Source organism: Phocoena sinus, chromosome 12 (genome assembly GCF_008692025.1).
Source record: "Phocoena sinus isolate mPhoSin1 chromosome 12, mPhoSin1.pri, whole genome shotgun sequence".
In the NCBI taxonomy this organism is placed as follows: domain Eukaryota; kingdom Metazoa; phylum Chordata; class Mammalia; order Artiodactyla; family Phocoenidae; genus Phocoena; species Phocoena sinus.
Genome location: NC_045774.1, coordinates 46,869,139 through 47,013,317, shown reverse-complemented (window position 1 = coordinate 47,013,317; position 144,179 = coordinate 46,869,139). Strand labels below are relative to the sequence as shown.

At 36.5% G+C, this 144,179-nt stretch overlaps 1 long non-coding RNA gene across 1 annotated transcript; it reads right to left on the bottom strand.

Annotated features, from left to right (window-relative positions):
- Nucleotides 1–43,013: 43,013 nt before the first annotated feature.
- LOC116763760 lies at nucleotides 43,014–118,955 on the bottom strand. The gene is made up of 5 exons (XR_004352614.1): nucleotides 118,873–118,955; nucleotides 115,377–115,498; nucleotides 81,142–81,205; nucleotides 78,597–78,615; nucleotides 43,014–43,100 (listed from the first exon to the last, which is right to left on the bottom strand). It is a non-coding gene; the product is annotated as an uncharacterized LOC116763760 (long non-coding RNA).
- Between the last annotated feature and the right edge of the window lie 25,224 nt (nucleotides 118,956–144,179).

The window sequence follows — 144,179 nt, the reverse complement described above, 5'->3', positions numbered from 1 at the left end:
CCAGAATTATGAAAAAGTAAATCTGTTGTTTAAGCAGCCCAGTGTGTGGTGTTCTGTCGCAGCAGCCCCTGAAAACTCATATAGAGGGTAATGGTGTGAGCCTATCTTTCAGGGGAAGGTGAAAGTTGGAAAGGACAGAGTGGGTTTCATTTTCTTTCCATTAGGCATCAGATGCTTGATAAGTTAAACTCTGCTCTTTAAAATATCAAGATGTGGGGCTTCCCTGGTGGCGCAGTGGTTGAGAGTCCGCCTGCCGATGCAGGGGACGCGGGTTCGTGCTCCGCTCCGGGAAGATCCCACATGCCACCGAGCGGCTGGGCCTGTGAGCCATGGCCGCTGAGCCTGCGCGTCCGGAGCCTGTGCTCCCCAATGGGAGAAGCCACAACAGTGAGAGGCCCGCGTACAGCAAAAAAAAAAAAAAAAAAAAAAATATCAAGATGTTTTTCAAAGTTCTCATGGAAAAGATTAATATTATTTATTTCTGCCCATAATTTTTACTCACTTTAGAGAATAGGTTTTTTAGCAGTCTAGCATTTGCCTTTGACTATCCAAATAGGATTTAAAGAGTGTTAACAAAAAGATAGCAAAAGATTACTCATTACAGAGTGAGCCAAAATAAATAAATAAATAAAGTAGGGCGAGCGGGATGGGGGACAAAAAAGTGTGCAGCGAGCAGATTGAGTCAGCTCCTGTTTCTGTTGCAAGGGTTCAGGTTCATGGGCAAGGGCAGCCAGAGCCTCTAGTGATTCCCAGAGGTCCTGTGGCTGCTTAGGGGTGGCCAAGGTCCAGGGTGTGACTCACAGGCTATGTCTTGCTGATTAGCACTTTTTCACTTGGATTTGTAATCCAAAAAGTACTTGCCAATTGACATTTTTGAGCTAGGGAGATACCAGAGGTTGCTCTCTGAACTGTGTTTTTTTTTTGTTTTGTTTTTTTTAATCATTCCCTAAATTTGAGTTTGCTTTGCTTCTTGTTTTTCTATGTAAGCTATAAGCTCCGTCTTAAAAAAAAAAATAAATAAACAACAGTAATCTCTACCATTAGAATTTTACCCAAAATCCTACTACATAATACCCCTGTGGATAGGACAGAAATGGGATTAGGGGTTCTATCAATAATAAGATAATACCTATATAATATACCCTAAGAGTGATGTAAGGGTGCCCAGTTTAAATTGTATTCTAACTGACCTGACACTAAATAATACCTTTTTTGATCACATAAAGCAGGGATTTTATATTTTATATGTATATTTAAGTCCTTCTACCCTAAATATCTTTTGGTAAATCCAAATATAATTGTCTTTCTAAATGTTATTATTATTACTTAGCTCTTAATATTTACAGGATTGAGCCACTCAGTAAAATGTTATTACTTTTGTCTCAAAGGAGAACAACACATTTTAATTTTATCCACCAAATGGAATTTGATCTCTTGAGACTGTGTCCTATGTTGGAAGTTGCATTCGAATTAAATTCCCCTGAACTTAGGCACTGAGTCACATTTGGCCCAGTATCACTGATCTTTACTGAGCAAGAACACAACACACAGCATTACAGACAACACAGAGGGAGGAACTCATTACCTCTAATTGGAGGTTTCCACAATTGATGTTACCTAAATTCTCCCTAAATTCTGAAATTACTTCTCTACTCAAACCTTCTGTCATTTTATCCATGGTGTTCCTGTATCCCTGCTGGAATAGATTCACCGTATCAGCAGAAACATTGCACTTTTGATGATGTTAGTCTAAGCACATCCGGCATCTGCACATATATTAGAGCATATTCACAAGTGCAAATTAGAGCACGTTTCTACCTTCAGAGTGGTCAATACTGGCACACTGACAGTGTCCAATCCCAGACTAACACTTGCAGACCTTTAATTTCCTGCCTAAACAACTGTACATTTATTGAATGTTTCTGTGATCTTTTTAAAGCTACTGAGCCATTTAAGAAATGTTTTCCATGTTGTATTCTCTGCTTTCTCTTGTCCACTAGACTTCTAAAAATGTCTGAATTCTTGCTCTTAATATTTCCTGCAATAAGATCCACAAAGAGGGCTTCCCTGGTGGCGCAGGGGTTGAGAGTCCGCCTGCCGATGCAGGGGACACGGGTTCGTGCCCCGGTCCAGGAAGATCCCACATGCCGCGGAGCGGCTGGGCCCGTGAGCCATGGAAGCCGAGCCTGCGCATCCCGAGCCTGTGTTTCACAACAGGAGAGGCCACAGCAATGAGAGGCCCGCGTACCGCAAAAAAAAAAAAAAAAAAGATCCACAGAGGTATTCAACATAAGTCTACCATCTACTCTACTACCCTGTGTTTATTAAAATATATTATCTCCTCTTACAACAAAAAAATCTTCCCAAGAAACTAACAGCTAAAAAAAGCAAGGCTAAAACATTAGTCACCTCAGGAGAAGTCAGAATGCTATGACATTCTAAATCATTGCTGTTGTTGGCCTTTCTGATTTGCCACCTGATGGTAAGAATTGACAACTGGTCTCCACATATGATTGACAAGTCCCTAGTGGGTAAATTTCCAAGAGGTATTGGGCATTCTGTCTCTTAGGAAGCAGATATTTGATTACTCTTTGAGGAAACTCAGACGTCCTCATAGAGAAACAGTGCTGTGGCTGAAGTATGGGGTAAACTTTCTCTGAAATTGTCTGTCCTGAAAAATTAACTGTTGCAAAGAGAACATGTGGGGTTTTTTAAGTCCTTTTTTGCGTTTCTTAAACTAGAAATCATTTTTTTCAGGTTTCCTCCTAAAATTCTTTGGCTGTTCAGGAAGGGCTTGACATTGTAGAACTCACCACAGATTGCAGATGACAGCATCCTCCTGGCTTCTCTCTTGCCTGACACACTTATGTTAAATGCCCATATGCATACATCAGAAGATATGCCCTTACCAGATTAGAGATGTACTTTGGAAAGCATAGAAGATCTCAATTTTACCAGCTGAAAACTCTGACTTGTTTTTAACTATAGAGAAGAAATATCATCTGAATCCATACAAATGCAGTGACTTTTGTATTTCTGACAGGACTTAAGCCTCCTTGCTATGGTATTAACTGGGATACTGTGGCAACCATAAACTACTAACCATAACTCTCTCTGAAAACAGCTGCCATGGAGCTGTAGAATATTTTCCTTAGACTTCAAAGCATTGACATTTCAAGGAAAACTCAGCATCCTTGTCACAGTAGAGGTTATTCAACTAAGATGTCTTAACAAACTATTTGCATGCATGAGAACTTCTATAAATGTGAATAAATGTATTATTGTAAATGACTCATACTTTGAAAAATGATGTAATTTTTATTGAGATATGGTTGATGTAAAAAATGATATAATTTTATATGACTTATATTACATACCAAAGACTATGGTAACTATAAAGGGCCAGTCCCTTATACGAAATATTTAAAAATTTATGATATAAAACTAATTGGCCTTGATCATATCTGCTGGATCACTCAGCCAGAAGTAGAAATGAAAGAATACCAGCCTTGAAATCAGAATCCCTGGAATATGGTGCTGGTTCTGATTTACCAACAGTGTCATTTTAAGCAGATACAATTGGTAAACTGCTCTTTAGGATGGATGGGTTTCCATTGTGGATGCTAGTGCTCCAAATCAAAAACTCTCCTCATTCAGCTTCTTGGGAAGAAGGGCAGCCTACTGATCTATGCTGCTGGAGCTACAGACAAAGCTCTGAGTGAAATTCAGTGGATGTCTCTTAAAGGGACAATTCAGAAAAAATATAAATGTCTAATTAATATTCACAGAGATATGTGAAATGATATTGCATGCATGCAACAAAAACTGAAGTTCAGTAAAAATCCATGAGGTCAGGAGTTCTTAGAATTAAAAAGTGTGACAGTTGACATAAAACTTTCAAAGGGCTAGAAAACTGAGAAGATAACTCAGACGTAGTTAAATAGAGGGGAACATGGTTAAAAATTTAAGAGACATCGAGCATCATATAGGAGGTGCAGTATTCAACAAATGGGGAATTCAGGGAAAAAAGAGATAATTGAAAATCGAAAAGGAATAGGTGAATAATTAGCAGAACTGAAGAAAGAGTCTTCAGACTCATGTTACTAAGTATCAGTAGGATGAGGGAAGACATGCATTCTCATAAAATTCCACTAAGTATAAGAAGAAGATTTTAAAGTTTCTGGTTGGAAAAAAACCCCCAGATCATCTGCAAAGAAGTGTCAGAAGAGCATAAGACTTCTCATTAGCAATGGCTTGATGAAAGAAGAAAATGAAAATGAAAAGCAATGTCTTAAACTTCAAAGGGAAAGATATTTTGAACCTTAAATTATATACCCAGCTAAACTACACAATCAAGCATAATGGCCAGATAAAAGTATTTTCAGACACATAAGTACTCAGAAAATTTATGTGATATGCGCTGTTCCTGGAACTGTTGCAGAGGTCATATTCAGGCAAAATACAGGTTTAAGAAAGAAGGAGTAGAGCAAACACTAAAGTTTAGTGAAAGAAACTCTTAGGATGACAGTTGGTCACTAGGTCTAGAACAGCTTGTCCACACTGAGATAAAATCTGTTAATGTTTTTATGCAGATCGATTTATCTTTTAACCTGTGTTCAATTTAGGCATCAGGTCTATATCTAATATCTAAAACTATAAACAGAAATAAATCTACTTCAGGTCCATATTCAGAACTGTGTATAGTAAGAACACCAACACACATTTTACTTTAAACATAAAGCCCAGGTGAAATTTTTAGGAGAAACTCTTACAGGCATGTTTATAGAGTTACCCCCAGATGTTCTGAATATTTTATAATCTCCTCATTAAGTAATTTACTCAACTGTCATCTGCATGTTGAAAATTAGAACAAATTGTTAATTGGGTGTTTATTTGTTGTAATTGCTGTAGTTAAAAATTATGCATACTGGTGGACTATGCATTCCACCTCTAATGACTTATCATAAGGAAGTAGGTGAACAAATGTACAAAAATTAATTTAAATAATTTTTATTATTATAGTCAATGTATTCATTCAACAAATACTTGAGGCACTGGGCATCTATCACTTACAAACAGTAAAAGAAAGAAAGGAAAAAGCCTAAATTTGTAAAAGATAATTAAATTCATACATTGAGGTAATATTTAGTAATTAAGACTGATGATAGTATAGAAATATATTTAATAAAAATGAGAAGTCCCCTAATACGTGTTTAAAGGACAAAATCAAGTTACAAGATGTTATATGGTATTTTTATTTAGATAGATAATAGATTGGTTGATATTAGATAACATAAAAGACCCCAAATAGCCAAAACAAGCTTGAGAAAGAACAAAGCTGGAGGAATCATGCTCCTCGACTTCAGACTATACTACAAAGCTACAGTAATCAAAACAGTATGGTACTGGCATAAAAACAGACACATAGATCAATGGAACAGGATAGAAAGTCCAGAAATAAACCCACACATTAACAGCAATTAATCTATGACAAAGGAGGCAAGAAACGTCAGGGCTCTGGATTAGACCCCAAGAAAGACTCTGCAAAAAGACCAGCCTGGATCTCCTTTTGTCAATATGATCCAGGCTTATTTCCAAAGATTTGCAATAACTCTAAGTGCACTGGATCACTGTATTCAAGTATGACAGATTATGGGGATGAAAGAAGGTACTAGATTGTCTACCTCTGAAAAGGATCACCAACAATGGATTCTGAATCAAAATAGCCTGGAAAGACCTGGCTGTGAAAATTATCCTGCAGTCAAGGCACTTTCTGATATATTTAGCACACTGCCTGGAATATGGTAGGCATTCAGAAAATGTTTCTAGACTGATTTAAAAACTGATTTGGGTGACTCCTTTTGATTGTCAAAGCAGTAAACAGTATTATTTAACAATGGAGAGAGAAAGGAATGGGAACAAGAAGAAAGAGCAATCGGCTTAGAAAAGATGTTTGTTTTCACCATACTTAACTGAACTCTTCAGTTATCAGATGGTCTAGTGGCTCTTAGGAATGAAGGATACAAGTTTGGACAGGTCTCTAAAATCAAAAGCGTGGTGTTCAGGGCCCCTGCTTGCCCAGGCAACTACACTAACAATGAAAGATCAGAAAGAGAAATTAAAAAAAAAAATCCCATTTACCATCACATCAAAAAGAATAAAATACCTAGGAATAAACCTAACTAAGAAGGCAAAAGAGCTGTACCCAGAAACTATAAGATACTGATGAAAGAAACCAAAGATGACACAAACAGATGGAGAGATATACCATGTTCTTGGATTGGAAGAATCAATATTGTCAAAATGACTATACTACCCAAAGTAATCTACAGATTCAATGCAATCCCTATCAAATTACCAGTAGTACTTTTTCCCAGAATTAGAACAAAAAATTTTACAATTTGTATGGAAACACTAAAGATCCCAAATAGCCAAAACAATCTTAAGAAAGAAAATTAACCTGGAGGAATCAGGCTCCCTGGCTTCAGACTACACTACAAAGCTACAGTAATCAAAAGAGTATGGTGCTGGCACAAAAAGAGACACACAGATCAGTGAAACAGGATAGAAAGCCCAGAGATAAGCCTATGTACTTATGGTCACATAACTATGATGAAGGAGGCAAGAATATACAATGGAGAAAAGTCTCTTCAATAAGTGGTGCTGGGAAAACTGGACAGCTACATGTAAAAGAATGAAATTATAACATTCTCTAACACCATACACAAAAATAAACACAAAATGGATTAAAGACCTAAATCTAAGACTGGATACTATAAAATTCCTAGAGGAAAACACAGGTGGAATACTCTTTGACATAAATCACAGCAATATATTTTTGGATCTATCCCCCAACACAAAGTAAACAAAAGCAAAAATTAAAAAATGGGACCTAGTTATACTTCAAAGCTTTTGCATAGCAAAGGAAACCATAAACAAAATGAAAAGACAATGCACAGAATGGGAGAAAATAGTTTCAAATGAAGTGACTGACAAGGGACTAATCTCCAAAATCTACAAACAGCACATGCAGCTTAATGCCAAAAAAACAAACAACCCAATCAAAAAATGGGTGGAAGATCTAAATAGACATTTCTCCAAGGAAGACATACAGATGTCCAAGAGGCACATGAAAAGATGCTCATATCACTAATTATTAAATAAATGCAAATCAAAACTACAATGAGGTATTACCCAATACCAGTCAGAAAGGCCATCATCAAAAAATCTACAAACAGTAAATGCTGGAGAGGGCGTGGAGAAAAGGGAACCCTCCTGTACTTTGGTGGAGCCACTATGGAGAACAGTATGGAGGTTCCAAGAAAACCTAAAAATAGAGCTACCAAATGATCTAGCATTCCCACTTCCAGGCATATATCTGGAGAAAAGCATAATTCAAAAAAATACATGTACCCCAATGTTCACTGCAGCACTATTTACAACAGCCAGGACATGGAAGCAACCTAAATGCCCATCGACAGAGGAATGGATAAAGAAGATATGGTACATATATACAATGGAATATTACTCAACCATAAAAAAAGAATGAAATAATGCCATTTGTAGCAACATAGATGGACCTAGAGATTTTCATACTGAGTGAAGTAAGTCAGAGAGACAAAGACAAATATCATATGATATTGCTTATATGGGGAATCTAAAAAACGGTACAAATGAAACCTGTTTATGAAACACAGAGTTACAGATGTAGAAAATAAACTTATGGTTACCAAAGGGGAAGTGGGGGAGGGATAAATTGGGAGTTAGGTATTGACATATACACACTACTATATATAAAATAGATAACTAATAAGAACCTACTGTGTAGCACAGGGAACTCTACTTCGTACTCTGTAATGGCCTATATGGGAATAGAATCTAAAACAGTGAATATATGTATATGTATAACTGATTCACTTTGCTCTACAGCAGAAACTAACACAACCTTGTAAATCAACTATACTCCAATAAAAATTAATTAAAAAGAAAAACGGAGAGAGAAAGGAATGGGAACAAGTAGATGGAAAGAAAGATCAGCTTAGAAAAGATGTTTGCTTTCACGATACTTAACTGAACTCTTCAGTTATCAGATGGTCTAGTGACTCTTAGGAATGAAGGACACAAATTTGGACAGGTCTTCAAAATCAACAGGTTGTGTTCAGTGCCCCATCTTGCCCAGGCAATTTGGCAGTTGGCCTGGAATCTGAGCACCTTCAAAGGCAGCTGCACTGAAAAGTGTCAGTGATCTCATACACAGAGTCAACTGGTTAGCATTAGACCTGGGTTGCATTCACAAACCAAAGGTAAGTTTCATAGAAATCCCCATTGAAAATGCTCAGAAGCATTTTTTAAAATTAATTCATTTTATTTATTTAGTTTTAGCTGCGTTGGGGTCTTCGTTGCTGTGTGCGGGCTTTCTCTAGTTGCAGTGAGCAAGGGCTACTCTTCGTTGGGGTGCACAGGCTTCTCTCTTTGCAGTGGCTTCTCTTATTGCAGAGCATGGGCTCTAGGCATGTGGGCTTCCGTAGTTGTGGCTCGTGGCTCAGTAGTTGTGGCGCAGGGGCTTAGTTGCTCTGCAGCATGTGGTATCTTCCCGGGCCAGGGCTCGAACCCGTGTCCCCTGCATTGGCAGGTGGGTTCTTTACCACTGCGCCACCAGGGAAGTCCTCAGAAGCATTTTTAAAGCAAAGAAGAACTGAGTATTATAATGAAAGCATCTACTAAATGGAGTAGGCTTTAAAAAAGGAAAGGTTGAATTATAGATCATAAGTGAATTTTACTACTGGCTCTGCTCTCAGCCCCCTTTAATACTTTGATTGAGACCATTGACTTGGGGTGCCTCAGTTTCCTCATCACTACAGTGAAGTGGTTGGTTAGATTAAGTTATCTTTCAGGGTTTTTTCCACTTCCAATGTGTGATAAATCCTAAAAATTCTAAAAATGTTTCTAATAGACTGACTTTTCCTGGGGAGTAAAAATAGTCGCTAGTGGCCCTACAGATGTGCAGTACAAAATTACTGAGTCTTTTTATGTTAAATGATCTAGCCTGGACCCATCAGAAAATACTTTTAAAATAGACCTCTCTAATGTTGAGAAAGACTTGAAGACGTTTCTGTTTTTCTTTATTAATTTTAATGAACTTTTTCTCAAACACTCAATTCATCACACTGATTATATTATGATTACTAATCTAAAAGATAGCATGGGGTTCTAATACTTGTCTCAATTTCTCTTTCTTTCCATATCACTCATTGAGTTTTCTGGCCAGGCTGTTTAATAGGTTGGCAACAATGTAATTAAATTAAAAATGATTTTCCTGCCTTTTCAAAAATAAATATTTAAAGCAGTTAAAAGGAAGTAGCAATTAATTAAGCAGTAAGAGAGAAGAAAAAGATGAATAAAACCCCAATCATATGTATGCCAATTTTGCTCATAAAATGGAAATGAAGAAAGCATAATTTTTGGTCTAAATGTTGTCACTTAAATTTATTATTCATTAATGGGCATTTTTGAAAAGTCATCTGTAATTCTACCATTGTAGAAAATAGTTGGAGCTATTTGATGGGCACCTTATAGTTATCTCTGACTTATATGATAAGCAATGAAGAAATATAATGTACTTCTAGTCATGTAAATCCTATTGTAAAAGAAATTCCCAAGAAATAATTTTAGAATGAAAATTGCCACAGAAAGACTCGGGAATAACTAACAACTGAGTAATTAACAACTAACAACATAAAATGAGGCAGCATATGATAATTATGATCCATCTCTCTTTTTAATCCATTATATATATTTCAACATAGTTTAAAGAATGTTATTAAAATAAAATCCATGTGCTTATCACGTACATCAAGGAAATGTTAGTATTTTGCATATTTGCTTCAGCTTACTTCCTCCCTCTCCCTCACAAGTACACTTGAAGGTTTCTATATTCATCACCCCAATTTCATTTTCCCTCCCCAGAGATAAGATCTCTGAAGTGGCTGTTTAATCTTTCTATCAAAGTCTTTATTCTTTAACTACATGGTATGCATATATAAAACATGAAGCAGATTTGTGTATTTAATACTTTATAAATCATTCCATATATGTATCATTTTGCAAGTTATTTCCCTCAAAATGATTTATGCACATAAATGCATTTAGCATTAATCCATTCATTATGATTGCTATATAGTAATAACTTAAGTATACTACAATATATCATTTACGTATCCTATGTATTAGTTATAACAAAGTATCACAACAGGGTGGCTTAAACCAGTGGTCCCCAACCTTTTTGGCACCAGGGACCAGTTTCGTGGAAGACAATTTTTCCATGGAGCGGGGGTAGGGAGGATGGTTCAGATGGTAATGCGAGCGATGGGGAGGGGCAGATGAAGCTTCACTCACTTGCCCACCACTCACATCCTGCTGTGCAGTCTGGTTCCCTGGCTTAAACAACAGACATTTATTTTCTCACAGCTCTGGAGGCTAGACATCTGAGATCAAGGTGTCAGCAAAGTTGGTTTCTTTGGAAGTCTCTTTCATTGACTTATTTACAGCTATCTTTTCCCTGTGTCTTCCCTCTGTAACTCTCTGTGTTCAAATTTCCTTTTCTCATAAGGACCAGTCATTTTGGATTAGAGTCCCCTCAAATGACCTCATTTTAATGTAATTATTTCTTTAAAGACACTCTTTCCAAATACAGTCATATTCTGAGGTCCTGGGAGTTAGGACTTTGACATATAATTTTGAGGAGATACAATTTAGTCCATAACACCATATTAATTAATATTTATATTCTTTCCAAAGTTTTGCTGCAATAAAATCCTTGTAAAGGTGTCCTTATGGTTGAGGATTTCTTTAGAGTACATATCTAGAAGTGGGATTATTGTTCATAGTTTAGGCTTATCTCTTTACTAATTTTTACAAAATATCTCCAGTGTAGTCATGCCAAATTTTTTTCCCAACAGTAATGCATAAAAATTCCTGTTACTCCACATTTTCACCAAAATCCAGTATTGTCAGGCTTTTAATGTTTTGCTCAGTTAATACATGGGAAGTGACAACATTTTAATTTTCATTTATTTGCTTACTAGAGAATTTAAGAATTTTTATGCATATACTTATTGTCCTTTGGGTTTCCATATCTCTGATTTTCCTCTTGATATCCTTTTTTCTTGTTGATTTATTTGTTTTTTTCCTTATTAATTTGGAAGTCTTGATGAACTATTTTTATACTGTTATTTTTGTTTGCAAATATTTTCTTCCAGTTGATAGCTAATATTCTTATATAGCAATTTTATTTAGAAATAATTTAGAGATAAAGATGATTTTATATAGTACTTTTCAAAATTTTATCTTTGGGAGCCTTCTGATTCACAAACACTCCAATATAATTGATGTAGTTCTGCTTTTACATGATGAAGTAAGATTCTATTGGACCCAACCATACTGTAGATAACAACTATGAACACAGTAGTAACTTTAAAAAACTATAGAAGCAGTGGACAGTGAGAAAAATAAGAGAGAGATTTTTGGAGTGAATACTTGAAAGAAGTTATGGCATAGGTAAATTATCCATTTATATGGCTTTTAGGGAAGAACAAAGGTAGCTCTATAAGGGGCAGTTAAAACTCAAAAGAGACACCAGCAGTTTCTCTGAAAAACCAGAGGACAGTATTCAGGGCTACTACAGCTTACATGAAGTAAGGAAGGAATTTTGGAGAGAAGAAACAGAGAGAGGGGAAGATCCAGTTTCTGTGTAAGAATCTGTCAAATATTTGTCTTACCTCTGAAACACACATGCAAAAAAACACACACAAGCCAGATAAGGGAATAAAAGAACTAAATTGAGATTTAAACTGCTGCCAGGAAACAGAAGCTGAAGTTTGAGTCTAATCAAGTTAATTGCCTGCTCTTACAAAAACAAAAACAGAAGCACTCTTCAGAGGAATAAAACAAAATCCAGAGGCTCCGCAACACAGCATTCATGATTTCTCAACAAATGAAGTACCAGGAAAATGTGACAAATTCTCATGGAAAAGAAAAGAGAAATAGAAAAGAACAATAGAAAAAGATAAATAGAAAAGAATTTTGAGACAACACAGTGAAATTAGCAAAGATTTAAAAGCAGGTATTAAAAAAATAAAAACAGCTATTTTAACTATAGTCAGGGACACAAAGACAAATATGTTTATAACGAATAAAGATGGAGGAAACCTCAAAATATAAATGGAAATTTTTAAAATGAAAAATTTATAACTGAAAATACAATATATAAAATAAAATATCAACCGGGTGTGCTTCATAGCATAAGAAAGATTACAAAAGAAAAATTAATTCCCTTGAAGATAGATCATAAAAATTATCCACCTGAGTGAGAAAAAGTGATTGAAAAAATGCAAAGTTTCAGGGATGTATGGGACAATTATAAATGGTTTAGTACATATTTAATTGGAATCTCAGCAAGAAAGAAGGAGAAAGGGGTAAAGATGATTTTTGAAAATGGCCAAAAATTTCCAGAACTACAAACTAATAGGTCTAGAAATTCAAGAAGTTCAAAAAATTCCAAATGGGATAAATAAAAATAAAAACACACCTGAGCATGTCACCATAAAACTGCTAAAAATCAATGGTAAAGATTAAATTTTAAAAGGCAGCCAAAGAAAAATGACACATTATATACAGTGGAAAGTGATGGCTAGTGTCTTATCAAAAACTATGAACTCAGAAGAACATAGAACATCTTTAAAATGCTGAAGGGGAAAAAGAAATCTACCAACTCAGAATATTTTGCTATTCCACCAAAGCTATCCCTCAAGAATGAAGGCTACACAAAGGCATTTTTATGTAAAAGAAAACTAAGAGGGAACTCATGCTTCCAGGAAAATAAAGTAGGTATACTTTTCCCTGTTCCTCCTACTAGGTACAACTGGAAACTCTGGACATGATATAATTAATTAATTAATTAATTAGTTGGACCCAGAAAGCTAGAGAGAAAAAGGCAGACTTGCTGGGAACCTTGCCTCATATATCCTAGACATGCAGCTGGAAACATCAAGTGAAGTAGACCTAAAAAAGCCCCAATAAAAGGCTGCTCCCTTTATCTAAAGGACAAGAAAGGAGACAACCTAACAAGATGGAATTTTTAGACGACAACCTCTCTACTCGGCCAAACAGCACAGAAAAAACTGGGGCCTCAGGACCAACCACATCAGAAAAGGTCAAAAAGAGAAGGTAGACGTTCAGTTTCTCCAGGCTGTAAAGAGTTGCTCTGCCTTCCCCATCTCCTTGTACTGTCTCAGAGAATGCCAAGAACTCTGCTCATCTCAGCAGTCACTTTCCACTTGGATCTTCCCTTCTCAATCCTTGGAAGCTTTGGTTTTGGCAAGTATTTTGAAGGGGAAAAGACATACCATTTATGAGACTCAAGTCTCTGTGCTTTCCTTGACTCTGGGATTTACCTTTTTGGTAGCTCTTGAGCGCAGTATTTGTTTCTACAACTGCTAAAAGCTCCAGATTGTTACCTTCCTAGAGAGAAAGAAGTGGTGATTGCTCCTGTGAATTTTCCTTCTCTTAGGGATGTTGACCCTTCACATCATGGCTGTTTTGTTTGCTAATGTCTGCAACCACATGGGATACTTGCATCCTTGTTTTTGTTGTTTTTTATCCAGCTTTTATAGGTTTTCTTGGCTAGTGGGATGGTTTGATAGAAGCCACTCTGTTACTGTTAAAAACAGAAGTCCTAGAGCCAATATAATAAAGAGCCAATACAATAAAGAGTCCTAGAGCAACACAATAAAGAAAGAATTATAGGAAGCTGATTTACAAAAATTTATATGAAAGAGATCAAGGGGTTTTACTTGACCAAAAACAATATAGCCAAAATGTTTACACGGTATCAATATAAGTATGTGTCCAAGTTCGGAAAGGTAAAATACCTGATAGGCTCAAAGGCTGAAAAACTAAGTTTTCAAACCTCTAAGATGGGAAGAGACTAATGAAATCATAAAATAGAAGAAATATCTGAGTGCATGCAGTGTGTTTGGCCAGGGTGGGAGTAATTACAGATAGGGGTTAGGAGTGGGATTAAAGAAAGCTTTAAGGGTTTGAAGGTTGTAACAGGGAAGGTGTAGAAATGATTGGAGTTGATCGAGGCATCTAGAAGATTCAGGAAGTCATATTTTGCATAAATTGAAAAATGAAACTTCTATCCCTTAGAGATATACAGCAAAGCCCTGGGCTCTTCCAGAAAGCATCCTTACTTAAATATTCAAGCTTATATTATTTGACCACAGGCACCATGTTACAGAGGATATCTTTTCATTAGGAGGTGAGTTGCATTAAAATAGAAAAAGAACAAAGATAGTGAATTTTTAAAATTGAGAATGGGTTATATGGCTAGTGCTTTGTAAGCACTTTAAATAGAATATGTATTTAATTCTTATTGTAACAGAGAGGAACAAACCTGACTCCATATTGTGCTAAACTTTGTGCTCTCTTCCTGTCCTTTGTCATGCTGGCTCTGCACCTCTGTAAAAGAATGGTGCCTCTAGCTTGAAATATACATGATAGCCCATTCTCAAGGTTCTACCTCCCAGGCATGACCATTAAAGGTATAAAAAAAGTTGCAGAAAATAACAGCTGTCTTGTTGGAGTTTTATAGGAGCATTGTGACCAGACCTGCATGGACAGTTACAAGACCAAAGGATTCCTGCACCAAGAAGTTTGCAATAACAAGCCATAACCCCCTCTTCCCTTTTAGTACAAAATAGGCCTGAATTCTAATTCAGGTAAGATGGTTCTTTGGGACACTAGTCCACCATCTTCTTGGTCTGCTGGCTTTCCAAATAAGGTTGCTATTCCTTGCTCTGGCACCTCATCCCTTAATTTATTGGCCTGTCATGTGGTGAGCAGTACAAGTTTGGACTCAGTAACATTATGAGTATATGGACTAAATGCCGATATTATTCTCACTTTACAAATGAGAAAACTGAGGCATAGAAGATAAATAACTGGCCTAAGGCCAAACAGCTAACAAGGGACTGAACGGGACTTAAACCCAGACAACTTGTCTCCAAAGACCACACTCTTAGGCATCACCTATACTGTCAAAGTTAAGATTTTTTTTCTTACAAGGTTTTAAGTCGTCCTAAAATAGGTGGGGATATATATATCTACAAACATACGAACAATGTACATTTTATTCATTTACCCTTAGAATTATGTTGCAAATAACATAGGTAATATAGCCTTAGATTCCAGATTATTTGTTATGAGCTTTATATAATGAATCAGTATAAGAATCAAGGACTATGCTCTGTTAGAGTTTATTTTCTAAATTATACATATGGCAACATATACAATACTATAGTATTGTATATAGTATAGATATATAAAATTTATGTGTGTGTGTGTGTGTGTGTGTGTGTGTAAAATAAATGCATGTAGCCATTTTGTATCTTAGTGTAACCTTACATAAATATCACAGTAGTGGACTTGATAGAACTTTGAAATGTCATTTAATATCACTTTAATACCTACTTTGACTATACTGGCAAATTTAGTCAAATAATTTTTAAAAGTATACTTTCAGAACTTGCCTGGCAAAAGATTCTAAGGTCACTTTTGGTATCCAAGTTATCATTTTTATAACCTTTTTTCAGGGTGTGCTCTCTTATTTACAACTGGAATCCTTGAGTAGAAACCAAAGCTGGGTTCCTCTACTGCTATTCCAAATGGAGGCAGATTTCATCCATTTCATGCTGGCCAGTTAACAAAAATGGATCATTTCCTAATGTCATTTTGTTATAACCTTCTATGTTCAATACTTCAGGTGTTGAAGAATCAAACCTTAGTTTTGCCTCTCATGATTAATGTGAGGATCCACATAAAAACTATTTTAACCAAAAGTAAGCATTAGACTTACTATTTTCTAAAGGTTATCAAAATAAGAAGTGCTATCCTACCTCATGCAGTTATGACAGCTGACCCCCCTAATTAACTCTGTAACTACACTTCAAATTTTCTCATAGCACCTTTTGACACCAGCATTTCAACATTTGCTTTAAAGCCTATTTTTCTCTTTTATTTTTCTCTTTTATTTTTAAAGTCTTCAAAGGAGTCTGGTGTTTCAGAAAACTGTCAAAAATATGTTGAAACGTATTTAAAAGAATGCATTTTTTTCGTAGATTGACATAGTTTGCACACATGATTATGTTTTTCAGGTTTTCAGCTATATATAAAGAAGGAAAAGGGTTACATGTGGGGGAAATACCATGGTTGTCACAGGGCAAAGGGGACTCTCCAGTGTCTTTGACTTTTCTCCAGGAGAAATTAAGAGAAGAATTTATCAAATGTTAATGTTAAGAACTCAGAAACTGGAATGTTTGTCCAGAGCCCCAGGCCTCAGAGCAAATGTTCTTATGCTGTTGGGCTCATGGGGAAGACTTCAGCCAAAGTCAACAAGAGCAGAAACTCCATCTGACTGATGCCGTGGAAACAGCTGTAACCACTTAGCTGGAAAACCACCTCAGATTCCTCTCCCAGAAAACACTGATGACATGGGAGATGGGGAGCAGGAAAGCTCTGTCAGGGTCTCTCTTCAGCTGTGGTCAGAAAAAATATTTTCTTTCCCTGAAAACTGTAAATAGGTGGGTTCAGCCCCGGTCATAATAAACCACCAAAAAGAAAAAAAAAAAAAATCTTTTCCTAAATTAGCCCATGTCTCCTCCTTTCTTTGTATATTTATCAGTATTTGTTTTAAGTCATCTTTTATGTGGATTTTTTTTTTAAAGAACCATTTGATCTTAAGTTCATTTTCTAAATGAAATTGGATAGTATTCAGATTACCATCCGAGGCCAGTTTGGCTAGTGAATGTTTAATTCTAATAAGCTTTCAATTTGTGAAAATAGCCATAATTTTTTTGGTTGAGATTTTACTTTCCTCTCATTGTTCTGCCTGACAGCTTTCGTTAAATGTTTCTTAGGAGAAAAGAGAAAATGTTACATGAAGGAACAAACAGATTTTGACCCAATTTGGGAAGTGCAAATTTTGCCCTATGATCACAGCTTTAAAAACTATCATAGTATTCCAACAGAGAGGTAAGGGTAGAATGGAGAAAAAGCCTTAGAAATAGGGACAGTTCAGCCAAAACAGCATTATTCCACTTCCGAACATTCTCTATCTTGTAAAATGGCACAGAGCCCAGGTATGGAATGTTGATAGTGAGATATTGGACCAGACAAAGACAAGTGCTATGTATAAACATACATCGTCAAAAAATTGATTTGTCTACTTTTGTTCAGATAACTATTTGATTACTTAAACTTCATAACTTTATGATAAATTCATTTCTGGGTTCAATTGTCAATATATCACATGAATTACTAAAATATTCTAGAAACACTTTAAGTATTATTATTAAAGTGACTTGCATTATTGGGCACCCTACTTCCAAAGTAATGAGCACCATACTAAAACGATCCCTCAAAAGTGAGGTGAATTCCATTCACGTATACAACAAATATTTGCTGTGTGGTGGGTGCTCTTCTAGGCTGACAGTGTATCAGTAAACACAGCAGACTCCATGCCCTCATGAAGATTACATTCTAATAGGACTACAATATGCAATTGAAGAAGTAAATGTGTCACAGGTCAGGTTTTGATCAACTGCTATGGTGGGAACTAAAACAGGGAAAGGAAGAGTAGGGCACACTGAGGTTGGGAGTTACTATTTTATATAAGGGGACCAGGAATGGACTCTGAAAAAGTGACTTCTAAGGGAAGATGTGAAATAAGATGGAGAATCAAGCCGTGTGTCTATTGGCCAGAAAAATGTCCCCGACCGAGAGAAAAACAAGTGCAAAGCCTATGGAGTATAAAGATGTTTGGCTTATTTGAGAAAGTGCAGGTGGCCAGTTTAATTAGACAAGTAGGGATATTGGTAGGACAGTGTGGGAGTAGGGATAAGAGCACGGAGGGCCGTGCAGGCATCTGGCTTTTGCTCTGAGACAGGAAGTCATTCATTAGTGAACTTTGAGCAGAAGAGTGACCCAATTTGACAGAAGTTTCTATAGGATCCCTCGAGTCTCTGTGTAAATAATACAATACGGAGGCAAGGATAGAAGGAGAAGGATGATAGGGACTTGGAGCAGGGTCGTAGCAATGAAAAAACGTAAGAAGTGGTTTTATCTTAAACTACTGTGTCTTGAAGATATTTTGAAAGTAGAACCTGTAAGGTGTGCCAATGGTTTGGGTGCAGGATAAGAGAGAAAAAGAGGATTCAGGGTTGACTCCAAAAATTCTGACCTGAACAACTGGAAAACAATATGGAAGATTTTTGAGGAATTAAATTGTTTTGAAAATTACAAGGGATCCCTCAAATATCTCAAATGGATAAGAAACTGAAGATAAGAGAACTATATGCAGGTTGATTTTGGGGGGAGGCATAAAACTTACAGGTCTAAGGGAGAGAAATAACGTAGAAATAGGTAATGATTGGCACTGCATTAATTCAAGGTACTGAGCCAAGAAATGAGGAGAAATTGCTAGAAAAGGAACAGTGTGTCAGGAGCTTTCCCAAGAGTAGAACAGTAGATTTTCCAAAGCTAGGCTCTTCTAAAAGCCAGAAGTATTTACTCCAAGATGTGAAGACAACGGATAGGATTTGAAAGGTTTCAGCATAAGACATCTGATTATTAATCTCCCAATCAACAGTGGAATGTAGCTACACAGAGGCATGAAGGATAATACTGCGCTAGTGGTCAAGGGCTCTGGCAACAAGCAGGTGAAAATCCTGGCCCTGCCACTTATTATTTGCATGACCCTGGGCAAGATAGGTGACCTTTCTAAGCCTGAGTTCCTTCATCTTTAAAATGGCAGTTGGAGAAATAAATGAGGTAATGACTGTAAAATGCACAGCACAGTGTTGTCACAGAATAAATTCCAATAAACTTATCTGTATCATCACCAACTCTCAAGGATGCATCAGAGCAGGAGGGCGATTTCAGTGATCAGGGACCCAGTAGGCCAGACAGAGCAGAGAACACAAAAACCTCCTTTGACCAATATGGAAAAGAACAGCTGCTTCCCATATGGAAATAAGATGTTTGGAATTTTTTATGTTATTGCTTTTTAAAATAAGTCTACTGAGTTGTCACCCAAAAAGGCTAAAACACTTCTGATGTAAATGTCATGGTTTTTCACTTCTTGGATGAATTTGAGAGGAATGTGTGTTAAAAGAATTGCCCGAAAGCAATAAAAGTAGTTATAATTTTCTTATCAAAGTAGTTATGCAAGTATGAATTTTATGATTACAATTAAGTAGAAATATGAATGCAGACCAGAAGGTAAAATGAAAAATGGCAAGAATTGTAGAATTATAATTGTTTTCATTTGAGAAAGCTTTATTATGTCATATTTTGTATTATATATTTAATTACCTATTATTTTTAAGGATTTATAATTTATATATTATAATGCATATATACTTATATATGCAACCATATGTGCACAACAAAATGCCTGAGTGACTATATACCAAAATATTAAAAGCAGTTAGGCCTTGGTGGTTATGAATATTTTTCATTTAATTATATTTTCAAATTTTTCTATGTTTTTTTGTAATACAATTTTACCAAACAGCTGTGTTCAGAACTAGTCAGAATGAGATATATTCTTATGGATAATCTTATTCATAAATGTCAAAATTTTGAGCTCCCAATCAAACATCCACAGATGAAGTTTTATTTCTCAGAGTAAGAACATTTAGATTTCTGCTCTGAGATAGGGAATTTGCAAGGTGCTTGCTGGAAAAATACTGGTAAAGGCTACTAATTAACTAATTGGCTTTGTTAAATACCCATTCATTCATTTATTCATTTTAAATAGGAGTCAAAAGTGGTCCAAAATGCGTAAGTATATTAAGTAAGTTTCAATTAACTTATTAAATGTTGACCTGTTTGGTATGGTTTAAGTTATTCTTTTTGTTACTTCCTCTCAAATCCAGCAATCCCCCTCCTGGGCGTATATCTGGAGAAAACCATGGTTCAAAAGGATACATGCATCCCATTGTTTATTGCAGCACTGTTTACAATAGCCAAGACATGGAAGCAACCTAAATGTCCATCAACAGATGAATGGATAAAGAAGATGTGGTACATATATACAAGGAAATATTACTCAGCCATAGACAAAAACAAAATAACGTATTTTGCAGCAACGTGGATAGACCTAGAGACTGTCATACTGAGTGAAGTAAGTCAGAGAGAGAAAGACAAATATCATATGATATTGCTTATATGTGGAATCTAAAAAACATGATACAAATGAACTTATTTACAAAGCAGAAAGAGACTCACAGACTTAGAAAACAAACTTATGGTTACCAAAGGGGAAAGGTGGGGCTGAGGAATGAATTGGGAGTTTGGGACTGACATATACACACTATCATATTTAAAACAGATAACTAACAAGGACCTACTGTATAGCACAGGAAACTCTGCTCAATATTCTGTAATAACCGAAATAGGGGAAGAATTTGAAAAAGAATAGATACATGTATATTATAACTGAATCACTTTGCTATAAACCTGAAACTAACACATTGTTAACCAGCTATACTAAAATAAAAATTAAAAAAATAAGAAATTCACATTTTGAATGAAAAATAAATAAGAAAATCTCAACTCAGAAAATCTTCCTGGCTGGGGGCTTGAAGATGGCGGAAGAGTAAGACGCGGAGATAGCCTTCCTCCCCACGGATACACCAGAAATACATCCACACGTGGAACAACTCCTACAGAACTCCTACTGAAGGCTGGCAGAAGACCTCAGACCTCCCAAAAGGCAAGAAACTCCCCACGTAACTGGGTAGGGCAAAAGAAAAAACAGAGACAAAAGAATAAGGACGGCACCTGCATCAGTGGGAGGGAGCAGTGAAGGAGGAAATGTTCCACACACTAGGAAGCCCCTCCGCTGGCGGAGACTGCGGGAGGCGGAGGGGGGAGCTGCGGAACCGCGGAGTGGTGCACAGCGACGGGTGCGGAGGTCAAAGCGGGGAGATTCCCGCACAGAGGATCGGTGCCGACCGGCACTCACCAGCCTGAGAGGCTTGTCTGCTCACCCGCCGGGGCGGTCAGGGCTGCGAGCTGAGGCTTGGGTTTCGGTTTCGGACAGAGCACAGGGAGAGGACTGGGGTTGGCGGCTTGAACATAGCCTGAAGGGGTTAGTGCACCACGGCTAGCCGGCAGGCAGTCCGGGGAAAAGTCTGCACCCGCGGAAGAGGCAAGAGACTTTTTCTTCCCTCTTTGTTTCCTGGTGCTCGAGGAGAGCGGTTTAAGAGCGCTGCTTAAAGGAACTCCAGAGACGGGTACGAGCCGCGGCTAAAAGCGCGGACACCAGAGACGGGCGGGAGACGCTAAGGCTGCTGCTGCCGCCACCAACGGGCCTGTGTGCGAGCACAGGTCACAATCCACCCTCTTCCGTGGAGCCTTGTGCAGCCCGCCACTGCCAGGTTCCCGGGATCCAGGGACAACTTCCCCGGGAGAACGCACGGCGGGCCCCAGGCTGGAGCAACGTCACGCCGGACTCTGACGCCGCAGGCTCGCCCCGCACGCAGTGCCCCTCCCTCCCCGCCCCCACCCCCGGCCTGAGTGAGCCAGAGCCTCCAAATCAGCGGCTCCTTTAACCCCGTCCTGTCTGAGCAAAAGAACAGACGCCCTCCAGCGACCTACACGCAGAGGCAGGGCCAAATCCAAAGCTGAGCTCCTGTGAGCTGTGAGAACAAAGAAGAGAAAGGGAAATCTCTTCCAGCAGCCTCAGAAGCAGCGGATTAAAGCTCCACAATCAACTTGAAATACCCTGCATCTGTGGAATACCTGAATAGATAAGTAATGATCCCAAATTGAAGAGGTGGACTTTAGGAGCGAGATCTATGATTTTTTTCCCTTTTCCTCTTCTTGTGAATGTGTTCGTGTATGCTTCTGTGTGAGATCTTTTCTGTATAGTCTTGCTTCCACCATTTGCCCTAGGGCTCTATCTGTCCATGGTTTTTTTAAAAAACTTTTTTTCTTAATAATTAATTTTAATTGTAATAACTTTATTATACTTTACCTTCATTCTTTCTTTCTTTCCTTCCTTCCTTCCCTCCTTTAGATAACGAATCACCCCAAATTGAGGAGGTGGTCTCTGAGAGCAAGATTTATGATTTTTTCCCCCTTTACCTCTTTTTGTGAGGGTGTATGTGTATGCTTCTGTGTAAGATTTTCTCTGTATAGCTTTGCTTCCAACATTTGTCCTAAGGTTCTATCCGTCCCTTTTTTTTTCTAAATATTTTTTAATTCAATAACTATATCATACTTTATTTAATTTTTACTGTGTCTTCTTTCTTTCTGCCTTTATTCCTTCTTTCCCTCCTTCCTTCCTTCCTTCCTCCCTCCCTCCCTCCTTTCTTTCCTTCTTTGCTTCTTCCTTCCTTCCTTCCTTTCCTCCTTTCCTTCTTTCTTTCCTCCCTCATGTTTCTACTAATTTTCTCTACATTTTCTCCCTTTTATTCTGAGCCGTGTGGATGAAAGGCTCTTGGTGCTCCAGCCAGGAGTCAGGGCTCTGCCTCTGAGGTAGGAGAGCCAACTTCAGGTCACTGGTCAACAAGAGACCTCCCAGCTCCACATAACATTAAACGGCGGAAATCTCGCAGAGACCTCCATCTTAACAGCAGCACCCAGCTTCACTCAACGACCAGCAAGCCACAGTGCTGGACAACCTAGGCCAAACAACTAGCAAAACAGGAACACAACCCCACCCATTAGCAGAGAGGCAGCCTAAAATCATAATAAGGCCACAGACACCCCAAAACACACCACCAGACGTGAACCTGCCCACTAGAGAGACAAGATCCAGCCTCATCCACCACAACACAGGCACTAGTTCCCTCCACCAAGAAGCCTACACAACCCACTGAAACAACCTTAGCCACTGGAGACAGACATCAAAAATAACGGGAACTACGAACCTGCAGCCTGCAAAAAGGAGACCCCAAACACAGTAAGATAAGCAAAATGAGAAGACAGAAAAACACACAGCAGATGAAGGAGCAAGATAAAAACCCACCAGACTTAACAAATGAAGAGGAAATAGGCAGTCTACCTGAAAAAGAATTCAGGATAATGATAGTAAGGATGATCCGAAATCTTGGAAATAGAATGGACAAAATGCAAGAAACAGTTAACAAGGACCTAGAAGAAATAAAGATGAAACAAGCAACGATGAACAACGCAATAAATGAAATTTAAAATACTCTAGAAGGGATCAATAGCAGAATAACTGAGGCAGAAGAACGGATAAGTGACCTGGAAGATAAAGTAGTGGAAATAACTACTGCAGAGCAGAATAAAGAAAAAAGAATGAAAAGAACTGAGGACAGTCTCAGAGACCTCTGGGACAACATGAAACGCACCAACATTCGAATTATAGGGGTTCCAGAAGAAGAAGGGAAAAAGAAAGGGACTGAGAAAATATTTGAAGAGATTATAGTTGAAAACTTCCCTAATATGGGAAAGGAAATAGTTAATCAAGACCAGGAAGCACAGAGAGTCCCATACAGGATAAATACAAGGAGAAATACGCCAAGACACATATTAATCAAAGTGTCAAAAATTAAATACAAAGAAAGCATATTAAAAGCAGCAAGGGAAAAACAACAAATAACACACAAGGGAATCCCCATAAGGTTAACAGCTGATCTCTCAGCAGAAACCCTACAAGCCAGAAGGGAGTGGCAGGACATACTGAAAGTGATGAAGGAGAAAAACCTGCAACCAAGACTACTCTACCCAGCAAGGATCTCATTCAGATTTGATGGAGAAATTAAAACCTTTACAGACAAGCAAAAGCTGAGAGAGTTCAGCACCACCAAACCAGCTTTACAACAAATGCTAAAGGAACTTCTCTAGGCAGGAAACACAAGAGGAGGAAAAGACCTGTAATAATGAACCCAAAACAATTTGGAAAATGGGAATAGGAACATACATATCGATAATTACCTTAAATGTAAATGGACTAAATGCTCCCACCAAAAGACACAGATTGGCTGAATGGATACAAAAACAAGACCCTTATATATGCTGTCTACAAGAGACCCACTTCAGACCTAGAGACACATACAGACTGAAAGTAAGGGGATGGAAAAAGATATTCCATGCAAATGGAAACCAAAAGAAAGCTGGAGTAGCAATTCTCATATCAGACAAAATAGACTTTAAAATAAGGACTATTAAAAGAGACAAAGAAGGACACTACATAATGATCAAGGGATCGATCCAAAAAGAAGATATAACAATTGTAAATATTTATGCATCCAACATAGGAGCACCTCAATACATAAGGCAAATACTAACAGCCATAAAACGGGAGATCGACAGTAACACATTCATAGTAGGGGACTTTAACACCCCACTTTCACCCATGGACAGATCATCCAAAATGAAAATAAATAAGGAAACACAAGCTTTAAATGATACATTAAACAAGATGGACTTAATTGATATTTATAGGACACTCCATCCAAAAACAACAGAATACACATTTTTCTCAAGTCCTCATGGAACATTCTCCAGGATAGATCATATCTTGGGTCACAAATCAAGCCTTGGTAAATTTAAGAAAATTGAAATTGTATCAAGTATCTTTTCTGACCACAATGCCATGAGACTAGATATCAATTACAGGAAAAGATCTGTAAAAACTACAAACACATGGAGGCTAAACAATACACTACTTAATAATGAAGTGATCACTGAAGAAATCAAAGAGGAAATAAAACAATACCTAGAAACAAATGATAGTGGAGACACAACGACCCAAAACCTATGGGATGCAGCAAAAGCAGTTCTAAGGGAGAAGTTTATAGCAATACAAGCCCACCTTAAGAAGCAGGAAACATCTCGAATAAACAACCTAAACTTGCACCTCAAGCAATTAGAGAAAGAACAAAAAAACCCCAAAGCTAGCAGAAGGAAAGAAATCATAAAAATCAGATCAGAAATAAATGAAAAAGAAATGAAGGAAACAATAGCAAAGATCAATAAAACTAAAAGCTGGTTCTTTGAAAAGGTAAACAAAATAGATAAACCACTAGCCAGACTCATCAAGAAAAAAAGGGAGAAGACTCAAATCAATAGAATTAGAAATGAAAAAGGAGAAGTAACAACTGACACTGCAGAAATACAAAGGATCATGAGAGATTACTACAAGCAACTATATGCCAATAAAATGGACAACCTGGAAGAAATGGACAAATGCTTAGAAATGGGCAACCTTCTGTGAGTAACCCAGGAAGAAATAGAAAATATAAACAGACCAATCACAAGCACTGAAATTGAAACTGTGATTAAAAATCTCCCAACAAACAAAAGCCTAGGACCAGATGGCTTCACAGGTGAATTCTATCAAACGTTTAGAGAAGAGCTAACACCTGTCCTTCTCAAACGCTTCCAAAATATAGCAGAGGGAGGAACACTCCCAAATTCCTTCTACGAGGCCACCATCACCTTGATACCAAAACCAGACAAGGATGTCACAAAGAAAGAAAACTACAGGCCAATATCACTGATGAACATAGATGCAAAAATCCTCAACAAAATACTAGCAAACAGAATCCAACAGCACATTAAAAGGATCATACACCATGATCAAGTGGGGTTTACTCCATGAATGCAAGGATTCTTCAATATACGCAAATCTATCAATGTGATAAACCATATTAACAAATTGAAGGAGAAAAACCATGTGATTATCTCAATAGATGCAGAGAAAGCTTTTGACAAAATTCAACACCCATTTATGATAAAAACCCTGCAGAAAGTAGGCATAGAGGGAACTTTCCTCAACATAATAAAGGCCATATATGACAAGCCCACAGCAAACTTCATCCTCAATGGTGAAAAACTGAAAGCATTTCCACTGAGATCAGGAACAAGACAAGGCTGCCCACTCTCACCACTCTTATTCAACATAGTTTTGGAAGTTTTAGCCATTTAGCCACAGCAATCAGAGAAGAAAAGGAAATAAAAGGAATCCAAATCAGAAAAGAAGAAGTAAAGCTGTCACTGTTTGCAGAGACATGATACTATACATAGAGAATCCTAAAGATGCTACCAGATAACTACTAGAGCTAATCAATGAATTTGGTAAAGTAGCAGGATACAAAATTAATGCACAGAAATCTCTGGCATTCCTATATACTAATGATGAAAAACCTGAAAGTGAAATCAAGAAAACAGTCCCATTTACCACTGCAACAAAAAGAATAAAATATCTAGGAATAAACCTACCTAAGGAGACAAAAGATCTGTATGCAGAAAATTATAAGACCCTGATGAAAGAAATTAAAGATGATACAAATAGATGGAGAGATATACCATGCTCTTCGACTGGAAGAATCAACAATGTGAAAATGACTCTACTACCCAAAGCAATCTACAGATTCAATGCAATCCCTATCAAACTACCACTGGCATTTTTCACAGAACTAGAACAAAAAATTTCACAATTTGTATGGAAACACAAAAGACACCAAATAGCCAAAGCAATCTTGAGAACAAAAAAAGGAGCTGGAGGAATCAGGCTCCCTGACTTCAGACTATACTACAAAGCTACAGTAATCAAGACAGTATGGTACTGGCACAAAAACAGAAAGATAGATCAATGGAACAGGATAGAAAGCCCAGAGATAATCCCACGCACATCTGGACACCTTATCTTTGATAAAGGTGGCAGGAACATACAGTGGAGAAAGGACAGCCTCTTCAGTAAATGGTGCTGGGAAAACTGGACAGGTACATGTAAAAGTATGAGATTAGTTCACTCCCAAACACCATACACAAAAATAAGCTCAAAATGGATTAAAGACCTAAATGTAAGGCCAGACACTATAAAACTCTGAGAGGAAAACATAGGCAGAACACTCTATGACATAAATCACAGCAAGATCCTTTCTGACCCACCTCCTAGAGTAATGGAAATAAGAACAAAAATAAACAAATGGGACCTAATGAAACTTCAAAGCTTTTGCACAGCAAAGGAAACCATAAACAAGACCAAAAGACAACCCTCAGAATGGGAGAAAATATTTGCAAATGAAGCAACTGACAAAGGATTAATCTCCAAAATTTACAAGCAGCACATGCAGCTCAATAACAAAAAAACAAACAACCCCATCCAAAAATGGGCAGAAGACCTAAATAGACATTTCTCCAAAGAAGATATACAGACTGCCAACAAACACATGAAAGAATGCTCAACATCATTAATCATTAGAGAAATGCAAATCAAAACTACAACGCGATATCATCTCACACCAGTCAGAATGGCCATCATCAAAAAATCTAGAAACAATAAATGCTGGAGAGGGTGTGGAGAAAAGGGAACACTCTTGCACTGCTGGTGGGAATGTGAATTGGTACAGCCACTATGGAGAACAGTATGGAGGTTCCTTAAAAAACTACAAATAGAATTACCATATGACCCAGCAATCCCACTACTGGGCATATACCCTGAGAAAACCAAAATTCAAAAAGAGTCATGTACCAAAATGTTCATTACAGCTCTATTTACAATAGCCCAGAGATGGAAACAACCTAAGTGTACATCATCGGATGAATGGATAAAGAAGATGTGGCACATATATACGATGGAATATTACTCAGCCTTAAAAAGAACCGAAATTGAGCTATTTGTAATGAGATGGATAGACTTAGAGTCTGTCATACAGAGTGAAGTAAGTCAGAAAGAAAAAGACAAATACCGTATGCTAACACATATATATGGAATTTAAGAAAAAAAAATGTCATGAAGAACCTAGGGGTAAGACAGGAATAAAGGCGCAGACCTACTGGAGAACGGACTTGAGGATATGGGGAGGGGGAAGGGTGAGCTTTGACAGGGCGAGAGAGAGTCATGGACATATACACACTAACAAACGTAGTAAGGTAGATAGCTAGTGGGAAGCAGCCGCATGGCACAGGGGTATTAGCTCGGTTCTTTGTGACAGCCTGGAGGGGTGGGATAGGGAGAGTGGGAGGGAGGGAGACGCAAGAGGGAAGATATATGGGAACATATGTATATGTATAACTGATTCACTTTGTTATAAAGCAGAAACTAACACACTATTGTAAAGCAATTATACCCCAATAAAGATGTTAAAAAAAAAAAAAAAAGAAGAGTAAAAGGGAGGACTTGTTCTACCAAATGGTGAAACATAATATAAAGGCACAGTATTAAAACAAAACAAAAAAAAAAAAAAAAGAAAATCTTCCTTAGAAAATTAATTTAATGACTAAACATCAAATTATCTGATCAAGTCAATGATATTACTAATATTTCTGAATAATGTGAATAAGTTCCACTTGTTCCTATAAAACTTGCTCTTACTTCCATCCGTATACTAGCAAGTGATCTATCCAATTTCTTAGCACCATCCGGCAATTTTTAGGTAGGGACAATTAGCAGAAAGTATACAACTACTGTAGCGTATGGATCCCCTAAGCATTTCTTGAACCCATCTGCAAAGATGTTCTTTCCATGTAAACCACACAGGGCTCAGGTCCATATCAAATTTCAGATATTACTGACTGAACCTATTTATTATTTCTGCTAAATAAAACTACTTAGCCTTTAGCAACTGGCATCTGCTATAGATGTCCGTTAAAAAATGCATAAAAATTTTCTAGTGCTGCATTTTACTCAGATTGATTCCGCACATTACCTCTAGCTAGCATGAACATTTCTCATTTAATAATCTATAAGTTTCATGGAAATTTGTTGTTCCATTTATCTGAGAAATCATCATATAACCCTGAAAATCCTTAGGAATAAGATACTATCGAGTTTCTACACACAGGCCCTGAACATATTCAAGTGCTTTGTGGAAGCCAGTGAGCGTGACGTGAGATAACAAAAAGGCAGGGACCATTATGTCTAAGGAAAGTTTATCCTCATAAATTTTAGTGAGAGTCGTGGATGCTAATTAAGTCCAACTCTCAAGGCCAAGTATAGTTGGCCTTCATCAATCCACCTGATTCAGTACAGCTGTTTCCTAAGGAAAACTGGAGGCATGTAATTTGTTCTCACAGGATTTGAATTCTGACTTATTTATTTATGATAGATCTTTGGGTTTAGAGGTTACATAACCACATGTTTATAATACCATTAACTGACCACATAATTTATCTATTACTGACCATACAAATAATTTTTAGGGACTATTTCAGTAACAAAAATTTAAAAGACCTTTTAATGATATAAAATGTAAGTCCTCCAAATGCCTTAAATTGGATCATGAAGGAAATGACAAAAATCACATTATTTTGCATTTCTGGCTTTGGAGACAAGCCACACTTTGAGAACACTCAGGAAGAATTAGCGATGCTGATCCTGCCATGAACAACACAATCCAAAGAGCTCTTTCCTGAGATCTTTTAAAGTTTTTTTGCAAAGAGAAGGGGAGAACGGCGAAGAATACTGTTCAGGAGGGGACTTAGCTGAGACAGATGAGAAATCTACTTGAAAGAAAAGTGGGTCCTTCCGCTTTTTGAACCTAGAGTGGAAGTGATGGATAACGCAGGCTTATGGAGGGCCTTATCTGACAAAAAAGATGTTTTGGTTCCTGGATGATGTAAAGTTTCAATAGTAAAAGTAAGATTCCATTATTATTTAAAACTACTCTCTTTCCACGGTTGTAGTTGGATTAAAACCCTAAATGGAGGACTGGAATGCTAAATAGGGCATTTGGCTACTTAAAAAATCAGTAAAGAGGAACACAAGCATAGGTTTAAATAGATTTCCACATTCCAGCAAACTCTTTTTCTTTGCCATCCGGCTGTCCTCTGTGAAAAAAACAAAAATTTAGGATTGTTGACTCAGTGTTTGTAAAAAAAAAAAAAAAAAAGTAAAATAATAAAATTTAAAAGCATTTTTCCTCAAAGTTTAATAAAAAAATACTGTCTTTATAGCTGTCATCTGTAGAGGTTCCACATAAATTCCAATGCATACAATTCAATAGAGCTCAAAATCTATGAGACTTCTTTTCAGAATTGCATTCTGGATCCATTATAACCACAGAGAGAAACTCTTTCTGTTTTTCTTTATTCCTTTCTTCTTCCTTCCCTCCCTCCTCTCTCTCTCTCTTCCCCCACCCACCCCTTTCTCTTTCTCCTCCCTCTCTCCCTCCCTTCCTTCCTTCCTTCCTTCCTCCCCTGCTCTGCCATAACTCTACAATAATTTTTTTAACATCTTTATTGGAGTATAATTACTTTACAATGGTTTCTGCTGTATAACAAAGTGAATCAGCTATACATATACATATATCCCCATATCCCCTCCCTCTTGAGCCTCCGTCCCACACTATCCCACCCCTCTAGGTAGATACAAAGCACCGAGCTGATCTTCCTGTGCTATGTAGCTGTTTCCCACTAGCTATCTATTTAACATTTGGTAGTGTATATATATCCATACCACTCTCTCACTTCATCCCAGCTTCCCCTTCCCCTTCCCTGTGTCCTCAAGTCCATTCTCTATGTCTGCATCGTTATTCCTGTCCTGCCTCTAGGTTCTTCAGAACCAATTTTTTTTTTTTTTAGATTCCATATATATGTGTTAGCATATGGTATTTGTTTTTCTCTTTCTGATTACTTCACTCTGTATGACAGTCTCTAGGTCCTTCCACCTCACTACAGATAATTCAATTTCGTTTCTTTATATGCCTGAGTAATATTTCATTGTATATATGTGCCACATCTTCTTTATCCATTCATCTGTCAATGGACACCGAGGTTGCTTCCATGTCCTGGCTATTGTAAATAGAGCTGCAATGAACATTGTGGTACATGTCTCTTTTTGAATTATGGTTTTCTCAGGGTATGTGCCCAGTAGTGGGATCGCTGGGTCGTATGGTAGTTCTATTTGTAGTTTTCTAAGGAACCTCCATACTGTTCTTCATAGTGGCTGCATCAATTTACATTCTCACCAGCTGTACAAGAGGGTCACCTTTTCTCCACATCCTCGCCAGCATTGTTTGTAGATTTTTTGAAGATGGCCATTCTGACAGGTGTGAAGTGATACCTCATTGTACTTTTGATTTGCATTTCTCCAAGTATTAGTGATGCTGAGCATCCTTTCATGTGTTTGTTGGAAATCTGTATATCTTCTTTGGGAAAATGTCTATTTAGGTCTTCTGCCCATTTGTGGATTGGGTTGTTTGTTTTTTTCATATCGAGCTGCATGAGCTGCTTGTACAGTCTGGAGATTAATCCTTTGTCAGTTGCTTCATTTACAAATATTTTCTCCCATTCTGAGGGCTGTCTTTTCATCTTGTTTATGGTTTCCTTTGCTGTGCAAAAGCTTTGAAGTTTCATTAGGTCCCATTTGTTTATTTCTGCTTTTATTTCCATTTCTCTAGGAAGTGAGTCAAAAAGGATCTTGCTGTGATTTATGTCAGAGTGTTCTGCCTATGTTTTCCTCTCAGAGTTTTATAGTGTCTGGCCTTACATTTAGGTCTTTAATCCATTTTGAGTTTATTTTTGTGTATGGTGTTAGGGAGTGTTCTAATTTCATTCTTTTATATGTAGCCGTCCAGTTTTCCCAGCACCACTTTTTGAAGAGGCTGTCTTTTGTCCATTGTATATTCTTGCCTCCTTTGTCAAAAATAAGGTGACCCTATGTGCGTGGGTTTATCTCTGGGCTTTCTATCCTGTTCCATTGATCTTTCTGTTTTTGTGCCAGTACCATACTGTCTTGATTACTGTAACTTTGTAGTATAGTCTGAAATCAGGGAGCCTGATTCCTCCAGCTCTGTTTTTCTTTCTCAAGATTGCTTTGGCTATTTGGGGTCTTTTGTGTTTCCATACAAATTGTGAATTTTTTGTTATAGTTCTGTAAAAAATGCCATTGGTAGTTTGATAGGGATTTCACTGAATCTACAGATGGCTGTGGGTATTACAGTCATTTTCACAATGATGATTCTTCCAGTCGAAGAGCATGGTATATCTCTCCATCTGTTTGTATCATGTTTAATTTCTTTCATCAGTGTCTTATAGTTTTCAGCATACAGGTCTTTTGTCTCCTTAGGTAAGTTTATTCCTAGGTATTCTATTCTTTTTGTTGCAATGGTAAACGGGAGTGTTTCCTTAATTTCACTTTCAGATTTTTCATCATTTGTCTACAGGAATGCAACAGATTTCTGTTCATCAATTTTATATCCTGCTACTTTACCAAATTCATTGATTAGCTATAGTAGTTTTCTGGTAGCATCTTTGGGATTCTCTATGTAGAGTATCAGGTCATCTACAAACAGTGACAGTTTTACTTCTTCTTTTCCAATTTGGATTCCTTTTATTTCTTTTTCTTTTCTGATTACTGTGACTAAAACTTCAAAAACTATGTTCAATAACAGAGGTGAGAGTGGGCAACCTTGTCTTGTTCCTGATCTTAGTGGAAATGCTTTCAGTTTTTCACCATTGAGAATGATGCTGGCTGTGGGTTTGTCATATATGGCCTTTATTATGTTGAGGTAGGTTCCCTCTATGACTACTTTCTAGAGAGTTTTTATGATAAATGGGTGTTGAATTTTGTCAAAAGCATTTTCTGCATCTATTGAGATGATCATATGGTTTTTCTCCTTCAATTTGTTAATATGGTGTATCACATTGATTGATTTGTGTATATTGAAGAATCCTTGCATTCCTGGGATAAATCCCACTTGATCATGGTGTATGATCCTTTTAATGTGCTGCTGGATTGTGTTTGGTAGTATTTTGTTGAGGATTTTTGCAACTATGCTCATCAGTGATATTGGTCTGTAGTTTTCTTCTTCTGTGTCATCTTTGTCTGGTTTTGGTATCAGGGTGATGGTGGCTTCATAGAATGAGTTTGAGAGTGTTCCTCCCTCTGCTCTATTTTGGAAGAGTTTGAGAAGGATAGGTGCTAGCTCTTCTCTAAATGTTTGATAGAATTCACCTGTGAATCTAACTGGTCCTGGGATTTTGTTTGCTGGCAGAGTTTTAATCCCAGTTTCAATTTTAGCACTTCTGATTGGTCTGTTTATATTTTCTATTTCTTCCTGGGTTACTCACAGAAGGTTGCCCATTTCTAAGCATTTGTCCATTTCTTCCAGGTTGTCCATTTTATTGGCATATAGTTGCTTGTAGTAATCTCTCATGATCCTTTGTATTTCTGCAGTGTCAGTTGTTACTTCTCCTTTTTCATTTCTAATTCTGTTGATCTGAGTCTTCTCCCTTTTTTTCTTGATGAGCATGGCTAGCAGTTTATCAATATTGTTTATCTTCTCAAAGAACCAGCTTTTAGTTTTATTGATCTTAGCTATTGTTTCCTTCATTTCTTTTTCATTTATTTCTGATCTGATCTTTATGATTTCTTTCCTTCTGCTAACTTTGGGGGTTTTTTGTTCTTCTTTCTCTAATTGCTTTAGGTATAAGGTTAGGTTGTTTATTTGAGGTGTTTCTTGCTTCTTGAGGTAGGACTGTATTGCTATAAACTTCCATCTTAGAACTGCTTTTGCTGCATCCTGTAGGTTTTGGGTCATTGTGTTTTCATTCTCATTTGTTTCTAGGTATTTTTTGATTTCCTCTTTGATTTCTTCAGTGATATCTTGGTTATTTAGTATTGTTTAGCCTCCATGTTTTTGTATTTTTTATAGATATTTTCCTGTAATTGATATCTAGTCTCATAGCGCTGTGGTCAGAAAAGGTACTTGATATGATTTCAATTTTCTTAAATTTACCAAGGCTTGATTTGTGACCCAAGATATGATCTATCCTGGAGAATGTTCCAAGAGGACTTGAGAAGAAAGTGTATTCTATTATTTTTGGATGGAATGTGCTATAAATATTAAGTCCATCTAGTTTAATGTATCATTTAAAGCTTGTGTTTCCTTATTTATTTTCATTTTGGATGATCTGTCCATTGGTGAAAGTGGGGTGTTAAAGTCCCCTACTATGATTGTGTTACTGTTGATTTCCCCTTTTATGGCTGTTAGCATTTGCCTTATATATTGAGGTATACCTATGTTGGGTGTATAAATATTTACAATTGTTATATCTTCTTCTTGGATCCATCCCTTGATCATTATATAGTGTCCTTCTTTGTCTCTTGTAATAGTCTTTATTTTAAAGTCTATTTTGTCTGATATGAGAATTGCTACTCCAGCTTTCTTTTGATTTCCATTTGCATGGAATATCTTTTTCCATCCCCTCACTTTTAGTCTGTATGTGTCCCAGGTCTGAAGTGGGTCTCTTGTAGACAGCATATATATGGGTCTTGTTTCTGTATCCATTCAGGCAGTCTATTTCTTTTGGTTGGTGCATTTAATACATTTACATTTAAGTTAGTTATTGATATGTATGTTCCTATTAGCATTTTCTTAATTGTTTTTGTTTTGTTATTGTAGGTGTTTTCCTTCTCTTGTGTTTCCTGCCTGGAGAATTTCCGTTAGCATTTGTTTTAAAGCTGGTTTGGTGGTGCTGAATTCTCTTAGTCGCTGCTTGTTTGTAAAATTTTACATTTCGCCATTGAATCTGAATGAGATCCTTGCTGGGTAGAGTAATCTTGGTTGTAGGTTTTTCTCTTTCATCACTTTAAATATGTCCTGCCACTACCTTCTACAATATTCTTTCATACTTTTAATTAAATAAATTTTGGCTCCTTTTGAAAATTACCCCCTTTCGTTCAATGCATGACTGTTCACCACCAAGAAAATTAAAAAGAAGACAAAAAGCTGTGTTTCAGATACAAAAGGAAATTCCATAAGAGTAATGGAGACATCACTGGGGTTAATCACATCCTCATCAAGCTGTGACATCACTGAACGGAACAGAATTTATTTAGAGGTTTGTTAAAAAGTTGGTTCAATTACTTCATAGTACAGTCTCATAAATCTAGATATTAGGGACCTATTCTTTCTTTTGACTGATTATCTGATCAGTTTTGCCCACTATCCTTGTGGGCAAAAAGGAAATCAGACCAAATAACCCTCATACTTTGTATTTATGACAGTTGTCACAGCATATTTAGAAAGAGATTAAGAGAGAAAATGGAATTCTGTATAAAATAACCAGGAAGATTATTGTTAGATACCTAGTCAAGTCACATAGATGATTATGACTGGTAGGGACACAGTACTATAATCAAACTCTGCACTGTGGAGGCAGTGAGGCACAGTGGTGAGGAGCATTCTCTGTAGTCCCATGCAGTTTGCTTATTAGCTATATGATCTGAAACAAGTCCCTTACATTCTCTGTGCCTTAGTGTTCCCATCTATAAAGTGGGAATACTAAGACCTCATAGAGTTGTGAAGGCCTCATGAGATGATACATAGGAAGCACCCACAGCTGTGCTGGGCATTAATGTGTCCTCTACACACATTACCTATTGTATGATTGGTATTATATATGAATAGCTGGTTATGTTTCTTTAGTTCAAGGGCAGAGAGATGTAAGAAATACTAGAAATAGAAAGGAGTAGAAAAGTCATGTGGTAGAGAATCTTTCTGTGGTGATTTCAAGTAAAATATGTCATAAAGAACCAGTCTCAACCCTGGGTCTCACTTTGTTTCTTTTGTTTCTTAATTAGCAACTTGTAAATGAGAACAGATTTTTTTTTTAAAGAACTGAAACAAAAATGTAGAAACTGTATATTCATGCTGAATAACATACAGAGTAGCGTAGCAGCATTTCTGTGCCTTTCATTTAAGTATAAGAACACATTTTATGATTAAATCTTTTCTTTGGCAAATTCTAGTTAGTTCATAAAGATTCTAACTTAGCTTTTTGACATTCAGATATTTTAGTATTTGCGGGTCCAAATGATTTGATGAAGCTGGTACCTAAAAAGTCTAAAAAGCTTCATATGATGTCCTAAAGTAGAACTGTAATCCACATATTCAACAACGCTGATGATAGCTACCATTAACCAAGAGCCTATAGCATACAAGACACTGTTCTTTGCTCTTTACACAAAATATTTTATTTCGTCTTCTCAACAAACTTATGACCTGGGTACTATTTTTAACTTAGAAGGTAAGGAAGTTTTGGCACTGAGAAACTAAGGAATTGACCAAGATTACACGGATGTAAGTGACAGAGCAGGGATTTGAAACAGAGTGACATTCCCGAAGCATGCATTTCCCAGTCCTCCCCAAATAGTGTTCTACATACTATGCATACTTCTTCTCTGAGTGCCATGCTTGTTTAAGTTGACTAAGGGAAATCAAACAATCTAAGACAGTAGGCTGCTAGCCTTCGCTACTGATGGATTCCCTTCATTTATTGCAGCTCTGGCCAAGAAAGCTGCAGCAGAGGCATCAGTCATTATTATTGTAAAGATATTGATGCCTGGGGCAGAAGTAATTTCTTTTTGAAGTAAGAATCTTCCTTGCATATTCATTATACACATTTACACATTAGTCTCAGCATAACTCAAATAGGGACATTCCCCTGCTTGGTGGCCTTTCTTGTAGCTACCCAGGGATCTTTCCTAAATTGAAGGAAGGCCTCCATGCACCAGCTTTGGAATTGCCGTGGCTAATTGTCTAGGAGATTTTTGTATTCAAGCAAACACCAGGACTAACATCCTAAAACAGAACATCATAACCTTTGTTGGCTGGCTCCCCTGGAAATGATTAATGGAGACATGACTAAATACACTCATTGACTATAAAAGCAAATTAGGGGAAAAAATGGCCATTGGGCAGGGATACCAGTGAACCTCCAGGGCAACCTGCTTTATGACTTGCTAGGAAAGGGCATTGATGCCACTGCTCAAACATTCAAGGATGATTTAGAGAATCACCTCATGGCAGTTTTATCATGTTGTAAATGTAGTTTTATAAAGTACCCACAGAAGAATCTCTCTTTCATCCTTCTCAATGTGCTTTTAATATATGATTTGGTGCCTCCATTAACCCTTTTTGAGATGAGGACAAACAAATGACAGGCACATATATATACCTATTATATTTATTGAGATATATAATTATATTTCTGGCGACCTGTAAGAGATACAAGCATACAAGCATATTGCTAGACTCATAAGAGATACAAGCATACTGAAGAATGTTGCTAGAATGTTGCTAGATTATGTTGTTGCTACTACTTCTTCTAGCTGGAGCAATTTTCAAAATATAAAACAGATACAGAAACCATATGGATATATTTATATTGAATGCAGCCATTGGGTTTTGGTATAGAAGATTGGCATGTTTATTTTTTAAAGTTGAGAAATTAATGAAATAAAATGAAACCCTCCCCTTACAGTCAAAAGGAACACATTTCAAAAAGAAAACACATTGCTGCACATTACTTTTTATGACATTTTACTAATTTGGGTGTAGAAAATTTAATTTAGGACATGTTACTGTGGTTGATACAAGATTTAAGCTTAATTCTCTCATCTGTAAAGTTGAAATGATAATTGTGAAGAATAAATGAGAGGATATAAGTTAATATGTGGTAAAGTGTAAACAACTTAATAGATGCTGAATTCATGTTATTTATTGTGTTTCTGGATTAATATGACTCTTTCTAGAAAGGTGCTATCATTAATAAATTTTACTGAAATAAATGAACATCAGTGGGAGAAGAATTAATTGAGTCTCTCTCTAAATTATTAAGGACAAACATTTCAAATAGAAAAATGATTTAGAGACAACCTGGAAACAATTGGAATAATGTGGTCATCTGTATTGGAAAGGGTAAATAAATGGTCTAAAGGAGAAAGGAAAATATAATAAATGACAATAAGACTGGATTTCAATATATATAGCTTTTGTTATATTATGTTGGATTAGCTGATATAAGATAGGCTCACTCAATTTGTACAGCATAAATGCAGCAGAATAGCACACATATTAAATGACAAAATTAGGGCAAAAATATATCTTGACAGCCACTGTGGTGTGCTCAATCCAACAAGATAGAATTTAAGTGAATGGACTATAGACAGTGATTTTAAGCAAACTTGTTTTGAATGAACTCACTTTAAGTGAAATGTCCAGCTGGAATAAATATACCACCTTACATTTAAACTCACTGTTTGACATCATTAATAGTAGGACAGATCAATCTGGTATATCAGCTACAATGGGTTGGGCAAGAAATACAAAATAGCTTAAAAGGGAAAAACTGTCTTGCCTATCAATACATCCCAGAGTAGGATGGCTTTCAATCTGATTAATTCTGTGGTTGACTACCATGAAGAATCAATGTTCCTGCTGCATACGCACAAAATGAAATTCTACTCAGTAGTAAAAAAACAACAAGCTACTGTTTTATGTCATAACGTAGATGAACCTCACATACATTATGTGAAGTGAAAAAAGAGTCAGAAGCTATATACTGTATGATTCTGTTTATGTGACACTCTGAAAAGAAAAACTATGACAGGAAAAAAAAAAAATTAGTGGTTACCAAGGGCCAGGAGTGTAGGGACGTGACTGACTACAAAGTGTCTTGAGAGAACACTTTGGGATGATGAGACTATATCTTGACTGTGGTGTTGTTATATGAATATACACATTTGTTAAAATTCATAAGTTTTTATGCCTGTATTTTTACTGTATTTAAATTGTACCCCAATACATTTTAAAACCAGCAAAAAGAACTACTTTGTCATCTTGTGTGTGTCTGCCTGTCCTCTGGCTAATTTATCTCATGCTTGCAAGAAGGCTGCCATATTCTCAGGCATCACAGACAGGTAAGACAATATTCAGTGGAAGAGAAACTATTATTTTATATGGTCTCTTTTTACTTGTAGGAAAAAGTATTTTAAAAAAACAGTATTTCAGAAGCCTCTCTTCCTACCTTACAGACTTTCCAACACATCTCATGGACTAGACCTGGGTCACACATCCATTACTTAATTCTGGTAAGGAAAACTAATTATCATAATTGACATGGGTTCAGGATTTACCCATGAGTTTGGAATAGAGGAAACTTCCCTAAAGCTAGACACCTGAACACATTAGAAATTCACTTACTGTAAAATTTAAAGATAAACCATGGTTGTGGTGAACATATAGTAGTGTACAATTAACAGTGTCTGATCAATTGGCTAGCAACCTTGTGATTTTATGCAATGATAAACTTTGAAACAGGTCAACAGGAATGAGATAAGAACAAACCCAAACAAACAAAGAGACTAACCAACCAAAAAAGTCAAAAGCTAATACTTGGCTTTACTTGCATACTTACTTACATACTCTAATACTTACATCTATGAGTAGATATATCTTTCGGTAACTAGGAATATAACACCTCTCTATGTAATATTCTTGAGGAAAGTTTCTTGATGAAGGATAGATTTGGAAACTCTGCCATATGAGGAACTACTACAGGAAAGGAAATAGCATGTACAAGACACATTAGATTCAATTTTTATGTTGTCAAAGACTAGAGAAACAAACCATAAGCAGAAAGTACAGTACAATGTAAGGGAGAAATTTCAAATATTAGTGTTATCCTAAGATTTCTAATGGTGGTGAGTTATTCATCACTGAAAATATTCAAGGCTGACCTAAATGATGCCTGTAGGAGAATATTCTAGTATCAGATGGATAGTTGGATTGGACATTTTAAGATTCCTTGCAATACTGAGATGATGCTAAAATTTTTTCTTAAATATACAAGGAGTGTGTGTAACTGTGTATGTAATATACTTATATATATTGCATACGGCTGAAAAAGAATTTGCTGACTTAAAAACAAGAAGGGAATACATACTAAAATAAAAATGTATTATATGAGGTAGTAAGATTATGAATCATTTAAGGAAATCTGGATAAGTGAAAAATTTCAGCTCAGTGTAATACTGGGGAGTTCCTGATCTGAGTGGGCTCCATTCACAATGAAACTCCAACCAAACCAAACATCTTTGGAATGTACCTTTATGCTGACAACAGATCTCTGGGGCTATCCTGATCCATACCTCAGAATTTTGAAGTCCTCTCTATTTATGTATTTTTAGAAAATACAAAGTTCAGGGCACTCACTGAGATTGAGATTTTTATGAATGTTTATAGATTGTAGAAAAGCTTATCCATAAAAGGGAGAAAATAAAATGCTTGAGAACTATTTCCTCTGTGATTATGTATAGTGTTGATTCCTCACTGAAGTATTACTATTGCTATTATTACTATTCTTATTTCACCTAATGCAGTCTCTTATTTCTTTACGAGTTAGTGGAAGCTGGAAGGTCAAGATTAGAAATAATGATCTACCATTGACAGAGCCCAATGAAGAGCTTTCCATTTCATAAATTATTATTTTGCTAATCATGGAAAAATGATGCTAACTTGAAATAATTCAAATGTAGCAGATAAATTAAAGCAATTGCCTAGCTATCAACACTTAAGTAAAAACACAGTCTAACCTAAAGTCTACAGTATAAAGGATCACTTAATAACACAGGTGTGCCTGGGCTATTTTTAGCTGCCTACAAAACTCAAAGTTAAATAGCAAAGAACTTGTGTGTAAAGCTCTTTTTTTCCACAGTCTATTTTCATCTATTAACCTTTACCTCACATTAAGTGAATTTTGTTCTCAGGTTATTTAAGAGCTCCCCTTATCTTACATACAACTTTAGAAATGCATCCTGACTTGAGAGGGTTGCCGGGTGGATGTGTTGCGCCGGGAAAACAGAAAACAATAACAGCAAAACCTTAATTAGGGGAGACTGCTATAAGAACTCAAATGCAAGGAAAGGAACAATATTTGGAAAACAAAAAAGAAGGAGCATAATAATCTGGTTACATTTTCAGACATACACTCAATAACCAGATTCTATAAAGCTCTATGTTAGGTACTTTATGGTCACAGGATGATGTATAAAACCATTTCATTTTCTACCCCAGTGAGTTCAAGATTGTTATAAAGAGAAAAATAACCCTTATGGTATGGATTTTCTCTAACGTTAATGCTAAGTTAAATTATTTTCCACTGGTTGTGGAATTCTTACACTGTTCTTATAACATTTTCAGAAAGAGGTTACACTTTTTCTGGGAGTCTAAACAAGAATGAGCAGACAGACTCCAGTCACCAGCATTTCCTACCAGATGAAGGCCTACTTTGCTTCATTGGTCAGGTTAAAAGCGTGAGTTAGTTTGTTTCTAAAAAGAGAAAATTGGCTATTTATTCAGTCACTAAAACGGAGACTGAAGGCTTTTGTAACGCTTCCAGTGCAGGTGTATAGAACAGTTTTATGAAACTTAAATGATAAATGCTAGTCAATTTCAATAGCTTTATACACTCAGCCAATCTAATTTCTCACACCCCTCCCCCAACATCAACTAGCCTTTGTGTCTTCTTCACTCATGACATGCTTTTCACTTCTGTGCTTTTTGTCTATTCTGCTTCTCCAACCTGAAATTTTCTCTCCCTTCTCCTCAACATGTATTCAGACCCAGCTTAATCTTCACAGCCAAATAAAATCCTTGCCTCGTACATGGAGACATACTGCAGCAAACTGCACAGGTGTTTCTCTCTCGCTCTGTTCCTCATGCTTATCTGAGAGGAGTAGTGTTCAGTGCTACTGTTTTGTTTCCTCCAGCTCAATGGTTATCAACGCTGTCTTCACATTAGATTTGTTAGAGGTGCTTAAAAAAAAGTCATACTCGGGACCCACCCCCAGGAAAACAGAATCAGAATCTCTGAGGATAAAACGGGCATTGCTATTTTCAAAAATCTTTCCAGGTGATTTTGATGTGTACTGAAAATTGAGAAACCAGTTGTTTTAGAATAGGTTTAACCTAAAGCAGTTTGTGGCCCATAAAGGGCTGTAATTTAAGACATTGTTTTTCTGTTTATTTTTATGCCAAACGTGTGACACAGATCATGTACAACATATTTTGGATTCATAAATTCAGATGTCAAAGATCAATCAGGCCCTGAATGGTGAATTGGTTTTACTTCACACACTAGCTCCAATCAACTGATAGTTACTTCTTGCAAATCATGTTGAGAAGGCTTCTAAGCGCTCTCTGGGTTCTGCAGGAAAAGGTGTGACCATCCTAGCTTACTGGCCACATGGGTGGAGAAACAGGGAAGACTCAGCTTCATGCATATATTTTTTTATCCCTGACTAGAAGATATTCCTCATTACATGGAAGAATAAACTGAGGTCCGCGTGGATTAAACTTGCCCAAAGGAGCCCCGCATGTCTGGAAAAATTGAAGTCGAACTTAAGTCCAATCTCCAGCCTCCCCAACGAATGAAGTTTTAGAGTTCACCTGGCTTGATTATAAACTCCTTTGTGTTCTAGCCCATCCCTAGTTGCCCTATGCGCTCTGGTGTTCTTGGCACCTCAGTTCTCAGCACTTCTGGCCTCACAGCCTTTTTGTTTCCTCCACAGTGCATAGAACATCCACAAACAAAACTCATTTGGCCTGACCGATAAACAGTTCTTCTCTCTTGTGTTTATAGCTTTCAAGAATGCTACTGGCACAGAAAAAGCCCAACATTAAAAGATATCAGAGTGAAATGAAGGCTGTGCTTGGAATAATCTAAATCCAAGAAGGCTCCCCCATAAGAGTTCATCTTGGAGAACACTGGCTCCATCTACCAGCTCACAAGCTTTTCTCTCTCTCTCTCCCTCTTCACCCATGTGACACACTCAGGCATGCAAACACATGCCACAAGCCTTCGGAATTTCTATTTTCATTCTGCAGTCACAGTAACCAGGAGAAGTAACAGAAACTAACTCTTTACAAATCCAACCTATAATAGAAAAAAAGCCTATAAGAACTATCCAATTTATATGAATAGGAAAGCAAGTTTTTTTAAATCACTGTCTGGTTAAATATGAATTAGATTATATTAGTGGCTGCCCTCCACCCAACCCAACTCCTTCATTTTCAGTGTCCTTAATTTCAACTGCCTTTGATGGTACTGAACGGAAAAGTCCCCTTGTCGCCAGTGGTTAAGAGTTATTATTAACAAGATTACCAAGGAAAAACTTACATGTCTGGGCTTCTGCTCCTAAGCAATGTCCTTTGAGGGTGGTAAGATTGTTCAATTTAGCTTTCCAGTTCTGTTGTCTTCAGAAAAGTTTCCTGAAAAAAATAAGCCAACTGCTGTTCTCACTTTCTATAAATTATTGACAACAGAAATGCCAAATCATAGATGAGCTATTTTATAAGAACATATTTACATTTTTAAAGATAAAATAAAAATTCAAAACTCAAAGAACATTATTTCTCTAATTTTCTGTCCTGTCAGATATTGTGTGTTATCTTTGATATGACTTTGGCAGATAACAACTTCCCCTATGTGAAAACAACTGTCCTGTGAATTGTAAATGATGTCTAAGGATTATTTTCAAAACAAAAAGTGTCTGGATTAATAGTGTCTGGAATTTCTCCAAGTTTTAAATATCTCTAATAGTTTTCTGCCAGCCCAATTTAATAGAAAATACCTCAAAATTTTTTTAAATGAAAGAAATTTTAAAAAATCAGTAAGTCTGAATAATGCTTGAATGAGTGAAAGTAAATTGTACCATGACAATTCTGCATTTTTGCTGAAGGGGGGAATTTTCTGTTCCCATAACCACAAAATCTCTAATTCCACTAGCCAATTATAGAGTGTGAGGTAGTAACGCTCTAAAGGGGAAATGCCATTCCTCTGACCTCAGAACTAGAGGGAGTAGGTAATGGGCTGTATAAACAGCATAAAATAATAAGCATGCACAGTAAGGTAAGGTGAAATGGAAATAAAATGTAATCATAACAACTTTGATCTTCATGCTTTGAATTTACTGAGCTGTTTTCCTATGTGGTTGTCTGTGTATAGAGAATGGCTTAAACTTCTCACTGCAGACACTTACTCAAGTAAATGTTGCTTTCATCAAGCCAACTTCTCAAAGTAATGACCTATTTTGATGGGCTTTGGGAAAGTTTTCAAGTGGGTTTCTTCCATACCTAGGATAGCCAGTTTATCCTTTGAAGGATACACACACACAAACACACACACACCGTACATTAATTAATTAGTTAATTATTATTTTACCAAACAGCTGTTGATCTTACTAAGGGCAGAGGTAAAGCTTACTCAGTTTGGTATCCCCTTTTGTGAGAGTCAATCCAATGCTTGTATGTAAGAAAACAAATACTAGAGCCAGAATGGTTTTGCAACTTACTGACTATATAACAATATCTTTGAGTCTTAGTTTTCTCACCTATAATATGAAGAGAGCACAACCTACCTCACAGATTAAATAATATAATTAAATAATATAATGTCTATTATTATGTAATATATGCATACTGCTTGATTATTAGTAATTACAGAGTTGATCATTATCATTAACCATAATATATAATAGAGAAAAATGAGATAAAATATTTTAAATTAGCTGATGTATCATTTAGGGTCCTAACGGGAAATCAATAGTACACTCAAATTGGAATAATTTGAGAAGGGTTTATTTATCAAAACACTAAGAACAAAGGTATGGGAGGGCACAGGAGAACTACAAGAATAAAACAGAGACCTGGAGTGATCAAAAGAACAATAGGTTACTGAAGCCAGGGCAGGGCTGAGACCTGTGCTGTGTCTCCCCATTTCCCCTCATTTGTCTCCATTTCTCCATATAATGCACTGCATTTCATTTAGCATTTTTAAGCCACATAATTCCCCGTCCATTCTTTCCACGCCCTCCAATTAGCTCTTCTGGTAGACAACCTTCATTCTGATTACTGCTGCTTCAATTCTTCCCATATCTCAGACCAGAAACATTCTTTGCCTCTTCCTTTGTTCAACATGGAACAAGTGACCGTGATTCCTTGACTAGGACTTTTTCTGCAGAACTCAGCCACCACCCCTTATCACTCCTTGTCATTAGCAGAAATTGCACCCTTTCTGAAATCACAGTTTCTAATATTCCATTCTGACCATAAACTCCTGTTCATCCAGCTCTCTTGCTCAAGTGGTTAATTCCCTAGTTATTAAGTTATTGTTATCAGCCCTGTCCCCTGAATGTACATGAACAATCAATGAGGAGAAATTTATAAATGCACTTTAAAGTCAGCAAAAAAAAAAGTCTTTTTCTTGGAAATTTAGGAAATATAAATGAGCAAAGATAAACCACTATGAATGGTGGTTTCACTGAGTCATCTCGTGGACCTCTCCTAGACTTCCCATGAGTTTCTGTTCTGCATTTTCCAGGGCTTTGTTACAGTTTTTAATTTTTTTTTAATGTTTAAGGGAGTCAGCGTTACTTTCTTGGTTTCCAACCAAAAAAACTAACAGATTTACATCACCACTTTAACTCTTGGTTCACAAATTTCAAATGTATTGACTCCATCATTTTTCTCTTACCCATTAATCTCCTCCTCTCTTACACACCCTTCTTTTCCAACTTGGATTCCACAGTACATGTATAACCATCATCCAGTAAATATCCTCACTGCCTCCCAAATTTCCACTTCCTTTGATTATTTCCCTCATGCCTTGCAGGCACCTGGAGCTACTGTACCCTAAAAGCTCTGACGCAAGTATAGATAAGCCAGTTCTCTGTAGCACAGCTAAGTTAGGCCTAGAACTACAAAATAGATAGCTAAGTACTAAGGAGAAAAAAATGCCCAAAGGAATAAATACAAAGAATATTAAAAGTGCAAGGAGTCCAACTTATAAAATACAGGTGTCGAAGCCTGCTCTCTCTAGTTCCTTGTGGAGTGCACAAACTTTACGTTACCCCACTTCTTGCCAGAGCCGTTTCTGCTTGAACTCCAAAGGGCCGACACAGCTCACCACCTTAGTCTGGAACTCTCATTTCCCAGATCTATATTCTCAGGTACTAGTGCCCCTATCCTGAGCCTTCATATTTCAGAGAAGCCTGCTCTGATCCTCCTCCAGTTGTCTCTTTGTGTGGTGTTAGGCATCTGATGGCCCAAGGACACCCGCTCAACCAGTGGCTACAACCTCCTGCCACCATTTCTAAACCATACTCCAGGAACCAGGAACTCTGACATGAGTGCCCCATGCCCACATCCAGAGGCCCTGCAGGCCCTTTCCCTAGCTCCACCCTCTGAGGGCCAATCATACTCCAATGAGTACGTGCCTCTAGGCCCAAAGGGTGGCTACAGGGTAGCTGTTTACAGGGGTGTGGACAAAGCCTGGACATGCAGGCAGGGGTGTCCCATGCCTGTGCAGAAGGATCTCTTGTCGTATAGACAGACTGGGATGAATGAGAAGTAGGAAAAAATTTAATAAGAGCAGTTGAATTCTCTTTATCATTATCAGGTGTAAAATGAATATTTTAAATTAAAAATAAACAGTCATTAAATGTTAGAAATTATGGTAAAATAGAAAAGTTTAAACTTGAGTATAAAAAAATTTGGATATGACCTTTACTTATTAAGTCATATACCCACACTCTAAATTAAATGAGGTTTTGCCCCACTTTGTAGAGTCTGTATACAGAGTTTCATGTATGTAAGGAAGTGACCTACATTCTACTTGGATGGTTAGGAGAGTAGAAATCCACATACAGATGTTTGGATGTTTTCCAAGAAAAAATAAGCCATTTGACTTTCTTCTTAGTACTGAAGAAGGATGAGCACAAATATTAAAAGACAAAGATAAACAGCCCTTGCTGAATTGTCCAAGACTGATTCCATTTAGGTCAAGGTCATATGATATATCAGTGTGGTTTTAATTATATTGCTTTCTGCTTAGCATTATGGGTGTGTCCCATTCCAATTTCAATTATTTCACATAGTTTTCAACTGCCTTTATTACAGTAAGCCAGACTCTTCAGTATTAAATCAATCAGGACTCCACCTAATTTCACTGGGAATATTTTATAAGGATAAACTGGATTTATACCTAATATCTTGGAACGCAACAACAATCCGTGGATTGAAACATAGCTTTTGTATATAGAAGAAATGTCCTTTGTTTTGCCACATAATTGCTAAAAGAACTACTGCTAGGTAAGTCGGATATAGGAATTTACTTATTTAAATGACCAGAAGGTATTTTCATTACTTCATACAACTACAACAGCAAATAAAAATCCCCTGGTGAAAATAAACACTGCATGAAATAATCCTGCAAAATAATGTAGTTGACTCAAAAAACCCTTAACTATTCTGAAGATTCCGTATCATTATATATTTCTGAGAGTGTTACTTTTGTGCAAAATCTCATTAGACTTCTTCATAAAAGAAAACTTAAAATAACTAGAGTAAGGTAGAGACAGAGGCTAGTTTTAGAAAACTTGCAGCTTATCTTCAAGCTCTTGATTAAACTACAGATTTTTAAATAATCCTTATTTTAAAAATTTATTTAATTTGAAGTGATAATGCCATGTTAGTATATAAGTAAGGCACACTGCTTGGGGGGACTCCACTATCTCTACTCTCTAAGCTATCTGGAGATAGCACATAAAACATTAAATATGGCAGCCACACTTCAGTGGTTACTTATTGCCTCTCTACTGTTTTCGGTATTTGGGTATGTTTCTTATTCTTTTGACAAAACCAAGTCTCCAGAAGAGTAGTCTAATCTGTTATGGCAATGGAACTAAAATCTTCAGAATTTTGTACTCTCATTTTCATATTAGGTATGGGTATGCATATAAGTGGTAAGTTTGATAATTAAACATGATAAGTTTTCCATCATTATAAAAATTACCTGGAGAATGTATCAATTTTCCATTAGAAGAAAAGGCAACAAAGGATACCATTTGCCACGTTAACCTTTTTAAGTCTTTCTTCTCTAACACAAAACAGTATGGAGAAGAAATTAGGTTTTCACTGAACTTCAACACACACATCAAACCTTTAGTTTTTGGTGAACCATCATGTTATATAAAATCTCTAAGATTTAGGCTGATGGAAATAAATGGATCTTTATCAGAAATTTACAATCATATTGTTTAGACTCCATTCAGGGTATTTTTTGATGACTGAAAGAACTCTGACAGAAAGCATTGAATACATTTCCCCAGTGTTTACGTACTGTGACTAAAATAATGAGAGCGACTTTTTTGTTCTTGGATAGGATCCTGATTTTGAAAGAGATTAAACTGACCCAATTGTGGCTAACACTGTAGAGTATAAGAATTTTCAGAAATAAGCAACTTCAATACTCTTAAAAAGAAAAAGAGAACAAATGAAAAACAAAATGTGTTCCATCAAATAACATATTAAAAAGTTAGTTATCTGAATTTTATTATAAATGTATATAAATTATAAAATACATTGTTTATAATGCCAATGTTAATATTAGTAAAAAATTTATTGGGGGAAATAAATCGGGATTAAACCACAGGAAAGCAAAAATATTGAAGGATTCCTTGTAATTAAAAAACTCTAATGTATTCGTTGTCATTTGCTCTTCAAAATACTTAGAGAAATAGAGAGAATATCAAATACTGGTTCTAATTCAGACATATTGGCATAGGACAGAATGTACTATATATTTTTTATTATGGGAATGTATGTATATGTATAGCTGATTCACTTTGTTATACAGTAGAAACTAACACACCATTGTAAAGCAATTATACTCCAATAAAGATGTTAAAAAACAAAAACACTTTTACTTAGGTTATTTTACCTTGGCATTTGTTAGGACCAATGTACTTGGACCTCCAAATATCCAGTTGTTTGGAGCCATAAATAATCTACCTTACTTATCCATTCAGATACCCAGATATCATCTGGATATTTCATTGTAAAGATGGTCATTATCATGAAAATATCAGGTTGAATTGTCCTTCCATTCAACGTTTGCCCCAAGAAAGAGCAAAGATCCATCTCCATTGTCTACTAACTTGTTTCTTTACAATTGCATTGGTTTTTTACGTTTTCACTTCATTTAAACTTAGAATATGGATCAGATCTGTGCACATAGTTGTTAGTGACACTTTGCTAACAGCGGCAAGATAAAGTTGCCAGTGCCTTAACAAGAATATTTTATTAATTGTCTAGGCTGGACACCAGCCCGAGGTAAAACCAACAGGATAAATGGCCCATTGCCATTGTTTTCAAAAGAAGATTATAGTACTAATCTTCCCTTCTAACATTGGCTCAATTCCCACTCTTTAATTATCTGCAAGAGGCTGACACTATTATTTTTCTTAACTTTCTTGTTTTGAGGTTGCCTAATGGATTTCCTCCCTTATCCCTCTACTCACATCCCATTATTCCCACTATGTTATTGTATGTAATGTATACAAATTTTTAGTTTCTTTGCCTTATTTTCAGCTCCTTAATACCAAATTTTATGCTTAACTCATTTCTAGCTTCTTTTTTATTGTTCTATTCTCTCTATATCAGGAGTTCCACATACATCTACACACAGGCAAAGAGACAGAGAATTGGGAAGGAAAAGGGACATAAGTCAGAAATTTATATGTTTTTTAGTCAAGGACTTAGTTTTTTGCCAGGAAGTGTTCAGAGATTACAGAGAACATATTGAATTTTAAAGTTATCTTGATAACTTTATCAGCCAAAAGCAATGGAGTACAACACTATAATGATGGTACACTGAAGTAAGAAATTCTTCAAGAATGTATTTTCTTGAGACCTTTTGCATTACAACATGAATTCCACTGTATATTTTCCAGAAAATTTCAAGGGAAGCGTTTAGAAACCGTTGTCTTTTTGATCAAGCAATTTAAAGTGAATAGCTAATTTATGCTTTGGGTAGAAGCTGTGTTAGGCAGAAATCAGTTCTTATTAACTCTATGACAACTTATTCTGAACAATTTTGTATCAAGGCATGTCAACACGGCCATAAAAAATAGCATGCAATCAAATCTACATCAAGTATAAATGGGAATATAAACAAAATATTTTACCTAAATAAAAAATTCTACATAAAAATAACATTGTTCAATGATTGCCTGCATAGTTTAGTAATAGAGCTGTGCTTATGCTATAGAACTCTGTTAAGCACCCAAACTAAATAGATGGCATGATTTAAATGTCTGCATGGTGCCCATTTATTTTGAGACCATAACTGTAAACTGTAATTAATGTGACTGTTTTCTAATGGAGGGAAAAAAACTGATTTGTCTGCTCAAATATAAACCACAAAGAAGCCTTTTCAGTGTCCTGGTAAGACATAATAAAACATAGACCTATAACAAGATCTAAGTAAGACATTATTGTCAGTTTTTCAAAAGTAGGATAACAATCTTGCTAAAGATTAATCTGTGTCTGATGTACTTATCATAGAATATTTTTAAAAGAGGAACTAACTCTGACAACACATGGTCTTTAATCACTCAGGAAATAAATTCATTTTTGTGTAAAAAAGAACTCATGGTAGATAAGCTTCAATTTTTCTCATAACCAAGCATTTTAGGGAATGACCAGAATAGCATTTTATATTCTTTTAACATCCAATGAAGAGTCAATAATCGTAAGGGAGCAGAAATGTTAGTAATCAATTTAGTCATACTTTTGATACTAATGTGTCAGCTGCCAATGTGATGCCAGATATGTTTTATTAATAACCAAAGAAAAGGATTTTTTATAAACTTGCATGCATGCAATAAAAATGTGATTCTTGGGAAAATGTGATAATTTGGAACTTCATGAATAATATGTTTACTTGAAAATAATCAACTCTAAATTTATAAACCTAAATAATTGAGAATATTCATGAGAGCACCACTTAACACTGGTACACTTGGCTGAATACATCTTCATAAGTTAATAAGAATTAGTCCATTAGTCATTATTCTAAAATATTCCTCATTATTCATTAGTCAGAATTCACATATATAACTGACATAGTTACCTAAAATAATCTACATTCTGAGCATATAAAATAATCTTAGAAATTTCCTAAACCCTACTGAAATGACAATATTTTCTAAAGAAATTCATTTGGAAATAACTTTTTATAAATAATTATTTCTACTGTTGGTCTTCAGGCTTTTGTGGGATCTTAATATGGATTATTATGGTGTTGAACGATGTAATAAATATCCTTTGAAGGATTCTTCTAAAGTGTGTCTATCAGACTGTAGTTCTACTGAGAGTGTGACCTTCCCCAGAGATCACACTCTGGTATTTTAGGCCCAAAATTGTCCATAGTTTATGGCAGAACACACCAGAACACTAATTTAATGTCTGAAGAAGAGCCTGAGTGAATTTAAACATAATTTTCATTAAAGAAAAAATGGCCTTCTCTGAAGGCACCCTTTTGAACCACTTCTTTAGTAAAGTAGGATGGAAACTTAAAGAAAAAGATGGAGCTTTGACTGTGACATTTTTATGACAGATTATCAGCAGTCCTTCTCACACATCTAGGACCCCAAAGTGAACAAAATGTCACTTGAGAATCTAATGTTTAAAAGAAACAGGTTTACAATTTTCTGAACTCGGGGACTGTTTTAAAAAACTCTTCCAGAAGCAACAGAGCTTTTTTCTTTTTTTCCCCTATTTTCTAAGTTTAGCTGCTGCATCTTCACTTTGGTGATACTTACTAAAAAAAAAGAAAAGAAAAGAAAAAACTTTGAGGAAGCACTGAACGAGTCCAACTATAGTTTTTCAAGAAATATAAAAAGGTACTTTAACAAACGTCTCTGTATTTAAACCAAGAATTCTTTCTATAGATGCAAAAACTACAGTGTTCCCCAAACACAGTAAGTTAAGCAAAATGAGAAGACAGAGAAACACGCAGCATGAAGGAACAAGGTAAAAACCCACCAGACCAAACAAATGAAGAGGAAATAGGCAGTTTACTTGAAAAAGAATTCAGAGTTATGGTAGTAAGGATGATCCAAATCTTGGAAAGAGAATGGAGAAAATACAAGAACTGTTTAACAAGGAACTAGAAGAACTAAAGAGCAAACAAACAGTGATGAACAACACAATAAATGAAATTTAAAATTCTCTAAAAAAAATCAATAGCAGAATAACCGAGTGAGAAGAACGGATAAGTGATCTGGAAGATAAAATACTGGATATAACTACTGCAGAGCAGAATAAAGAAAAAAGATTGAAAAGAATTGAGGACAGTCTCAGAGACCTCTGGAACAATATTAAACAAACCAATATTTGAATTCTAGGGGTGCCAGAAAAAGAAGAGAGAAAGAAAGGGACTGAGAAAATATTTGAAGAGATTATACTTGAAAACTTCCCTAATATGGGAAAGGAAATAGTCAATCAAGTCCAGGAAATTCAGAGTACCCTACAGGATAAATCCAAGAAGAAACACTCCAAGACACATATTAATCAAACTATCAAAAATTAAATACAAAGAAAAAATATTCAAAGCAGCAAGGGAAAAACAACAAATAAGATATAAGGGAATCCCCATAAGGTTAACGGCTGATCTTTCAGCAGAAACTCTGCAAGCCAGAAGGGAGTCACAGGACATATTTAAAGTCATGAAAGAGAAAAACCTACAACCAAGATTACTCTACCCAGCAAGGATCTCATTCAAATTCGATGGAGAAATGAAAACCCTTACAGACAACAAAAGCTAAGAGAATTCAGCACCACCAAACCAGCTTTACAACAAATTCCAGAGGAACTGCTCTAGGCAGGAAACACAAGAGAAGGAAAAGATCTAAAATAACAAACCCAAAACACTTAATGGTAATAGGAACACACATATCGATAATTACCTTAAATGTAAACGGATTAAATGCTCCCACCAAAAGACATAATCTGGCTGATGGATACAAAAACAAGATCTGTGTATGTGCTGTCTACAAGAGACCCACTTCAGACCTAGGGACTCATACGGGCTGAAAGTGAGGGGAAGGAAAAAGATACTCCATGCAAATGGAAATCAAAAGAAAGCTGGAGTAGCAATTCTCATATCAGACAAAATAGACTTTAAAACAAAGACTATTACAAGAGACAAAGAAGGAAACTACATAATTATCAAGGGATCAATCCAAGCAGAAGATATAACAATTGTAAATATTTATGCACCCAACATAAGAGCACCTCAATACATAAGCCAAATGCTAACAGCCGTAAAAGGAGAAATTGACAGTAACACAATCAGAGTAGGGGACTTTAACACCCCACTTTCACCAATGGACAGATCATCCAAAATGAAAATAAGTAAGGAAACACAAGCTTTAAATGATACATTAAAAAAAGATGGACTTACTGATATTTATAGGACAATCCAACCAAAAACAACAGAATACACTTTCTTATCAAGTACTTGTACAACACTGTAGATCATATCTTGGGTCACATCAAGCCTTGGTAAATTCAAAAAAATTGAAATTGTATCAAGTATCTTTACTGACCACAACGTTATGAGACTAGATACCAATTACAGGAAAAAATCTGTAAAAATACAAAACACATGGAGGCTAAACAATAGAGCACTTAATAGCAAGAGATGACTGAAGAAATCAAAGAGGAAGTCAAAAAATACCTAGAAACAAATGACAATCAAAACACAACGACCCAAAACCTATGGGATGCAGCAAAAGCAGTTCTAAGAGGGAAGTTTATAGAAGTACAATCCTACCTCAAGTCTCAAATAAACAACCTAAATTACACCTAAAGCAAATAGAGAAAGAAGAACAAAAAAACCCCCAAATTTAGCAGCAGAAATCATAAAGATAATGAAAAAGAAATGAAGGAAACAATAGCAAAGATCAATAAAAGTAAAAGCTGATTCTTTGAGAAGATAAACAATATTGATAAACCACTAGCCACACTCATCAATAAAAAAAGGGAGAAGACTCAAATCAATAAAATTAGAAATGAAAAAAGAGAAGTAATAATTGACACTGCAAAAATACAAAGGATCATGAGAGATTACTACAGTAACTATATGCCAATAAAATGGACAACCTGGAAGAAATGGAGAAATTCTTAGAAATGCACAACCTTCCGAGACTAACCCAGGAAGAAATAGAAAATATAAATACACCAATCACAAGCACTGAAACTGAGACTGTAATACAAAATCTTTCAACAAACAAAGGCCCAGGACCAGATGGCTTCACAGGCAAATTCCATCAAACTTTTAGAGAAGAGCTAACACCTATCCTTCTCAAAATCTTCCAAAACATAGCAGAGGGAGGAACACTCCCAAACTCATTCTATGAAGCCACCATCACCCTGATACCAAAACCAGACAAAGATGTCACAAAGAAAGAAAACTACAGGCCAATATCACTGATGAACATAGATACAAAAATCTTCAACAAAATACTAGCAAACAGAATCCAATAGCACATTAAAAGGATCATACACCATGATCAAGTAGGGTTTATGCCAGGAGTGCAAGGATTCTTCAATATATGCAAATCAATCAATGTGATAAACCATATTAACAAACTGAAAGAAAAACCCATATGACCATCTCAGTAGATGCAAAAAAAGCTTTTGACAAAATTCAACACCCATTTATGATAAAAACCCTCCAGAAAATGGGCATAGAGGGAACTTACCTCAACATAATAAAGGCCATATATGACAAACCCACAGCCAACATCGTTCTCAATGGTGATAAACTGAAACCACTTCCTCTAAGATCAGGAACAAGACAAGGTTACCCATTCTCACCACTATTATTTAACATAGTTTTGGAAGTTTTAGCCACAGCAACCAGAGAAGAAAAAGAAAGAAAGGAAATCCAAATCGGAAAAGAAGAAGTAAAGCTGTCACTGTTTGCAGATGACATGATACTATACACAGAGAATCCTAAAGATGTTACCAGAAAACAACTAGAGCTAATCAATGAATTTGGTAAAGAAGCAGGATACCAAATTAACGCACAGCAATCTGTTGCATTCCTATACACTAATGATGAAAAATCTGAAAGAGAAATTCAGGAAACACTCCCATTTACCATTGCAAGAAAAAGAATAAAATACCTAGGAATAAACCTACGTAAGGAGACAAAAGACCTGTATGCAGAAAACTATAAGATACTGATGAAAGAAATTAAAGATGATACAAACAGAGGGAGAGATATACCATGTTCTTGGATTGGAAGAATCAATATTGTGAAAATGACTATACAACCCAAAACAATCTACAGATTCAGTGCAATCCCTATCAAACTACCGATGCCATTTTTCACAGAACTAGAACAAAAAAATTCACAATTTGTATGGAAAACACAAAAGACCCCGAATAGCCAAAGCAATTTTGAGAAAGAAAAACAGAGCTGGAGGAATCAGGCTCCTGAACTTCAGACTATGCTACAAAGCTATAACAATCAAGACAGTATGGTACTGGCACAAAAACAGAAATACAGATCAATGGAAAGGGATAGAAAGCCCAGAGATAAACCCGTGCACATAAGGTCACCTTATTTTTCATAAAGGAGGCAAGAATATACAAAGGAGAAAAGACAGCCTCTTCAGTAATTGGTGTTGGGAAAACTGGACAGCTACATGTAAAAGAATGGAATTAGAACACTCCCTAGCACCATACACAAAAAGAAAGTCAAAATGTATTAAAGCCCTCTATGTAAGGCCAGACACTATAAAACTCTGAGAGGAAAACATAGGCAGAACATTCTGTGACATAAATCATAGCAAGATCCTTTTTGACCCACCCCCTACAGAAATGGAAATAAAGACAAAAATATACAACTGGGACCTAATGAAACTTAAAAGCTTTTGCACAGCAAAGGAAACCATAAACAAGATGAAAAGACAACCAACATAATGGGAGAAAATATTTGCAAAGGAAGCAACTGACAAAGAATTAATCCCCAAAATTTACAAGCAGCTCATGCAGCTCAATATCAAAAAAAACCCAATACAAAAATGGGCAGATCTAAATAGACATTTTTCCAAAGAAGATATACAGATTGCCAAGAAACATATGAAAGGATGCTCAACATCACTAATCATTAGAGAAATGCAAATCAAAACTACAATGAGGTATCACCTCACACCAGTCAGAAAGGCCATCATCAAAAAATCTACAAACAATAAATGCTGGAGAGGGTGTGGAGAAAAGGGAACCCCGTTGTACTGTTGGTGGGAATGTAAACTGACACAGCCACTATAGAGAACAGTATGGAGGTTCCTTATAAAACTACAAATAGAACTACCATATGACCCAGCAATCCCACTACTGAGCATATACCCTGAGAAAACTATAATTCAAAAGAGACATGTACCACAATGTTCATTGCAGCTCTATGTACAATAGCCAGGACATGGAAGCAACCTAAGTGTCCACTGACTGATGAATGGATAAAGAAGATGTGGCACATATATACAATGGAATATTACTCAGCCATAAAAAGAAATGAAATTGAGTTATTTGTAGTGAGGTGGATAAACCTAGAGACTGTCATACAGAGTGAAGTAAGTCAGAACGAGAAAAACAAATACTGTACGCTAACACATATATATGGAATCTAAAAAACAAAAATGTTTTTGAAGAACATAGGGGCAAGACAGGAATAAAGACACAGACGTATAGAATGGACTTGAGGACATGGGGAGGGGGAAGGGTAAGCTCTGATGAAGTGAGAGAGTGGCATGGACTTATACATACTCCCAAATGTAAAATAGATAGCTAGTGGGAAGCAGCCACAGAGCACAGGGAGATCAGGTCGGTGCTTTGTGTCCACCTAGAGGGGTGGGATATGGAGGGTGAGAGGGAGACAGAAGAGGGAGGAGATATGGGGATAATATGTATAGATGATTCACTTTGTTATAAAGCAGAAACTAACACACCATTGTAAAGCAATTATACTCCAATAAAGATGTTTAAAAAATTAATAATAATTTTGTTTCTTAAACATGTGTTAATACTATAAATCATCGAACCTTTTTGAAGATAGGTAGTTTAAGAATTATTAAAAAATAGATTAAATTCAACAGGGTTTCCAGCAGATCCAAGCATTATCTATTTTAGAAAAGTTAAATGAAGCATTATAGTTTTATCCTAGCAAATGTGGATGGCTATTCAAGCAAAGAATGTGGCCTAAAAATATTAGGATCTCTAGAGTCTATTGCCACTACCCAACTAGGTGAATTAAACAGTAGTTAAATTAGATTCAGCTGTGTCTTTAATTGTTAATGCCATATTGAAATAACTCCTTGATGTGATTTAATCTTCTTGTTTCTGAAAATGCTTGAGATAATTTAAAGTCTATATGTGACTGAGCATAGCCAGTGACCTAATATTATGAGATGCTGCTAAACCATAATTAGTTTCAGAGAAGGCAAGAGAAACAATGTATAACATTTCTCAGTCACTACATTTTAAAAATTACTACTGAGTTTAGAATATCATATACTTGGTTGAGTTTGTCAGTGGATAATAAAGATGTTAATTGCAAACTGTGAATAATGGTTGCATATAAGGTTATTTTAGAGCCCTATGAGGATGTGCTTAAAGGTATCAAATGAACTCTTTGGTTTCCATAAAAATGTTTCTCAACTTAGCTTACTGCTGTTATAGAACCTAGTGCATTAAAAGATATAAACTGAGATTTAGGATGTTTGCCAAACCACTCACTTAGGTATTAGAGAGAGGGTCTAACAAATATATCATTGCCGCTTACAGTGAAAAAAATAAACTCATTTGATATCCCAGCTCTATCAAAAACAAGCTGTGTTCCACTTGTCAGAGCCACTCATGAAATCCCAGGACATTCTCGGGAATACATGTCTCTCTAAGACTGTTGCCAGGCTTCTCAATTCTACATTGCTTCAAAATCTCTCCTGGTTCCCCAATTTTTGCAAATACTATCAGGTGACACCAAAGTGAAAGGCGTGTCCTGACTCTTCTAAAGAGGATCTTTCCTTTTCACTGAGAGATCCTGAATCTATGAAATCCTTCATTATCTCTCAAAAACAAACCAAAGGACAATTCAAGCTGGAAGGGAGGGTTGCCTCAGATGGTGTAGTGAATTGATATTAGGATATAAAGTCCTAACCCCTGGAACGTGTAAATGTACCTTATTTAGGAAAAGGGTCTTCATGGATATAATTAAATTAAGAATCTTAAGATGAGAAGATTAACCTAGATATTCTGGGTATGCCCTAAATCCAATGACAAGTAACATTATAAGAGACAGAGGAGAGACACAAACAGAAAAGCAGGAGGTAATGTAACCACAGAGGCAGAGGCTGGAGTGAAGCAACTACAAGCCAAGGAACGCCTGGCACCACCAGAAACTGAAAAAGACATAACTGGATTCTCCCCTGTAGCCTCTGGAAGGTAGGGAGGCCCTGCTGACACTTTGATTTTGGATATCTAGCCTCCGGAACTGTGAAAGAATAAATTTCTGCTGTTTTAAGCTACCTAGTTTGTGGTAATTTATTATGGCCATCCTAGGAAACTAATATTGGTGGAAACATATGCCACTGAACCACAGTGGCCGGAGGGAATTTTATTTGCAAGTCCCACTGTGTATAGATATCTGGGGAGATGGGTCTTTACCTGGGATTTAGGAAACTGTCTGGGATTTTGAGAAAGTGAGAAATGAGAACTTTTGCAACTGAATGGAATCTAATTATAGACTATAAGAACCTTTCCAGTAAACAGAAATGCATGGAAAAGCTCCTACCCTAGAGTGATCTGTAAATTATTGGAATTCTTTGGAAGATGATTGTTTATTCTTTGGTAAGACAAAGGACTTTATTCTCTGTTCTAGCTAGAGCTTCCGGATGTGGAGGCCTTCTCTCTTGTAGGCTACTGCTGCATGTTTTTGTCCACCATCTTTGCACATATCACTTTGTAGTGCAACATCTGCATACAAATAGGTCTACCTTATCACACCACCAACACTGAGGTCTACAACTTATTCATTTTTGCATCCTAGCACAGTGCCTGACAACTAGTAAGTGTTCAATAAGTGTGTGATGAGAAAATACAAGCATACCTTGGGGATATCACAGGTTCAGTTCCAGATGACTGCACTAGAGTCACATGAATTTTTTGGTTTCCCAGTGCATATAAAAGTTATGTTTACACTATATTGTAGTCTACTGAGTGTACAATAGGATTATGTCTAAAACAACAATGTGCATAACTTAATTAAAAATACTTCATTGCGAAAAAATGTTAACCATCATCTGAGCCTTCAGCAAGTCATAATCTTTTTGCTCGTGGAGGGTCTTGTCTCAATGTTGAGGGCTGCTGACCGATCAGGGTGGTGGTTGCTGAAGGTTGCTATGGCTGTGGCAGTTTCTTAAAATAAGACACCAGGAAAGTTCGCTTCATTGATTGATTCTTCCTTTCGTGAACAATTTCTCTGTAGCGTGAAATGCTGTTTGGTAGCATTTTACCTACAGTAGGATTTCTTTCATAATTGGAGTCAATCCTCTCAAACTCTGCTGTTGATTTATCAGCTAAGTTCACGGGATATTCTAAATTATTTGTTGTCATTTCAACAGTCTTCACAGAGTCTTCACCATGAGTAGATTCTATCTCAAAAAACCAATTTCTCTGCTGATGCATTAGAAGCAACTCCTCATTCATTCAAATTTTATCATGAGACTGCAGTAATACAGTCACATAATCAGGCTCCACTTCTAATTTTGGTTCTCTTGCTTTTTCTACCACATCTGCAATTACTTCCTCCACTGAAGTCTTGAACCCCTCAAAGCCATCCATGAGAACTGGAAATGACTTCTTCCAACTCCTGTTAATGTGATATTTTCATCTCTTTCTGTGACTCACAAATGTTCTTAATGGCATATAGAATGGTGAATGTTTTCCAAAAGGTTTTAAAATTTACTTTGCCCAGATTCATCAGAAGAATCACTATCTATGGCCACTATAGCCTTGCAAAATGTATTTCTTAAATAACAGGACTTGAAAGACAAAATCACCAGTTGACGCATGGGTGTAGTATTAGTAGGCATGAAAACAACATGAATTTCATTGTACATCTCCATCAGAGCTCTTGGGTGATGGGTCGCATTGTCAATAAGCAGTAATATTTGGAAAGGAATTTTTTTTTTTTCTGAGCAGTAGCTCTCAAAAGTGGTCTTATATTCAGTAAACCATGTTGTAAACACATGTGGAGTCATCCAGGCTTTGTTGTTCCATTACAGAGCATAGGCAGAGTAGACTTAGCATAATTTTTAAGGGCCCTAGGATATTTGGAATGGTAAATGAGCACTTAAAGTCACCAGCTGCATAAGGCCCTAACAAGAGAGGCAGCCTGTTCTTTGAAGCTTTGAAGCCAGGCACTGACTTCTCCTCTCTAGCTATGAATGTCCTGAGTGGCATCTTCCTCAAATAGAAGACCATTTAGTCTACATTGAAAATCTGTTGTTTAGTGTAGCCACCTTCATTAATTACCTTAGCTAGATCTTCTGGATAACTTGCTGCAGCTTCTACATCAGCACTTGCTGCTTCACCTTGCACTTTTATGTGATGCAAATGGCTTCTTTCTTTAAACCTCATGAACCAACCTCTGTTGGCTTCCAACTTTTCTTCTGCAGCTTCCTCACCTCTCTCAGCTTTCAGAGAAATGAAGAGAATTTGGGCCTTGCTCTGGATTCGGCTTTGGCTTAAGGGAATGTGGCTGGTTTGATTTTCTATTCAGACCACTAAAACTTTCTGCATATCACCAAGTAGGCTGTTTTGTTTTCTTATCATTTGTGTTCACTGGAGTAGCACTTTTAGTTTCCTTTGAGAACTTCTCCTCTGTATCCACAACTTGGCTAACCAATTAGGCACAACAGGCCTACTTTGGCCCTATTTCAGCTTTCCACATGCCTTCCTCACTAACCTTAATCATTTCTAGCTTTTGATTTCATAGGACTACGGTGGAGATTTTTTTAAAGCTAACATAAACATATTGAGTGTTGATTACCATATGACACTCAAAAAATGCTATCTAGGAGAAAGAGTGGGGAGGCTTAATTTAGTGACTATGGTCTCAACACCAAAGGGTGAACTGAGATCTGTGCAAAAGTATCTGTATATGATGAAATTAAACACAGTAATTGGATTATGGGTAGTTAAAAACTGACCTAAAGTATGAAAATGTGATCACATTTATGCCAAATTATGGATTAATGATTTGTCTTTCCCTTCCATAAGAGCAGAAACTGTCTTTTTGTTTACCATTATATCCCCAGCACCTAACAGACTACTTGGTAATCATAATAATCACAATAATAATATAAAGGTAATAAGAATAGCAAAACTTTATAGAATAGAAACTTAAGAAGCTCTTGGAAGTTCAGTGAAGAGTCTTTGCAACATGAGCAGTAGCAGGTCAAGGAAGTTAAGGCCCTCGGCCTCTGGCTCATCAAGTTACACAGTGACAGCTGGGAGCCCCATCTAACACTCAGTATAGAAACTTAGAGATAGTCTCTCTACTTGTGCTGCCCATACCCTTTCATTTCTCTAGGAGTTTCTATCCAAGAAGGTCCCCATCTTACCTATTGTGTTGTGAAACGCTATTGCACTTTGAAGGCTCACTAGAATAGTGTCAGGAAAAGCCAGAGAAAGTCTGAATTCCTTAGAAAAGAATAATCTATTTGGTAACAGTGACCAGATAAGAAACTGTGCTACTATAAACCGTAACTTCCTCATTGCTAAAAATGAACACACAAAATAGTGGGCTTAACGCCATGACAAGTCCCTATGAAATACAAATGTGGGAACACCATAGAAACATAAATAAAATAAAAAATGGAGCCATAAAATCCACGGATGTACACATAGACATTCCAAACTGAATTTAGGGGCCCTAAAAATTTCTCAAACTATTAGGTCATAGCTTTATTCTTCATGGTATTTTATTGCTGTAACAAACTAATGGATATTTCTGAGTGGAAAATAACATTTCCAATTTTGAAATGAAATATTAAAGTCAAAGAGGACACTTCTTTAAAGACTCTTTGTCAATTTCATAAATAGTTTGGTTTAACTGTTGAGTAGAAAATAACTTATTCATAGTCTTTCAACTGGTATATCTTCGTGAATACAAGAAATGTAGTATTACATTTTTTCCTGATTCTAATTTAATCTCAGATAATCAATGTATTATTCAGGCATGAATATGTACTCTAATACTTCTGAGCCTTTTGGTAAAATTACATTTTTCCACTTTTCTCTTCTACCCTCAACTTCTGATTTGTATCCCAGTCTTCTTTCACTTATTTCTTTACTTTTGCTTAAAGTCTTTTTGCTGTATTATCCAGGGAAGCTGAGTGAGTGTTATGTATTATTTTTAAGACTGAATTTTCTTATGCCTTAAAGATTACATGGTTCTGTCAAAAACACAAATGTGTAGCAATTTGCCATTTTAAAAGCTTTATTTCATTAATTTATGTTTATATTTGTTGAATTAATAATTTAAACAGATTCAATAACATTTTAACTAGAAATGTGTGTATATAGAAAAACAACACACAAATCATTGAGAGTAACACAATCAACATGTATATTGGATTAAATCATGTAAAACTGCCAATATTGTTACAAAATGGCAATTGGATAATTCACCATAATGTGTACATGTCCTATGAAAAATAATTTTTCTATAATGACTAGTAATTCAAACCTTTGTGTAAAATACAATTGAGGCAAACTTGTAAATAAGTTGTTTACTTAATGTTACTTATGTGAAAATTATCTTCCATAGAGTCCCAAATAATGTTTTTAAAACCTCACCTTTCCAAATGCTGAAATATAAATGATGAATAATGAAGATAATGATATGAGCTATCTGGATTGAACAGAACATTTTATTATTTTTTAAACATCTTTATTGGAGTATGATTGCTTTACAATGTTGTGTTAGTTTCTGCTCTATAACAAAGTGAATCAGCTATATGTATACATATATCCCCATATCCCCTCCCTCTTGCATCTCCCTCCCACCCTTCCTACCCCACCCCTCTAGATGGTCACAAAGCACCGAGCTGATCTCCCTGTGCTATGTGGCTGCTTCTCACTAGCTATCTATTTTACATTTGGTAGTGTATATATGTCAATGCCACTCTCTCACTTTGTCCAAGCTTACCCTTCCCCCTCCCCGTGCCCTCAAGTCCATTCTCTACATCTGCGTCTTTATTCCTGTCCTGCCCCAGAACATTTTATTTTAATAAACCAATGTTTAATATACCATAGGTTATATCAGTGACAGTTTAAAGAATTTTTCCTTAATAATAGTTAATGATGTTAAAAGAATTAATTTACTTGAACCAAACATTTCATTTTAATAAAACAATGTTTAATATTGGGGGTATAACTGTGCTTATACTATGAGAGTAAATTAATTTTTATAATATCATTAAAATGTTATCAAGGAAGAACATTGTTTAAGCTACCATTGATATCCCCAAAGTTTGGTCTATACACATGAAACAAAAGTGGAGGGGCAGGGGCGTGGGTGGAATAGTGGTTGGCCAAATGCCTAGATAAAGAAGGAAGAGTGGAACTACCAGGTAAATATGAATTCACTTAATGCAAGGTTTGAATAATTGAACAAAACAAACACAAAAGCACTGCCCTGGTAGTTAGGGAATCTGGGTTTTCAGCCCCCTTCTACTACCAGCTAACTAAGTGGCTTTGGGTAAGTTCTTTAACTTCACTGGATTTCAACTTCTTCATCCATAAAGTGAAAGGATTAGGTAAAAAATGTTAGATTATATATTGTCTATGTAAGGACTAGCTTAACACAATTTGTTTCACCAAAAAGCTATTATATGTTAAACCCAAACAAAGTCTCAGGTCTTGTGCAATGAGTCATTCACTTTTCCTGCAGCCAGGTTTACTTCCCGTTCTCAATTATCTTAAAGACAATTCTGCCATTATTTACATATATTTAAATAATTTTTATTGGGTCAGGATGGACTAAGCACTTACATATTATCATGTAACATTTCAGCTTTTTTTAAGGAGTTGTTTTTTACTCAAGTGGCATTAGATCAATGCATAATCTAATTATTAAGGAGAAATACACCTCATTTTTACACAATTCTGTGTTGAAGTGAAATGGTATCGGTAAGGAAAACAACTGTCTATAAAGACTATTCGGACAACCTGCTAATTACTAACAGGTAAATTAATAAAAATACTAGCTGATGTTAACCTCACGGAGGCAAACTGCTCCTCGTCTCACCCTGCACTTCAAAGTCTAAGTTGATTTTAAACCTGATCCCAAAACTTTAGGTTTATGTTGTTTCATTTCATGGCAGGTTTTACACCAAATCACAAAACAGACAGACAGACACACACACACACGGAAACTATTTGAATGGATACAGTTGACATTCTACATTCAGGGGAAGTTGATTCATCAAATTTATTTATTTTGAAGTTTATTTAATCGAGTAAACGACATGATAGATATGCTTGTTACCTCATTCACATACTTTTGAGAACTTTCTCTCATTAGTAGTCCCATAATATGAACTATAAATTGTTTGCAAAGATCCATAAGAATTCTTCCTACCCCTGAATTCACACTCTTTGCTATGTAACTTGGCTGTTCTTCCTATCAAAAGGTAGAGTCTACTCTCCCTTTGCTTTAAGTCTGGGTTGACCTTGTGACTTGCTTTGACCAATAAAATGTGACAGAGATTACTTTGTCAACTTCCAAGTCTAGGACCTAAGAGACTTTGCAGCATCTACTCTTTGCCTTTGGAAATGCTGATGTTACCATGTGAAGGAGTTCAGGCTCATTTGTTACGTTTACTGTAGCCTGGCTGATAGGCATCACCAACTGCCAGACATGTGAGTGAGACCGTCTTACACCATTCAGTCCCAGTTCAGCTACCAGATGACTGTGACTACAGAATGGAATCCATGAAAAGAACTGATCAGCTTAGCCCAAATTGATGGCCAGAAAATCATGAGCAAATGAAATTGTTGTTGTTTTAAGCCACTATATTTTGAGCTAATTTACTATCAAGGAAGAGAAAATTAACACATTAGAATATTTATAAATTATTTCAAGTGAACAGTCAAGTGATTTTATAGGTGAAAAAATATTATTTGTTTATTCTATTCTAATACTGTCCACATCTTGCAGGTTCAAGTGCTTAGTGGGGGGGAAAAAGGCAAAGATATGTCCCCTTGATGTGAAAAACTGAAGTTTTATTTAAAGCATAAAGATATTCTAAAGAGAAATAACTTTTTTTGTACCTGAAATAGTCAAGTAAAGACTCCACTTTTTAAAAGTTGTTTTAGAACCCCTGCCCCCAGTTTTTTGCTTATTCACACACACATACACACACACGCACACACGCGCGCACACACACACACACACACACACCACTTTCTCTAAACTTACTAAGTAAAATTCCCTATTTGGCAACTTTCCCAGAACAATAACTATAAATATGCACTGAAGTTTGTTTTATTCTAGATAATTTGTCATGCTTTCCTCCACCATAGCCATTTCTTGCCAAACATTAGTCAGATGTGTGTAAATAAATGACTAAATGCAACTTTTTAATAGACTGCATAAAAAGGAAGGTGAGGAGTTACAATTTTAATTTCTTCTTTACATATATATGTGTTTATGTATATATATATACACACACACACACATCTATGTCTTAAATTAAGAAAGATATGTAATGTACCCTCATCTTTATTTCTATTTATCATCATTTGGCCTGAGGGCCAAAATCTAGTTTTGAAAATAATTTTTTTTGCATTCTTGTCATTTTCAAGTATTCTTTATTGGGGAAAGTCACTCGTTAAATGTGTTCATTAAGTGATAAAATTCTTTTCCTGAAGTCCTATGTATATGTAAGGATTTGGGGAGAACTTTAAAGGTCTTGTTGTAGGCTTTGTTATTACTAAATATTGGATCAACATAAAACTAACAGTCATAGCATTTAAAACTAGCAATAATATACTAAAATAAGATGTTTAATAGACAGCTGATATAGAATGGTCTTAATTAGATATAATAGATACTTTTATATAAGTTTTGTTCTCAAGCTTTAAATGTATAGACCACCATCTGTCTACTACATTTAGAATTAAAAGATTACCTGTAATATGAAACTAGAAAAACTTTTATACCAGGATATCATACAATAATAATAATACAGAGCTATTTCACTTACGGACATATATGTGAAACCCCAACTAGTTATTAATAAATATTGTTTTGTTAAATATTATATTCATCATATCTTTAATTGGATAAATTTAATTTAAATGAATGGTTTATTTAAAAATTATCATCTCTAAGTAGGTTTATATAAGTATGCAAATGATTTAATATCATAAACTATAATATTATATCAGTTGGCCAAGAAAACCACATGCCATATCCACAGATGATAGAAAACTAGTGGATAAAATTTAAACCCTAAGTCCAATCTTAAAAAATAATCAAATTAGGAACAATATTATAATACTTTCATATGATATAAAAACATCTCTCAAGTTACATAGAAACATCTAATTTTTCCTTAACCTCTGGGACAACATAGAAAAAGTCACATCAGCATCATTTAAATGTATTTTTTCTGAAACTTCTGGCCACTAAAGTATGAAACAAAAATTTGAATAATAAAAGTTGTAAAGTAAAAAAGAGAATTATTAAACCATCATTGATATTTCTGATATAAAACAAAATATTTTAAAAACCCTGGTGCCAAAATAATTAAAAGATACATTTGAAACAAGGACTCCAAAAATTCACAGTAGCAACAAAAATATAAATCATCTAAGAATAAATTTAATAAAATATATGGAGAACCTATAACAAAGCCTCAGATACTTTCTGAGAAAGACAAAGAAGCTTCAAATAAACAGAGAGATATGCTGTGCTTTTAGATTATAAAATTGATATCAGAAAGGCATCAACTACTCAGTCTAATTCTTAAGTTTATGAAAAGTCCAAATCAAAATACCAGTGGATTGTTTTCTATTAATAAATAATTTTATATTTTAAATTGAATGATAAACAGTTTAGAATAGTCAAAAAGTTTATAGGGACTTCCCTGGTGGCGCAGTGGTTAAGAATCTGCCTGACAATACAGGGGACACGGGTTTGATCTCCGGTCTGGGAAGATCCCAAATGCCACAGAGCAACTAAGCCCGTGTGCCACAACTACTGAGCCTGTGCTCTAGAGCCCGTGAGCCACAACTACTGAGCCCGCAAGCCTAGAGCCTGTGCTTCACAACAAGAGAAGCCACCGCAATGAGAAGCCTGCACACCGTAACGAAGAGTAGCTCCGCTAGCTGCAACTAGAGAAAGCTCACGTGCAGCAACAAAGACCCAACACAGGCAAAAATAAATAAGATAAATTTATGAAAAAGTTTATAAAAGGAAGATGGACAAAGGAGAACCAAAAATTTTAAAATAGTATAAAACTAAAGTCAATAAACAGTGTGATATTGCTCACAGAAGCAGATGTGTTCCAAAGAACAAAGAAGAACAAAACTCTCCTCAGTTGAATCCTGTGGAGGGAGAGACAGAGAGAGAATCTCGTATTTATAAAATAGATATAGCTATGTGTGTGATTATATATATATATATATATATGAAATTTATATATGCAAGGGAAGCACATAAATCAAGGTGTGAACTGATAAATGGCATCAAGAAAATTGGCAAGACTTTTGGAGAAGAAAACATTATCACCTGTCTCCTTTCTGTACTTAATGTTAAAATAAATTCCGGATGCAATGAATTGCCCAATGTAAAAAAGGAAACGTCAAAACATTAAAAGTAAGGTAATAAATTTGGAAGAAGACTTCTTAAATAAAGAAAATCACAAAGAGAAATTCAAACGATTTAACAATTCATAAGCAGAATTAAATGGCAAATAAAGTTAGTGCACAGCAGGGCAATCTTTGCTGTTTCCTCTGTCCACTGTTGTATTCCTGGTTCCTAGAACAGTGACTGGACCCTAGTCAATGCTCAATGGTATGTGTGCAATGAATTTCTGAAAGAACAACCACTAAGAAGAAATGATCAATTAAGGATCAGGACAAAAACCTAGGAATAAACCATATAAGAAATGGCAAGATCTGCATTAAAAAAAAACAGAAAACAAAACTTGTCATTTATCATTAGAAGCCCTATTGGCCAGTTACTGAAGAACACAAAGGAAGATGTGAATAGGTAGTTTTTGAGAAGCAGAATCACCATTATAAATATGTCCATTCTCTCAAGATAAAGTAATATACTTCATGCAATCCCCAGTAAAATACTAATAGGTTCATATTTCTAAAACAGTATGATTCTAAAGTTTATATAGAAAAAATGAGACCATATTCAAAAATAATATGAAGAAAAGTAATAAATGACTGATAAACTCTATCAGATATTAAAATATAATCCATCAGTTATTTAAGGAGTGAGGCTCTGCACTAACTTTATTTGCCATTTAATTCTGCTTATGAATTGTTAAATCTTTTGAATTTCTCTTTGTGATTTTCTTTATTTAAGAAGTCTTCTTCCAAATTTATTACCTTACTTTAAATGTTTTGAGTAAAAATAAACTAAAAAAAGAGATAACTTTAACTCCCTAAAAAAAAACTTCAAGCAGACCTAAAATAAGACATAGAGGACAAATGCAAAGCTTGGACTTGCAAACACACAAGAAATCCCAACTAAAACCATACATTTGATCATGAAGATAAACCATTAACATACAAACAGGAAAAAGCTCACAACACACATTCACTGACTAGAATTCACTAGTATTATATTAGAATTAACAACAAAGGGACTGCCGAACAACAAAATCTTCCCGCTTAGGTATTTAATGCAAGTAACAGGCAAAAGCCAAACATGTATTTAATATAAAAATAAAATCAAAATAGACTTTACATTTTTTGAAATGAATAAAACTTTATTGCAGAGCTTGTGTGGAAATTTACAAACTTAAATATCTTTATTGTAAAATAAGAAAAAAATTAAAATAACTCAAGAAACACATAAACTCAAGGAGTTAGAAAAATATGACAAGATAAACCTTAAAATTAAAGAAATATGAACCTATACTGACATGAAGGAAAATCACAGGGTATAACTCATCAACAAAACCAGAATTTTATCAGAAAACCTATATAACTTAAGCAGCTGCACAGACATTTATGAGCTAAGAAAATGGTGAAAAAATAAATATTTCAAAAAGGAAAGCAGATAAATGTAAGACAAATGAAACAACATTTATAAAAAAGATAGAACCAGAGTAAATGCTATCTACAAGAAACCCTTACATACAGAGTGGTTAAAAGTAAAAGGATGTAAAATGATATACCAGGGCATTCCAAATAAGGAAAGAATAAGACATAAACCCTGAGGCAGAAAATGCCTGATGTGCTCAGGAATAGGCAGGGAGGCATCAAGGGAATTAGAGAGGTAGGCAGAAGGGGATGGGGCGGTGGGGAGAGGGAGGTGGCAGTTCACCCAGGGCCTTATACAAATTGTTAATGTTTTTTAATTGGATTTGCATATACGTGTATATTTTTTTGAGTTTGAATTGAATGATTATTTTTATGGCCTAATACGTCGGCAATTTTTGTGACTGTTTTAAAAGCAATCTATGGGGCTTCCCTGGTGGCGCAGTGGTTGAGAGTCCGCCTGCCGATGCAGGGGACACGGGTTCGTGCCCCGGTCGGGGGAGATCCCACGTGCCGCGGAGCGGCTGGGCCCGTGAGCCATGGCCGCTGAGCCTGCGCGTCCGGAGCCTGTGCTTCGCGACGGCAGAGGCCACAGCGGTGAGAGGCCCGCGTACCGCAAAAAAAAAAAATAAATAAAAGCAATCTATGTTTTCCATTTTTACTGTAGAGGGTTTTCTATTTCTCAGTAGAGTTTGTGAGATGTATTGATAGGCAGATAGACAAAGATAGATAGATAGATAGATAGATAGACAGAAGGACAGGCAGATGGGTGGTAGATAGAAAATTACTTCATTAAATACATTGAATGTTTGTAACATCTTTATTTGTGGTCTACTCAAACTCTGATGGACTGAGAGTAGTGAGTTAACATTTTCTTCTGCTAGTTTCTTTGTTTCTATTTCTCTCACATCTCCTGTAATGTCTGCTTACTACGCTACTATGGTATTTCATACATTAATACACATAACTGTATATCTTCAATGTGAATTGTTCCCTTAATCATTATGGCGTACCCTTTGGCTTGATATTAAGATTGCAACTCCTACATTTTTCTGTTCGTATATTTGCATTTGGTGATATACATTTACACATCCTTTTAAAAACGTATATTTTAACATTCCTCAATTTCTCCCTCTCTTGTTTCTAGTGGTTCTTCATTATAGAGAAAACTTAGGTTTTTCTTTGAGATCAAATCTGAGAGGAATTCTTCTGCCATAATGTTTCCAGTAACCCTTTGGTTGGCTGAAGTTCATCCTTTAAAATTATCTTCCATAGGTTCATGGGAATAATATTTTCTCAGATAATGCATGTTCAAAACTGTCTGTCTGCAGTCTTCACACCAGAATGAGAGTTTGATTGGATATAAATCTCATGCCTCCTTCACATGAACATCTTGTAAGTTTTGCTCTCCTGTCTTCCTGCAACGAATGTCACTGCGGCAAAGTCTGTGGACAGCCTCATTGTTCTCAACACATAAATGCTTGATCCTTTTGTTTGCCTGTCTGAAAGATCCATTCTCTACTTTTAACGTCCAGTATATTTACAAGTTTGTGTCTCACTATTGACTTTTGGGTGTAAAATTTGCAGGATGTGGTACATGGTGCATTCTTATATTTAGACTCAAGTTTTCTTGAATTCTACTTTAAAATATTTCTTTCACTCTTTTTCTCTTTTCTCTCTTTTTTCCCCCCCTTTGGAGACTCTTTTTTCTTCCTTAAGGAGGAGTACATTGTTTCTCCTTTGCTTGTCTTCTATAGCTACCATTTTTATACCAGTTTTTTCCATTTCACCCTGCACATTCTCAGCCAGAAATCAGCCCCGGTAGGCCTACATCTTAACTAACGTTCTTGAAGAAACAGGATGTAACTTTTGCAATTCAGTGTGAACCCATCAACTTCCAATGTATTTTTGCTTGTGTTTTCTTAGATCTAATTCTTGACAGTTCTCAAGCTGCCAATCTCATAGTTTTGCTAAAAAAGGGAGTTTGTGGTATCATTTTTGTTTGCTGTTTCTTTACTCTGAGTTCCAGAAGGAGAAGGTGGAAGATATTGAGCTTATACCTTCATATTCATAATGGAAATCCTCATGAGTGATTTTTATAGGGAGAAAAGGATATTTAAGGAGTTTGATTTTTTATAATTTCATTGAAGTATATGTACAGAATGTGCAAAAATAATGTTTGCAACTCTATTAATATTAAGTACAAAGTGAGACAACCTGGATAACCAGCACTTACAAAGAAGAAAATAACCTGAACCCTAGAAGCCTTCATGCACAGCCTTTGAGTCAATAGCCCACCCCCACTACTTAATTTTTTTTTTTCTGCGGTACGCGGGCTTCTCATTCTTGTGGCCTCTCCTGTTGCAGAGCACAGGCTCCGGATGCGCAGGCTCAGCGGACATGGCTCACGGGCCCAGCCACTCCATGGCATGTGGGATCTTCCTGGACCGGGGCACAAACCCATGTCCCCTGCATCGGCAGGCAGACTCCCAACCACTGCGCCACCAGGGAAGCCCACTACTTAATTTTAATGCTTTTTAATTATTTAGCGTTTGATGATTTTCATTTTTCTGCATTTCTAAGTTCTTTATTGACTTTTCTAATCAGAAAAAATTAAAATAAGTTATATGCAAAACTAAAAACAAATTCTTTTCCCCTTCCTTTTAACAAAATCCTTTTAATTAAGAATAGTTATTTCTTGATAAACTGTGAAACTCTGCTTTAGCTACTATGTTTGGTTGGATTGTAGGAACAGAATACAAGGTATCAACTGTGAACAAACAAAACACCTTAATGACTCTAGGACCGATGCGATACTATAAATCTCATCAGCAACACTAGTGATGCCTACACCTACTGAGATTTATCTCTGCCATGTAATTGCACCTTCCTCCTGACAGACAATATCAAACTCAAACCTTTAAAGAAAATCACATGAATCTATATGCATAGAATAGAGGAAGATCCTCATGGGTGCTACACGAGTATCTGCCCTGCATTTAGTTGTTACATTTTGATGAGATTTATCCTCTTATAGCTGATTCTGTGTTATAATCAGTTGGGCTAACCAGAGGCCCTAGATTCTGATGCTGGGACAGCAGTGCTATGGACTCAAGCTAATATTTTATTCAATGGAAATCGTAACATGCTATTTCTCAAAACTGTTGCCTTCTAGCTTTTTTTTTTTTTTTTGCGGTACAGGGGCCTCTCACTGTTGTGGCCTCTCCCGTTGTGGAGCACAGGCTCTGGACGCGCAGGCTCAGCGGCCATGGCTCATGGGCGCAGCCGCTCGGCGGCATGTGGGATCTTCCTGGACCGGGACATGAACCCGTGTCCCCTGCATCGGCAGGCAGACTCTCAACGACTGCGCCACCAGGGAAGCCCGGCCTTCTAGTTTTTTAAAATACAGATCCTCCTGCTCCCAACAGGTCAGAAAAGTAGATTTTAAAAACAAAATTATGAGTTTAGAAGGGAGCTCTATTTGAAAAAATCAATGAGGCCCCTTTGGTCTACAAGGAATAATTGTAGCAGAGCACACTCACATATTATGGCCTTGACTTATTCCTGTTCTATTTGTTCTGCTTTGCCCTCTCCCTCACTTAAGAACTGAACTTCAGGAGTTGAGGTCCAAGCAACATAGCCTAGTTCACTATCACATATACCTCCATAGATCACAGGTCACTTTCTTGTTTCTTGGAAAGAGAAGGCAGGCTTGTCTAATTGTCTGTCAAGCTGGTGAACTCCCACGGTTCCCCAGAGTATAAGCTGAAATAAAATCTCTTCGCTATTGCCCTTTCCTTGCCAACACTAACATAATGGAGAGCATGTAAACAGTTGGCTGGACGGATTTTTACAGGGGTGAAGCAAAGCAAGGACAGCTTTCACTCAGACAACCGAATCCGCACTCTATATGCAAATGTCCTGGCTTCCATTTCTGAGGCTTTTCATATTTCAGGGTGTGCAGTCTCATAATGCACTCACACTGCCCACAAGGCCAGAGCATGGGGCTCTCAGGTCCTACCAGAGGATTTCAATTTCACTGATTTTAGGTGACCTCTGCTTCAAAGCAAAAGCTGAACTCCAGAGCTGAAGTTTTTGGGAGAGTTCTTTGTTTGCCTTTTACCCTTCCGTTTCTAGACTCTCCAAAATGGGTTTAATTCTAGCTCTACCAAGGCTTTTGGTAAACCAACTGGACATTATGGGTCTAAAAAATATGTAGTTAATTATATATCACTGCAAGTACCGTGCTGAGGAATGATCATACTGGCCTACAAATATGCACTGTGTGAACAGAAACAACAATCAGAAAAAACACAGAGGCAAGAGAATGATGCCAGGTTGGGCCTTTGTGTTGTCAATCTCTTTTGTAAGTAAAAATGTGACATGAGATTGTGACTGGAACTTGTAAATTTCACATTTTTCTTTCCTCCAGTACTGAATTGTCAATGTAGAGAAAATGTCCAATTTATAAAAAATATTCACTGTAACAAAATGTACCATCAGAGTAAGATTCTGTCATTTGCTTTAAAGGCAGAGATCTAAATTCAAAAGAAAACATTTATTCTCTACCCTCTGGTTGTATTTGCAAACAGTAAGAGCTGAATGCCACCCTTATTACAGTGAATGACTATATGTGTATTTTCTTTAGTTCTTTGGACATGAAAATATCTGTTGCTTAATTCCAGGGATTTTTCAAATGTTTATATTTAAAAAATTATATTTTGTTTTGTATTTAGTTATAGAAATCCTGAGGTGGTGTTTATGTAATAGAAAATACTCTATTGTAAAGGAAACACTTCATTAATCAAATGTTTCCAAGGATATAGTTGTTAGATATCATGGGGAAAAATTCCAGATGCTTGAGAACACGTTTTAATTATAATGTATAGTGTTTATTATGAAGAGGAAAAATTTTTGAAAATTAAATTTGTACTACCTAAGTGTATTGAATGTAAAACTAATAGTTTTATTTCATAAGTGATTAAATAACTACTTAATGTTCCTACCATGTGCCAGATATACCACAGTAGCAAAGAACTCACGACCTGAGCCACAACATGGACTGAGAACTTACTAATATATAAGAATTCTTAGAGGAGTGTGCAGTACTATAGTTGGTGTGGGAAATAGAAAAATTAAAACTTGGTCTCCTATCTCAAAGAATATTATTTAATAGGAGAGATGAAACATATATGCATGTAAAATATAAAACCAAGTATGGTAATGCAAAAAGAGAGGTTGAAGTGCTCAAAGAAAGTAGAGAAGTCAGAAAAAATTTCTGGGTTTAGGGACAGTATTGATTTCGTCAAATAAGTGACAGCGGTACCACATATCTGGACCAGTAAAAGATCCCAGTAGGAGGAGATGAGATAAGGGATAGGGTATTCTTGGCAGGTGGAACAGCATGAGAATTACTCTTACTTGGCCAAATCACGTATGGAGTATTACAGTCAATTGCAGGCATTGATATTTATGGAAAATAATGACAAATGGAAACATCGTATAAGAAGAGGGTAGCCAGGATGGTAAGGTGATTTAAAAATCATGTGATATGGTGAATAGATGAAGGTTCAGAGGGTATTTGTACTAGAATGAAAGACAATTAATTAAAGGAGATGTGATAACTATCTTCACATACTTGAAAGTCATAATGTGAAAGAGGGATTAGCCATAGTCTGCATGGTTCCAGAAACAGAGCTAGTATAAATAGTAGGAACTAGAGGGGAGATAGACTTCAACATAAGAAATACATTTCTAACAGTAAAAACTATCTGAAAACGGAAAGAACAACCTCAAAGGAAGACTTTCAAGCAAGGCAGCAGGGATAGTGGGTGGAGCCACCATCAAGGTCCAACTCTTACAAGTTGTATAATCATTGCTGCTTAACCTAAGCTTCTGTTTCCTCATCTCTAAAATGGGAAAATTAATTAATTTTCAAAGGGCCATTGTGAGTATTTGGTGAGTGCTTAACCTATATAGTGCCTGACATCAATGCTCTATAAATTTAGCAAGCCAAAGGCTGGGTGGTCTCTTAACAAAAGTCATTATAGATGCAGATTGCAGCATAAAATGATAGCTTAAACCTGATCAAACTTGTGATCCCTCCACTTATTTGATTCTAAAGCAAATAAATGAAGAAAGTAGAGCTATTTAGAGATAATGAAGTTATGCAAATATGAAAAAAATAGGACATAAAGCTGATGGTTGCAAAAACAGAGGAGTTTTAAGAGTTGTAGCATGAATCAAGGTAGCCTAAGTGCCAACAAAGCCAAGAAAGTTCTCTACAAGAAACAGTATTAAATGGTGGACAGGTGTCAAGAAGTAGTACAATGGACCTTGTGAAAAGGTGTCTTGTTGGTAATTTTACCAAAGAGTTCATTTCAGAAGTCAGATTGCAACAGATTAAGAGATGACTAGAGTTGAGGATATGGAAGTAACTAGTGAACTGTACATTTCCTGAGAAGTGTATTTAGCATGTATCAGACAGTCTTTTAAACAACTAATGTAGTGGTTAAAGGAAGGACACCAAGCAGAAGTTCCAGCTGGGAGCAAGGTTAAAGGAAGTTGGAAAACACTGTTCTATAGACAGAGAAAAGGATTTACTAGGTAGCAAGAGATGAAGCTTCAGGAGAGGAAATACTCAGTGGGTAATTGATAAATAGAATCAGTTCTGGAATTAGACATTTCTCCAAGAAGTTCTGGTTCATTTTAATGGAAACAATATACAGACACCACAGCCTGGGCACTAGGAGTAATCTTTACTACTGGTGTATCCTTATTTCTGGGCTTATTCAGTGAAAATATAAATATAGATATAGATTAATATATAGACATAGATGCAGATAGTACCCAGCATATCATAAATACAAATTTCAATGTATATCTCTACCAACCTACTTTATCTATCTATCTATCTACCTACCTACCTACCTACCCACCCAACCTAAATCCCCAAGTTCAGATCCATTTCCTAGAGTTATGGAAATAAAAACAAAAATAAATAAATGGGACCTAATTAAATTTAAAAGTTTTGCATAGCAAAGGAAATGATAAACAAAATGGAAAGACAACCTACGGAATGGGAAAAAATATTTGTAAATGATACAACTAACAAGGGATTAATTTCCAAAATACACAAACAGCTCATACAACTCAATATCAAAAAAATCAAACAACCCAATCAAAAAATGGGTAGAAGAACTAAATAGACATTTATTCAAAGAAGACATACAGATAACTAACAGGCACATGAACAAATGCTCAACACTGCTAATTATTAGAGAAATTCAAATTAAAACTACCATGAGGTATCACCTCATACAAGTCAGAATGGTCATCATTAAAAAGTCTACAAATAATAAATGCTGAAGAGGGTATGAAGGAAAGGGAGCCCTCCTACAATGTTGGTGGAATATAGAGTTGGTGGCAGCCACTATGGAAAACAGTATGGAGGCTTCCTCAAAAAACTAAAAGTAGAGTTACCATATGACATTTGTTTCTGAAACATATCCTTCAGTAGCTACTTTAGTAAAAATTTGCCAATCCTCACTCAAGTTTTTCTTTAATTTGACATGACTTTACTCCATCCTCGATCTGAATCATTTTCTTGAGTATGAATTCTAGTTGAAAGTATGCTTCAACTTCTTTTGAGATATTACTTCATCATTTTCTGCCTTCTACTGTTGCTGATAAAATATTAGCTGCCAGTCTGATTATGCTTCTTTGTAGGCAATTCTTTTTTTCTCCCTGGCTGATTTTAAGAATCTAACTTGAAGTTTCACTATGTCTATGGTGATTTCTTTTATCTTTCTTGTTTAAGTTAAGGCTCCCCTCTTCTGCCTGTGAATTAGCAAATTTCAGCCCATTCTAGATCTTTAAATATTGCCCACCTAATACTCCTCATTCTCTAAAAGAATTCTGAATAGATATATGTTAGATGTTCTTGTAATGTATAGTATTACCTATTGTCATTTCTTAATCTCTTTTATTGTTTCCATTGCCTTGTTTCTCTACATTACACATAAGATAATTTCTTCAGGTATATCTTCCAGTGCATTAATTCTGTTTGAAATTTTCATTGAATTTTTAATTATAATAATTATATCTTTCATTTTAAAAAATGCTATTTTGTTCTCATAAGAAAATGAAATTTTTTCATTTGCAGTAACATGGATGGACTTGGAGACCACTAGGCTAAGTGAAATAAGTCAGACAGAGTAAGACAAATATAAGAGCAATATAGGGGTAGGGTATTAAGAAATACCAACTGTTAGGTATAAATTAAGCTACAAGGATATATTGGACTATAGCAATATTTTATAATAGCTATAAATGGAATATAACCTTAAAATTTTTGAATCACTATATCACTAATATATAATATTGTATAGCAACTATACTTCAATTAAAAAAAGAATAAAAAATTATTTTTCTAAAACACTTTTCAACAATTGTGTTTACTTTATCTGTTTTCAACAGAATATTTATATTTTTTCTGTTTATTAATGCATTTATATTTTATTTGATCAAACTGTTAGTCAGTTTTTAACGAAGCAAACACATGTATTTTAGATCATATGAATTTTGATCATATGAATTTTGAATTCTGATGTTGGAATTAGTTTTAAGTTTCAAATGTTTTAGCAAAGTGGAAAAAATAGCAGATACATTTTCAAATATGTTCCCTTGAGTTTCAACATTTATAAACACTATTTTTTTATTACAAGGATGACAAAGCATATAGGGACAGACTGTCCTCTTAATAGTAACGGGAAAGTGGTGAACTGATTTCAAAAAAGTGGTGGATTTCAGACGCTGCATAAACCTTCATTCCTGCAAAGGACTCAGGAAGACCTTTAGTCCTGATAGGTGGTGGTGTTCAATGCCTGCTTTCCAGTTTCCTTCTTCCTCACACCCCCTTCTTTTATTTCTTAATTTTCTTTCCCCTATAATGTTCCTGAGAGTTTCACACTGTCAAGAAGCTTTCTGTTTGCCATTTCCACCCCCACCTCCAGCCTCCCAGCTCAAGTCATCACAGAAAGAAGAGGGGAAGATTTCTACCACCAAAGTTGCTTCCATGAAATTTAAGATGATGCCTATTATATTTTACATGTAAGCCAATCACAATATTCAATATGGACAGTTTTTAATGTTAAAATTGCATATATATATTTATAGGTAAGTATATATAAGTTATATATATAATTATATCTATATAAATACACACACTATTTGGTAAAAAAGGAGTATATGGCAGTAGGTTGTTAATCAAAACTGGAATTAAATCTAATAGTTTTATAGGTTTTAAATTTCTCAGAATAGTAAAAAGATGAATTATATTCGGTTAAGCCACTAAAAGGTAACTCAAAGTCAATTCTCACATTTGATCTAGGCTAGACCATGAGAAAACTAGTAAAGCAGATGATTCTCAAAGAGGTAAAATAAAATCAACAACTACAAACTTCTATAATTCTCAGTTGATTTAATACTAGATTTTACTTTGTATGCTGTCTCCCAGTTTATAGCAATTGTAAGTATCAAAACTCATTAAAAGAAACTCACAGTGTCTGTAGATGTGAACCTGAAAAAAAATGGCACAGTGTTGGATAATTTTATGTTATTATTGAAAAATGCAGAGGGAAATGAATAGAATTGTAATATTTTCTCTATAGAGTAACAAACCAAGTTTATCATTAGATTTCACAGTCAACATCAGTTAGGATGACTTTCTAAGAATACAAAGTCCATGGAGGATGGAGGAAGTGTTTTGGCTGTTCAGCATCAGCACTGCCTTCATAAATAGTAATGGTACCTAAATCTATGACTCCTTGTCAAAGATGTATTTATTTTAACTCTTCAGTTCCCACCCCACCCTCAAATCTTAATACATTTCTTAAGGAATAGGTTTCATCTTTGCTCAGTCGGTTTTCGTTGCAATTACTGAATTCTCACAGTGTATTTTTAAACTTTTCTTAGAAGTGGATATTTTGGTGCAATGCATACAGACTACTCAGGGTTTTCTCTTAGTAACTACAGTTCTTGTAAAAAACATTTCACAATATGTAGAAAGCAAGCTATACCATTACAAAAAAATTCATAAAAATTAAGGGAAGCTCTCAAGATACAGATTTAGCATCTCACATGTAATTTGTATCAATTCCATAATAGTTTCATAGTTACTTTTTTTTATATACAGTCATCAGTTTAGTTCAGAAATATTGCTACTGGTGCAGTGATGAGTTCTTTTGTTCACCTTTGGAATAAGAGTTTAATTAAAAAATCAATCATATGTATATGTGTACATAATTGAAATAATTCTGAAGATCTAATATTGTGGTATTGATAAAGGTTGTTCTGAATGGTTAGAACTGAGTTGTTCACTTTTTGCCTTTTCACTTTATGCGTGTCTAAATTGTTTGAAATTTTAACAAAGGGTATGCACTATATTTGTAAATAAGAACAAAAATTAAAACCATTTCTTATCCAAAGCAAATTCTAAAACAAGTGTCATAAAGTCTACCCATAGCATTTATCTTATATTTAAGGCTTCTTTGGAAGTTATACTTTGAAAGTTTATGAAATCATTACCAGTTTATATTTCAAGACTGTTTTAAAAATATGACTAAATTTGTAGAAAATCTGAAAATGGTAGATAGAGCTACCATGCTTGGTAAGAGAAATACTGTGGGAGCCATAAACATCATTTAAATTTTCTAGTAGCCACATTAAAAGTACAAATAAACATGTGAACTTAATTTTAAAAATGCATTCTATTTAGCCCCCTATGTCTAAATTATCATTTTAATGTGCAAGTAAAATACAAATCATTCATAAGTGAAATTAAACTCTTCCTTTTGTGCTAAGTCCTTGAAATCTAGTACATATTTCACACTTGAGGAACATCTTAAATCAGACCATCCACACCTCAAGTGCTAATAGCATATGGGGCCAGGGTCTCTCCTGGATAACAGAGAACTAAAAGGTAGAGAATTAAGCTTTTATGACAATTATTGGTACTTGCAGACTCCCAATAGAAACTTTCAGGTAACATGTTGTTTACCTGAAGATTTAAGAGTATTTCTTCTCAATTTCAAAATTTTCAGGTGGCATTTTTGTTAAAAATTATAATTTTTTAACATTAAAAAAATTTAGCCATTATACACTGTTTAATTGGCATTTAAATTTGATATAAACTAAAATTCTTATTTAAAAAGAAATTACTCAGAAAGAGTTGCTTCTAAAAATACAGGACTAGATAATTTGAGGAACTTTCCTCTAACAATATGAGTATATATTAGATAAATTACAAGAAATATATTTTGTAATGGCATGCTAAAAATCATGAAGAAAAATCTTCAAGGCAAGCAAAAAGTAACATAGTAAGCACAAGACAAATTACTATCTTGCAAAGATTACATTCTAGTAATCCTTATCATTTACATAGTTTAAATAAGGCTATCTTCCAATTTTTTTCAATTGTGCAACTGAGACAATAAACACATAAAGAGATAACTTATAATTAAATACCAAAAAGTGATCTGATGGAGAATAATACAGGGTAGTGTAACAGAAGTAGGCCAGTGTGGCTAGATTGGAGTGAGGGTGGCTGTCAGTGGTTGGAGACGACAAGGAAGAGATGGGCTAAAGTCAGGTTCTGTGATGATCTAGGGCATTGAAAGGAATTTGAATTGTGTTCTATTGGAATGGGAAGCCAGTTGAGGGCTCTGATGATTGGAATATAAATACTTTTATGTTTGTTTAGAATCTAGATTCTAAGAGCCAATTTGTAAAAAATGAACCCTAACTGTATAGTAAGCCACAAATCATGTCTCTCTGGATCATGAAAAGAATGACATGGTCTGAGTTACATTTTATAAAAATCCCTCTGGTTCATCTTGACTAGGAGGGTGAGGGTTAAGAGAGAAAAAAACACCAGTTAGTCCAGGCTTGAATTAAGGCGGATTGTAAAAGTAATAAAACGTGGATGTAGAATATATTTTGAAGGGAGAATCAGCTGGATTAGGTTACATGTGAATTACACATATCCACATTACCTGTGGATTATATACATGCGAGGTGTAGAGGAAAAAAGATCAGTTAAACATACCTGTAAGGTTTCTGGCCTGGAGTGGTTGAGTACGTGGTGGTGCCATTTATTGAGAAGGGAATGACTGGAGGAAGAGAAAGTTTGGGATTATCAATACTATTGTCACATGACAGCTGTATACATAGATCCACTGAGTAAAGTTGTACTAGCTGCAATGTTTGGGACTAGGGTGAGGCGAATGTGTGACACTTTCCTTGGGTGCAAAATTTAAGGGGTCACCGAAAAACTCAGTAATCAAGATAATAAATACTATTTTAGTGCAATATTTTACAAATATTTTTAAGAATCAAAAATTAATGCAAAAATTTATCATGAACGAAATATAAAAAGTTCAAACAAAGACAGGACCAGAAACAGTGCCATGCACTTATAGCAGAGTCTGAGGCAAAAGCAAAAATATGCCTACCTGACATTTAAAACTTTTACACTGAAATATTAATATTTTAATTTATTAAATATTAAATAATATTTAATATTTGATTGCATCACTCACATCACCTTAATTTTGGACCTGCTGATTGTGCATGTCATAGACACAAAGGTCACCATCTCATTGCAGTCTGTGTGAATGGTGCTCCAGGACCTGGATTGTGTACAAACTCCATGGCAATTCATGGGGACCCTGTGTGTATAGTAAAACCTCCCTGACAAAAAGCAACATTAATATATTTTACCTTTTCTGCTCAACATCAATAATTATTAGAGAAATGCAAGTCAAAACTACAATGAAATATCACCTCACATTTGTCAGAATGGCTACCATGAAAAAGTCTACAAATAATAAATGCTGGAGAGGGTGTGGAGAAAGGAAACCCTCCTACACTGTTGGTGGGAGTGTAAATTGGTGCAGCCACTTTGGAAAATAGTACTGACATTCCTTAAAAAAACTAAAAATAGAATTACCATAAGATCCAGCAATACCACTACTGGGCATGTATCTGGAAAACATGAAAATTCTAATTTGAAAAGATACATGCAATATGACCCAGGAATTCCACTCCTGGGCATATACCTGGAGAAAATCGTAATTCAAAAAGATACATGCACTCCAGTGTTCACTGTAGCACTATTAACAGCCAGGTCATGGAAGCAACCTAAAGGTCCATCAACAGAGGAATAGATAAAGAAGATGTAGTACATATATATATACAATGGAATATCACTCGGCCACAAAAGAGAATTAAATAATGCCATTTGTAGCAACATGGATGGACCTAGAGATTATCATACCAACTGAAGTCAGTCAGAGAAAGACACATATTATATGATATCACTTATATGTTGAATCTAAAAAAAGAGACACAAACTTATTTACAAAACAGAAAGAGACTTACAGACATAGAAAGCAAACTTATGGTTACCAAAGGGGAAAGGGGGTGAGGGATAAATTAGGAGGTTGGGATTAACATACATACATTACTATATATAAAATAGATAACCAACAAGGACCTATGGTATAGCACAGAGAACTACACTTGATATTTTGTAACAACCTTCTGTAATAACAATATTTTATAAGGGAAAATAATCTGAAATATATATATATCACCATGCTGTACACCTGAGCCTAACATGACATTGTAAATGAACTATACTTTTATAAAACATATATAGAGGCAGAGTCAAGATGGCGATGTGGGAAGGCATGGAGTTAGCATCTCCCCACAACTAGGGTGCCTGCCAACTGCTGGGGGTGACTCTGATGCCCAAGGAGATGGGATGGTCCTTGGGGGCATAGGAGTGAGGCCAGGGAGATCAGGAGAGGAAGGCGGGAGGAGCCCTCCCAGACCGGAGGAAGCAGGAGAGGAGAGGAGGGTGTTTGCCCTGCCCACTTGAGCCCAGGAAGCCTGCTGGGCACCCAGGTGAGGTCCCCTGCCCTCTGAGACCAGGGGTGGGGGGCACGCCTGGACCCCTCTGTTCCTTGAGCCTAAGCCTCACCCCTCACAGCCCCCAAGGCCTTTTCCAGCCCTGTGGGTCCTGAGCATTGGCCCCACCCACCACCCAAACCTCACCCTTGCTTAGGCCCCACCACAGCCAAGGCCTCGCCACCCCCCCCTTTTTTTTTTCTTTTCCCTCCTCCTATTTTTTACTATTGTGGTACTGATGTACCTTCCGGTTGTTGATCCATCTATATTTTTATTTTTATATTCTTCCTAACATAGCTGCTACTTTCCTAGTCTAATTTTATTTTTTACTTTGCTATTGTTGTATTTTTTTTGTTTGTTAGTTTTTTTTCTGCCCAAGGTGGCTTGTGGGATCTTAGATTACGAGCCTGGAGTTGGGCTGAAGCTCCTGCAGTGGGAGCTCTGAGTCCGAACAACTGGACTAACAGAGAAACTCAGACCCCAGGGAATATTCATTGGAGTGAGCTCCCACGGAGTTCCTCATCTCAGCACCAAGACCCAGATCTACCCAACAGCCTACAATCCCCAGTGTTGGAAGCATCAGGCCAAACAACCAGTAAGGCAGGAACACAATCCCACTGATAAAAAAAAAAAAAAATGAGATGGCAAAAAAATATGTCACAGATGAAGGAATAAGGTAAAAACCTACAAGACCAAATAAATGAAGAGGAAATAGGCAATCTGCCTGAAAAAGAATTCAGAGTAATGATAGTAAAGATGATCCAGAATCTCGGAAACAAAAAGGAGGCATGGATTGAGAAAATACAAGAAATGTTTAACAAAGATCTAGAAGAAATAAAGAACAAACAGACATGAACAACACAATAACTGAAATGAAAAATACACTAGAAGGAATCAGTAACAGAATAACTGAGGCAGAAGAACGAATAAATGAGCTGGAAGACAAAATGGTGGAAATAACTGCCAAGGAGCAGTACAGAGAAAAAAGAATTAAAAGAATAGAAAACAATCTCAGAGACCTCTGGGACAACACTAAATGCACCAACATTCGAATTACAAGGATCCCAGAAGAAGAAGAGAAAAAGAAACGGACTGAGAAAATATCTGAAGAGATTATAGCTGAAAAATTCCCTAATATGCGAAGGGAAATAGTCACCCAAGTCCGGGAAGCACAGAGAGTCCCATACAGGATAAACCCTAGGAAAAACACACCAAGACATATATTAATCAAACTAACAAAAATTAAATTCAAAGAAAAAATATTAAAAGCAGCAAGGGAAAAAAAAAATAACATACAAAGGAATCCCCAGAAGGTTATCAACTGATTATTCAGTGGAAACTCTGCAGGCCAGAAGGGAGTGATATGATATACTTAAAGTGATGAAAGAGAAAAACCCACAACCAAGATTACTCTACCCAGCAATCATCTCATTCAGATTCGATGGAGAAGTCAAAAGCTTTTTAGAGAAGCAAAAGCTAACAGAATTCAGCACCACCAAACGAGCTTTACAACAAATGTTAAAGAAACTTCTCTAAGCAGGAAATGCAAGAGAAGAAAAAGACCCACAAAAACAAACCCAAAACAATTGAGAAAATGGTAATAGGAACATACATATCGACAATAACTTTGAATATAAATGGATTAAATGCCCCGACCAAAAGACACAGACTGGCTGAATGGATACAAAAAAAACCACATATATGCTGTCTACAAGAGACTCACTTCAGACCTAGGGATACATACAGACTGAAAGTGAAGGGATGGAAAAAAATATTCCTTGCAAATGGAAATCAAGACAATGCTGGAGTAGCAATACCCATATCATATAAAATAGACTTTAAAATAAAGACTATTACAAGAGATAAGGAGGGACACTACATAATGATCAAAGGATCAATCCAAGAAGAAGATATAAAAATTATAAATGTTTATGCACCCAACATAGGAGCACCTCAACACATAAGGCAAATGCTAACAACCATGAAAGGAGAAATTGACAGTAACACAATAATAGTAGGGGATTTTAACGCCTCACTTACACCAATGAACAGATCATCCAAACAGAAAATAAATAAGTAGACACAAGCTTTAAATGACACAACAGAACAGATAGATCTAATATTTATAGAACATTCCACCCAAATGTGGCAGAATACACTTTCTTCTCAAGTGCACATGGAACATTCTCCACGACAGATCACATCTGAGTCACAAATCAAGCCTTGGTAAATTTAAGAATACTGAAATCATATCAAGCATCTTTTCTGACCACAATGTTATTGGATTGGAAATCAATTACAGGAAAAAAAAATGGTAAAAAACACAAATGCATGGAGGCTAAACCGTGTGCTACTAAATAACCAAGAGATCACCGAAGAAATCAAAGAAGAAATAAAAAAATACCTAGAAACAAATGACAATGAAAACACGACGACCCAAAACCTATGGGATGCAGCAAAAGCAGTTCTAAGAGGGAAGTTTACAGCAGTACATTCTCACCTCAAGAAATAAGGAAACTCTCAAATAATCTAACCCTACACTTAAAACAGCTAGAGAAAGAAGAACAAAGAAAACCCAAAGTCAGTAGAAGGAAAGAAATCATAAAGATCAGAGCAGAAATAAATGAAATAGAAACGAAAAAAAAATAGCAAAGATCAAAAAAACTAAAAGTTGGTTCTTTGGGAGGATAAACAAAATTGATAAACCCTTAGCCAGACTCACAAAGAAAAAAAAGATGATGCAAATCAATAAAATTAGAAATGAAAAAGGAGAAATCACAACTGACATTGCAGAAATGCAAAGGATTATAAGAGACTACTACAAACAATTATATGCCAATAAAATGGGAAACCACGAAGAAATGGACAAATTCTTGGAAAGACAATTTCCAAGACTGAACCAGGAAAAATTAGAAAATATAAACAGACTTATCACAAGTAATGGAGTTGAAACTGTAATTAAAAATCTTCCGACAAACAAAAGTCCAGGACCAGATGGCTTCACAGGCAAATTCTATCAAACATTTAGAGAAGAGCTAACAGCTATCCTTCTCAAACTCTTCCAAAAAATTGCAGAGGGAGAAGCACTCCCAAATTCATTCTATGAGGCCACCATCACCCTGATGCCAAAACCACCATCACCCTGATACCAAAACCAGAAAAAGATACCACAGAGAGAAAACTACAGGCCAATATCACTGATGAACATAGATATCATTTTCCTGAACAAAATACTGGCAAACAGAATCCAACAGCACATTAAAAGGATCATACACGATGATCAAGTGGGATTTATCCCAGGGATTCAAGGATTCTCCAATATATGCAAACCAATCGATGTGATACACCACATTAACAAATTAAGGAATAAAAACCATTTGATCATCTCAATAGATACAGAAAAAGCTTTTGAAAAAAATTCAACACCCATTTATGATAAAAACTCTCCAGAAAATGGGGATACAGGGAACCTGCCTCAACATAATAAAGGCCATATATGACAAACCCCCAGCAAGCATCATACTCAGTGGTGAAAAACTGAAAGCATTTCCACTAGGATCAGGAACAAGACAAGGATGTCCACTCTCTCCACTCTTATTCAACATAGTTTTGGAAGTCCTAGCCATAGCAATCAGAGAAGAAAAAGAAATAAATGCAATACAAATTGGAAAAGAAGTAAAACTGTCACTGTTTGCCGATGACATGATACTATACATAGAAAATCCTAAAGATGCCATCAGAAAACTACTAGAACTAATCAGTGAATTTGGTAAAGTTGCAGGATACAAAATTAATGCACAGAAATCTCTGGCATTCCTATACACTAACAATAAAAAATCAGAAAGAGAAATTAAGGAAACACTCCCATTTACCACTGCAACAAAAAGAATAAAATACCTAGGAATAAACCTGGATAAGGAGGCAAAACATGTGTACTCAGAAAACTATAAAACACTGGTGAAAAAAATCAAAGATGACATAAACAGATGGAGAAATATACCATGTTCTTGGATTGGAAGAATCAATACTGTGAAAATGACTATACTACCCAAAGCAACCTATAGATTCAAGGCAATCCCTATCAAATTACCAATGGCATTCTTCACAGAATTAGAACAAAAAATTTTACAATTCATATGGAAACACAAAAGACCCCGAATAGCCAAAGCAATCTTGCAAAAGAAAAACAGAGTTGGAGGAGTCAGGCTCCCCAACCTCAAACTCTACCACAAAGCTACAGTAATCAATACAGTATGGTACTGGCACAAAAACAGAAATATAGATCAGTGGTACAAGATAGATTGCCCAGAGATAAACCCACGCACATGTGGTCACCTAGTTTACAACAAAGGAAGCAAGAACATACAATAGAGAAAAGACAGCCTCTTAAATAAGTGGTGCTGGGAAAACTGGACAGCTACATGTAAAAGAATGAAATTAGAACCCTGCCTAACACCATACACAAAAATAAACTCCAAATGGATTAAAGACGTATGTGTAAGACCAGACACTATAAAACTCTTAGAGGAAAACAAAGGAAAAACACTCTTTGACATAAACCACAGCAAGATCTTTTTTGACCCACCTCCTAGAGTAACGGAAATAAAAACAAAAATAAAAATATGGGACTTAATTAAACCTAAAAGCTTTTGCACAGCAAAGGAAACCATAAACAAGAAAAAAGGACAACCCTCAGAATGGAAGAAAACATTTGCAAAAGAATCAACACACAAAGGATTAATCTCTAAAATATACAAACAGCTCATGGAGCTCAATATGAAAAAAACCAAACAATCCAGTTAAAAAATGGGCAGAAGACCTAAATAGACATTTCACCAAGGAAGACATACAGATAGCCAAGAGGCACATGAAAAGATGCTAAACATCACTAATTATTAGAGAAATGCAAATCAAAATTATGATGAGGTATCACCTCACGCAGGTCAGAATGGCCATTATCAAAAAATGTAGAAACATTAAATCCTGGAAAGGGTGTGGTGAAAAGGGAACCCTCCTGCACTGTTAGTGGGAATGTAAATTGATACAGCCACTATGGAAAACACTATGGAGGTTCCTTAAAAAACTAAACATAGAACTACCATACAATCCAGCAATCCCACTACTGGGCATATACCCTGAGAAAACCATAATTCAAAAAGAGACATGTATGACAATGTTCATTGCAGCACTATTTACAATAGCTAGGACATGGAACCAACCTAAGTGTCTATTGACAGATGAATGGATAAAGAAGATGTGGCACATATATACAATGGAATATTACTCAGCCATAGAAAGAAACGAAATTGAGTTATTTGTAGTGAGGTGGATGGACCTAGAGTCTGTCATACAGAGTGAAGTAAGTCAGAAAGAGAAAAACAAATACCGTATGGTAACTCATATACATGGAATCTAAAAAAAAAAAAAAAATTGTACTAATGAACCTAGTTGCAGGGCACGAATAAAGAGGTAGACATAGAAAAGGGACTTGAGGACACAGGGTGGGAGGGCAAAGCTGGGGTGAAGTGAGAGTAGCATCGACATATATACACTACCGAATGTAAAACAGTTGGCTGGTGGGAAGCAGCAGCATAGCACAGGGAGGTCGGCTTGGTGCTCTGCCTGACCTAGAGAGGTGAGATACGGAGAATGGGAGGGAGGCTCAAGAGGGAGGGCATATGGGGACATGTGTATGCATATGGCTGATTCGCTTTTTTGTGCAGCAGAAACTAACACAGTATTGTGAAGCAATTATACTCCAATAAAGATCTATTAAAAAACTAAATAAAAAAATATATATATTATCTTTTAGATATACTTATTATAGCCCTTGCGTGACTTCAGCTAAAACAAGAGTCCAGCTCATCATATCAAAATAAATCTTCTCATATAATATATACTTTTTTATATTATATATATATATATATACACACACACACACACACACACATACACCAATACACACACAAACACACACACAGATTTATTGCTCTCCAACTCTATCAGGCTGTCTACCAAATATTTTATATTTAATCTATTTTAAATTTAATTACTTAATCTATATAACAGCATTGTAAGATGGATGCTTTCATCTTCATAGATGAGGAGGCTGAGACCTGGTGGAAGTTAAATCTCTTGAGCAAGGTCTCACAATTAATGAGATACCCAGTGAGATACCCAGTCAAATGTGTCTGAATCCAAACCTGAGCTCCAAACTCCCAAAGAACTTTGATGTTTTTCAATGTCTACTCTAAGAGACCAAAGAGAAATTCAACCTGAATAACAACCAAAGTCTTTCATGTCAATTTGGCATCTATAGATGTGAATTAAAAAGCATGTAAATAATCAAAGGATTTTATCATTTCAAATATAAATGAAAACTAGCCATCATGCAAATGATGTTTTAATGATTATTTAATAATATAACTAGAAAACCGAATCTTCTAAAAATGTGTATCTAACCCATATGCAAACCTTGGTGCTCAGTAATCATGAGTATTAAGGGGGAAAAAAAAAACTAGTATATATAGTGCCTAATGAACAGTGTAAGTTTTTATAAAATAAATATACAGAAATTAGTGTCCTTCATTTATGTAAAAAGTAAAAAGTGAAATTAATAACAGCACATTTTCAGGAAGTGACTCAAAATCTACTTAATCAGAAATATGCAAGATCACCATGGGTGAATCCATGAATTCTACTGAGCAACATAAAAGAACATTTGAATTGGAGATACTCATTAAGTCATATATATGACAATATTTAGTATCACAGGGTCAAATTCCTGATTTTAATATAGTAATTCAGCTATATCACAGCTCAGTAATTGGAAAATAAGGTAAAAAAGATTTGATAATTTGATCAGAATTTTTAAAGTTGTGAGATTAGGCAGAAAAATGCTAAAAAAGCATGATAAGGGTCATGCACTAACAGATATTAAATTGCATTATCTCTAAAATGTTTTCATTTCAAAATGTTACATAAATGGAATCGTACAGTATGTAATCTTTGGGGACTGGCTTTTTTTTACTCAGCATATTTTCCCAAAGATTCATTCAGGTGTGTATCAATAATTCCTTCTTATTACTGAGTACTTTTATGAATAAAGCTGCTATGAACCTGTGTGTATAAATTTTTATATGAATATAAGTTTTCATTTATCTGAGATAAATGCCCAAGTGTGAAACTGCTAGGTCATATGGTAATTACATGTTTTACAGAGTGGCTGTGCCATTTTACATCCCCATCAGCAATGAATGAGTGATCCAGTTTCTCTGCATCCTCACCAGAATGTTGGAGATAGAGAACAGAATAGTGATTGACAGGGGTTAGGAATGGGAGTGGGGTAGGAAGATGGGAAGGTATATATGGGTATAAAAGGGAAACCTGAGGAATCTTTGTGGTGATAGAACTGCTCAATATCTTGACTGTGGTGATATATACATGTGATAACATTGCATAGAACTAAATACACACAGTCAAGATACACTGAAGAATACATTAAAGAATACAAATAAAATTGAGGAAAGCTGAATAAGATTCATGGATGGTAAACATTTTAATATATTAGTTGTGATAATGGACTATAATTTTGCAAGGTGTTATGATTAGGGAAAACTAATCATATTTCTTTCTGTATTATTTCTTACAACTGCATGTGAATCTGCAATTATATCCAAAAGTTTTCAATTAGACGTGTATTATAAAACTACATCTATTAAAGAAGTGTGGTATTACCGTAGGAGTAGATCTAGAACAATAGGGTAGACTACTAAGCCTGAATTTAGTATATAGTGAAAGTTATATTTCAAATAATTGAGCAAAGGATGGAATACTCAGTAAAACAAGCTACCCACTTGAGAATAGCCAATACTCAGAACAGTTAAAGTCACTCCTCTATGTTCACAGCAGCACTATTTACAATAGCTAAGACATGGAAACAACCTAAGTGCCCATCAACAGATGAATGGATAAAGACGATGTGGTATATATACAATGGAATATTACTCAGCCATAAAAAGAATGAAATAATGCCATTTTCAGCTACATGGATGGACCTAGAGATTATCATACTAAGTGAAATAAGTCAGAAAGAGAAAAACAAATACCATATGATATCACTTATATGTGGAATCTAAAATACAACACAAATGAGCATATCTGTGAAACAGAAACAAACTCACAGACATAGGGAACAGACTTGTGATTGCCAGGGGGGAGGGAGTCTGGGAGGGAAGGATTAGCAGAGGCAAACTATTCTATAGAGGATGGATAAACAACAAGATCCTACTCTATAGCATAGGGAATTATATTCAATATCCTGGGATAAACCAGAATGGAAAAGAATACAAAAAAGAATATATATGTATAACTGAATCACTTTGCTATATAGCAGTAATTAACACAACATTGTAATCAACTATTCTTCAGTAAAATTTAAAACAATTTTAAAAAACAGTTAAAATCATATCTTAACACTATACATCACAAATTCATTACACAGAATAAATTCCTTATGGGCTTATTATTTATGTATTAAAAATATAAAATAGGGCTTCCCTGGTGGCGCAGTGGTTGAGAGTCCGCCTGCCGATGCAGGGGACACGGGTTCGTGCCCCGGTCCGGGAAGATATCACATGCTGCGAAGCGGCTGGGCCCATGGGCCATGGCCACTGAGCCTGCGCGTCTGGAGCCTGTGCTCCGCAAAGGGAGCGCCCACAGCAGTGAGAGGCCCGCGTACCGCAAAAAAAAAAAAATATATATATATATATAATACATTTGAAGTATATGTTGAATACTGAAATATGCAAAGAAAATTCAGGTGATGAATTTTTATAATTGTGGGGGATGGAATGACTTCCTTAGCATGATACTGAAGCAAGAAATAAGAAAGCATAAATCACATTTATGTTTTTAACTATCAAGATTTACCTTTCATAAATTAAAAAATACCAATCAATAAGGAAATATTTCAATAAAAACAGCACAAGTATTGGCTGAGTACTTTATAATTAGAAAAATACCCATTTTCACCTGTGATCAGAAAAACACAAATTAAAACAATTAACGAGATTCCATTTTTACCCATATATAACAGATACAGAAGATTTTATCATCCCCAGTATTGATGAGACTAGAGAAGTCAATTGGTTTCATATATTACTCTGAGTTTATAGATGAGTATTATTTTTATAAAGTGCCATCTGGAGGTATATCTCTTAAGACACAAGTACATGTATTGACCTGAAACTTCTGTTTTATTTATTTAGTATGAGCTCCTGAAGATGTAATGCTCTTCAACAACTAAGTTGGTTATAATGATGAACATTCAGGCATCCTAAAAGATAACTTCAATTCCTATATAGATGTGAGAAGTCCATATGAATAGGCCCGTATTTGATTTAAATGAGAATCTTAAAAACTCATTGCTTGTCTTCCAGTCAAAACAATCAGATCTTTATTTGACAAATGGCTTCTATAAAGCACAAGAGTATTGATGTGGGGATGGAGAAAATTTTAATAGAAACCATTTTGAATAGCTTAAAACAGAATCAAGAAAATAAGATATAGCTGTAGCAAATAACTGGAAAATGTCTAACATCACAATAGTGAATGTGAAATAACGTGGAGGTGTCCTTAGGGAACAATTTACCTGGGAAAATATTCATAATATTTTGTTAATTTGGGGAAGTAGGGGTGACAAACAGATTTTCCAAAAGTTTAAAGGCACCAGACTAACAGGTCAACAACGGTTAGCCCTGAATGGTGATTTTCTTGTTTTCACTAACCTATATTTTCTAATTTTTATAATTAAGATGCTATATTAATAAATATCCAAATTTTTAAATTAAAGCCCAAACTACAAAGCAGATGCTTTTATTAATTAAAAATTATAATGTTTATTAATTAATGTTGATTACTGCAGTGATCACAGATTCTAAACTTTACAAAAGATACAGTCTTTCTTTTTGCTGGTGGTGGTGTTTTGTTTTTAATCAGTTATACAAACTTCTGGAAAAGCGGCAAAGGGGATTACACATTCCTCTTCCAGACTGATTGAAATGATCAAGGAGAAATGAAAAAGGTGGCAGCCACTTCATTGGTTTCAAAATTAGGGAATAGTGCCAAATATATACATAAAGGAATTTCTGCCAGATATAGTGGAATTTGTATGAAAGGTGATTATATTTTTAATGTATAGATTATATGATTTCTAATTTATGGATATTTCTAATCATATAATCCTACTTCCTGAGACAGACCCGACATGTTAAGGGAAATTATATAAAGGTAATATTGGTAAATAGCTTCATAATTCCCTAATTTCAACTGGCACAGGATGAAAGCACTTGGAAGCCACTTGAGGTACTGGGACTGCTATACTTACACTCCCTTTTCCTAATCAAAAGATCTGTAGCATTTAAGAGCGATAGTGTCTTCATTTCTACCTCTCTCTCTCTCTCTCTCATCTATGTTTCCTTTAATTTCCTTCAAAGTTCAAAGAAGTTTTTATCCAAACTTTTTTCTCTGTATTGGGGCATGCAATCAAAATATCTTGTCTCCTCATCTATCTTTTGCATGCTTTATGTGTGGTTTTTTTTTTTTTTGACAAAAATTTGCACAAGTCCCACATTTAATCTCATTATTTTTCTGTTTATTTATCTCTGAATGGATTCAAATCTATCCAAGCATGCTGAGTGCCAAGTTTAATAATACTAGAGGAGTCTTCTTGGGAGACAAGTGGGTCTCTATGTGCAGTTTTACATTACTTACAGAAGAACAGAGATAGGAATTACAGAAGCTCTCTTGTCAGAAACTATACAAGCCAGAAGTCTGGAGTGACACTTTTAAAGTACTGAAGAAAAAAATTAAACTAAACCTAGAATTCTACAATCAGAGAAAACGTCAAAATAAAGGGGAAGTAAAGCCTCTTCCAGACAAACAAAAGCATAGAATTATTATCAGCAGAACTACTCTATGAGAAGTTTCAGAGTAAGTTCTATAGGCAGAAGCAATATAATACCAGACAGAAACCTAAGTATATACAAAAAATGAAGATCTCTGGAAATGGCTAAAATGCAGGTAAATATAAGAGACATTTTTATTATCTTTTATTTATTTTCAAATTGTATACCTAGGGCTTCCCTGGTGGCACAGTGACTGAGAGTCCGCCTGCTGATGCAGGGGACACGGGTTCATGCCCCGGTCCAGGAAGATCCCACATGCCGCCGAGCGGCTGGGCCCGTGAGCCATGGCCGCTGAGCCTGCGCATCCGGAGCCTGTGCTCCGCAACAGGAGAGGCCACAGCAGTGAGAGGCCCGTGTACCGAAAAAAAAAAAAAAAAAAAATGTATATCTAAAGCAAAAATAGTAGCAATGTATTTTGAGTTTATAGTATATGTAAAAGTAAATTGTATGAGAACAGTATAGCAAAAGAAGGGAGGGAGGAATGACGATTGTACTGTTGGAAGGTTCTTACTCTTTATTATTTTAAGTGCTATGATATTTGAAGCTAGTTTCAGAGCTGGATGATTTGGTTTCGTCTGGAATTTTAAGAAGAGTGTATGCAACTGAGGTGTTTAGCATTAAAAATGCTACACCAGCAATTATACTCTACTAGAAGTATTTGTCTCACTACTAAATTATGATTCATTTTGAAAAAAAAAGCTACACATTGTCCGTTGTGATAAAAAATACTAAATTTCAGAAATGATAAGAAATCATCTCCAGAGGAAATTCAAATTTAGGTTTATAATCAAGGCTTTAAAATTCTGACCTATCACTTCCCTTGTATTAGTGGATTTTAAAAAATCTGGAGAGGAAGTAAGTCAGCAAAGTTCTACCAGTGAACCATCAAAAATCTGTTACAACATATAATGAAAGTAGTCCTCCAAAAGGTCAGACATCATTTGCATAAGAAATGAAACCACAAGAGGAAAAAAGTAAAAAGAGGAACTGCAAAATTGAGAAAGACAGAAGAACAAGTATGGTAAAGCCTACATGTCATTAAAATGATTTGTCAATTTCATCAGTTCAAGGCAAAATAAATTGGGGACCAAAATGATAAACTTTCTCAATAACCATATCACTGCAGATCTAGCCACTTAGCATGTCTTTAACCGAACAAATGAATCTTGACTGAATAACCAATTCAATATTGGCCATTGACACTGAAGTTTCAGAGACAATGCCAGTGCTGTGCTGAGCCATAGTTTGACGCAAAAGGAAAAATCATCAACACTAATCTGTTTTTATTTTAATTGTGATATTTTGTTCATTATGTATTTTCTAGGTTAGTTTTTATTTTTATAAATCTTGCACTATATATTATTTATCTTAATTACTGAATTTTTCAGCACCTCTCTATACTTTATGTCCAAGACAAGTTCCTCAGTCATCTCATTCTAGTCCTAGCCATAAAGGATAATCCCAGAATATTTCCACTGCTGAAATCTTTGTTCTATGTGGTGTTCTAATTGTAGTATAGAACAAAACACAAAGTCACTTGATGTGATAAATGAAATTCCAAATCATATCTACTTTATATTCAGCTAATCATAGGATCCTTCACATACTGGAACTATAATGGTTAGAAAGCATTTAAAATATGAGCCTTTTGTTTTATATGAAAAAGCAGAACATTTCTTCCATGAATAACATAAAGGGAATAAGGCCAATTAGCAGCTCAGGGTTATGCATTTCCCTGTTTTCCGGAGAATAGAGGTCATTGGTTTAAAAATGAAGCAGAGTAAAATTTTAAATTCTCCCTCCGCCTATGCCCCCCACCCAATGCCCCTGGGAGAAAGAAACTGGAAGACTGCCAATCCAGTCAATTTTTCATTGTTTAAGGGCCATTGTGAAGAAAATCTTTTGAACACTACAGGAGACACAGGACTCCACCAAATGAGGATACACAGTGTGAGAAAAATTCATGCACAGGGAGCAACGTTTCTTTCACAGGCCCTTGCACTGGGTCTACTTTATAAAATGTATCATTGTTTACTTTGCAACAGAGTTGTGAGAATACATATTTGTCTCTCTTGATAAAGTATCTGATCTTTTGTATCTATCATCCCACAGTTGCTATAATTGAGAGGTAGGGTTTCAATAAATATTGGTTAATTGAGAGTGATAATATTTCCCAATAAAAGAATTTCTCTTAATCTACCCTAAACTCACAAACATTTTTAGGAAAACATTTTCAAAGAAAAGTATGATATGATGCATTCTAACTGGTCCCAAGTTGTATACAATGAACTTAGTTCATTAGGATGAGAAATTAATTCATTATTAGCTCAAGATGAGTCTAAATATATCTAAATCAGAACTGACATCCTGGGACATTATACAGCATGAAAGAAGTCATTTAATTATACTCACATGTGTTACATGATCAAGTAAGCCAAGGTAGCTTGCTTCTCCATTCTTTGATTTTCAGGACAGAGAAAGAAAACAGGATGGGGCACATATTCTAGCAGAGAATAAATAAAGAGAAAGTGAATGCTGGAGAAAGCAAAGAGAAATAGAGAGAAGAAAGATTAGCTGACTTGACAAATTCAGAATAAAGTTACTGAAAGTGTGAAAATATTTTACTTAATTGCATCTATTTAGTGAGACTGCCTGAGAAGCTGGAAGCAGGTTTTCTGAACAGGAGGAACTTAGTCAAGTATTGGGGAGTGGGGGGGGGGAGTTATCATTAATTCAATTATCAATAAAAGGAAATATTCAAAATACAGTTTTTCATGAGGAAAATAGTCCAATTACAATGAACAAATAATTTTTCATCAAGGCTTGCCAAAGATGTAACTGCTGACTCCCACATATTATCAAACTCATTTTAAATCATTGGCAAATTTTAATTGACTTTCATACTGTCTATTCTCATTTTGTTTCTTAATTATCCTTTTCCATTTAGGTTTTGCTTATTTTTCTAATATGTATTCAAAATTGTTCCCTTACCACACTGTTGTGCTTTAAAGTTCCTTTGCTAATTCCTTTTCTACAGTTACATCCTAGTTAACCACATTGATTCTATCCTTTGTTATATTTTTACAACATAAATTTAATTCTAGTTTCTCCCCATGGGTCAAAAATGTTCCCCTTTTCTCCTAAAAGTATTATTTCCAGGCATATTTTAAGTTCCATTCCCTTAAGGCTCCTCTTGTTTTACTCAAAACATTTCCCACATTAAAAAATGAACCAACTTGTATTCTTTTAACAAAGTTGAGCTATTCATATAAATACATATTCCTAATTTGGGTCTATTATTCTAAATATTTAAATACTTTTTATTAAATTTATCTAGGACAGAAGTGACACTTTTCACAAGGAAATCTGCTAATGTGAAAAATTAAAACATATGAATGTCTTGTGTTGGATATGTGATAACTCTTTCTAGTTTGGATAGCTTGAAATAACCCTTTCTACTCGTTAAATGTCCAGGACTGATGTACTAGGGCATGGTATAGTATTTTGAGAAAATTGTTTACCTTAACCATTTGAGCATTTTTTTTTTTTTTTGCCCTTGGGTGTTTATGTCTGTGTAAGTGTGTGTGTTATGTATGAGAGAGACAGCATGATTGAGACTAGAATCTAGAATTACATAGTGCTATCTGTAAAAATAGAAATTATGTGCTTTGTCTCTACTACTCAAAAAATTCCCAGAAGAAATTAAGAAATTTCATCATCTCGAAGTTAATAGATGAAGACTATTACATATAGAATGGATGGACAACAAGGTTCTACTATATAGCATAGGAAACTATATTCAATGTCCTAGGATAAACCATAATGGAAAAAAATATAAAAAAGAATATATATATGTCTGTGTGTGTGTGTATATATATATATATATATATATATATAACTGAGTCACTTTTGTTATACAGGAACAATTAACACAACATTGTAAATCAATTATACTTCAATAAAAAAGAAATTTCATCATCTTCACATTTTATATAAACAAATTTGGTTTATAAAAAAATGGAACAAAATATGTGTAGTATTGGCACATGGCAGGTGCCTGAGTGTCATGCAGAGAATGAGTCATCTATCCAAGGTGGCTGCCTTAGGTGCATGTGCTGTATTCTGACCATGCATGCTGCTTTCCTCATCTGTTCATCTGTGCTGGCAGTAACCTTTCAGTGAACCAGTGAGAACAGTAACGCGTTAAGTAGAGCTCTTTATTAGAAGGCACTACGTGAGCAAATTGTCAAAAAATAGGACCTACTGAAAGTGAATCACAGCCTTTCTATTTCCCCAAGTCTCCACAGATTTGTTGTTTGGCCTTTCTGGCCCTCAGACTCCTATCTGCAAAACTTGAGTGTTGGCCTGGATCTCTGGTGTTAAACTGAATTTTGTGGAGTCTTAGGAGAGAGTTAAGATGCCCTTAAGGGCTGCCTGACAGGATGAGAGAAAGCCTCAGGAAGTAGGACCCTGGGTTTTCTCACATAGATCACCTGGATCTGGATGTTATCTCTTTGGTATTATCTACTATGGATATTGAGGCCCCATAAAAGATTTTAAATGGACATATTTAAAAACCACGTAAGGTCCTTTTCCATTTTAAAAGCTGGTTTTTCCATAGATAAATATAATGTGTAAAATATAATAATCACATTTTTTTCATTGTACCTTCAGCTTTTGTAAGGTTTCCACATTTACCATCTCATTTAATCATGTGTTAGAAAGGCAGATGGGATCCTAATTTGCAGGTAGGGAACCAGAGGCTCATTGCATGGCCTGTGCCAATGACATGGGGCCTGGAACCCAGACTCCTCTCTCACTGTCTGCTCCTCTCCCACATCTCTCCTCATCTTATGTCAGATCCCATCAGACAGTTGCCATTCTCCATTCTAACTTGGACTTAATCACCTAACAGAAGACCTGGACTAATATTCTTGTGGCACATCTAAATTCAATGTTCATACAAGTTGTTCATGTAGTTTTATAGGAATTATACAAATAACTAAGTTTATCCCACACTGGTGTTTTCATCCAGTGTTAAGTATAATTAATGACATTATCAGTCTCAAATAAAGATTCCTCTTCCCTGTGCAAAACATAGCTGAGTGATGCCCCACAGAATAGTTAATGCTTGTAGTCAACCTGCAAGCTAATCTTTTATTTTACTACATCTATTTTCTCACACAAGTTAGTGCTTACCAAGAGTCAGTTGTGTTTGTTCCCCAAACTGGTGATGCCAATTTTTCCCTTGCTGTTATAATTATATAATTAATTATGTATTATAAAAGCCTATGATATATGACTTTGAAAGAAGTTGTGTGTGTGTAAAATGTTGATTGCTTTAGGAACCTTTTTTTTTTTTTTTGGCTGCATTGGGTCGTCATTGCGGCCATTTAAAGTATGTGTTTTAAGTTTGTGACTTGAAACTGTGATATCTAATGCTGACTTTCCTTATTTTCAGAGGAAGATGTTTTATATTCCCAAGAATAAAACATAAAGGCAGTTGTTAGATGGACATCTCCTTAAATTCACAAAGAATTAAATAATTTTCATATGAGGAGTACTTAGAGGAGTCTGTACACAGAATTCTGAGGACACAAATGAGAGACCTCAACTCTTCCTGAGGTCACTGATGATTTTACAGAGCAGATATTTGAGTTGAGTCTAGAGGAGTTTCAAGGTAGGGAGAGGTGAAAGCAAGAAGAGTGGTGTGGAAGAGCTGTGGGAAGAAAATCAGAGGCTCAGAGTGGAAGGAATGTAGACGCAGTGAGGAGCAGATGGGGATGGAAATAAGGTTTCCAAACGAAATGGTTTCCATTGTTTCCCCGGGTTCATGTTCTCAGGTCTAGGTATGAGGGTGTAACCACCTAGTGACTATGGAAAACCATGCTCAGATGAATGTTGGGAGAAGAATGTTTTATGTCGAGGGATAAAGAAAAGAAGACAACTATCACTTCACTTCTTCATTGCTCTATTCAGTACCAAGCATGGAGCTAGGCATTATTTATGGTCTCATATCTAATATCTATGAAATAGATATTATTAATTTCTTCACTTTAAAGATAAGTTAACTGAGCCTTAAAGATGTTATGTTACTTCCTTCAAAATTCCCTAACCAACAGTAGCATAACTGGGACTTTGACCCCAGACTGCCTACATATGGAGCCCACAATGAGAAGTCATTAGCCATCTAGGCCACCACTCTCTGGTCTCCAGAACATGGAAATCCAGCGCTGTAGTAGTTATGGGCCCCACGGTTATGGGCAATTCTACATAGAGCTGTGTGTGAGGAATAAGATGGGAGTAGGCAGGCAAAGAGAGTAGTATAGATTTTTGCTGGGACTAACATCAACAGAGGCTAGGTCATGGTTTGGGAGGGACACAAAAGGGCCAAGTATAGGAAGCAGGTAAGACTAGATCCTTTGGAGCCTGCACTCCATCCAGATGTCTGACTGACATCCTGACTGAATGGAGAAAACTGACTTTACTGCACTCATTGATGACCTGGATATATTAGCTATTCATGCCTCTACTAAAGGCCCAGGTACACAGTGACTCCAGTGGCAGGTACTGGCCTTGCCTCTCTACTTCGAATACTCTGAGCACTGTAGACACAACCCAGACACATGGGCCATAACAGGGTTCATGATCCCAGGCTGATCCCATTTCATACATAACGACTCCAGGCACAATAAATGCCATGGCAGCACCCCAGGAATTTTCTGCATCGCTGGTTCCACCTTGTCTTGACTGTAAGAGGAGAGGTCAAGGCTGCTATTACTCATAGCCCAGTGAACAATCTCTCTCCCACCCACCAGCTATCCATCTTCATACATATTAACTACCAATGTATATTTTCCCAAGGAGCAGCTCAGAAGGTTTATATGGGATTACTCTTTTATCCAAGAGAATAAATGAACAAATGTGATCAGGGTGTAAGTTGTGTCTCCTAATTCATAAATGTTGACACATATGTGACAGGGAGATAGTAATTATGTGTATGAATTATATCTGCTTCTGAGCATTTACTTAATTATTTAAAATTATTCTTAGAGTATCTATAAGGAGTAGCATTAACCACATAGTACTTTTTTTTTTTTTTTTTAAACATCTTTATTGGGTATAATTGCTTTTACAATGGTGTGTAGTTTCTGCTTTACAACAAAGTGAATCAGCTATACATATACATATGTTCCCATATGTCTTCACTCTTGCGTCTCCCTCCCTCCCACTCTCCCCCATCCCACCCTTCCAGGCTGTCACAAAGCACCGAGCTAATATCCCTGTGCCTTGCGGCTGCTTCCCCCCAGCTATCTACCTTACTACGTTTGTTAGTGTGTATATGTCCATGACTCTCTCTCGCCCTGTCAAAAACTCACCCTTCCCCTCCCCATATCCTTAAGTCCGTTCTCAGTAGGTCTGCGTCTTTATTCCTATCATTACCCCTAGGATCTTCATGACATTTTTTTTCCCTTAAATTCCATATATATGTGTTAGCATACGGTATTGTCTTTTTCTTTCTGACTTACTTCACTCTGTTGACAGATTCTAGGTCTATCCATCTCATTACAAATAGCTCAATTTCATTTCTTTTAAGGCTGAGTAATATTCCATTGTGTATATGTGCCACATCTTCTTTATTCCATTCATCCGATGATGGGCGCTTAGGTTGTTCCATGTTCCTGGCTATTGTAAATAGAGCTGCAATGAACATTTTGGTACATGACTCTCTTTGAATTTTGGTTTTCTCAGGGTATATTCCAAGTAGTGGGATTGCTGGGTCATATGGTAATTCTATTTGTTAGTTTTTAAGGAACCTCCATACTGTTCTCCACAGTGGCTGAACCAATTCACATTCCCACCAGCAGTGCAAGAGTGTCCCTTTCTCTCACACCCTCTCCAGCATTTATTGTTTCTAGATTTTTGATGATGGCCATTCTGGACTGGTGTGAGATGATATCTCATTGTAGTTTTGATTTGCATTTCTCTAATGATTAATGATGTTTGAGCATTCTTCATGTGTTTGTTGGCAGTCTGTATATCTTCTTTGGAGAAATGTCTATTTAGGTCTTCTGCCATTTTTGGATGGGGTTGTTTGTTTTTTTTTGTTATTGAGCTGCATGAGCTGTTGTAAATTTTGGAGATTAATCCTTTGTCAGTTGCTTCATTTGCAAATGTTGTCTCCCATTCTGAGGGTTGTCTTTTGGTCTTGGTTATGGTTTCCTTGCTGTGCAAAAGCTTTGAAGTTTCATTAGGTCCATTTGTTATTTTTGTTTTTATTTCCATTACTCTAGGAGGTGGGTCAGAAAGGATCTTGCTGTGATTTATGTCATAGAGTGTTCTCCTATGTTTTCTTCTAAGAGTTGATAGTTTCTGGCCCTTACATTTAGGTCTTTTAATCCATTTTGAGCTTATTTTTTGTGTATTGGTGTTAGGGAGTGATCTAATCTCATACTTTTACATTACCTGTCCAGTTTTCCCAGCACCATTTATGAAGAGGGCTGTCCTTTCTCCACTGTACCATTCCTGCCTCTTTATCAAAGATAAGGTGTCCAGATGTGCGTGGGTTTATCTCTGGGCTTCTATCCTGTTCCACTGATCTTATCTTTCTGTTTTTGTGCCAGTACCATACCTGTCTTGATTACTGTTGCTTTGTAATATAGTCTGAAGTCAGGGAGCCTGATTCCTCCAGCTCCTTTTTTCATTCTCAAGATTGCTTTGGCTATTCGGGTGTCTTTTGTGTTTCCATACAAATTGCGAAATTTTTTTGTTCTAGTTCTGTGAAAATGCCAGTGGTAGTTTGATAGGGATTGCATTGAATCTGTAGATTGCTTTGGGTAGTAGAGTCATTTTCACAAGGTTGATTCTTCCCATCCAAGAACATGGTATATCTCTCCATCTATTTGTATCATCTTTAATTTCTTTCATCAGTGTCTTATAATTTTCTGCATACAGGTCTTTCGTATCCTTAGGTAGGTTTATTCCTAGATATTTTATTCTTTTTGTTGCAATGGTAAATGGGAGTGTTTTCTTCGATTTCACTTTCAGATTTTTCATCATTAGTATATAGGAATGCCAGAGATTTTCTGTGCATTAATTTTGTATCCTGCTACTTTACCAAATTCATTGATTAGCTCTAGTAGTTTTCTGGTAGCATCTTTAGGATTCTCTATGTATAGCATCATGTCATCTGCAAACAGTGACAGCTTTACTTCTTCTTTCCGATTTGGATTCCTTTTATTTCCTTTTTCTTCTGCTGATTGCTGTGGCTAAAACTTCCAAAACTATGTTGAATAAGGAGTGGTGAGAGTGGGCAACCTTGTCTTGTTCCTGATCTTAGTGGAAATGCTTTCAGTTTTTCACCATTGAGGATGATGTTTGCTGTTGGGCTTGTCATATATGGCTTTTATTATGTTAGGAAAGTTCCCTCTATACCTACTTTCTGGAGGGTTTTTATCATAAATGGGTGTTGAATTTTGTCGAAAGCTTTCTCTGCATCTATTGAGATGATCATATGGTTTTCTCCTTCAATTTGTTTAATATGGTTTATCACATTGATAGATTTGCGTATATTGAAGAATCCTTGCATTCCTGGAATAAACCCACTTGATCATGGTGTGTATGATCCTTTTAATGTGCTGTTGGATTCTGTTTGCTAGTATTTTGTTGAGGATTTTTGCATCTATGTTCATCAGTGAATGGCCTGTAGTTTTCTTTCTTTTGTGACATCCTTGTCTGGTTTTTGGTATCAAGGTGATGGTGGCTTCGTAGAAGGAATTTTGGGAGTGTTCCTCCCTCTGCTATATTTTGGAAGAGTTTGAGAAGGATAGGTGTTAGCTCTTCTCTAAACGTTTGATAGAATTCACCTGTGAAGCCATCTGGTCCTGGGCTTTTGTCTTGTTGGAAGGTTTTTAATCACAGTTTCAATTTCAGTGCTTGTGATGGTCTGTTCATATTTTCTATTTCTTCCTGATTCAGTCTTGGCAGGTTGTGCATTTCTAAGAATTTGTCCATTTCTTCCAGATTGTCCATTTTATTGGCATAGAGTTGCTTGTAGTAATCTCTCATGATTTTTTTTATTCTGCAGTGTCAGTTGTTACTTCTCCTTTTTCATTTCTAATTCTATTGATTTGAGTCTTCTCCCTTTTTTTCTTGATGAGGTCTGGCTAGTGGTTTATCTATTTTGTTTATCTTCTCAAAGAACCAGCTTTTAGTTTATTGATCTTTGCTATTGTTTCCTTCATTTCTTTTTCATTTATTTCTGATCTGATTTTTATGATTTCTTTCCTTCTGCTAGCTTTGGGGTTTTTTTTGTTCTTCTTTCTCGTAATTGCTTGAGGTGCAAGGTTAGGTTGTTTATTCGAGATGTTTCCTGCTTCTTAAGGTGGGCTTGTATTGCTATAAACTTCCCCCTTAGAACTGCTTTTGCCTGCATCCCACAGTTTTGGGTCGTTGTGTCTCCATTGTCATTTGTTTCTAGGTATTTTTTTATTTCCTCTTTGATTTCTTCAGTGATCACTTCATTATTAAGTAGTGTATTGTTTAGCCTCCATGTGTTTGTAGTTTTTACAGATCTTTTCCTGTAATTGATATCTAGTCTCATGGCGTTGTGGTCGGAAAAGATACTTGATACAATTTCGGTTTTCTTAAATTTACCAAGGCTTGATTTGTGACCCAAGATATGATCTATCCTGGAGAATGTTCCATGAGCACTTGAGAAAAATGTGTATTCTGTTGTTTTGGATGGAGTGTCCTATAAATATCAATTAAGTCCATCTTGTTTAATGTATCATTTAAAGCTTGTGTTTCCTTATTTATTTCATTTTTGGATGATCTGTCCATGGTGAAAGTGGGGTGTTAAAGTCCCCTACTATGAATGTGTTACTGTTGATCTCCCCTTTTATGGTTGTTAGTATTTGCCTTATGTATTGAGGTGCTCCTATGTTGGGTGCATAAATATTTACAATTGTTATATCTTCTTCTTGGATCGATCCCTTGATCATTTATGTAGTGTCCTTCTTTGTCCCTTTTAATAGTCCTTATTTTAAAGTCTATTTTGTCTGATATGAGAATTGCTACTCCAGCTTTCTTTTGGTTTCCATTTGCATGGAATATCTTTTTCCATCCCCTTACTTTCAGTCTGTATGTGTCTCTAGGTCTGAAGTGGTTCTCTTGTAGACAGCATATATAAGGGTCTTGTTTTTGTATCCATTCAGCCAATCTGTGTCTTTTGGTGGGAGCATTTAGTCCATTTACATTTAAGGTAATTATGATATGTATGTTCCTATTTCCATTTTATATATTGTTTTGGGTTCGCTACTATAGGTCATTTCCTACTCTTGTGTTTCGTGTCTAGAGAAGTTCCTTTAGCATTTGTTGTAAAGCTGGTTTGGTGGTGCTGAACTCTCTCAGCTTTTGCTTGTCTGTAAAGCTTTGTATTTCTCCATCAAATGTGAATGAGATCCTTGCTGGGTAGAGTAGTCTTGGTTGCAGGCTATTCTCCTTCATCACTTTCAGTATGTCCTGCCACTCCCTTCTGGCTTGTAGGGTTTATGCTGAGAGATCAGCTGTTAACCTTCTGTGGGGATTCCCTTGTGTGTTATTTGTTGTTTTTCCCTTGCTGCTTTTAATATGCTTTCTTTGTATTTAATTTTTGACAGTTTGATTAATATGTGTCTTGGCGTGTTTCTCCTTGTATTTATCCTGTATGGGACCCTCTGTGCTTCCTGGACTTGATTAACTATTTACCTTTCCCATATTAGGAAGTTTTTCAACTATAATCTCTTCAAATATTTCTCAGTCCCTTTCTTTCTTTCTTCTTCTTCTGGAACCCCTATAATTCGAATGTTGGTGCGTTTCATGTTGTCCCAGAGGTCTCTGAGACTGTCCTCAGTTCTTTTCATTCTTTTTTCTTTATTCTGCTTCTGCAGTAGTTATTTCCACTACTTTATCTTCCAGGTCACTTATCCGTTCTTCTGCCTCAGTTATTCTGCTATTGATCCTATCTAGAGTGATTTTAATTTCAGTTATTGCATTGTTCATCGTTGCTTGTTTCATCTTTAGTTCTTGTAGGTCCTTGTTAACTGTTTCTTGCATTTTGTACATTCTACTTCCAAGATTTCGGATCATCCTTACTATCATTATTCTGAATTCTTTTTCAGGTAGATTGCCTATTTCCTCTTCATTTGTTAGGTATGGTGGGTTTTTATCTTGCTCCTTCATCTGCTGTGTGTTTTTCTGTCTTCTCATTTTGCTTATCTTACTGTGTTTGGGGTCTCCTTTTTGCAGGCTGCAAGGTTCGTAGTTCCCGTTGTTTTTGATGTCTGTCTCCAGTGGCTAAGGTTTGTTTCAGTGGTTGTGTAGGCTTCCTGGTGGAGGGGACTAGTGCCTGTGTTGTGCTGGATGAGGCTGGATCTTGTCTCTCTAGTGGGCAGGTTCACGTCTGGTGGTGTGTTTTGGGGTGTCTGTGGCCTGATTAGATTTTAGGCAGCCTCTCTGCTAATGGGTGGGGTTGTGTTCCTGTTTTGCTAGTTGTTTGGCATAGGTTGTCCAGCACTATGGCTTGCTGGTCGTTGAGTGAAGCTGGGTGCTGCTGTTAAGATGGAGGTCTCTGGGATATTTCCACCGTTTAATATTATGTGGAGCTGGGAGGTCTCTTGTTGACCAGTGTCCTGAAGTTGGCTCTCCTACCTCAGAGGCAGAGCCCTGACTCTGGCTGGAGCACCAAGAGCCTTTCATCCACACAGCTCAGAATAAAAGGGAGAAAAAGTAGGGAGAATTAGTAGAAAGTATGAGTAAAGAAAGAGGGAAAGGAGGAAGGAAGGAAGGAAGAAAGAAGCAAAGAAGGAAAGAAAGGAGGGAGGGAGGGAGGGAGGGAGGAAGGAAGGAAGGAGGGAAAGAAGGAAAAAAAGACAGAAAAAAAGATGATACAGTAAAATAAATAAAGTATAATATAGTTATTGAATTAAAAAATATTAGAAAAAAAAAAAAAAGGGACGGATAGAACCTTAGGACAAATGTTGGAAGCAAAGCTATACAGAGAAAATCTTACACAGAAGCATACACATACACCTTCACAAAAAGAGGTAAAGGGGAAAAATCATAAATCCTGCTCCCTGAGACCACCTCCTCAATTGGGGTGATTCGTTGTCTAAAGGAGGGAGGGAAGGAAGGAAAGAAAGAAAGAACGAAGGTAAAGTATAATAAAGTTATTACAATTAAACTTAATTATTAAGAAAAAGAATTTTTAAAAAAAAAGTCATGGACGGATATAGCCCTAGGACAAATGGTGGAAGCTAGAGTATACAGACTAGATGTCACACAGAAGCATACACGTACACATTCACAAAAGAGGAAAAGGGAAAAAAATCATAGATCTCGCTCCTAAATTCCACCTCTTCAATTTGGGATCATTCCTTGTCTATTCAGGTATTCCACAGATGCAGGGTATATCAAGTTGATTGTGGAGCTTTATCCGCTGCTTCTGTGGCTGCTGGGAGAGATTTCCCTTTCTCTTCTTTGTTCTCACAGCTCACAGGAGCTCAGCTTTGGATTTGGCCCTGCCTCTTGCGTGTAGGTCGCTGGAGGGCGTCTGTTTTTTTCGCTCAGACAGGACGGGGTTTAAGGAGCCGCTGATTCGGGAGCTCCGGCTCACTCAGGCCGGGGGTTGGGGGATGGGGGAAGGAGGGGCACTGCGTGCGGGGCGGGCCTGCGGCTGCAGAGGCAGCGTGACGTTTTGCGGCAGAGGCCGGCGTGACGTTTGCACCAGCCTGAGGCTCGCCGTGCGCTCTGTCCCGGGGAAGTTGTCCCTGGATCCCGGGAACCTGGCAGTGGCGGGCTGCACAGGCTCCGCGGAAGAGGGGTGTGGAGAGTGACCTGTGCTCGCACACAGGCCCCTTGGTGGCGGCAGCAGCAGCCTTAGCGTCTCCCGCCCGTCTCTGGGGTCCGCGGTTGTAGCCGCGGCTCGCGCCCGTCTCTGGGGTTTGCGCTTTCAAGCCGCGGCTCGCGCCCGTCTTGGGGGCTCGCGCCCTCAGCCGCGGCTCGCGCCCGTCTCTGGGGTTCGCGCTTTTTAGCCGCGCTCGCGCCCGTCTCTGGAGTTCCTTTTAAGCAGCGCTCTTAAACCCCTCTCCTCGCGCACCAGGAAACAAAGAGGGAAGAAAAGTCTCTTGCCTCTTCGGCCGGTGCAGGCTTTTCCCCGAAACTCCCTCCCGGCTAGTCGTGGTGCACTAACCCCTTCAGGCTATGTTCAAGCCGCCCAACCCCAGTCCTCTCCCTGAGCTCCGTCCAAAACCAAAACCCGAGCCTCAGCTCGCAGCCCGCCCGCCCCGGTGGGTGAGCAGCAAGCCTCTCGGGTTGGTGATGTGCTGGTCGGCACCGATCGTCTGTGCAGGAATCTCCCCGCTTTGCCCTCCGCACCCGTCGCTGTGCACTACTCCGCGGTCCCGAAACTCCCCCCTCTGCCTCCCGCAGTCTCCGCCCGCGGAGGGGCTCCTAGTGTGTGGAAACTTTTCCTCCTTCACAGCTCCCTCCCACTGGTGCAGGTGCCGTCCTTATTCTTTTGTCTCTGTTTTTTCTTTTGCCCTACCCAGTTACGTGGGGAGTTTCTGCCTTTTGGGAGGTCTGAGGTCTTCTGCCAGCCTTCAGTAGGAGTTCTGTAGGAGTTGTTCCACGTGTGGATGTATTTCTGGTGTATCCGTAGGGGAGGAAGGCGATCTCCGCGTCTTACTCTTCCGCCATCTTCAAGGTCCCCAACCACATAGTACTTTTAAACCATAATCTAGTGTATAAATAGATGTATGGAGATTGTGCATATTTTGAATTTGTTATAGAGACAGACTTTTAGGAAATTTACATAGATCTTTCAACTCTTTCAAGAGATGTACTATATGCTCCTCTCTCAAGGAGTTTTATCATTGTGCTTGTTAATTGTGTATGTGGGAAGTTGCTAATTATATATATAATAAATGTATAAATCCATAATTAACCAGGCATGTAATTATATCAATAACTTACAATTATAATATTATATTGCAAGACAATACAATTGTATTATTTAACACTGTTATAATAAATGGCATTAGTTATGGGAATCTATCAGAGTTTTCATTGAGGAAGTGGCTCTAATTCATATTTCTGGTTTATATTTTAGAAAAATAATGAGAATCTACAAAACATTTATAATACTGTTTTGTTTATTTGCCCAAACAAATTATAGTAAAACTTCAGGAAACCAGATCACATTATGTTAAATGTTTTAAATTCTTCTTCCAAAGAAGGAAAGAAGACCTGTTAAAAAGCCTTAATTAAGATGATGTCTTGAAACATACAGTACCTTGCTTGTCATGAAGCAATTGTGCAAACTAGAATATAAATTTAGCTCCTGGCAGAATGATTAATGTATTACATCAACCCTCCGGGAATGTTACAGCAAAGGGGTTATAAGTGTCTTTAGTTTGCCATACATGGATCATTACTCTTTTGCTTTCATGATTTACCCTTGGGGCCTTAGAAAAAAATCAAAGGATAGTATGGTCCAGGTGTCTCAAAGAATTCTTATAGCTAGTGTGAAAAATAAGACTCATGAAACCACTGTTTCAAAATTATAGCAGTGCCAGCCTGATTATTATGGGAACAATGAAAAGGGATTTATGTAAGGGGCAATGATGGGCTTACGATTCCCTAGTGGGCACTAGCAATGAATCATTTGAGAAACCTGGATCAGAGGTGGAAATAATTAGAGTCCTTGTCATCCCGTCCACTTCTGATTGTTAGTCTTGCACTGTACTTGACTTACAGTGATAAGAGTCATGTCTGTAGTTTTCTTTTTAAAATCTGAAAGTCCTTTCAGGTCTTGTAACACAATCCTTAGTGTAGGGCTTAGACTGTAGATTTTTGAAAGGAGGACTCTCTTCTGGGATAACATATTAGGACTTACCCTTGGTAAAAATAAAACAAATACAACCTTCCTGACTAGCAGTTTACTCTATATCATACAACCAAATTTCTACGGATTTTTTTCTCTATACAAGAAGTCTCCATCTCATCCAAAAATATTTTTTGCCCTCTCATTTATCATAGTCCTTTTTTCTTTAGGTGATGGGAAGTTTTTTAAATTGCAACCTATTTTTGTTAGATACAATTTCATTTCAGTCAATCATTGGAAGTCTTTTTTCATTTCCAGTTGAAAACTTAGTCTCTCAATAGTTCCTGTCCCAAGTACAGAATGACTTAGTAGGGTTTTCATCAGCACATCTTCTTGTACAATTAAACTCATCAAGTAGCTCCTATGTTGGGTGCATAAATAACTACAATTGTTATATCTTCTGCTTGATTGATCCCTTGAGTCATTATATAGTTTCCTTCTTTGTCTCTTGTAATAGTCTTTATTTTAAAGTCTATTTTGTCTGATATGAGGAATTGCTACTCTAGCTTTCTTTTGGATTTCCGTTTGCATGGAATATCTTTTTCCAACCCTCACTTTCAGTCTGTATGTGGCCCTAGGTCTGGAAGTGGGTAACTTTTAGACAGGCATATATATGTTTTGTATCCATTCAGCAGTCATGTTTCCTGGTTGGAGCAGTTAATACATTTACATTTAAGGTAGTTATCAATATGTATGTTCATATTACCATTTTCTTAATTATTTTGGGTTTGTTATTGTAGGTGTTCTCCTTCTCTTGTGTTTCCTGCTAGAGAAGTTCTTTTTAGCATTTGTTATAAAGCTGTTTGGTGGTGCTGCATCTCTTAGCTTTTGCATATCTGTAACGTTTTAATTTCTCTGTCAAATCTGAATGAGATCCTTGCTGGGTAATCTTGTATGTAGGTTTTTCCCTTTCATCACTTTAAATATGTCCTGCCAGTCCCTTCTAGCTTGCAGAATTTCTGCTGAAAGATCAGCTGTTAACCTTATGGGCATTACCTTGTATGTTATCTGTTGCTTTTCCCTTGCTGTTTTTAATATTTTTTCTTTGTATTTAATTTTTGATAGTTAGATTAATATGTGTCTTGGCGTGTTTCTCCTTGGATTTATCCTGTCTGGGACTCTGCACTTCCTGGATTTGATTATTTCCTTTCCCATATTAGGGAAGTTTTCAACTATAATCTCTTCAAATATTTTCTCTGTCCCTTTCTTTTTCTCTTCTTCTGGCACCCGTATAATTCGAATGTTGGTGTGTTTAATGTAGTCCCAGAGGTCTCTGAGTTTGTCCTCCATTCTTTTCTCTTTATTCTGCTCTTTGGTCGTTATTTCCACTGTTTTATCTTCCTTGTCACTTATCCATTCTTCTACCTCAGTTATTCTGCTATTGATTTCTTCTAGAGAATTTTTAATTTTATTGATTGTATTGTTCATCATTGTTTGTTTGCTCCTTAGTTCTTCTAGTTCCTTGTTAAACATTTCTCATATTTTCTCCATTCTACTTCCAAGATTTTGTATCATCTTTACTATCATTACTCTGAATTCTTTTTCAGGTAGACTGCCTATTTCCTCTTCATTTGTTTGGTCTGGTGGGTTTTTACCTTGCTCTTTCATCTGCTGCGTATTTCTCTGCTTCTCATTTTGCTTAACTTACTGTGTTTGGGGTCTCCTTTTCTCAGGCTTAAGGTTCATAGTTCAAGTTGCTTTTGGGGTCTGCCCCCAGTAGCTAAGGTTGTTTCTGTGGGTTTTGTAGGCTTCCTGTTGGCAGGGACTGCTTCTTGTGTTCTGGTGGATGGGGCTGGATATTGTCTTTCTGGTGGGCAGGACTGCTTCTGGTGGTGTGTTTTTGACCTTATTATGATTTGAGACATACTCCTTGCTAATGGGTGGGGCTGTGTTCCTTTCTTGCTAGTTGTTTGCCATAGGGTGTCCAGCACTGTAGCCTGCTGGTCATTGAGTGGAGCTGGGTTTTAGCATTGAGATGGAGATCTCTGGGACAGCTTTTGCTGTTTGATATTACATGGAACCAGGAAGTCTCTGGTGGACCTATGTCCCGAACTCAGCTCTCCCACCTCAGAGACAGGTCTGACACCCGGCCAGAGCACCAAGATGCTGTCAGCTACACAGCTCAGAAGAAAAGGGAGAAAAAAAGAAAGAAGCCAAAGAATAAATAAGTTATTAAAAGAAAAAAAATTATGGAAAATAAAATAAATTAAAAGGAAAAAAAAAGAATGAAAGAAGAGAGCAACCAAACCAAAAAAACAAATCTACCAATGATAGCAAGCACTAAAACTATACCAAAAAAAAAAAAAAAAAAAAAAAAAAGATAGAACCCTAGGACAAATGGTAAAAGCAAGCAAAGCTATACAGACAAAATCACACAAAGAAGCATACACATACACACTCACAATAAGAGAAAAAGGAAAAAATACATATATTATATTAAAAATAAGGAAGGAGAGCCACCAAATCAATCAACAAATCTACCAATGATAATAAACTCTAAATTACTAAGATAACATAAAACTGGAAACAAATTAGATGCAGAAAGCACACCCCAAGTCTACAGTTGCTCCCAAAGTCCGCCGCCTCAATTTTGGGATGATTCGTTGGTCCATTCAGGTATTCAGAGATGCAGTGTACATCAAGTTGATTGTGGAGATTTAATCCACTGTTCCTGAGGCTGCTGGGAGAAATTTCCCCTTCTCTTCTTTGTTTGCACAGCTCCTGGGGTTTGCTTGGATTTGGCCCCGCCTCTGTGTGTAGGTCGCCTGAGGGCATCTTTTGGGAAGTCTGAGGTCTTCTGCAAGTGTTCAGTAGGTGTTCTGTAGGAGTTGTTCCACATGTAGATATATTTCTGATGTATTTGTGGGGAGTAGGTGATCTCCACGTCTTACTCCTCCATCATCTTGAAGGTACTCTCCGTAAAGGGTATAATGTCTTGACTTAGAAAAATGCTTCTTATTTTGCTACGTATTTAGAAAGCATCCAGCATATTTTTTATATAGTTAACACAATCTTTGAGGCCATCTGCGGTTTGCAACAAATTTATAGTTTAGTAGTTTAAATTGATGAGAAAATGAGCTGCTGACATGTTTTTCCAAATGGATATTTGAAGATGGTGCAGCCAAAATACTTGGCATGAAAATGAGGAAAGGATGAGGACTGTGTATCTACAGAACACAACTCTCTAATGCGACACAAGCTAAAATTTGAAATTTTACTAGTACTCCTAGGTTCTTTCTTATAATCTTTAATGAAATGTTGCATTAAACCTTAGAAAAACTCCAATATTTTCTCCTCTCATATCTATGTGGATACCAACATTCTAATTATTGGCAAGTTCCCTTGAGAAACCAAGTGCCATTTTAAATAGGCACTCTTTCAAGTACTATTCATGTATTGATTCATTAAATCTTCAGATATAAAAAGAACAAACGCAAAATCAAAAAAGTCCATCATATATATTATAGTGGTAGAAAAATTATTAACTTCAAGTTATTTTTCAGGATTTGGGCTCTTTATATTTTGATGTCATTTTCTAAATTTACTAATATTTTTGTATTATATACACATGCAAATGCATGCACACACACTCATATGTAGTGCCACAAAAGGATGAAAAAACCTTGGTTTTGTAGTACTAAAAATTTTGGTGTTTCATGCTTTTTTTTTTTTTTAATTTAGTTTGAGGCTAAGAAGTAAAGGTATTGGCCTAAGGCTGTGGGTAAAAGACCCCTACATTGGACTTCCCTGGTGGCGCAGTGGTTGAGAGTCCGCCTGCCGACGCAGGGGACACAGGTTCGTGCCCCGGTCCAGGAAGATCCCACATGCCGTGGAGCGGCTGGGCCCATGAGCCATGGCTGCTGAGCCTGCACGTCCGGAGCCTGTGCTCCGCAACGGGAGAGGCTACAACAGTGAGAGGCCCACGTACCGCAAAAACAAAAACAAAAAGACCTACACAACTGACAGTACATTTTTCAAAGAAAAAAATACTTTTAAACTTTTTTGAATTACAAAAACAAAATTTGCCTCTTGCTTTTCTTTTAGTACTAGTTGATCATTGATACTGGGCATTTAATTAACTCAATCAACAGATACTTACTAGGTCCTCATACGTTGGGCCCCACATATGAATGAGGCATAACTGCTTCCTTCGAGGCAGAGCTTTGCCACCCCTGAATGTGAATGTCCTTTCTTCTTAGAAACCCATAATGTGTAGCTAGGTCAAAGATGAGACTCCATAGACAGTAACTCAGCCCCAAGGGGACCTAGATAGGAGCCCTGGGCACCAACACTAAAGCGTCATTAGTCCTCCACCTTCAGAGTTACAACTTAATGGTGTAAAAATCATCATCGTCACTTATACTGCTCCTCCCCACTGATCAGCTCTGTGATTCCACTGGCCCTGTGAGCAAGACCATGTGGCTTACATACCAAATATATACTAGTATAAAGAATTTCCTATGTGGAGAGCATTATGAATCGGTTTTAAATGTACCATTTGTCAGAGAAGAAACAACTACAAATAGGACCCAAACAGCTTAACGTAAACTGAAATATTATAACAATAGCCTATGACTAAATTAAGTAATATGTACAAATGTTAGTATTATCCTACATTTCTTTAGACTTTGAAGCATATTTCTGCCCACACTTTTGATTCACAAACACACAGACTGTGCCACCTAAGGAAACCCATAACCCATAACCACTCAGCTGTAACTCTGCATCCCCAAATATCCTTCCGGGCGAGGCAAGTGTTGTCTGGAAGAGCTAATGAACAACCACTCTATACCATACTTTATACAATACCATGCAAAGTACTCAGTTAGGCCTGAGGCCATGTGAATTTGTCAAATTTTAGGTTTCATTAAAACGTAAATGTCAGCTTAGGTTCTATAAAAGGCACAGCTATTTACAAAGGGGTCATATATTTCAAGCAGTTGTTCTGGATTTGAGTCCTTGGAAAAAGAAGTGTAGGTGAGATTTTGGTAGAGTGTGGAATTAAAAAAGAGAGCTGGGACTTCCCTGGTGGTCCAGTGGTTAAGGCTCCATGCTTCCACTGCAGGGGGCATGGGTTCAATCCCTGGTCGGGGAACTAGGATCCAGCATGCCACACAGTGTGGCCAAAAACAAACAAACAAAAGTAGCTAGGGGTATGCTTTTTTTTAATAGTAAAAAGAGGGCATTCAATAAATATTCATCAGGTGTCAGGTACTATCCTAGGCCCTTGGGGTACAGGCATGAATTATGAATTGAACAGGGAGTATCCCTGTCCTCATGGAGCTTTCACTCTAGTGGGAGAAACAGACAGCAAAAGTAATTTTATAATGTAATATCAGGTAGTGAGAAATGCCATGTAAAGAAAAGCAGCACAAGAGTACAGAGAGTGACAACCTAGTGGGTCAGTGGGGGACACTCATGTGAAGGTTAGGTGCTCAAGAAAGACTTCTCAGATAAACTGACAGGTGAGCAGAGACCTACCTCCATGGAGTGAGAGTAAGCCGTGTGAAGAGCAGCCGGGCAGAGGGAACAGTGAAGACCCTGAGGTGAGTTCCAGGAGTTGGTGAGTCCCCGGAATATCTGTAGGCAATGTTGATGGATTGCTGTAAAGAATGAGGAGGGTGTTAGAAAATGAGGTTAGAGAAGTAGCCAAGACCAGGTCATGGATGCTATGTTTGGCCATGTTAGGGACACTATGATATCTGTTAAGTATTAAGTACCCATGAAATAATTTTATCTGGGGAAAAAGAAACGTACATGTATTTTTTTCCTTATTATCAACTTTTAAAATGTATTTGATACCTACATAAGAATATATGTATTCTGCAGGGAAGCTGTCTGGACAACTCTGGTCTCCTGCTTCACATCCTTGAGGACATTTTATTCCTATAGCCATTCCCGCCACGACCATCTACTTTAGCTGAGTGGTGATCTCTCACATGGGCTGAGGCTTCCCTAAAACCACTACACGGGAAGCTGGGGTGAACTGAGCCGGCACTCATTCCTGCCCCACCTGGAAGTGGGAAGTTAATGCTCCATGGGGCAATCCTTGACCAAAGGAGACAGGAGCTAGTGATGAATGCATCACTTTGGGATTCTGAGATAGATTCTTTTGGTCCCACAGAGGTCTTGGCAGATTTGTCCTGCCCCAGTTTCCTCAATAACTCTGTTGGCTTTCTCTTCTTCCCTGTTTCCCTCTTCCAAAATCCCTATCCTGTTCTCTGGAATCACTTCTCATAACAAACTACCTGCATGCCATCACTTGTCTCAGGCTCTATCTTCCTGGGGGAACTTCAGCCAAGAAAACAAGTTAAAAGGTCTGAACTGCAGTTATATAAACTACAACACCCTTGGCTACACTACCCACCTCCCAGGAACTAGTGTATTCCAATAACCCACAAGTTCTTATGTGCTTCTCCCCATCTCATTCCTCAGCCTCTCACAACCCTCGTGCCCTCCATGAGCCATAGTCACAAGCATTGGTTTTGTCACTCTCTTACTGTAGTTTTTTTTATAAGTTTAACATATGTTTATGTATTCCAAAGGAATATACTGTTTTACTTTTCTATGTCTTTGAGCTTTATAAAATAGTATTATAAGTACAGTTTTATATAACTAATTTTTTTATTAGTTAACTAAGTTTATTATTAGTTAACTAATTATGTTCCCAATATTCATCCCTGTTGTTGTTTGAAGTTGTAATCCTGCACAGTAGTCATTTATTCATTTCCTGTCAATAGGCATTTAGGTTTTTCCATTGTTTTGCTAGTTTGAGCATCATCACTGTGAACATCTTTGTACACATGTCCTAGTGCACATATGCAAGAGGTCCCCTTGGGCTACACTGTCCAATACAGTGGTGCCTGACACATATGGCTATTGAGCTTTTGAAATGTGGCTAGTCCAAATTCAGACATGCTGTAAAGTGTAAAATATGTACGAGATTTCAAATATTTAGTATGAAAAATAATGAAAATATTTTTTGAATAATTTAAAAATATTGATTGCATGTTGAATGCTACCTGTTTGAATATATTGGGTAATATGACATATATTATTAAAATTAATTACCTGTTTATTTTCCTTTTTTAATATGGCCACCAGAAATTTTAAAATTACAGATTTGGCTTGCATTATGCTTTTACTGGACAGCACTAGTCTGCAGCAATACTGCTCAAAGTGTGTTTCCCTGACCAATAGCATCAGCATCATACAGAAATTCAGAATCTCTGGACCCAACCCAAACCATCTAAATGATTGCAGCAAAACAGAATTCAACAAGAAAAAAAGGAAAAAGGAAAGAAAAGCAAAGGAAAGGAAAAAACACAGAATCCAGGAAAGAGGAAAGAAGTGTAGTGTACAGAGTACCAGATCAAAGGCGAACACAGAGACCTTGGAGAAAGGTTTCTAAAAAAACACACATGATTGGAAAGAAATAGAGGGAATACTTACTATAAATAGTACATAAAAAGGAATAATTAGCAACTTCAGGGAAAAGAGAAGCAGCAGCAGAAGTGGAGTGGAATCATATTCACTCTTGGGTCTTTAATGAACAGTATTTATACACAATTATAAGAAGAGCTGTTGGTGGGGTAGGATGGGGGAGACTGTATCCATTTGTTACAAAGTGGAGCATCAAAGAGATCTTCCATAATTGAGGGAACATTCTCTAACCTCATTTTGTAGAGGTTAACGCATTACCTACAGATATAATGGGACATTTTGAAAAAGGAACTAAATCTCGAAAAAAAGTGTGTATATCTCCAATATGGGAGGAGGGGAGCTAGAGGTCTGGCAAGAAAGGAGATAAATTTCATTTGTCTGGCAAAAGATAATCAATGGCTAAAATGATGGATGGAGAACTAGCTGGAAGAATATTATTTTCCAAAAGAAAAAGCTAAAGAGATAAAAGCACTCACTTCTGAGAGTAGGAAAAGGGGAGGAAAATCATTGCTTGTAATTAATTTTAAAGACCACTTTATAAAAATATAAAAATTAAAAAAAAACTTACTGGATATAATACTTAGCTATAGCCATATACTAATATAGTATCTATAGTTATATACTATAGATATATACCACTTAGATGTAGTTCACAGTAGTCAGTTACTATATTACCTTCTTTTTGTTGACATATATTTGTAGTTTTCTCAGGTTTCTTTAAGTTTAATTTTTTATGACAAGCATATGTTTATTTTTTTAAATGTATGTATTATGTATCAATATACCATCCCCTATCTTTACAGTTTGACAGTATTTTTGATACTATTTATCTTAGCTATTGATTTTTAATAAGGCAAAAAATCCTTCACATCTAATATTGTTTTCTTATGTAACAAGACTCTAGAAAAGATTTAAGGTGTAGCTTAAGCAATACTACAAAATTTATGTCAAAAGAGCATTTAAAGGTATATAAATGCAAGCACACAATAAAGAAAATGTTCTAGGAAAAGAATGGAACTGTGCTTGAAGAATGTGATAGGAAAAGCAATGTTTAACTAATAAACTGATTACATAATATATTCCCTGAAAGAGAGGAATTATTTTAAAGATTAGGAACACCTCAGAGCTTCTCCCATTTTTGCAATGAGTATTTCTAGTGTTTTAATTCTCCCTTAATTTTTTGCAATCATTGATGAATGTCAGCTGTACTCAGATACGCAGCTCAAGGCCCTCATGTATCAACGAGATTTGCAAAACTCTGCCAACAAAATTCTTGTTGTGAGATTTATGGCACTGGATAATTGTTTTCTTTTGGGTTAGCATGCTATTTATGCAGATTATTTTAGTTTGATCTTATTCAAAACTGGAAAATGTGGTAAACCAGACCAGGAATGCAAACAGACTATTTTTGAGGTCTTTATACCAGAAAATTAGCTTAACTTTTGTTCAAATCTAGATGTAAGTTTTGGTTGTACTATAGTTTATGTGCCTAAATTATTGAAAATAAGTGTAGTAAGCTCACACTATGGCCCACCTGTAAAGAGCTGATTCACAGAGCACACTCCATGCCTGTGCTTGCAGCTTTCAAGTCTGGGCCACTCCTGCTATGAGTCCTGAAAACACCTGGAGCAATGACATTCAAATAAATGGAGAAAGTGATCAATGATTACAACCCGTGAGATTATTTGTCAATAATTCATGTATGATTATAATCTCAAAAAAACACAGCAGTGATGGCATCAAGTTGTGGATTTAATTTAAAGTATAAAATAAAAAGTACCTCTTTGTATTACTAAGCATAGCAACTATAAGCCAATATAGAAACCTTTAGATTTGGGATCACCTCATCTTTTCAGACAGCTTTTGGTTTTACTCTTGTTTTTGTCTGGAAATTGACAAGAATATACATTCTACGTGCATCCTGATTTTAGTGCTGAGTCTATTCATGAGGCACCTCAAGTCGAGAGCAATGTTTATCTGGCCAGTTTTTTTATCAAAATGAAAAATTCCAGTGACTGTTTTTGTGGAATAAGATCCTTTGGTAGTGCTATAGAACTTTAGAGACAGAAGATAGCTATCGTATAATTTACACAAACTGTATCTCATCATTTTTCGGAAGACTAATCTAAACCAGAAATTAAGGAAGTTGCTACCATCAGAGAACCAATGGTCTGAAACTTCAAACATGCTTTTCCTAACTGATAAAGTATGTGTACTTATCCTTTAAGAGCTTTAGGTAAATTCTGAGTCTGGAGGCAGACACATCTATCAACTGAAGAGAAAAAAAAAAAATCCCCAGTTGTTCAATTCAAGGAATTGAGGGATTACTGAACCATCAATAAACTGACTTGCTGGGATTATAGATGAACCGTTTACTGACTATCCCGCGCTTTTCAGCCATGTAGATAGCTCCCGACAGATCTGGTTTATAAAACAATAGACTCCTTATTCTGGGGAAAACAGCTGCAAGAGCTCTTCAAGAGATGGGTGGTACTCTGCTTTGTTTAAAATATTCAAACTTTACATGAAGGAAAAGACAATGTTTTATTGTTTAACAATACATTATGGAACAACTGCTGTTTCAGGGCATTCTCTATAATAGGAGTCTGTAGATTTTCTACAGGGTTTTTTATTCATTAATTGAAAGCAGGACATTGGCCATGGTGATTTACATCTCTGAATTCCTTTTGAAATTGACTTGTACAGTCTTTTTAATCCTTTAACTCAGTTAACCAGGGAGTTAGAGACACCCTGTTGTTTTACTTCTGAATGTCTTAAAATTATGTGTAGGGCTTAAATTATTTCAATTTTAGAACATGGAACATGAACAAACTTTAAATCTCAATGTTCCTTTGGCTATCAGAAGTTTAATGAATAAAAAAATTCACATAAAATTAACTTATTCACTTTGAACATGTCTCCTTTGAGTATAAAAATATATTTAATGCTTCAGACTAATGTGACATAATGATGCATACGCTATTACTGATATGTAAAATTTGCCTTTTATACTCTTTTTAAAGGAAAATTGAGATTCAGATCTCATAATGATGTTATAAATTAAAATCATTTTATATGTATGGCTATTTTCTGAGAGTTAGCAAATAAACTAACTGACAAGCAAAGAGAAAAATTATACCGAGCCAACTATCTTTGTTAAGTATGGTGGCCATAATCAAAGGAAAGGGAATAAGCTTGAGAAACTGATCATATTCTATTTAAACTGTGATGTTTTCTCAAAGGAAAAACATAAAACTCTCCCAACAGATCATTTAGTTATGGAAATTAACTCTCTCTTGCTCTCTGTACTCTCTCTCACTCTCCCTCCCGCCCCCACGCCCTTTGGTTTGTTTGTTCACCAAATTGCTTATAAGCCCAATTAGGTCTTTCTTCTTCTCCTTTCTCCTGGCAGAGACAGACTCTTCTCTCAGGTTAATTTTTCCACAAGGACAACCTCCACATCTTCAGGCATGTAACTGACTCTACGCCTGCTCTAAAGTCTATTGCAAGACGGTTTGTTTACTGTGCTCTACAGCCTCCCCTCTTCATCCTCTGTGACTAATTGAAGCCATCAGATCCTGTTTCCTGAGGCTCCTGGTATGCTCTGAACTTGGCTTATTCCCTCCAAAGTTTGGCCTTGTTTTTCCCTTTCTTGTATCCCAAGGTGTAATAAAACACCTTCAACTACTTTTCTTTCTCTATAAGGCTCTATTTGCTGCCAGAACTTTAGGTATTATAAAAAGCAGTATGTAGCAATAAGCCAGGAAACTAAAATATCTTAGAGGCCCATGTCTCTTATAAAATGTAATTTTTCCAGAATAAACACATCAGATTGATTTGTGTCAACAGTAATATCATAGCGTGCTAAGAATAGTTTGATACTTACAAGCTCATTTTAACAATTTAGAGGCCATCACAAAATTGAAATTATAGCCCTACCTCCTATTAAATGAGTAAAATAAATTATATAAATTATTTAAATTAATGTATGTTTTATTTCTGATTATTAAAAAATATTTTTATTGAAACTTGTAAAATCAAAGCTGTTTAAGATGGAGAGCTTCACTACTTGAAGATAACAGGAATAAAGATAATTTTATGAACCAAGCCAAGCACCACTCTGTGCACAGAGTAAACAATAATTACCAGAGACAAAGTAGATTATAGTCTAGTCAGTCTAGAAGACAGTTAGACATGAAAACCTACAACTGTAGATAGACAAAGGCAGTGAGGGATGAAAAAAAAGAGCTGAGGGAAAATGTCCTTTTAAGATGGCGCATTCAATACCAGAAAGAGCACAGGAGAGGCTGACAGAACTTAAAACCTCACTGGTCACCTAAACAAAAATCCTATGAGAGACCCTTGGAAAAAGGAGGTTAAGTCTCTGCGTTGAGAGAAAACAGCAGCCTACAGTAGGAGAGGGCTAGGGAAAGACAATATGGAATATGAGGACAGGTAGAAAGTTCCCCTTGTGCCTTATTCTAACCCCTTCCCTCCATATTGTCCTGGTTGAGGACAACCCAGAAGTTCCTAGTAGAATGGTCTGAGCAGGGTAGCCCTCTTTCCATGGTAACCACAAATGTTGTCTGGGGTTTGTCAGTCCAGAACTCAGGATACTCATAGCCCCACAAACAGCTCCCCACATGTACAAAGCTTCCAAAAGCCTCCAGGAGGAGCAGCCACTCAGGACTAGGCTTTTGTTCCTTGTATTAGGTAAACGTTACAAATCGTGAAAGATGATATTTGTAATGTAGTGGGGTTCTCCACCGTGACTGCACATTAGAATCCCCAGGGGTGGTGAGACTTAAAAAAACTACCAGTCATCCAATCAAAAAATGGGCGCAAGATCTAAATAGACATTTCTCCAAAGAAGACATATAGATGGCCAAAAAGCACATGAAAAGATGCTCAACATCACTAATTATTAGAGAAATGCTAATCAAAACTATAGTGAGATATCAACTCACACCGGTCAGAATGGCAATCATCAAAAAATATACAAACATGTGTTTGCTGGAAATCTGTATATATTCTTTGGAGAAATGTCTATGTAGGTCTTCTGTCCATTTTTGGATTGGGTTGTCTGTTTTGTTGATATTGAGCTACATGAGCTACTTGTATATTTTGGAGATTAATCCTTTGTCAGTTGCTTCATTTGCAAATATTTTCTCCCATTCTGAGGGCTGTATTTTCATCTTGTTTATGGTTTCCTTTGCTGTGCAAAAGCTTTTAAGTTTCATTAGGTCCCATTTGTTTATCTTTATTTCCATATAGATTGCCAACAAACACATGAAAGGATGCTCAACATCACTAATTATTAGGAAAATGCAAATCAAAACCACAATGAGGTATCACCTCGCAACGGTCAAAATGGCCATCACCAAAAATCTACAAACAATAAATGCTGGAGAGGGTGTAGAGAAAAGGGAACCCTCTTGCACTGTTGGTGGGAATGTCAATTGATACAGCCACTATGGAGAACAGTATGGAGGTTCCTTAAAAAACAAAACATAGAACTACCATATGACCCAGCAATCCCACTACTGGGCATATACCCTGAGAAAACCATAATTCAAAAAGAGTCACGTACCACAATGTTCATTGCAGCTCTATTTACAATAGCTAGAACATAGAAACAACCTAAGTTTCCATCATCGGATGAATGGATAAAGAAGATGTGGCACATACATACAACAGAATATTACTCAGCCATAAACAGAAACGAAATTGAGTTATTTGTAGTGAGGTGGATGGACCTAGAGACTGTCATACAGGGTGAAGTAAGTCAGAAAGAGAAAAACAAATACTGTATGCTAACACATATATATGGAATCAAACAAAAATGTTTATAGGGCTTCCCTGGTGGTGCAGTGGTTGGGAGTCTGCCTGCTGATGCAGGGGACGCAGGTTCGTGCCCCGGTCCAGGAGGATCCCACATGCCGTGGAGCAGCTGGGCCCATGAGCCATGGCTGCTGAGCCTGTGCGTCCGGAGTCTGTGCTCCACGGCAGGAGAAGCCACAGCAGTGAGAGGCCCACGTACCACAAAAAAAAAAAAAAAAAAAAAAAATGTTTATGAAGAACCTAGCGTATGGACAGGAATAAAGACGCAGATGTAGAGAATGGACTTGAGGACACAGGGAGGTGAAAGTGTAAGCTGGGATGAAGTTAGAGAGTAGCAGTGACATATCTTCACTACTAAATGTAAAATAGATAGTGGGAAGCAGCCGCATAGAACAGGGAGATCAGCTCTGTGCTTTGTGACCACCTAGAGGGGTGGGATAGGGAGAATGTGAGGGAGGCACAAGGGGGAGGGGATATGGGAATATATGTATACATATAGCTGATTCACTTTGTTATACAGTGGAAACTAACACAACATTGTAAAGCAATTATACTCCAATAAAGATGTTAAAAAATTATACAAACAATAAAGCCTGGAAAGTATGTGGAGAAAAGGGAACCCTCCTACACTGTTGGTGGGACTGTAAACTGGTACAGCCACTATGGAGAACAGTATGGAGGTTCCTTAAAAAACTAAAAATAGAGCTACCATATGATCCAGCAATCCCACTCCTGGGCATATATCCAGAGAAAATCATAATTCGAAAAGATACATGCACCCTAATGTTCATTGCAGCACTATTTACAACAGCCGGGTCATGGAAGCAACCTAAATGTCCATCAACAGAGGAATGGATAAAGAAGATGTGGTACATATATACAATGGAATATTACTCAACCATAAAAAAAGAATGAAATAATGCCATTTGCAGCAACATGGATGGACCTAGAGATTGTCATACTGAGTGAAGTAAGTCAGACAGAGAAAGATAAATATCGTATGATATCACTTATATGTGGAATCTAAAAAAAGAGCACAAATGAATTTATCTCAAAAACAGAAATAGAGTTACAAATGTCAAAAACAAACTTATGGTTACTGGGGAGTAAGGAGGGGAGGGATAAATTGGAAGAATGTGATTGACATATACACACTACTGTATATATAATAGATAACTAATCAGGACCTACTGTAGAGCATAGGGAACTCTAAAATACTCTGTAATGGCCCATATGGGAAAAGAATCTGAAAAAGAGTGTATATATGTATAGGTAAAACTGATTCACTTTGCTGTACACCTGAAACTAACACAACATTGTAAATCAACTATACTGCAATAAAAATTTAAAAACCAGAAATAACCAATTCCCAGATCTCATCCTACACCAATTAAACTGGAGTCCCTTAAGGTGACACTACACCACTGGTACTTCCTAAATATTCCCTAGATGGTAATAATGTGCAGTGAGGGTAGAGAATCATGGGTCCTAAGGCATTCATGGAGAAAACTTAAAAGTTATCTGAGAAAGATCAGAAAAGGAACAAGTCCCCTGACAGGGAGGAAATAGCCAACTATAGTGGACTAGGTTGGAGAGCATTCCAGTTGTTCTGTTCTCTTTCCCACATTGCCCTGAGTTTGGCCAATCCAGAAGCTGCCATCAGGGTAGCCTGAGAAAGGTGTTACCTTCTCCATTGTAGTCACAAACTTCAGCTGGTGTTAGCTGGCTGGCCATGGAACTCAGGGTATTCAAAGTCTCACACATATACACACAGGCACATGTGCACAAGAAAATACAAAACAAGATGGCAGATATAAGAGTAATCAGAGCTAATAAATGGGTAAGAGTCAAATATAAGTGCGTAAACACAATCAAAAGATAGAGCTTCTCATATTTGTTTAAAAAGAAGGTCCCATGGTATACTGTTTACAAGAAAAATAAAACAACAGGACATAGAAAGCATGAAATCAAAGAACAACAATGTACATAAAACATACAGGATAAAAATGCCAATGTAACAATTTTAACCTAAGACTAAATAGAATTTAAAGTGAAAAACATCATAATGGACAAAAAGATATTTCAAACTGTTTAAAGTCACAACATATCAAAGAAATATAACAACTACTTAGTAAGGGCATTTACTATTGAGTCAGACACTGTGCTAGGCCCTCACCTAGCAATAAAAAACTTGTTTATTACAAGAGTAAGGTGTTTTTTTTTCCCCCCAGAGGAGACCTCCAAGGCAGTCAGACCCTTGAGAAAACACCCGAGAACTCAAATAACTCAGGAGTTCTCTTTAATCTGACGTGTTGTGCCTTGATGCATGTATCTTTTCCTATGGTTTGGTATTTCTAACCTAATCCCTCCAATTATCCAGCAAAAAAAATATTTTATTTAGACCTTTTTGCAAGTCACCATTCTTTCCTCCAGGTCTAGTGACTTCCACTTTAGCTCTTAAAAGACTTTCCAGTACATGAAAATTACATACCTCCAGGGCTCCTGAGACTGCACAATGAGAAACAAAAGACATTCCACAGTGACTAGAGACCCTCGGAGGTCTGGCAGTGTTTGTTTCACATCCACCCTGAAAAGTTTCCCAGTCTGGGAGCTGCACATTGGTACCAGGACCCAGATGAAATTCATTATTTTTACCAAGGTGAGAATATTCTTGATAAAGAGATTTAAAAAAAACAAAAATAAAACAAGCAAAAGAAAAACCCAACTGACCAAGTTTAAATTTGATTTCCTTTGGGGATTATTATGCAAAGCAAAATTTTATAGTAGACAAGTATTTCAAGGTTGCTGTAGTTGGCAAGAAGAGAAGAAACAGACATGGAATCAAATTCATGGGACATGCAGCTTAATGAGAGCTCTAACTGGTTATAAAATTTGAAGTCCAACTTGCAGTGGATAAACTTAAAAATTCTCAGCCAATTATAAAACAGACCTCAGCTTCCTGATCTGGAAAGGGGGTAAATGCTGAGTAGTAACTGCTTTTTTTTTTTTTTTAAAGTACTTAGCTGAGTTTTACACAAAATAGGGTTGGTTTCAAAAATAATATTTCAGTTTAGACATCAGGTGTGTGTTTCTTAAGTTCCCTTGGCAGGCCCAAGTGGCATCACAAATTCAATTTACTGAAGCTTGACCTTCTTCATGCAGGAAGGCAGGCCAGGATACGTCAACTCACCAAAACAGCATATTATTCTTGGAGGTATAAAATATTTGTTCTGAAGCTACAATCATATTAAAATCTCCTTCAGTTTGAATTTTCAGTGTTCCTAGTGGGACATGTGATGAAGCGCTATGGTCTTGGCACACTGAGTAACTGCCTCTGGAATCTCTTTGGCCTGGATGTCAGTATGACTTGGTCCTGTTTTGCTTCACCTTTGATAGGCATCTGGGGATGAGGTCATGACTCTACTTTCTCCTCTTGTGACTCACATACGTGAGGCCTAGTTTCTAAAGAATAGATCTCTGATTGCATGTTTAAGTTATTCAGGAATCTGAGGATCTAAGGACATTTGGCAAAAGCTTAGAGACAGAGTCATAAGAAATTCTGTTATTGTTCCATTTAAATACAACTCAAAAATATATTCAGGATAAATGCCACACAATTAGTGATTCTGAAAGGTCAGAAAGATGGCATGTATATGAAAAAGGGAAAGAAAGCAAGACATTATGCAACAATAAAATGAAGGCTCAGTCTCTGAGATCAGATGTTTAAAGAAAAACATACATTAAAATCTGCAAAGGAAAAAGAAGTTCTCTTTTTGTGTAGTCTTCCCCGCATAACATCCAGATGGACCAACCTCATTCCATCCTGGTGGAAATCAACTTCATCAACTCTTCCACTAAAGCTAAACTGGTCATACTGCAGTGAATGATGGACTCTCTCTACACTGAGTACACCTTCCTGTATGACTTACTGTGTAATGACTGAACTTGAGAAACTGAGGCAGAAGTATCAAGTGGCTCTAAGGAAGGCCAAGGTTCTGAGATGTGAAGGATTCTCAGGCACACACAAAAGAACTTATGTAGCTGACTGCTTACTACTAAGAGTAACTCAGGACAACTGTGGCAACTGTTGACCTTGATCTTAAGTAAAAATGCCTAGAGTCCCTACTGCACACATTTCTAAGCATAGGTACTGCATCAAGGGGATGCTGTAGGATCACAGAGGGGCTTGGTTTTGACTTTTATATGAGAGTTTCTCTCTCTTCCTTCAATTTCCTCTGATGCATCATGCAATTGCAAGATTTATTATCCCAGAAGTATGACTAGTTTCTCCTAAATTGTCAAGAAAACCCTAGAAGCAGAGAATTACAGATAAAGCACACATCTTGAAGATTACACCAATTCTCTTATATTAAGGAGAAAACACTGAACTCTAGAGGTTAAGTGAAAATACTAGCTGATGCCCAGGTTTCCTTGTCCTAATCTGGCACTAAGGCTACTACTAATGAAAATGATTCCCACCACTAGTCAGAAAAATGTAATAGTTATGCTTCTTCAAGTCCAAAACTTGGTATAAAAGGAGGAAATTTCCAGCAGCCCTAATACTTTGCACATTCTCCCCCAGTTGCCCCCAACTGTCATTCACAGGTCAATGGTCTCATTTTCTTAATCCATCTGTTTGGAGTATACTCTGATTATAGAAATAAAATATGTTCAAACTCTGAAGGCTGGTTTAAAAGAGTCCATAATTGTTGGTAAATCTGAAGTAATAAATGAAGGAATTTTGACACAATCCAGCTGCTAGCACCATGGTTGCATAAACTTGCTTGGTTTCTTATTACATCTTTCTAGCTCCAGGAAGAAAAATGCCATCATGTTTCTAGAGTTTATAGCTATTAAAAACAAGAAAATGTTTTATCTGAAGAGTAAAATGAGATTCATGGGTAAGAATTATTTAACTCTGAAGAATTACTTACACAAGAACTATTGAGTTTAGCTGAAAAGCACGCATCAATTGGAATTCACATAATAACATGAGTTATAACTGAACTTTCATAGTCCTCAATTTGTATAAATAAAAGTAACAGTGATGAAGGCTTTGAAAAAGTTAGGAAGGTTGGGCTTCCCTGGTGGCACAGTGGTTAAGAATCCACCTGCCAATGCAGGGGACACGGGTTCGAGCCCTGGTTCGGGAAGAGCCCACAAGCTGCAGAGCAACTAAGCCCGTGCACCACAACTACTGAGCCTGCACTCTAGAGCCCGCAAGCCACAACTACTGAAGCCCGCGCGCCTAGAGCCCATGCGCCACAACAAGAGAAGCCACCACAATGAGAAGCTCGTGCACTGCAATGAAGAGCAGTCCCCGCTCGCCACAACTAAAGAAAGCCTGGGCGCAACACCGAAGACCCAAAGCAGCCAAAAAAAAAAAAAAAAAGTTAGGAAGATTGCTATAAAGGACTCAGGTCTAGAAAATGGGTCGCCCACCTTTGGGCCAGCTGTAATGAATGGAGCTACTGCCATCATCATGTCCACTGTACTTCTGGGGCTGACCCACTCCAGCAATCAATTGTATGGCCACAGAGACTTCGGATATGGTATACCATTTGCTAATGTCATCTTATGGTTTACATATGTGCCATCTTGGATAGGTTGGGATACAAGAACAAAAAAAGGTAAGAATGGGTGGGTAGAAAGGTTAACTGCAGTTGCCATAAGTAAAACTAATTAAAACAACCACATAATAATAACTAGGGTCACCATACATCCTGGTTTTCCTGGTGTGATCCTATTTTAAGCCCCGTATTCTGTCTGGTTTGGCATTTGTCCAATACAAAATTTCTGGGCTTGGTTATAAATTATGTTGTTGTTCTAATAATAGTTGAAAATATTTTAGTGCTTATTACATGCCACCAAGTATAAAGATGTATATCATCTCATTTAATCCTCTTAACAACACTCTGCGGCATAAATTATTATTATACCCATTTTATAGATGAAGAAAGTGAGAATAGAATTTGTGTGACTCGAAATGTCATGCAATGGACCCAGGATTGCTGACTCTGGTTCTTACATTGTAACCTCTTAACCACCTCACGGCAAATTCACATTTCCTAGGCCTTGTAGAGTTATGTATTTAACGTGTAAATGATGGTAAGTTTCCATAACCAAACCACAAATTTAGTAAGTTGCCTGTTTTTAACCTAAGTGCCAAATAGGATTGTGTTGCTGCTTATAAGGCCATGAAGGGGTTGTAAAAAGCAGACAGTTCCTTTAGCAAGTCTGAAATATAAAACCCAAAGCCTACCCCATGGAACCTTAAGAGATAAATTAAGCAGAAATTATGAAAATGCATTTTACAGAGTAAAGACCTATATATGGATTTTCTTGCTGTCACGTGTTGACACAGACTGAAATTCAACCATGTTCAGGTAATACCTTTAGAGATGATAGGTTAAGACTGAGTTATTGGAGTAAGGTGGGTGTTGGCGTGGCAGTGAAGAGAGTGGGCATGTGATACTTGTTCAGGGTGATATTAGAGAGGAGACTCCTCAGAGTACGCTGGAACCCCATGGCCTAAGGATGAGTTTGAACCAGTTGGGTAATTTTTGCCTTTTTTATGACAGATGGGCAAAATCTCCAAACCACATAAATCTTTTGAAATAGCATTTGCTGCAAATTAAAGAATTTTTTTTTTTTTTTATTAACAGCACATCCTAAAGTCTGGCAATATTTTCCCTTCAGGCAGAAGTCCCCATTAACCAGCACTGTATTTCCTGAGGTCTACAATTTCCATTCATAAAGAATATCTTAAAATATCTTCTAATTCATTAAGAATTATACTGAAAGCAATGCTATTGGCCCTATTTATCTGAAATATTAATATCTGAAGACACATGTAGAGTAACTGTGTGTTATTAAGAATATTTGAGTGATTTGAACCTTGCATTCTCCAATCTACTGATTAAGGAGTATTCACTGCACATGTGGACAAGATTTCAGTACCACAAGATGTTTCTGTGTTTTGCTTTTGTTGTTGTATTTTGTTTTTTAAAGTAGCATATGCATATACAGATGAACAACTTTTGGTAGCCTTGCAAATCTTGCTTTGCAAAGCTTCAATATCAAGGAAAAATTTACATTTTATTTGCACAACGGATTGAAGTATGCCTTCCGTTATTGAGTATAGGTTGTTCATATCTGTATGACAATTGTGTCAGAAAATTACAGCAGGCAAAATGTGCTAAGGATCCTATTTCTAGTAGGTCAGTAATGGCACACAGAGTATTCAATATGAGTGGCTGAAATCACTTAATGTTCCTTTTGGCAGGGGGCATTGGAAAGTGCTCACTGCTATACTGCCATGTTGGTGCACTCTCCAGAGAGGTTGGTAAACTTGCCAGAGAGATCTGAGCTCAATACATGGTTATATAACCATTTTAAAACTCTACTGAAAAACATTTGAATTAAAAGATAAACTCTGATGAGCTCCAGTTAAGTTTCTATAAATGTAATCTTTCTGATAAAAGTATAGCTTTTCATGACTTCTTTTAGTAATCTATAATTTGAGTGTAAAATATATGTGGGCTATATATATATAAATAACATTTTACACTTTATAAACTTTATATCTAAATTTTATTTGGAAAGATTTGTCATTTTTATCTCCCAAAATACACACACATACCGCGACCACACGTACACACACATTCACAGTGTGTATTCCTCACTTTGCACAGTATGGGACTGTAAAAATGACCATATAAGCTGAAACTGTGTAAAGTGATCTTAATAACAATTAAAAAGGAAAGTTACAATTCTTTGGTGACCTTTAAAAATTTTGTCAGAACATTAAAAATTCTGTTAATGTTAGTTTAAAATGTATTAAAACATTTTTGATGTAAAATTATTATTTACTTAAACTATAATTTTAACCACTAGAAATACTGAGAATTAGAGTGTTTTATGTAAAAAATAAAACTTATCAAGTGGTTGTTTGAACAGTGCTTGCCTTCTGCTTGCCATATAACAGGATACAGAGCTACTTTTTTTTCTAAGCCTTGGAGAACCATCATACCTCTCTCCAACTTTGAATATGCTTCTGACATTTTATCCTTTGTGCTTTCAGTATTGTGAAATAACTCCAGGAGTTCCTTTCATGTGAAGTGTTTTGCCTGTATTGTTCCTCGGGACAGTCGTCATCCTTTTTTTCACAACCACGCTCTTCATTTATGTCAAGTTCCCCTTTATTAAGTTCTCCTGGCTGCCCATCTAGACTCTCTCCAATCGGGGCCCCATCAACATGCCCAGGTTCGCTGTTTCTTTATACCTCCATTTTTTCCCAATTCATATTTCACTTCCAGCATTATCATTCATCATTTGTTTGCTACACTTCAATCTTTGTTGGCCAATTTCCTCTTCTGGATATCCACTTTTGTAAAATGTCATGTGGGTTTTATCATTGGGAGTCAAGGAGGTAACTGAACTATACCCTTTGCTGTCTGTGGGTGAACCAAATAATAGATGTGCAGTGACCAATCACTGATAGACTTTGAAAGAAGTGATGTGGTCAGTCAGTCCCTGATCATAAAGGCATCTGTTATTTATGTAGTGATTTGTGCACTGAGAGCTAGCCTCCAAGTTTGTACCTAATACAATTACTCACAGCTAATACAGTGATCATTGAAATGTGAAGTGTTGTTGGTAGACTGGTGTTATTTACTAAATCGTGGCAACTGGTATTTGTGCTCATGAGAACTGTGCAAAGGAATGCCTGTAAATTCCTCCCTTTTCCATCATTATACCTTGAGTTATGCTCTGATGTCAAACATCTAAATATAATAAATGTTGAAGCAAATGAATCTTGACTAGGGTGGATATAAATGACTCTTCCTTGGGACACACATAAAGCACTCAGCGTTGAACCAATGTGGTTGCTGGAAAGGCCAATTAGAAATGTACTCTGCTGACATGTTATCTGAAGGCTCTGGAACAATTAAAAATCCAACCATACATAACAGAGGCACAGCCATAAAAAGCAGGCAGAGTGGCATGGTGAATGGCCTCGGCTATTCAAAATCCACCCTTGGGCTGTTTACAGGCTCACAAATCTTGATTAGGGAAGGAAAACTCTTTAGTGGAATTGTTCGAAATGACAATTAATGTAAAAGTGATGTATAAAATAGATTGCAGTGTTGTGGGAAGGTGTGTGTTTAAAGGCCACATTATTCATTATTTTAATAGGGTCCAGAATTACTCCTGGGAAAGAGTTATTGAGGCAATGACAGTGGTGAGAGAGAGAGACTATTACAGAGGTACAGGAGCATGGACTTGTCACTAGGAGATAAATACGGAGAAAGGAGTCGTTTGGAGACAACTACAGTTTCAAGCTCAAGAGATCTGCAGAAACCTGAAGAGCTGATCTTCACAAGATACCAGTAATGTTTAATGTAGCTCATTTGAAGAAGATAAAAAGAAAACTGCTAGGGTCTCTCAGTCAGTCCCACATGTTGTCTTTCATGGTCATTCACCTATATTGCCGAGTCCCTTAATTTATAGCCTATTATAAAAAAATAAAAAGCAGGTGACAAGATTTTCTCCTTTAAACTTTTTTCATCTAGCATAGTTTGTACAAGATCTTCCCTTTCTCATAAATGTGGAGATAATTCTATGTATATATATATATATATATATATATAATACATATATATAAATATATATATGATGTAATAAAGAACACAAAACATAGATTTTATTTGTTTTATCACTGGGTTTTCTGCATGAATATTTAAAATATTTAGGTGTACTTAAATTCTTTTGTTATCTTCATTTTGGTGAGAAAATTCTTAGTAATAGGGGCAACAAATCAAAGATTTCCAATCTTCCCACATCACAGTTTGGAAAATCAGAGGCGTATTGTGCACATTTTTAGTTTTTCTTAGTCTATTTGTCCTCAGTGATCATATGTTCCTCATATTCTAAGCCTCGCAAATGCCATAGTACCTCTTGCATTTGTCTCACAACGTGTTTGCCAACTTTTGTCTGTGAGGGAAAGCTTTTATAAATGCCAAGTGGTTCTGGCATAACTGTTCAAATGCAGAGAACGTATGATATAAGCTGAGCTAGGGGGAAAAAAAGGATTTAAAAAGGAGAGTGAATACTTGGTAATATTAGAACAATATTGCCAATAGAGGATTATTGATGCTCTTGTTACTGCAATCCGGTTTGCCTGACAGCCATAGTATATTCTTTTATAAATCAGGCATAAAAACATTATGCATGGTTATCTTTCTTACCCAGAGGTTCTAGTTTAATGCAACCTATAGTAGATTCCACTGTGGCTTGTAGGGGTCTCTTATGTGATTTGCTACAGTAGACAAGGCTTTTCTGCCAATACAAACAATGAAATGGTATCAGCATGCCAATGGACAGAACTGAGGTCCAGTTTTGATTCTGCCTTTCACACAGCCCTATGATCTTGAAAAAGTAATTGAACCACACTAAGCCACAGATCCTTCATGGATAATCTGGGATAAGAAAAATTCTTAAGTCAGAGGTTTTGTCATTAAAGTTAAGGAAAGAATAAAGTCTTACTGTATAAACTTATAAATCATACAAACATAAAGCTTTACTGTTATTATCTATAAAACACTACTCTTTATAATGGAAAATACGTAATGTATTAAGAGCCTTCATGTTTCTCGAACTCTTTCGTATACCTTTTGCTAGTAGTGGTAAAATAAGCAGTAGGATCAACAGAGAGAAAACAATAGAGTATTAAAAAATTTTTGGCTAAGAGTTAATGAACTATCTCACATTAAGTCCTTGAGCAGTGCTGGACAAAATAAAGACTGTGGAGGAGTATGTTGCTGGCTGGGCTTCAAGACTCATGCTTTAATTTCTGAATGAAATATTAAAATACTGCTGCCAGTTCCTATTCTAACATACCAAAGATCAAGTGTTAGTGGTTCCAGGGCAGAGCACAATTCTGCATTGACATTCCTAAAGCAGGCAATAAAAGGTTTTTTTTTTTTTTTTTCCAGTACGCGGGCCTCTCACTGCTCTACGTAGCCTCTCCTGTTACAGAGCACAGGCTCCGGATGCGCAGGCTCAGCGGCCATGGCTCACGGGCCTAGCCGTTCCGCGGCATGTGGGATCTTACCAGACCGGGGCACGAACCCGTGTCCCCTGCATCGACAGGCGGACTCTCAACCACTGCGCAACCAGGGAAGCCCATAAAAGTTTTTTTTTATATATTGTTTTTCAGCATTCTCAAATATAGCAAATTTTATATTGAAGGAAAAAAAAATGTGGCCAATAAACTTTTTGTCCTCCTAGAAATTTCTGAGGAAGTAAAGAGGAGGACTCACCTTATTGCTTTTTTAATGCATGCTATACCACAGTAATAAAAAGTATGGTACTGGTACAGGGACACATAAAAGTAGCGAAAAGCAAGAATGCCCAGAAGCAGATTTATATTTAGTTAGGGTAGTGTTGTGTGATAGCTGTGACAACAGGGAGCAGTAGGAGAATAGATATTTTTTTACTATAGATAATGTATGACTGCATTTGTAATACTGGCTCTCTATATAGGAAAAACTAAAATTCAACCCCTCTTTCAAATAACATAGAAGAATAAAACCCAGATTAATTAAAAAAAAATATCTAGGACTTCCCTGGTGGCGCAGTGGTTGAGAGTCCACCTGCCGATGCAGGGGACACGGGTTCGTGCCCCGGTCCAGGAAGATCCCACATGCCGTGGAGCGGCTGGGCCCATGAGCCATGGCCGCTGAGCCTGTGCGTCCGGAGCCTGTGCTCCGCAATGGGAGAGGCTACAACAGTGAGAGGCCCGCCTACCAAAAAAAAGAAAAAAAAATGGAAAGGTAAAACTATAAGGTAAATAGTAAGAGTATATAAGAGACTATATTGGTGATCTTGGGGTGGAAATTTCTTCAATAAAATGCAAGAGCACAAAACAAAATGCAAAAAAATTAAAAAATAGTATGACTTAACTATATCAAAATTAAAGGTTTCTATTCAATGAAGAATACCACAGATAAAATTGCTAAAGGGGAACCCATTGGAGGAAGTTGTTAGTGATGCCTAAGTCAGAGATGTGAATAATGCATGTAACATTAACAAGCACTTCTCATTAATTAGCAAGGAAATCATGGGAAGCACAACAGGAAAATGGTCCAAGGACGTGTATAGGCAAATCACAAGAGGAGATCCTAAGTGGCTTTGATGTAAGAATAACATGATCAACTGATAGTGTAATCAGAGAAATGCCTATGGGGTTCTACTTTTCTCCATAAAAACTAGTACATTTTTTAAGTGCTCAATAATACTAAGTTTTAGGAAATGTATGGGAAATAAAAACCTTTATAAATTGCTAGTGGGAGTGTCAACAAATGCAACCCTTCTGAAAACTAGCACAGCAACCTATCTCTCTGACCCAGCAATCCCACTTCTTAGTGTGTCCACAGGGACTCTCTCCCACAGGCCCAAGGGAGGACATGAATATGGCTGTTAATCAGGGCAATTTCAGGGGGCTGGCGGGGGGGCGGGAAGCTCATATGGTAGAAACAGAACAGTATACTATACGGCAATCAAAAACACTGAAGTTGAGGTGCGTGTTTGTGTGTGTGTGTGTGTGTGTGTGTGTGTGTGTGTGTGTGTGTGTGTTACAGCTCAGGATGAGTAGGTTCTAAACACATAATGTTAGGTGAAAAAAACTGAGAAAGAAAACAAGAATATAACACAATATCACTTTTCTAAAATAAAATAACATACTGCAATAATATAGAATAGCCCCATACTGAAGTCAGATACTAAACACATTAGATTGGGTTCCTGTAGGTGGGAGAGGCTGAAGAGGAAAAATTAATAACCTCAGATAAAACAGACCAATGATGATAGTTTGCCATGAACTGAAGACTATAATTAGATACACTATATAGAAATGAGACTCATAAAACAAAAAGCAAAAAGCAAGATAAAATGTACCTCAATGAGTTGAAGGTATTGAATTTAAATTTTATGACATTTTAACTTCCCTTAACATTACCATGAACATATCCAAAAGAGAAAGATCATTAATATTTGCAAGTGTAAAAAGTAGCAAGAATAGCAAAATGAGAGGTAATGAGATATTAGTGTTTGATCTGACAATTAAATAACATAGATAAATATCTGAAGGTAGTACATGATGACAGTCATGTCTGAAATGGCATGAAGGAATCCAGTACTCAGTGGTAGGAAAACACTTAGAGAAAATGTTAAAACACAAGCAGACATCACCTAGAATTCTACCTCTGCCTTGGCCTTGCACACATTCCCTAAGGTTGACAGATTAGAATTCCTGTCACATTCATACTTTTTAAATTGGTTAAACCTCAACATTTCATTCTATTGATGATATCTAATATAGATAGGTAAATTTTCTGACCTTCCAAATTAAATTCTGATTTTATATAATTCTTTATTGTCTCTAGTCCAGGAATTATTAACCTTTTTGTGTGTGTGTGTGTGGAATGGACCCCTTTTGTAGTATGTAAAGCCTTTGATGGACTCCGCAGAATAATTTTCCTCAAAACCCAATATTCATTTCTTAAATATTATTAAAAGGCTTTGCTATCATTTGTGATTCTCAGCAGGAAGACAGTGGTAGGTACGAGCTATTTCTAGACAAATACAGGTTTGGTAAATGTTTTTGCACAGCAGCAGCTCCTTCTGCCGGGGAGTAGCAAGGACTACCCTTGTTGCCTAGCAACACCACCTTATCACTGACAACTGGATACTCCACTGAATTGGAAGAGTTAGTAGTTGAAAACAGGAAGTACAGTAGTTATCTGTCTAGATTGAGGTTTGCCTGCTTTTCTATAACTTGTGAAAACACTGACCTGGAGTATTTTTTCTTGTTTATAACTGCATTAACATAGTAGAAGTAGGATATCAGTAAACTGTCATTCCAATCTTATCTATTTATAGGCAGGAACGATTTCAGGCAGCCTGAGGCAACTGCTTGGAGTACCTGAGTCTATACAGGTTCAGGCAAAGAGTCAAGAATAATCCTTTGAAGAGTGTTTCAAGGAGTCAAGTTTCAAATTTTCTCTTCCATCATAAAATTTAATTATATTTTGAAGCAATCTAGTCACCTATAACCGAGGCATACTTCCTTTTCTTTCTTTGTTTTTCCTTTATTACACATGTGGTTTTGCACCCTGCTGTTTCTCAGTCTCTCACTTAGTTGGTCATCTTTAAGCCATCCATAATGTTAGAGGGAAAAAATGGATGGAAATGAGTAATTATACTCTCTTGGCACTCTTTTTTCATTTTTCTGCTTATTTTTTCACAATTAGCAAGCAAAGAGACAGAGATGAATGTGTGCATGATCTCTGCACACATGTACATTGTACAAGGACATATGCTCACTCCCTCTTGTAAGAGCACTGGAATCACAACTAACTGCTGAACAATCATCAACAGGGAGACACTGGAACTCACCAAAAAGGATATCCCACATCCAAAGACAAAGGAGAAGCCGCAATGAGATGGTACGAGGAGGACAATCACAATAAAATCAAATCCCACAAATGCTGGGTGGGTGACTCACAAACTGGAGAACAATTACACCACATAACTCCACCCACTGGACTGAAGGTTCTGAATCCCACATCAAGCTTCCCAACCTGGGGGTCCAGCAATGGGAGAAGGAAATCCAGAGAATCAGACTTTGAAGACTAGTGGGATTTGACTGCAGGACTTTCACAGGACTGGGGGAGACAGAGACTTCACTCTTGGAGGGCACACACAAAATAGTGTGCGCATGAGGACCCAGGGGAAAGGAGCAGTGACCACCATAGAAGACTGAACCAGACTACCTACTCATTTTGAGGGTCTCCTGCAGAGAGACAGGGGTCGCTGTGGCTCACCACAGGGTACATAGGACACTGGCAGCAGAAGTTCTCGGAAGTACTCTCCTTGCGTGAGGCCCTCCCAGAGTCCGCCATTAGCCCCACTCAAAAGAGCTGTAGGCTCCAGTGCTGGTCACCTCAGGCCAAACAATCAACAGGGAGGAACTCAGCCCCTCCAATCAAGCAGACAAGTGGATTAAAAGTTTTACTGAGCTCTGCCCACCAGAGCAACACCCAGCTCTAACGACTACCAGTCCCTCCCATCAGGAAGCTTGCACAAGCTTCTTAGACAGCCTCATCCACCAGAGGGAGGACAGCAGAAGAAAGAACAACTACAATCCTTCAGCCTGTGGAATGAAAACACATTCCAGAAAGATGAGACAAAATGAAAGGCAGAGGGCTGTATGTACCAGATGAAGGAACAAGATAAAACCCCAGAAAAACACTAAAATGAAGTGGAGATAGGCATCCTTCCAGAAAAAGATTTCAGAATAATGATAGCAAAGATGATCCAGGACCTCAGAAAAAGAATAGAGGCAAAAATTGAGAAGAGGCAAGAAATGTTTAACAAAGACCTAGAAGAATTAAAGAACAAACAGGAGATGAACAATACAATAGCTGAATATAAAAATACACTAGAGGAATCAATAGCAGAATAACTGAGGTAGAAGAATGGATAAGTGAACTGGAAGACAGAATGTAGAATTCACTGCTGCAGAACGAATAAAGAAAAAGAATGAAAAGAAATGAAGACAAGCCTAGAGACCCACTGGGACAACCAACATTAAATGCACCAACATTTGCATTACAGGAGTCCCAGAAGGAGAAGAGAGAGAGAAAGGACCCAAGAAAATATTTGAAGGGATTACAGTTGAAAAATATCCCTACCATGAGAAAGGAAATAGCCACCCAAGTCCAGGAAGTGCAGAGAGTCCCAGGCAGGATAAAACCAAGGAGAAACATGCTGAGACACAAGGTAATCAAACTGACAAAAATTAAACACAAAGAAACACTATTAAAAGCAACAAGGGAAAAACAACAAATAACATTACAAGGGAACTCCCATAAGGTCAACAGCTGATTTCTCAGCAGAAACTCTACAAGCCAGAAAGGGAGTGGCACTATACATTTAAAGTGATGAAAGGGAAGAACCTACAACCAAGATTACTCTACCCAGCAAGGATCTCATTCAGGTTCGATTGAGAAATCACAAGCTTTACAGACAAGCAAAGCTAAGAGAATTCAGCACCACCTAACTAGCTCTACAAGAAATGCTAAAGGAACTTCTCTAAGTGGACAATGTAAGAGAAGAAAACGACCTACAAAAACAAACCCAAAACCATTAAGCAAATTGTAATAGGAACTCAATATCGACAATTACCTTATATTGTGATGGATTAAATGCTCCAACCAAAAGACACAGGCTTGCTGAATGAATACAAACACAAGACCCGTATATATTGCTGTCTACAAGAGACCCACTTCAGACCTAGGGACACATACAGGCTGAAACTGAGTGGATGGAAAAAGATATTCCATGCAAATAGGAAATCAAAGAAAGCTGAAGTAGTAATGCTCCTGTCAGATAAAATAGACTTTAAAATAAAGACTATTAAAAGAGACAAGGAAGGACACTACATAATGATCAAGAGATCAACCCAAGAAGAAGAATATACAATTATAAATATATATGCACCCAAAATAGGAGCACCCTCAATACATAAGCCAATTGCTCACAGCTATAAAAGAGGAAATCAACAGTAACACAGTAATAATGGGGACTTTAACCAGCTCACTTACACCAATGGATAGATCACACAGATTGAAAATTAATACGGAAAGGGAAAGCTTTATATAACACAATAGGCGAGATAGATTTAATTGATATTTAAAGATATTCCAATCCGATACTCAGCAGATTACACTATCTTCTCAAGTGCACACGGAACATTCTCCAGGATAGATCACATACTGGGTCACAATCAAGCCCTCAGTAATTTAGGATAATTGAAATCATATATCAAGCATCTTTTCTGACCACAACACTATAAGATTACCAAATTATTTAGAGCGAAAAAGATGTACAAAACCACTAAATACATGAGGAAGCTAAACAATACGTTACTAAATAACCAAGAGATCACTGAAGAAATTAAAAAGGAATCAAGAGACCTAGAGACAAATGACAATGAAAACACGATGATCCAAAACCTATGGGATGAAGCAAAGCAGCTCTAAGAGGGAAGTTTATAGCTATACAAGCATACCCTCAAGAACAAGAAAAATCTCGGATATAAACAGTCTAACCTTACACCTAAAGGAACTAGAGTAGAACAAACAAAACCCAAAGTTACCATAAGTAAAGAAATCATAAAGATCAGAACAGAAATAAATAAATAGAAACAAAGAAACAATAGCAAAGATCAATAAAACTAAAAAGCTGGTTCTTTGAGAGATAACAAAATTGATAAACCATTAGCCAGACTCATCAAGAAAAGAGGGAGAGGACTCAAATCAATAAAATTAGAATGAAAAAGGAGAAGTTACAATGGACATTGCAGAAATACAAAGCATAATAAGAGACTACTATAAGCAACTCTATGCCAATAAATAGGACATACCTGGAAGAAATGGACAAATTTTAGAAAAGCTGAAAACTTTCTGAGACTGACCAGGAAGAAATAGAAAATATGAACAGACCAATCACAAGGAATGAAATTGAAACTGTGATTAAAAATCTTCCAACAAACAAAGTCCAGGACCAGATGGCTTTCACAGGTGAATTCTATCAAACACTTTGAGAAGAACTAACACCTATCCTTCTCAAACTCTAACCAACAATATTGCAGAGGAACACTCCCAAACTCATTCTATGTAGGCCACCATCACCCTGAATACCAAAACCTAGACGAAGAAAAGGAAATTATAGACCAATATCACTGATTAATATAGATGCAAAAATCCTCACAAAATACTAGCAAACAGAATCCAACAGCACATTAAAAGGATCAGTATACCATGTGGGATCAAAGGATGGGATTAACCCCAGGGATGCAAGGATTCTTCAAATATGGAAATCAATCAATGTGATAACCATATTAACAAATTGAAGAATAAAAAACCATATGATTCATCTCAATAGATGCAGAAAAAGCTTTGAAAATTTCAGCACCCATTTATGATAAAACTCTCCAGAAAGTGGGCACAGAGGCAACCTACCTCAACATAATAAAGGCCATATGTGAGAAACCCACAGTCAACATCATTCTCAATGGTGAAAACCGAAAGCATTTCCTCTAAGATCAGGAAGAAGACAAGGATGTCCACTCTTACCACTATTATTCAACATAGTTTTGTAAGTCCAGCACGGCAATCAGAGAAGAAAAAGAAATAAAAGGAATACAAATAGGAAAAAGAAGAAGTAAACTGTCACTGTTTGCAGATGACATGTATACTACACATAAGAGAACCTAAAGATGCCGCCAGAATACTAGTGGAGCTAATCAATGAATCTGCTAAACTTCAGGATACAAAATTAATGCACAGAAAGCTCTTGCAGTTCTATACACGCACAATGAAGATCAGAAGAGAAATTAAGGAAACAATCACATTTACCATTACAATAAAAAGAATAAAGTACCTAGGAATAAACCTACCGAAGGAGGTAAAAGACGTGTACTCAGAAAACTGTAAGATACTGATGAAAGATACCAAAGATGACAGAAACAGATGGAGAGATATACCATGTTCTTGGTTTGGAAGAATCAATATTGTGAAAATGAATATACTATCCAAAGCAATCTACAGATTCAATGCAATACCTATCAAACTACCAATGGCATTTTTTATAGAACTAGAACAAAAAATCTTAAAATTTGTATGGAGACACAAAAGACCCCGAATATAACAAAGCAATCTTGAGGGGAAAAAATGGAGCTGGAGGAAACGGACTCCTGACTTGAGACTATACTACAAAGCAATAATAATCAAGACAATATGGTACTGGCACAAAACAGAAATATAGATCAATGGAACAAGATAGAAAGCCCAGAGATAAACCGATGCACCTATGGTCTACTAATCTATGACAAAGGAGGCAAGCATATACAATGGAGAAAAGACAGTGTCTTCAACAAGTGGTGCTGGGAAAACTGAAACAGCTACATATAAAGAATGAAATTAGAACCCTCCCTAACACCATGCACAAAAATAAACTAAAAATGGATTAAAGACCTAAATTGTAAGACCAGACACTATAAAACTCTTAGAGGAAAACATAGGAAGAACACTCTTTGACATAAATCACAGCAAGATATTTTTGACCCACCTCCCAGAGTAATGGAAATAAAAACAAAAATAAACAAATGGGACCTAATGAAACTTTTGTACAGCAAAGGAAACTCTAAACAAGATGAAAAGACAACCTTCAGAATGGGAGAATATATTTACAAACAATCAATGGAAAAAGTATTAATCTCAAAAATATTAAAACAGCTCATGCAGCTCAATATAAAAAAACAAACAACACAATCCAAAATGGGCAGAAGACCTAAATAGACATTCTCCAAAGAAGACATAAAGATGGCCAAGAGGCATATGAAAAGCTGCTCAACATCACTTATTATTAGAGAAATGCAAATCAGTAATACAATGAGATATCACCTCGCACTGGTTAGAATGGGCATCATCAGAAAATCTACAAACAAATGCTGGAGAGAGTGTGGAGAAAAGGGAACCCTCCTGCACTGTTGGTGGGAATGTAAATTAATACAGCTACTAAATAGAACAGTATACTATGGAGGTTCCTTAAAAAACTAAATATAGAATACCATATGACCCAGCAATCCCACTACTGTGGCATATACCGAGAAAAACCATAACTCAAAAAGACACATACACCCCAATGTTCATTGCAGCACTATTTACAATAGTCAGGTCTTGTAAGCAACCTAAATGTCCATCAGCAGACAAATGGATAAAGAAGATATTGTACATATATACAATGGAATATTAGCCATAAAAAGGAATGAAATTGGGTCATGTGTAGAGTCGTGGATGGACCTAGAGACTGTCCACAGAGTAAAGGAAGTCAGAAAGAGAAAATCAAATATATCGTATATTAACACATATATATGGAATCTAGAAAAATGGTACAGATGAAACAGCCTGCAAGGCAGAAATAGACACAGATGTAGAGAGCAACGTATGGACACCAAGGGAGCAAAGTGGAGGTAGGGGCGTGGTGGTGGGATGAAGTGGGAGATTGGGATTGACACATATACACTAATATATATAAAACATAACTAATAAGAATTTGCTGTATAAAAAATACATGAAATAATTAAAGTTTAAAAAAAGAAAAAAAGAAAGAAATGTGTTTATGGCATGATGCCAGTACAGGATAGCTTATTGTCTTAGATAAAAGCTTACCCTAGGTTCTTGATGATACTCTTGAATTTACCAGCCCACTGTATGTTCATGATGGTATTTCATACTAATTACCAATGTCCCATTGTTTTGCACTTAAAAATCTATCCTTTCAGCACTCTTGTAAGTCTACCTCCCATGTACATACCTTCCCTTTCACTCCACTTTTTAATTATTTTCTTACATCAAAATTCACTTTATTGATTCCAAAGGGTATTTTTTTTAATTTTTTCCGTTTTCAAACTCCTTTTTACCTCACTATTCTAAGTGAGCATATAAGATTTATAAAACCATGGTGCAATGTGTTTTCTTAGTATAGTTTGAAAGGTGTCTCTGAATCTCCTCATATCCCCAAAGTGCAGCTATATTTTACGTATCACACAATATAAATGTTGGACATATAGACTAGAGGTGCAATTTGATCCATGATTTGATGAATCTGTCAAAATGAGCTGTGTAACACCAAGTCTTTGTAGCACTACTAATCCACAGTTATGCATGTTATACTTGAAAGAAAGTATGTGACCCTACAGAGTATGGGTTTTCATTTGAAGCCCCATGGTTGCCTTACCACCAAGCTTGAAAGATTAACTTGCTGTCCTTTTAAATCTAGCCACAAAACCCTATTGTTGGTTTCCTTTAATTACTGAGTTTCTCTCTCTCTCTCTCTCTCTCTCTCTCTCTCTCTCTCTCTCTCTCACAC